Here is a 144179-nt window from a genome sequence, read left to right as displayed (position 1 = left end):
TGTGAGGAGCTTGTTTCTACCTTTTTCTGAAAAGGAGAGCCATAAGATTGCTGCCCACTGACTTTGGGGTACCTGGTGTACTTTGCAAGCCCTCTCCAAAGCAGTTATCCATTTGTGGATGTCATCCCCAACTTTGTAGGGTGGGACAATCTTGCTTAGGTTTCTATTATCATAGGACCTATCTTAATCCTTGGGGATATTGCTTCCACCAGTGGGTTCTAACCCACTTAACTTTTGATCTCGTGCAAGAGCAAGTCTCTCTTTGTCTAGGGCAAGTTCTTGCCTCTCATTCCTCAGATTGACTTCTGTCATTCTGGCCTGATGTTCCCTTCTCTCAGGGGAAGACATTCTCCTAACAACGTCTGACCTTAGTGAGACACCAGAGTGCTGAGATTCCCTGGATAGGGATCTCCTCCTCCTGTGCTCAGTGTTAAGCCTGCTTGGGGTCGGGAAGGTTCTAGGCCCTCTCCATTCCCATGTAGGCTTAGGTTGGCCTGGCTAAATACTCCCACTTGGACCTGGCCATTGTCATCCTCCCCAGAGTCCTCCTCTACTTCACTCTCATCTAGATTGTGATCAGAGGAATCCTCTGTTGAGGGCTGACCCTCTTCTGCACTGCCTGTAAGACCTGTGTTAGATGCTTTCCTAGCATCATATTCTTCCATAAGCTCTATCAGGGGTTTGAGGGTAGGGTTTAAACCCTGTTTTAACTTTCTTGATGTGAACAAGTGCCTCAAATCATGGAAAGTTAGGGTATCATATCTGGAAGGTACCCTTAAAGGATCTGCCTCCACTGGGAGAGATCGACTTGGTACTGCTCTCAGAGACATTATATAGTGAGGTGTGGTGTGTGCACCTACCTACACTAAGTGTTACCTACTAAACCTCTCCAGGAGTTGTAGTCAGGGTGTGCTAGGCCCTTTGCTCTTCAACAACTAAGTTCAGTAGAACTTAAGTATTTAAGACTTGATTTATATGTACCTCTAGGTACCTTAATGTGATCTTTCAAATGATATCTCAATATATTATGGTAAAACAATCAGCAAGCTCTTATCCCAACCGCTGCACACCAATGTGAGAAGTTGGCCTGTTATGTGATGTCCACTATTCTAGTGAGCACCCTGTATCAGTCCAAACAACCCTTATGGCGATGGTTGTAAAGTCAACCTTATAGACCAGCTATCCTAGTAGTAGCATGGACAAAGCAGTCTTAGGCTAATACTTCAGAGAGCATATGAAGCCAATTGTTTTACCAATAATACCCCTTGAATACCAAATGAAAGGACACCACACAAGGTATATATCAAATATATATGTATTTATTACTAACACAACCCCTCTGCACTCTTTATGAGTTCAGATTTTGAGATACAGCACAAGTTACTCAATAAGTATACTATAAGTTGCACAAATACAATTCTGCCCCATGGGCCTCACGAACCATATACTAAATAAGTGGTATAAGAACCACTTCAGGAAAAGTGAAAAGGCCTAGGGAATCGCTGGGACTACACTGAGTAACCAAAGGTTAGGAAGCAGGAGTCCTACAGGATGCATGTGCAGTGTCTAAACACACACGCGGGTTCTCAAACTTTCAATGGGAATGAAAAGTTTACAAAGTAGTTGATTTTGGGCACTTCCGGATGGACTACAGGAAAACCCAGTTAAACTAGGACACTTGGATAGTTATTACTCACGGGAGCACCGGAGTACTTGAGTTACCTCACCCAGGGAAGCCGGGTGCATAGGTGTTCTTTCGTGTCGGGTTTTGGCGTCGAATCCTATGGAGAGCTGCACAAAGATGCTGCAGGCGACCAGGAGGAAGATGTCTGGTTGGATACAAGGGTGGATCGAAGCAGTGAAGAACCTGAAAGCAGAGGGGACAGAGTCTGGGTCACTAGCCAGTGACCAGGAAGGAACCAGGCAATGTCGAGCTGCAAACAGGTGAAGAAGTGAAGCTTGTCTCTACAGCCACATGTACCAGGAGGCGTCAACGACAACCAGGAGCTGGATATAGAGTGTCCCACAAAGGATCTCGCTGTTGGCAGTGTCGGCTTCCGGATTGGAGTCAACAAGCCTTGGCAAAGGCAACACACACAGGAAGGGAAGATCGGCTTCTGTTCAGACCAGCAAGGTCTGGGGAGCTTTCCCTTTACAGGAAAGCAGGAGCAAGCCCGGGGCAACCAGGCAAGCAGTGTTGATTCACAAAGATGTCTTCAGGAGAGCCACTAGCCAACAGGCTAGCAGCCACAAAGACGCATCGAGGAGAAATGCAGGCGCAAGCCCCACGCGGCACTCGTGGAGTGTGGAGGGCTGAGCTTTGCTGCACTTATGGCTCGGGATTGGAGCTTCTCAAGTCCCAATGCACAACTTCAAAGACACCTCAGAAGCTGCACAGTTAGAAAAAAGCAGGTACTGCAGGTAGTCCGGTCCCACGTCTCTCATGTCCGCCATCGGTCTCAGCTTTGCTGTGGATGTGGGTCAGGGTCAGAGAAGTCTGGAAGTCCAGAGGCTGCGTCACTAAGTCTTCGAGCTCTGGCGGGAGCGTCGACAAAGCAAACCGGCAAGTCACTGATGTGCCTGTTTGCACAGGGTGGTCACTCCTTGACCACAAAGGAGATTCTTCAGTCTTCTAGTTGCAGTAGAATGTCGAAGGTCCGGAGTTTCTTCTCAGAGTTTCAGTTCAGGATAATCTAAAGTCTCTAGACTCAGCTCCTAGCTTTATACCAATCTAAGGGGCTGGATTACTCGCTAGGTCCCTCCTATGGGTGGAACCTGGTTAGGGGGTGGTTACTTCCCTTTCCCTTTGCCCAGTTTCGTGCCAGAGCTGGGGCTGGAGTGCCCCAGCGACTGGTTTGAACCGGGCTATGCATGCAGCGCCTTGTGTGCTCCAGGCAGTGTCTCATTACATTCAACCCACCCTGCCCCAATACGCTATAAAACAAAGTATCTTATCTTGAATCCCCCGCAAAAACTTGGCCCTCCTCCAACACTGGGGTCCGTTGCACTGGAAAGGACCAAGACATTCGATTATCTGGGTATCCGGCTGGTGGATTCCATGAAATGGGACTATCATTTGACCAAAATGCTGCTAAATTTGAAAAGAGTAACTGGGGCACTGCTGAAAGAGCAGAGAGCTGCCTCCACTAAACCCATAGCAGCAGTAATGGACATCTACGCGGCCAGAGGAGTAAGCGCCGCTCTCTATGGGGCAGAACTCTGGGGAATGTCAAATATGAAAGAGCTTACTCGAGCTGAGAACACCTTCTTGAGAAGTTTGATGTCCCTCGGTCCATCTGTCCCCATTCTGCCACTGCAATTGGACATGGGCTGTCAGGCGATTGAAGATCAAGCAAAGTTACGCCCTTTGCTTCTGTGGGCCCGCATCTGGAGAGTTCCTGAGCTCTCAAGTTATGCGGATGGCCTGCGGGAGATAATCAGATCTACAGGTTGGGCAAAAATAAAGTGGCTAACGGACATCAAAGTACTACTTACCAATCTGGGGCTGGAAGAAGCATGGTACCAACAGACAGCCCCGCCCAAATCAATGCTAAAACAACTCTACTGGAATTGGGTGGCAAATAGAAGAAACTCCTCTGCCTCGATTTGTAAATCGACTAGAAACTTTATGGAGTCCAAAGATGTCCCCATTAGAGAACTGTATTTGGACATTATTTCAGCCTCTTGGGAAAGATCCCTGTATTTCAAATTTAGAATAGGTCTTCTCCCCGTAATGGAACTCACAAGCCATTGGAAAATTCCTTACCAGACTGCTCCGTGGTGCCCCTTCTGCCCACAGCGCCTTGAATCTGTCCCTCACGTTTTATTTGAGTGTCCTGCCTATAAAGTTCCACGGATGAAATGGCTAAAACCCATGTGCCTTACACTGGGAACAAGACATTGTAATGTGGCACTAAGGATATTACTCTCGGACACTCGCACATTTTACGCATGCGCCACCTCGAAGTATCTTGGGTGGGCATGGCGGATTCGGTCAAAAAGACTTAGACAAATTGTTTAATCATGTTTTTACCTTTACGGTCTGTTTCACAAACATACCTTTTTTAGGTAATTTATATATTCTCCCCCTAAAAGATAATAGTAAAAAATTGCAGATTTACATCATGCAAGGGGTCTTTTATACGTTTTACCCTCAATGCTTCGAAATGAATTTTATATGTATGTATGCTTTTTAAGATATTTTTTATGTCGAAATAAAGCCTTTTTGACTTGACTTGACAATACGCTATAACCTGTATGGGGAGGTGCTAGCACCTCCCAAGGCAGTAAACCTATTGTACAGGCCGGAGTTTCGTCCAGAAGCAGGAGGTCAGACTCGTGTCTGTGGCAGCAGCATCCATTTTGTGATGCTAAGGCTCTGTTTAACTTTAACCGGGTAAAGCTACAACTACATGTCTTCTCCCTCTAGAAGGGTGGAATGCTACCCCCACCGCCAGGACTGGCGGGGGGTAGTATCTCAAAGCGTATGACACCTTACACAACATGTTTTGATAAAGCCAAACCAAAGTTAGCATTAACCGCGAGGATTATAATGCACTTAAGAGTATATGGTATGGCCATATCATAGAACAGCTATAAGGACATGGTTACGAAAGCTGCAGACAGAACCATCTCACATAAAACCAAGTACTCTGCTTTCAGGATTGTCTAGGCATGCCATAGGAGTGACTTATAGTTATATATGTGTCTAGATGTAATGGTAGGTATAGGGATACTATACCTAAGCAAGGGGTAGTTACACGACCTTGCCCCAGCTGAGTGATCAGCCAGTTGTGTCAATTTGGATGGCCAGCCAGGGGTGGCATAATACATGCTGCAGCCCCTGGTAGGACTTGGATGCACCTATGCCCTGGGTACCTATGGTACACTATACAGGGGGTCACAAAGGTGACCCAATACCCAAATGGTATGAATTTAGAGAGAGAACAGCTGGGCTGTGGGTCTGATTAGCAGGCCCACAGCCACACTAAAGTCGAGAAACCAGTATACCAGAGCAAAAAGAGGGGGTGACCATAGGAAGCAGACCCTACTCTCCTACATGGGGATTTGGGTAATTCCAAACATGGAGCATAGATTAGGACTAATCTTAGCAGCACATGAAGGGCTTGCCTCTGCTCATGCAGGTGTTTCCGCCACAGTATCATTATTAAAACAGAGATACTGGTGGCCGTGCATGAAGAAACAAACCAGAAACTATGTTTAGGAATGTGAAATATGCCAAAAGATGAAAGTCTCTACTGTGAAAAGTCCTGCGAAGACGCCCCTGTTAATTTCAGATAAACCATTAGCTTGCGTTTACCTGAACCACTGCGGTCCCTTACAGTGGGATGGTAACCATAAATATATCATGGTCGCTGTGGACTCGTGTTCAAGGTTCATTTGGATTGTGGCCTCAGTGCTTGGCTGACTCTCGAACTGTTATAAAAGATTTGCAAGTCTTTATCGGCACATACGCAGTCGGCATGCTACATTCTGACCAGGGTCCTGAGATTAACTCTCGAGCTTACAAGGAGGCCATGGCCAAATTTGGCGTAGCATTGCGGTACTCTAGTCCATTCCATCCTGAGGGAACTTCGGTTGTGGAGAGAAAAAACCGGGACATAAAGCAATCTATAACAGCTAGGGTATTAGGTTCGGGTGACAGGTGGGTCAAACATCTAATAGGGGTCCAACGTAGTCTTAACAACTTGCCAAGAAGTTCTCTAGGGGGTATCACTCCATATGAGGTCATTTTTGGGAATAGGATGCTGGTTGCGGGCTTAGATTGTCAGACATCAGTGGTGGACCAAAAATATTTTGATATCAAAGATCGTTTGGCTGTTTTACAGGACTTAAAAGAAATAAGAACGAAACAAAACAACGTGCTCCTGAAACCCACCACCACTGAGGAAAAAACGACCATCCCAGCAAGGCCTGTCTGGATCCCAAAGCTTGGTGATCTAGTCATAGAAAAGATCGTGGACAAGAAGGAATTTGGGCCTTCTTACAGACAACCAGTACCTGTCCTAGCAATCCATGGATCAAGAAAAGTATTACTGCTGCCCCTTGCTGGTAAAAAGGAGAACAGGTTCATGTCCATCGACCTGGTCAAATCAGATCATGTGGCCGATAATAAGCAGTAGGCCGATTGGCCAATATAGCAGACGCCCAGCTCTAGCTACTATCCGAGAGGTTCAAACTGAGAGACTCATCACCTTTGAAGAATCTGCAGTGCGAAATGAAGGACTAAGCAACAAAGCTATGGAACTTGTACCTCTTGAAACCCAAATAACAGTTCGTCAAGAAACACTTGTCTACAATGAAGTAGCATCTGACTACACAAATGTAACAAGTGATCTTGAGGTTCCAGCGATTTCAAAGAATCCATCATGCAATCACAACAATTGACTGAACTGCCTCTGGCTATTTCATTAACTTTGATATGTTTTCCGAGGATCCCAGCGAGCCTGAAACGACACCAGTAAAAAGAACTTTGAAAGAACAATCAACAGACCCCTTTCATCACATGGAAAAGACTTATCTGGTTTCACCATGGGTTGAACTTTGGATTGTGTTGGGTATAATTTGTCTTCTACTTTTATTGACTCTGGTAATAGCTCTGGGAATGCTGATAAATGGAAGATATGTCAAAATGGACACAGCAAGTAAGAACGTCAACTTACTCCTCAAGCCACACAAATTATCCCATTGTGAACAAAGAGACCGGTCATCAGTGAATATCACAGTCGTTCCTATACCTGGTGGTATAGCATGGGACAAAACGGATGACATTTTTGGCCCGTCAGAGCTGTTGAAGATTCCACACTTATTCAAGATTTCATTAAGAAACTTTGTTTCATCTAGTACCTTTCCTAATGATTGGGACTTCGAGACTGTTAATAATATGATGTCAGACCTAGAAATGTCTGCAGTATTCACAAACCATGATTATATAGAAGGTTTATCAGACTATGAACAAATGTATTGTTATAATCATTATGGTCATCATTTCTTGCACAAATCTGCAAATCCTAGAAATATATTAATGTATGACCAAAGGGAACATTGTCCTACGCCACCAAAGGGTAGCTCAAAAACATTTGCTATTAAAGTCCCGTACTTTTCAGGGTTCAATGTATCCAATGCTGAATAATTTTACTTTAAAAATGTTAACAAAACAGGCATGAAAAGTATGTTGACAAATACCAAACAGATTTATTCTGCAGCCTTTTATGTCCAACTGTCTAAGCTAGGTTTCGACTTTTAGAAAAACAACATTGAGACAAAACCTGTCTGGGGCACAAAACATTGGCAGGTGCAGGGGGCAGAAGATATGTTTAGAACCTGTATCATCCTTGAGAAAATTATGTTTTTGAATGACACTGTCCAACAGACGTCTTGTCTTGGGTTAGCCAAGATAAAAGACCTGAACAATCCATCCATACCTACACCTACACCTGATAGCAGTAACACTTCAGAGGGGGAGGTCGACGTACATACTATTTTGCATCACAACAGAACAGATCCAGATTGGAATAAATGGTTAACCTGCCCCACAGACACAAATAACTGTCAAGATAGATTGCTGAACAAAACACAGGGTACCACAATCTATAGGTCAGACCCAAGATATGTTCAAAGACAGCATCCTGGAATAGTAACAACATACAGTGTAGGGAAGCTCTGCCTTGATTGGCTACATAGATCTACACTTAAGGATGTAAAGCAACACTCATCTTTACTTAAAGATGGCGCTGATCCTAGGGAATTCTTGCTAGGACCAAGAAAATGTGTCATAAACGTTTTATATATGCCGGTATCTATGCTGCTTATAATGAAGCATGGAAGATTACACAAGCAGGGATTGCAGAACGAATACGAGAAATGTATCATATTAATTTAGAGAAAACTCTCTCTGTGGTTGACAATTGGTTAACAACTCTGTCGTCCAGGATATATTCATTGGACAGCATAGTGTCTTCTGCCATAGACCTCATGGAACAGGACTTGGTCATGCTGCAATATGATCAGTCGCAACTACGTTCTATTATGCTATTAGGCTGGACGTTGCAAAACCTTCATTCAGACTATGTGCCTCGGCGTTTAATCAATACTACGTCACTGTTTACAGAATTCAATCTCACTGATAAACAGATCAAATTGGCATAAAGGGGAGCAGACTATACGGTGCTGAGCATTGAAAAACTGGAAAGATTGCCATTTACGGTAGCAGAAAAAACAGCTATTGAATGGATAATACATGGAACAATCACCTTGCCTGTTACAATTTTCCATTTCCAATATTGCCTAAAACATATAACAGCAGGCACATATGAAAGGTTGGGTAAAGCGACCCTTGAGCCTATCGGGTAGGTTGCTCCCCCTCCACACAGCACCGCCTGTACCTGTGTCTCCCTGCCCCAGCTGCCGCTGCTGAGGAAGTTCGAGGCCCTCCACCACCCGTAGGCTACCACCTGCGCCTCATCCCTAGTGGCCAGTGGTAGGCTGTAGGTAGGTTTGTTCATCCTCCGCTTTATTGCTTTTATTGGATTGCCTGTATTTTCATTGTTGTGTCTGACTGCTGTTGTCTGTCTCCCCCTGCTGCCTGTACGTGGTTCGTGCCCCTTTTTCTTCCCTCTGTTCCCCTCGCTGTCCCCATGCTCTCTCTGCCCGGTCTTTCCTTCTGTACCCCTGGCTGCCCCAGTGTCTCTGCCCGGTTTTCCCTTCTGTTCCCCTCGCTGCCCCCGTGCCTCTCTGCCCATTCGGCCTTCTGTTCTTAGCTGCCCCTGTATATCTGTATTCTGTATTTTGCCTCTGTACCACTGGTTTTTCCGGTATTTCTGTACACTTATTGCCTTCTGTGCCAATCGTTTTTCCCTCATTTTTGTGCCCCTTTTGCCTTCTGTTCCACTCGTTTTTTGTGCCCGTCTGCCTTCTGTGCCACTCGTTTTTCCCTCGTTTTTGTGCCCCATTTGCCTTCTGTTCCACTCGTTTTTTGTGCCCTTCTGCCCTTTGTTCCACTTGTGTTTTTGTGCCCTTCTGCCCTCTGTGCCACTCGTTTTCCCTCGTTTCTGTGCCCCTTTGACCTTCTGTTCCACTCGTTTTTTTGTGCCCCTTTGACCTTCTGTTCCACTCGTTTTTTTGTGCCCTTTTGCCTTCTGTGCCACTCGTCTTTCCCTCAATTTTGTGCCCCTTTTTCCTTCTATTACCTTCGTTGTCCCTCACCACCCTTGCCGCTGCGTCCCCTGCGGCCCCGCCCCCTGACTGCCCACTGCCCATTCGCTGCCCCCGCCTCCCAGCTGCTCCTCCCTCCCACCTCCCCATATATGCCGGCCGCTGCGCGGCTGTGCTGGTGCGCCAAAGGCGCGCCTAAGGAAAGCCCGTCTGCGCCCGTCCACGCCTGGACCGTGCCCAGCGCCAGACCCCTGGCCCGCGCACCCACAACAACAACCACCACCACTACAACGCCAGCACTCTGCATGCTCTCCACTTTGGACGGAGCCACACCTGCTTCAAGGCTGCCCGAAATGCACACACTGCCCCTTCACCTGCCAGAACTGCAGCTTCACGAGCCTAAGAGCCGACAAACCACCCGCCAAGAAAGACCCTAACCACCTCTGATGCATACTACTGAACACCGGCTCCGCACGCAAGCATGCCGTCGAGCTCTGGGACCTGCCCAACACAACATCCCCGGACATCGGCTTCCTGACACAGACCTGGTTTAACGACTCCTCCGCACCCGACATCGCCATAGCCATCCCAGACGGCTACAAGATCACCCGTAGAGACCGCACCAACAGAGTCGGAGGAGGAATCGCCATCGTCCACAAGAACAGCATCAGGGTCTCGACTAGCACTGATGACACGCTCAGCACCGCCGAACACATGCATTTCAAGATCCACACAGACCCTAACTCCCCCCTTAGAGGCACCCTCATCTACCGACCCCCCGGACCCCGCCCCCAGTTCAGTGACTTGATCAGCACGCACGCCCTGACCTCCACTGACTACATCCTCCTTGGAGACCTGAACTTTTACCTTGAGAACAACTCCACAACCCTGATCGATAACCTCGCCAACCTCGGACTTAAGTAACTCGTCACAACGCTCACCCACTCCGCCGGCCACACGCTCGACCCCGTCTTCTCCTCAAACACGCACATCTCCTTCAGCCACACCACCGAACTCAACTCTGGACCGACCACCGCTGCATCCACTTCGCCTTCCAGAAATCCACCACACACCACCGCACCCAACAGATCCCCCATCGCTGCTGGAGCAAAATCACAGAAGACCAACTACACACAAACCTCGCTCTCAGCCCACCCACCGAACCCTCCAACACCGACGACGCTGCCCACAACCTCAGACGCTGGATCGAGGACTGCGCCAACACCCTTGCCCTGCTGAAGAAACCCCCCCACAGAGAGACCAGCAAGAGGGCCAGCTGGTTCACCCAGGAACTCCTAGCCTCCAAGAAGGCCGGCCGGAAAGTAGAGAAGAAATGGCACAGTGAACAAACTCCTGAAATCCACGCAGGACACAAGGACGCCATCCGCAACCACCACCTCATCAGGAAAGCCAGGAGGACCTCCTTCAAAGACCGCCTCAACAACAACGAACACAATAGCAAGGAGCTCTTCCACATCGTGAAGGTACTCTCCAACCCCAGCTCCAACACCAGCTCCAACACCGACATCCCGCCGTCGCAAGCCCTTTGCGACTCTCTCGCCACCTTCTTCCACCGCAAGATAGCAGACATCCACAACAGCTTCAACACCCAGACAGCCTCAACAGAGAGCAACACAACAGACCCTCCGCACACGATCGACCACGACCCCCTCCTAGCCTGGGCCAGCATGAGCATCGATGACACCATCAAGACCATGCACACAACCCACTCCGGCTCTCCGTCAGATCCATTCCCGCAGCATGTCTTCAAAAGAGCAAGCAGCTCCATCGCACCCCACCTGCGCAACGTCATCAATCTCTACCTCGAGACCACAACCTTCTCAGAGATCTGGAAACACGCGGATATCTACGCCTTACTCAAAAAACTTAAGGCAGACCCAAGAGACCTCAAGAACTTCCGGCCCATCTCTCTGCTCCCCTTCCCGGCCAAGGTCATCGAGAAAACCATCGACAGACAGCTAACCCTGTACCTCAAAGAAAACAGAATCCTGGACCCTTCCAGTCAGGGTTCCGCAGCAACAACAGCACCGAGACTGTCCTCATCACCGCCACCGACATCAGGACCTTGCTGGACAACGGTGAGACCGCAGCACTCATCCTCCTAGACCTCTCTGCCGCCTTCGACACCGTCTGCCACCGCACACTACGTGCACGCCTCTTCAACAGAGGTATCCGAGACGAAGGCTCTGGATTAGACCACCTCCTTCCTCTCCGGCAGAACCCAGAGCGTCTGCCTCCCCCCATTTCGTTCCAAAGCCTCCGAGATCATCCACGGCATACCCCAGGGATCCTCCCTCAGCCCGACGCTGTTCAACATTTACATGGCCCCGCTCGCACATGTAGCTCGACAGCACGACCTCAACATAATCTCCTACGCCAACGACACTCAGCTGATCCTCTCCCTCACCAAGGACCCCATCACCCTCAAAGCCAACCTCCACGAAGGAATGAAGGCTGTTGCCGACTGGATGAAGACCAGCCGTCTGAAGCTGAACTCTGACAAGACGGAGGTCCTCATCCTCGGCTCCAACCCTTCAGCCTGGGATGACTCCTGGTGGCCGACGGCACTGGGGGCGGCCCCGACACGCACTGACCATGCATGCAAACTGGGAATCGTCCTCAACTCAACGCTCGCAATGACCAAGCAAGTCAATGCCGTCTCCTGCTCCTGCTTCAACACCCTCTGCATGCTCCGCAAGATCTACAGATAGATCCCAACAGATACAAGAAAGACAGCCACCCAGGCCCTCGTCAGCAGCAGACTCTACTACGGAAATGCCCTCTACACAGGAGCCCCGACCAAGCTCAAACGACTACAACGCATCCAAAACGCCCCGGCACGACTGATCCTCGACGTACCACGCCACGGCCACATCACTCCCCACCTGAGAAACCTGCACTGGCTCCCCGTTCACAAGAGGATATCCTTCAAGCTCCTCACCCACGTACACAAGGCACTCCAGAAGACCGGCCCAGCCTACCTCAACAGATGGCTCTCCTTCTACATCCCCAACCGCCAGCTATGCTTCGCCGACCTCTCACTCGCCACCGTCCCATGCATCCGAAGAACAACCACCAGTGGGAGATCCTTCTCTCAACACGCCGCCAAGACATGGAACACCCTCCCACTGAGCCTATGACAGGTCCAGGACCTGCTGACCTTCAGGAGGATACTCAAGACCTAGCTGTTCGATCAGCAGCACCCCCCAGCACCTTGAGACCCTCGCGGGTATGTAGTGCGCTTTACAAATGATTGATTGAGAATACATCAAGACATCCTGGGAATTACCGTACACACATAGATGTTGGAGTGGGAGACGTGTTTCTTAGCGGGAAAAACTGTGAAAACCCATTAAGCGGTTCTCTCCTTTTTCAGGGTATAAATGTACACGGGCCTGCGATGGTTCCTCTAACAATTTATCCTGCCACCTGCAAGGTTTACCATCTGCAGTGATTGATCCAATTTTTGGACATCTCTCGAATGGGAGTTACCTCATGTTGAATGATCACGGCTGCTGTGGCATGTTGCAAGGCAAACCATATCTAGTAACTGTGTCAGCCAGGGTCACTTGCTGTATGCAAGTATTGTTTCCTAAAACTAAGATAGACAGGGAGTCGCCGTTATGGCCTTCACTGAACATCTCTTCTATACAAATTGATACTTTAAACAGAATGAAAGCCATTCTTCTGCAAAAAACTGTGCCACTGACCTCGCCCAAAGAGACCTATGATCTGCAAGTCGCAAGGACTTCTGCAGAGATACATGCCCTATTAACTACAAACTGCCTTATACATTTCTCAGAAATGTTAAGTCGTATCTTGAACATGTCTGATACGAGCGGTATTGTACATGTATTTAAGACCGTATTTTCTGGACTGTTCGCACCTTTTGAGGCGGTCCCAAGAATATTTCCAAAACTTCGTGCACTCAGTGTTTGGCGGACTGCCCCTCCTGTTGGGAATCGTTGCAGGGATACTATTTTTGCTCCTACTGCTGCGATATGGCAAGCCAATCCACCAGCGACAACCAGTTCTCCATGGAGACAACTCTACTGGCGATGAAGTGTCGTGAGCGCATCGTCCAAAGTTTGGGACTACCTCATCTACGAGAATTAAATACCAGATGGTTTCTATCATTCAGAGCAATTTGGCAAGGTTGCATCTTACCTATTCTACGCTGCCTGCTATGCAGAGAGGAATGCATGCTAGACACATTTCTCACACTCCCATGAGTCATGCCAACTGATGTTGATACTTTGCTTGAACCGGTAACGGCCCATGATCTGTGTTGTCCCCATCGGCTACCAATTCTGATGAGATCTCACAGAGAGGAACCTGGCGCACAGGTACCATCCATTGCGGACTGCGATGCTTCACATCTATCTGCGTGTAATCTTCTAAACGAGGTTATCCAACTTTCACCTACGATGGTAGACACATTTTTGTCAACAGACATAGAAGATTTCATGTTTTCTCCAAGCGCTAACACTGACTTTTGATTTTGGCACACAGTGTTCTGAGAGCCTATGAATTTGAACTTCATTTTTCAAAACAGGGTACTATCTTTGGAACTCTTTTTTCTACGATTATTATTTTTTTTTCAAACTTCCAGAGACAATATTTGACCTTGCCCACATACAAACAGTTATGTAAATCTGACATGAAATGGTTTCGACATCTTTTTCTTCTGTATTTTACGAGCCATTTCCTAAATGTATATTTTCATGATTCATTCAGTTAGCATTTCAAATGTCAACTATATGCTTAAAATGAAACATTGTTTGAATGCGTACAGCACCAATGCTCTTATGTGTACAACCAGTACCATTGCAATTTTATGTATTTGGGGTGGGTTTTAAAACACTTGTTGTATAGATAGTTTTTAGGTATGTTTATATGTATTTAGAACTTAGTATTTAGTAAGAGTTGTACATAAGAAAATGGAGTGGGTGCTGTATTTCGATTTAGATTCCGTATGAATTTCCCGATTCATGCCCTTATGTGGGTACAATTCGCGTTGTCCATATATATAGGCATAGAAATCGGTCCCCTTATTTAGGCATAGCCCATGCTGCCCAAATACAGGCATGGCTACTTCCATCCGTTCATCTACGTCACAACGATTTCTTGGAAAACCAGACTTTTAAGCCGTTAAGGACTTCCCCTTGCTTGAATATGGATTCCTCCAAGAACTCAGTTATTATGCTTGAACATCTATTCCTTAGGGGTTCATTCATGACGTTCACATGCCCGACTTTACGTCAAAGCTGGCATTCCTAAACACCTTCAAGGTATAAATATACCTTCACTTGCTATAGCAAAGCACGGTGTGGTTCGGTGCAGTTCGACTACCTACTTGCACGATGCAGCTCGCTACAGCAAGTGCCGAAGGAAGCCAACTCTCCAGCTGACGCACTGATTAGAAGCTGTCATCCTCTGCCAAGAAATCCAACTCCAGTATTTCTGACTCCCCTTGTGGGGTGTTGGGAAATCGAGTCCGTGAAAGAGATACCAACCTCTCTCCTTCTGAGGTATGGAGCTGATTAGAACCTAGAGAAACCTTTGGCAATTCTTGGCAAAAAACTAAATCTATGCTAAAGTCAAACACCTACTTCTTCCCTCGTACTAGACCTAGGTTAGGTACACTGGGGTAGGCGTATTTTAGAAGCACCAGTTGTGTATTTTAGCTTGTATTATTTATGCATGTATTTTTACATGTCATAGCAACAAACAATGCTTTTACAGTATTTTATAATACGGTTTAGGCTGTATGCATTATACTTTGCATTCTGTCTAACGATTGTAGTAGTTCACCACTCTTGCATGAGAAAGAAGACTGTTCAATAAACCCCTTTTTATTGAAACACCCGTTTTTTCTTTTTCTATGCAACTCTGTAGAAACGAAGCATGCACGATTGACTGAGCAAAATAGTTACCTATTGTTTCCACGACTCTGAAGATATGTTTTGATTCTTGGGGAAACAAAGTTTTCATGTTTATGCGGTTGTCAGAAACAAATCCCTTCTTGTGTATTCGAGAGAGTTTCTAGTGACCTCTGAGCTAGATGGCACTTACAATTAAGTTCAATATACTCAATAGAGACATACTGACCTCAGTCATATGTCAAATCTATAGTGTATATTATTCCAATGCGCAGAGCCTATTGGGAATATAGGAACCACACTACAGCCCTTAATATAAAAGATTTCTAAAAGAAGTGCTAGGTAGTCACTCTAATTCCCCTTTAATGGGAATTAAATAACTAAGCAAAAAACCGAGGGTGGTCCAAGATCTTCGAAAGGTTAGCAAAATTGTAGTCGCATGTTGTCCTGTAAACGATTCATTCTGTCATTTTGTTTCAGATTCCGGCAGATACAGAATGGTACATAGTCCCTGACTTGTTCCAGGCATCCTTTTCTATCCCTCTTCAAGGAGATAGCTAATATCTCTTTGAGCTCAAATTCCCAAATAAAGTTCTCAACCGGTGTTGTATCCCACAAGCCCTTCAAAATTCACCTTTAAAAGAAAGATTTGGCAAGTCTGTGCTTGCCCTGTATTTCATTGCAGGTCAGTACATTGATGACCTAATGATTGCACTCAAAGCAAAAGAAGTTAGAAAGTTGGATACAATTGCACTCTTGAACCATCTTCCTGACAATGGTCATTATGTGTCTCCCATAAAAATGCACTACTTTAAGAAGAGATCTGTTTGGGTCAGTATATTGAAAAAGGGGCAAGAAAAGTGTCAAAGGAACATGTCTATGCAATCTTGCTAATCCTCCAAGCACACAGAGAGAAGTGAAAATGGTCTTGGGAATGGCTGGATAATGTAGACAGTGGATGCCAAACTTTCCCCTTATTGCAAAGCATTTCCTGAGGCTTACTCACAGTAATGTTTCTGATCTAGTGCCATTAAATGACGAATGTGTGAGTGCCTTCATCAAATCAGAGATAAACCCTGTAGCACACCGGCTCTAGTAGTGCCAATTTATGAGAACACTTTTACTTATTTTGTTATAAGATGGAAGGGTGTCATTATGAACTTATACAAGAACAGGGTGAAGTCAAAGGACATGCGACTTATTTCCCTGCCACATTAGATCCAATTGCTGCCATATTTCCTGGATGTTTGAAGTTGGTTGCCGTGGTTTGTTTTGCAAATCAGCAGAGTGAAGGGATGGGGAAGGGTTGTACACTTAGGGCCTGATTACGGGTCGGTCGTTGTTTTTCAACCCCTGGGTAAACACCAGTTTGCGAAGTGGTTGAAATTATAAGTTTAGTTGCATTTAGTGCATCGGATAACTATAAGAAGCTTTAAATGCCTCAACCTTTGTTACATTTTGGCAGCTCAAACCTCCCGAAAATAAGCAGGGAAAAACATATGGTTTACTAATTCATTTTATGTTTATTTCAGAGAAAACTCTACATAAAACATACATAAATTCATGAATATAATAAAACATTTCAGAAATACAATATTACATACATTTTATTGTAATGTTGCATTAATACAGTGTTACATTTCAGCATTCCCATAAATAATCTAAAAATAGTACATAGAAATTAATGTCATTTATCTACAATAGTAAAATATTAAAATACTTTGTTAAATCGATGTTTATCAGCCAGGTGTGCATTACATATTTTGAAACTGCAAAGACAACCCTCTCAGTATTATAAGTTCTTAAAATACGAATAGCATCTGCATTTCTGCTTTTACCTAATAAGCAGCAGCTTGGAATAAACCAGGTCTTCCGTAAATTATAGAAGATGGGACAAAAGAGCAAGAAATGTTCTTCAGGCTCAGGACATAATTTACACAAAGGATAAATAGGTGAAGTGGCAAATTCGGGCTATTTACTACAAAATGTATTTACTGGTAATGTCACAGATCTAAATCTCAAAAAGATTGATCTCGCTGGAGGTGGTTCTATACGATCCAAAAACATTTCAAAATCCAGGTTACCCTTAAAAATGAGAAATCTTTCAGTCAAAATGCCGAATGATGGCTGTGCAAACCATCCCTCTTGGATAAGCAGCAAGTATCATGTTTTTTATTGGCCCAACATCGTCTTGGTAATCCTCTCTTGGTTGCCTCATGCTACATGAAGACCCAACATTGAGTACTTAATGTGATGTAAACTTGTTTGTAGATCCATGATTGTCTAGAGTCTTTAATCTACAAATGCTTCTTTATAAGGTACAAAGGATTTACTGGACCAACATCTTCAAGAGGTCAGTGGTTTAATGCTATGATCATGTGCTATTTTCCTTAGGCCAAGATCTAAACACACAGGTATCAGTGGAACATTTTGCTGTAGCTGGAGGTTTGATTGTATAAATCTATTCTCTGTTTTTACCAAATCCTTAGTTTGATCCGTACGCCAAATCTGTACCACAGAGTACTACATCGAGCCCTCTTGGGCAATAGATCTCCAATGCAGGTCAGATCAGTTGAAGTTTGGATACATTCAATTTCTTCACAACTGTTGGCCTGGCACTTTGTAATATTATTTGGCCGTTCAATGATTGGAGAGCTCATGATAATGTATTTGCTATCTTCACTCCCCATTAGTGGAAATCTCGACTTGCTTCAAGTTAGCAGATCACAACTTTCCTTTCCCACTAAAAGACCTGTGGGAGATATAGGCCATACATTTGGACTTGTCAACATTAATTTCCAAGGCATCCTGTTTGCAGTTGGTTGAGAACCTATCAATTAAGTTCGGCAAGCGCATAGGAGTACTTGAGATCATGAACGTGTCGTCTGTGAGCAGTAAGGCAGGAATTCTGATATAATAGCACTATGAAGCAAACACAAGGAGAGGATGGATGGCACACTGAAACTTTTCAGACACTCACCCCCAGTCACAGATCTGGGTTGAATCCATCATCTTTCTTTAGCTCACTTTGCCAGCCCAGTTCAGACCCAACCAAATGCAAAACATTCTTGACCCTGTGCCTCATGGGAACAGTCCTTCTCGAACTACCAGGATAGGTTCTCCCTGGACCGGAAACAAGCATCCTGGGACCGGTTTAGGGGTAACACCCCTCATCAGCCAGGCTAGCTTTAATCCAATGGCAAAGGGAGCAAGAGACCCACCTCTAGGCATACACTTCCATCTTAGGGCGAACAAAGCAAACACAAGGAGATGATGGACGGAGCACTAAAACTTTTCAGACACTCACCCCAGTCATAGATCCGAGTTAAATCCGTCATCATTCTTTAGCTCACTTCGACTTCCCAATTCAGACCCAGCCATATGCAAATCAGTCTGGACCCTGTGCCTCATGGGAACAGTCCAGCCCGACCTGCCAGGCCAGGTCATGGCTGATTTGCATATGGCTGGTTTCAAACTGGAATGGCATGGGAGCAAAACAACGATGGATTTAGGCCCATATTTCAGAACTGGGGTGAATGTTTGACATGGTTCAACATTCTGTCCATCAATTGTTCTTTTTGCATTTGTCACCCTGAGTGGAACATGTATGCCCATACGTGGGTTCCATGCTCTCCATTCCACTGGAGTCAAGGTAGCCTGGCTGATGAGGGCCGCTACACTAAAATGTTCACAGGATGCTTGTTTCTGGTTCAGGGAGGACCTGGAGTGGCAGCTGAGGCTGGACTGGTCCCATGGGTTCATGTCTTCGAGATTTTAGTCCTTAGTGAGCATGGCTTTAACATGTGCCTCTAGATTTTGTTTTATGCTCATTCTGCTGGTTTCTTTAATGAAGCATTAGCAGGACTATTTCACCCCCCTAAAAATCATGCTTTTTTGCTTTAGATAGAGCTTTGTTGTCTGTTGATATTAACTGTTTGGATCACCTACAGTGAAAACTGGAGAGTCATTTTAAAAATTCTAAGTGCCATATTAGCAGCCTACAGGCCAATATGGATCTCTGGAATTGAGACCATAACCGTGAGTTTCATTTTGAAAGAGTTGTGTAGATTTACTTATGTTTCCTTTACAAACATTGAAAACCAGTCCACCAGTTTGTCAACTGTCTCTGCAAGAACTTTCCATAACCCTTGCCGCATATCAAGGTATAGGAAGACCAAGGTAATTACATTTTATTATTTCAGTCAAAATGTTTTGCAACTGGCATTTTACAGACTATTTGTATTCTGTTTCTGCAAGTTTGTGTCAAAAGAATACATTGTGTACCCCTGCGAGATTGAATTCTCATGGGTAGTGATTGCATCATGTTTAAACATAGGTTCCTCAACTATTTACCAAGAAGAGTAGAAATGGGTTTGTGCACATCTTCTGAAAATAGGTTTGCAAATATAAGTGATGCAGAGCTTGATCAACAAACTGCAAACATCCTAAGTTCAACGCCTGATTCTGGAGAAAGTTATGTATGTGAAAGCTTGAGAAGTAGAGGACTAAGAATTCAAAGATGTAAAGAGCGTAACAGACTTCATCTTCTTAACCCTGTTGGTAAACCAATTGGACAACATACAGCTATTCACTGAAGGGTGTACCATGTGCAAAGTCCAAATCTTTTATGGTAAAACATCTATCTATCTATGATCTAGCGCCCTTCGGGACCGGTTGGTGCATGGGCAGCTGCGCTCCCAGATCTTGACCCCCTTTACTGTTGGAAGCCACTAATTTTACTATTTTAGGAGATTTTAGCATACATTTTAACGAACCCACCTGCACGATCAGCTCCCCTCTTACTACTGATTTGGCTGCCATGAATTTTCATCTCTGTAATACAGGCCCTACCCATAAGGCAGGTCATCTATTGGACCCTATTTTTTCTAACTTAGAAAATATCTCATGACAGGCAGCCCTTCCTATACTATGGTCAGATCATTTTGTGGTTGGCTTTAAGGTGAAACAGGAAGTGTGGTGTGATAACGCCTCTACCTCTTCCATCAAAACGGGGTTCAGAAATTAGAAAAAGCTAGATGTTGATCTTTTAATCTTCATCTTAAGAACACCCTGCCTGTTATCACCACAGCCAATACAATTGATGCTGACACTATCCAAAACTGGCTGACGTCGTCTATTGATGTATATCTTCCTCTGTCAAATAAAAAAAAAAATGAACAACCATCGTCCTCCTGCCCCCTGGTTTTCTGAAAAACTAAAGGCAGAAAAAACTAAATGTAAAGCCTTGGCGAGACGTTGGAGAAAGGACTATGCGTCAGCATCAAGACTTAAGTATAAACTGGCAATAAAAGGCTACCATGCCCTGTGCAACACCTCTCAAGCTGAGAACGCTAATAACATTATTCTAATATCACATAACAACCCTAAAGTCCTGTTTAAAGTGGTGAAAGAACTGTCTGGCGCAACTTGCCAACCAGAGCCACTGGGGCTCAATGAAGCCCAATGCGAAGATCTGGCTGAGTTCTTTATTGACAAAAATCTACACAGAATTTAATAATACGACAACTAATGTGGAGTTGCTACCTAAGACCTTCGCCTCATTAACAGATTGTACCACTCTGACCCTGTCTCAAGACAAAAATGCTAGACCAGGCAACCCACTTGAAATCTAGGTACCCCTTGAGACCCCTTGCTTTTGTAGTATTCTAACTAGCATCAAATCTGGCTCTCCTAAAGACCCCCTCCCCATCTCCATTCTTCAAAAATTGGAATTACTAATACTTAATGTCATTATGGAACTTCTCAATACCTCACTATGTGAAGCAACAGTACCAGTGGCTTGGAAACATGCCATGGTCCTCCCCTTACTAAAAAAGGTAAACTCTGATCCAGAAGTTCTATCTAACTTTCGCCCAATCTCATTACTCCCAGCTTTCTCCCAAATTTTGGAAAGATATATCACTCTTCAGATGATGACGTTTGCTGGTGCTCATAACATCCTACATTCAGCTCAATCGGGATTTTGAGCTGGCTTCTCTACGGAATCCACGCTCTTGGGTGTCACTGAAACCATTCGCCAACGGCTTGATATGGAGATACTGTGGCACTCATACTACTGGACTTGCGTGCTGCTTTTGACACTGTATCCCACACGACCTTTCTACAAGTTTTACATTCAAGGAGCATTGTCGGATCAGCACTCAAGTGGCTGTCGAGCTTTTTGTCTAGCAGGGCTTTCCAAGTCTTCTCTCCAACAGCCAACTCTAAGGCCCATGTATTTCCATATGGAGTACCATAGGGCTCCATACTCAGCCCATTACTTTTCAACATCTATGTTAGCCCCCTGGCTACTATAGCTGAAGAGGCTGTGCTGACTATTTATTCATATGCGGATGACACCCAGCTTATTTTCTCCTGGTCTTCCAAGGAGATTTCTAACGTGTCCTCTCTCCATGTAGGGTTCCAAAAGATAGCTGGCTAGATGGATGACTAATCCTCGGTGGAAATAAAGCTCTCTGGGGCCCCCAACATTGGCCACCTCAAATGGGTGATCTCCCCAAACCGTCACAATCTGTTCGCAACCCCGGTATAATCATAGATGACCAACTATCTATGAGACAGCAAGTGGTTAAGGTCGCCTCAACCTGTTTTACATTTGTAAAATGGCTCAAAAAAATTATCTGGATGCTTCCACCTTCCACGCAAAAAACGTATCCAGGCCTTGATCGTGTCCAGACTGGACTATGGCAACGTTTTGTACCTGGGCGCAAGCAAGGAGGTGATTCATAAACTGCAAGTGGTCCAGAATTTTGAGACCAGACTCCTATGCCAGTTACCTAGAATGGCCTTTATCACAGGTCCACTCCGCGACCTCCACTGGCTCAGGATGGAAAATCACTGTAAATTTAAAGCCATTTGCTAGATGCATAGGATCAATGCGGGTACAGCACCACACTATCTCATGACCTTGGTACACCTGTACCTCCCTATGAGTCTCCTTCGATCCTCTAATCAGTCAAAATGTCAAGTCCCCAGGATCAAACTAGCAGGTTTGGGCGGACAGTCCTTTGCTTACTTAGCTTCCTCTCTAAGGAATACACTCCCTCTACAACTACGCCACAAAACTATCTACCACAAATTCCATAAAGGCCTGAAAACATGGTTATTTAACCACTAAAAGCTTTGCCCTTCTCTTTCTAGCGCGGGTCCGCAGGCACCGGAAAACCTCAGGGTAGCAGTTGCCCCATATAAATTTAACAATAATAATATCCATCTACTACCCTAGCTATTATGTATAAGGTACTTCTCTCTCAAAGAGTGCCAATGGTTCACTTTAACAATGTTTGATAAGAGAGTTATTTAGACCAAAGCTAGAAAAGCTACCCAAACTCTTTGCCCTTCAGTAACAACTCTGAGCTTCAGACCAGGCCCTGTGTCGAGAGATTTTGCACAAAGGCCATGTTTCCCTTGAATCCATTGACAATAGCCTTCAGCCCAATATAGTAATTTTTAAAATCCTCCAAACCTATTGCACATGGATGTGTTTAGTGTTGTTTTAAGACTATCAAATGTTGTAGTAATATTTTTTTCTGTTGTGTTCATGTAGTTTTGTTCGACGTAGTGTTGCGGTGTTATGTTTGCTGCTTTGCTTTTGTTGTGTGTTTTTGTGCCCTCTTGCGCTTTTGTGGTTTTCTGCAGTTGTGCTGGTTTTCACTGTGTTCTTGTGTGGTCCAATTGTTTTAATTTTTCGAGACTATCCAAATGTATGGGTCTGGACAAAGGCACCACTCCCGGAGACCATTGTAAGGCTGTAGAAAGTTGAAGGCAATTTCCAGTAGGCTCTGAGGTTTGAGGACTGCTTTATACCGGGGCCCAGATTTATTTTTCTTTCACACAATGCCGACACAAAGACACTTTGCTGCACTGCATTTTGCAAAAGGGAGAAAACAAAAAAGGCTCAGTGTTTACAAAGATATGGAGCCAGTCAGTAAAACCTCTTTATTCGATTAATTAAAATCATAAAAGATATGGAGCATTTCTGCTCTTTTTCCTGCTCTGGCCGACTGTGTGGAGCCTATAACAGTGCTGGCACACCTTGCACTATAGTGCTAGTCTAACATAGCTGAATCTAGATAATTATTCGTAAACCCTCTGAGAGGATAACCCTACAGACCTATCCTCTTAGATATTTTTTTGAAACAGTAGGATTTGGAGTTCTCTTCAAGGTTTTAAAAGATTTAATAATTCCTATAAAGGGGGAATTAAGTTTCATACTTTAGGACCACTCTCTGGGAAAGTTTGGGTGAGACTTGTGGTTTTCTTGAAGTCAAGTCAAGTCAAAGATCTTTATTCAGATTTAGATAACATCCATAAAAGTACATAAAATCACAACAATCATCCAAAACACATAATGCCACAATCTTTTTGTTTAAAAAGAACTAATAAAATCACATAATTCATCATGATGTATGTTTACAAATAACTGCATGGATAAAAATATCAGTAAATTTTAGGGCACATGATGAGAAACAATTAAGAACAGTTCAAAAATTAATGTCTATAATATGTGCAAAGGGCAACTACTTGTGCAAAATGAGCAATGTGCAAACTAATCAAATGGAGTGCAAAACTTTTCAAGCCATGTTCAATGACACTCTTGAACGAACAGCGGCTTTAAGAAAACAACTGACTCTAAAAATTACTTCATCAGAGCTCAACCTCAGTAAATCACCAAAGGCTAAATTAAAATCAGGCTGGGCAGTCTTACGAAAATATGGCATTAGAAAGTGTTTAGTATATTTTACATAAAAGCCACAAAAAAGCATAAAATGTAAAAGGCTTTGTTTCCCGCCATGGTTACATGGACAGTTTAGGTTTTCTAAATTTCTATTACAACCTATTGGGAAGCATAATAGGTTTTTAATGCTCCCATCCTGAACCGAAACAGCAGGCTCCTGTTCCATTTACTCCTCTTTCTACACAGGTAGCCTTCGGGCAAGTCAAGAGGCCTGTCACTAGATGCCAAGAGGGTTATGTACCTTATAGTGGCCGGTTTTACAAGCTCTTTCTTTTCCCTCTCGCTGTTGTAAAGATTGTACAGAGCCTTTTTTACTAAGTTCTTGTGTGTGCAGTCTATTGTGTGGGGAGATGTAAATAAATGCCCCTGCTCCACACTCACTAGACTTTTTTCCACCGCCCGAGCCATGGTATGTGACTGGCCTGATCACATTTTAGGCAATCCATAATGATGCCACGGGTCAGTGACGCAGCTGGATTCATCCATAATTTCAACCAAAACAGAGCGGGTCTAGATCTTATAAAATCCTCTGTATACTTAAGGCTCAATTCTCGGTGGCACACAAAAGTTGGGGCAGAAATAACCCCCCCCAAATCTTCCTACAGAACCTATTCTTCACCGTCTGTATATTGGTGCAATTCGTATAACCCCACACCTCAGCACCATAGGTTCCTGTGGGTAGGCATTGGGTCTTATACATTTGTAACAATGATGTAATAACCTCAGCATGTAGGGGTTGACGAAGAGAGGTTACAGAATTTATAGCTTTGCCCAATTTATTTCTCCCCAGGGCAACATGAGGTTGCCATGAGCCAGAGTCAGTGAACAACAGGCCTAGGTATGGGAAAGTGCTTGTGCTTTTTAAGACATTGTTCCCTATCAAAATTTGATTAATCTTATGTTTTTTTGGGCCACAGCACATTATAAATGATTTGTTAAAATTTGTGCAAAGGCCAAGGTCTGCCATATACGTAACAAAACCTGAAATTAAAATTCGCAGTGCATTAGGTGTGTGGGCCATAAGTACCACGTCATCCACATAGGGGAGGGCGGGAAGTGGTCTACCATTTACTTGCGGGACATCAGTTGTTAGTTTACACACAAAACTGCTTAGTTCATTTATGTACAAAATAAAAAGCAGGGGGGCCAGAGCGCAGCTCTGTCTGACCCCCCCTGCCAATAAAAATATCACTGGAAACTTCACCGAGGGTATTCAAACGGACGCGAGCTCTCAAGTCACCATGCAAGTGGGCCAGAAAATAAACCAAAGGTTCATCTAAACCATAATTCAACAAAACTGACCATAAACGGGAGGGGTTAACAAAATCAAAGGTAGAACTTAAATCCATAAAACCTAAATAAAGAGGGGATTTTTTTGCAATAGTGTACTTTGTCATTAATAGATTTAAGTTTAGGCATTGTTCCACAGTGCCCACGTGGCTTCTGAAGCCTAGCTGGCATGGGTGTAGGATGGAATTATCTTCGGCCCAGACTGATCCTGTTAAAAAGGACCCTACCTAAAATCTTCAAGGTGTTGTCTATTAAAGATATCGGACGATAACAGGCAGGGTCCGATCTATAGCCTTATTTAAAGATAGGCACAATGGTACTATTTGACCAAGTTACTGGGGGTGGGGTGTGGGATAAATGGTTAAAGATGTTACACAATAATGGCGCCCAGAAGTCTGGTTCCGATTTAATTTGGTCAATGGATAGACCGTCGGGCCCAGGAGCTTTGTTCCCCGCGCTTTCTGAGATGGCGTCTTCCACCTACATTAAAGTGATATTCAGTATAGTTAATGGAGGGGCAACGCCCGTGGGGTTAAGGGGGCCTCATAAATTCGAGAAGTGATCCAACCACACATCCCCTGGTATGTTACAATTTATGGGGGTGATATTAGTTCCTAGTGATCTCCGCTCCAAAACCCAGCGACGCCCCCTCAGACGCAAAACGCACGAGAGAGTCCCAATGCTCTCTTAGTAACTCCTCTGATCTTATTTTAAGAGTATGCTTATAACTAGCCCTCAGTCTCCTCACGGCAGACTGATCTCGTGGGTCCGCTGTGAGGGCAGCCCTTAGTTCCCGATTGGCTTTAGAGCATAAGGAGTCAAACCACCTCGGTTGTATATGATTGGTGGCTCGAGCTGGTTTGGAAATCTCCATTTTTATAGCCTTACAAAGGCCCGTAAAGGCCTAGATGATAACATGTTCGGGACTGTCGGTGGATAGACAGACTGACACTAGTTGGGGGTGCTTTTGAATGGTGCAAATTAAGACTCCCTTATTATCAACCCCCCTCCAGACCACCCGAAGTTGGTCTGTAGATGCCGCTAAGTTTTGTTCCCCAATTTCTCTCTTATGCCCCTGTTTTTTGATGGATTTAAGGCTAATTAAAATCGGATAGTGGTCACTGTAGGGAACGTTAACAACCTTTGCCTTTAATATGGGATCTCCTAAAAGAAAGGATTATGAATACATAGTCTATTGTGGTTGAGCACACTCGCCCTACATAGGTGGCCACAGGTTCACCAGTCCCATTGATATTTGCCTTCTCCATATCGTTAACTAAATCATGTGAAGCTAAATGGTCAAGCAGTGTACTCCTCTTTTACAGCTAGGGGTTCTTGGGTAAATATGAGCATTAAAGTCACCCCCTATACAAATGCCGTCAAAATTGCCATATTTGTGTCCCTCAACAATTTTGTCAATAAAATCAAATAATCTTATAAAATTGGCGTTGGGATGAGTTGTGAAATAGTTATTATAAAAGTTAATTAGACATAGCTTTATCCTACTAATATGTATCAACGCCTGGAAGCTCTTATCATTAACAGGTAATGTTTCAGTTTTGACTCCTGCCGTGATCTTGGCCCAAATGGATAGTCCCCGCTTGGACGGCCCGTAGCCGGGACGGGTACAATCTGATTATAACAGCTATACCCTTCCTGAAGTAGGGGACTAGTACACCAGGTCTCCTGGAACATCAAGACATCGAAGTTAATAACCCACTCCGTCTACTCCTTAATTTGTATTTTACCATTAAGACCAGCGATGTTCCAGCTCAGAATGGTCAGGTCGTCAGTGGATGTGGGGGTATTGATGCCCTGGGAAGATGTTAAATGTGTAATTGGTGATGCGGGTACTACTGAATCATTGGACACCATTGCATTGAGGCAAATTGGCGTTTCAGCTATGGAATCAGTTATATGCGGCTGGTCATTAGGTGTTGTATCCAGGAGGATAGATGGTAGTGGTCATTCAAAACTGCTCAACTCAGATAAAACACTGAATCTATTAAACAAAGGATAAGGTGGTGGGGCTTGATTAAATGATCTCTGGGGGGGCCTATAAAAATAGCCTAATGGAAGTGGAGTTATAATAGTTGATGGGCCAGGATAGATGTTATTGTTGTTGAGAATGTATTTGGCTGTACCAGGGTGGCGGAAATTAATCACAATGCAGTCGCCGTTAATGTTCTTAAATAAGGGGCCAACCCAACTTACTCGGCGAGCTGACAAGATTTCATTGGAAATGTCATGGCCTACCCCTTTATGTTTACACAGCCAGTCGATACATTTGTTATTTAACTGGACCCAAGACTCACCTTGGCCTTCTTTAAGCGGTGGGGCGCCTGCTAAGACTAAGACATATGGACATGCATCCGGTGGTAAATGCAGGGCAGGTCCCAAGGATTTTATGGGCCTTGTTGTCGCAGCGGGCCCCTTATCAGGGGCAGTGGTAGTTAATGCCCCTGATTTAGAGATAGCAGGAGTGGGGACATCCTTTAACAAGCTGCTAACCATGCTGGTAGTGCTGGAGGGTCCAGCTGCCATGATCGAGGTGTGCTGTGGTTTCATGACAGTTGGGATTTTCCCTGCAGTATTACTCCTAGGTGTGGATATGCTACTGCTGGGAGTTTTGGGCCCTTCACCCATGTTAACCTTACAGGCAGACTATGTCTTTCACTAGACGATCTCCCCTCAATAGGTCAAGACTAATCAGCCCCTTCCTTTTTGCGTCTTCCTTTTTTACAAGATTTTCCAGCCTATCTAGTCTTTTAAAAATAGTGTTAAATTGCTTGATCATTTGACTTTCCATTTGTTTAAAAATAGTGTCGACAATAGTCTCAATGAGATTTCCCTTAGTCCTTGGTTGGCTGATGCTGTCGAGTAATGACTCAGTCTGTGTGCAAGCAGAGGTGTGGCCATGGTTTACAGGGGTTGTTGGGGATGCAACAAGAACCACGTCGTCATGTGGTGTAGACTATCATGTCAGCGCCGCCCCCGATGGTTCTTTATTCCTTTTGGACCACATACTCTGTGGAGTTGGCTGGCTCTTGTTACGAAGAGGTTGCTTCCTCTTATTAACCGTTGGTTTGGAGGAGACTCTTTCTTTTCTCACCTCCAGGCTTGTTGCTCGGGGTCAGGCAATTACAGTGTGAACAACTGGGTCTGGTAAGGACTCAATAGTGATGGTAGAACTGCTCCCCCCTGGCGGTGGTTCCAGAGAGTTAGCTGGTAGAGGTGATTTTGTGACTGTAACCATAGGTGAAAGCGGGAGGGCATTATTGGGGTTTGCCAATGGTGTCTCAGGGAGTACATTTGCGAGACCCATTGACATTCTCCTCTCGGTGTTCGCAATTTCGTTTACCATGTTGAAAGCGTTTTCCAACATGCTTTCCAGAGAGGGTGGAAGAACTAAGGGTCTTTCAGATGCTTGTGCCACGTTGTTGGTATTTCGTTTCACCATTGTGGATATTAGTAGGTCGGCCTCACCTATTACAGTAACTTAGGGAGGTGGCCCAGCCCAGCCTTTTCAGGCCTAAGAGGGCCCGCCCTTTGCACGGGCTTCGCCCGGCGTCCCGCGGCCCGGGGGCTGCCGGTAATTTCAAGCGCCTCCGGGCGCGGGAACAACGGAGTCTTCTTCCGGCTGGAAGCAGTGCAGGCTGGGGAGTGTAGTCTCCCTCCGCACGGCGGCCGCGAGATGTCTGGCTGCGGCGGCGGGAGGGAGAACAGCAGACCACAAGATGCAGCGATAGCCGAGTGAGCCCCCTTCCAAGGACAGCAGTCAGGGTATTACTGAAGACCTTGAAGGCTAGAGTCTGCACTCTGGCGTATACTCGATCCACCAGAGATTACCAACTTGTCAGCCAGTTAGCTGGGGGGGGGCGTGTTGAATATTGACCTATGGACATTGAGGGCTATTTTGTTAAAACCTCCGTTTTCTATGGGAATTTAATGAGTCCGTAATTGGAGTGATGTTCTATGATCAGACATCAACCAAGCTTCAGTGTCGAGAGCTGCTTTTAATGGAGCAAGGTGAATTATTAAAATCCAGAAAGCAAGGAAACCTCCTTAGAAACTATAGAGAGGACAAAGGTTTGTAGGACAGATCAGTGGTTATTTTGTGGAGTGATGGATTTACTGCCTCCTACAAGTCTGTTTTGGTGGGTAGAATTTTGAGCTTTGGCACTGATGTGATCTTGTAAATGCATTTTTTCCAATGGTCAAACACTTATTACAATTCTTTGCAGTCCAGTATGTTAGTTGCATTTAATCTTGTTTTCAATGGAGTTGTGTATTTCAATGCAGTGAAGAAGGGGAGCTACATTTTCAAAGGGTTCAGCGTTAGATGTCTGTGACACAAATGACTAAAGGAGTTTTAGTGTTTCACCCACTTCAAATAATGTCTTCTAGTAAGTTGATTATCAGACGGAGCTACCTGTTGTTCACAAAGAGGCAACAGATGTTTGAATGATTCAGAAGTGAGAAGAGGTATCTGTGTATGCATTAAGAAGTGTCAGGAAAAGAAGGGACTGTTGGATTACTCCCTGGTAATCTGGTGATCTTGGTGGTTCAACCGCCAGGACGCAGCATGGGGTGGTTCGGGAGAAAACCGCTAAGCCAGTGGCATCCTGACTGCCGCATTTAGAGTTTAGCGTGGGGCTGGCGTCAGTCTTGCAGCGGCATGCTTCAGCTCACAGAGTGAGCCTGAATGCAATGCTTCCACACTACAGTGCCTGCACTATTGTGTGTGCTGTATTGCCATGTACCATGACAGTTCAGGCATGGGGGGACACAACACAGGCCCCTAGCCACAATACCCAATGGGTTAAACTGCCAAGGGGTCCCTTACCTGCCTTTCTGCCGACTCAGAATAGGCACATTGGTGCCGGCCTCAACACTGCCTCCATTCCCCGCTGCAGCGGGATTCAGGATCCTGGCAGTGGTCTTCTGTCAGTCGGAACACCATTGTCGTAATCAGGCTTTCGGACCAGCGAGGAGGTGGTGGTTTACCAATTTCAAAAAGATTCTTTGGCTAATTTTTGACAATATTGTTCCCATATTAATGAAGATGTTGGTCTCCAATAGGTGATGTTAGTATACCTTCCTTTTTGATCTTACTTTTTCCTATTTTTAAAGTAGAAGGGTATTTCCCTTATATTTTATTTGTTGCGATAAGAAGTTTCCTTTCTGTTGCAATGGAATTTGTGGGCCTTGAGGGGAATCTGCTTTGTGGGTGACCCAAGTGTTCGGTGTGCTATTGTGACAGTGCTGGTGTGCTGCTTTGTTGGGGGAGCACTAATTTGAGAGTTGTTCTCTCACTTAATAAACCTAACTACTTCAAACACATCCTGCATGTGGAGCCGATTACTTAAATTTTGGCAAGGACTGGCCTGTGCAGCATTTGGGGCTCAAGTGTCGCCTGACGTGGTGACATAATAATAATAATAATAAGACATACGTAGAGCTCACAGCTATCCAAATGGGTGTCCCAGTGCTATAGCAGTGAGCAGGGAAGAGGACAACTCAAGACTAGTCCTTCTGACTAAAAAGCCAGGTTTTTAAAGCCTTTCTGAATTCCTGTTCCGACAGCATCATGCGTAAGTGGGGAGGGAGATTATTCCAACATTTGGTGGTACCCACCTCAAATGTTCTGCCACCCATTCTTGCTTTCGCAAAGTGTGGTGTGGAAAGAAAGTGGCTGAGGTTAGACCTTAAAGGTCTATCTTGTTGATAAGGGCGGAGTCTCCTCCTCAGATAGATAGGCCCTCTCCCTTTGTCTGCTTAAAAGGCAAACGTCAGGGACTTGAATTCAATCCGCTTGGCTAAAGGTAGACAGTGCAGTTGCCTGAGATAAGGAGTGACGTGGTGTCAAAGGAGGGCCATGCAGACCAGTCGGGCTGCCACATTTTGAATGATCTGGAGTCTGTGGATCAGACCAAGCGGCAAACCCATGTACAGGCCGTTCACATAATCAAGGTGGGAGGTGATTAGAGTGTGGACCATGGTTTTGCGGGTTGAGTCCGGCAGGAAATTTACAATTTCCTGATGGTTTTGATTTTACCAAAACAAGCTGCCGAATCCGGTTGTACATGGGTTGTGAGGGACAGATCTTTGTCCCTTCTCACACCAAGATTTCTGACTTAGTTCTTCAGAGTGGGTGTGTCACCCAATTCCGATGGACATCATACATTGGGCGGGGGACATTTGATGATTAAAAAATAAGACCTCTGTCGTGTCCGCATTAAGTTTTAAGAAATCACCCAGTCAGCGATGTTTTTGTGGCATTCTTTTAGCTGGTCAAAGGTGAAGTCTGACACTCCGCTAAACGTGAACAGCAGCTGAGTATTATAAGCGTAGGATGTCACCTTAATCCCCATTTTGGTGATCAGCTCCGCCAAAGGTGTTAAATGGACATTAAAGAGCAGTGGGCTCAGGGCCGAACCTTAGGGTACCCCCCATTTCAGGGGTTTGTCAGGCGAAGTGAAGGGGCGGGTCATGACCTGTTGGTTACGGGCGTGCAAAAAAGATGTCAACCAGTTCAGTGCTGTACCCTGGATGCCTATGGCCTTCAGGCGATTTAACAGGAAGGGGTGAGACACTGTGTCAAATGCTGTAGACACCAACATGGCCTTAGAGCCTCCATCCACTGCCCAGCGTAAGGAGTCAGCCATTTCAATCATAACAGATTCTGTACTAAAACCTGGATGCATAGACACAAGAACCCATGACTCGTTAAAGCTCTTGAACCCAGGACTTGGATTGCTTCAGGTCAGATTGCATATATAAGCGCAGTGTCAACTGTGTGGGCAGGCCAGTACTGTTTTCGGAGCAATATTTAAGTTTCCGACGTTCTGGGAAGGCCGCGCCCACCACTGCAGGTGAATGCATGCTCAAGGACTTACCTCGGCAACCATGAGGTGTGGTTAAAGAAGCTGTTGCTGTGTTAGCTCTGACATATAAGAGCTTTGTGCGGTCATGCAACCTCCCGTCCCAACGCCAAAGAGCTCATCTGCATTGTCTCACACTATTCACGATACCAGGCAATGCATATGTGCCCTCATCTTCCTAGTGCCTTTCTGAAATTACATTATTTGTTCAAGAGCCTGGATTACCTGCATTAGGTGACATGCAAATCACAAAGTTGCAGTTAACATATGGATAGCGGCATTCTGGTAAAGGAGCAAATCTAAGCCGCACCCGTGTTCATTATGCCACTGGTTGAACATTTAACCCACGTGAGAGGGACGTTTTTAACAGGAGCAGCGTGGTAATTTTGTAGTTGGTGCGTCAAAAAAAAACTTAAAACTTGTGTTTTGTTTGTTGGTGTTCATTCATCTTATTTTTTTCCCCCGAACTGAGACTGTGTTTACTCCAGGACAACGTTCATTTAAACGCAGGAGTTGGGGTGAATTGAGCATTTTTGTTTACTGCTCATTTTGGGTTTATCAATAAGAATAGAGATTAAATAGTAATTATGGAGGGGAGGAGCTACGACGGCAAACAAGATGGCTGCTTAGGTTCCCGGCTCCGCCGATCTCCGTATTCCGCCGCAAGATCCTGTACAATATCCTGACCTTACGCCCAGCCTCTGCTTATATGAAGTGTTCCTCACTCCGATGGCGAAATCCCGACGTTTTTATCGGCCGATTTAACGAACTTACACCGAGTTGAAGATCGTGGCCTGTTCTAATGGTGAAGCCGGGGCCTCTAGTATATGCAAGGCCGGGCTGCAGTGCAACAACATCGGCTGGGGACCTTGGCAGGGTCCGGTCGATCGCAGTGGAGACTTCATCCATGCCCGAATTTGGTGGCGATTGTTTTCCTTTCCCAGCATCGAGAGAGAGTTGACCTGATTGCTGACTGAGGGTGGGGATCCCCGTCCTGCGGACCCGACAGATTCCTGCCGGAGCTCGGCAGGTCGGGACCCCGGCCTGCGGTGTTCCGCCGGGTTACCGCGGCTGTGGATAACGACGGGTCACCGTCCACGCTTGCCCTCTCGTGATCCTGTTCGCTCCCCCCGAAAATGCCAGTTTCACCCAGGGAGATGATCGTGACTGGTACCGAACTTGATAATATGGATCGAACGACATGAGGGCTAAAGTTAAGGTCAATACTGTCAGAACTTTGGGCGTTTCACTCGCAAATGGATGTGTCCTTGACTAAAATGGATGCATGCCTAACTGGGATTCTGCTCGAGATACCAGACCCTGCCCTATGGTTGAATCAGCAATCTACAGCCATTCAAGCAGCGGCCGTTTTGACTTTTTGCGAGGACCCCGTGAGGGAACGAGTAGAGAAGCGAATATCGGAACCAACGGATGGCGCTCTGGAAGATGGTCTCCCCCGAGGCCGTGAGTGTGTCACTGTACCTTACATCACCATTCACTTTGGAAGTATCGTGTGGCGTCCCCCCCCGCCCTCCCCCGGAGACCTGCGCTGTAGACTCTCCCCTCATCGTGTGGTGGTCTCTCCCTCCTTTGGAGATTCTATGATCCCGGGGCGAGAAACATTGTGACGGTCCAGCGAGGGGAAGGAAACTTTCAGTGCTTTAACTTTTCGTAGAGTTATCAGCTACAAGTGGTAATGGATTGACGTTCGATGGCTTCCTTCTCATTTATGACTTGTATGTGTGCTCATGGGTCTCGTTGGGGAGGGTTCGTGTGCTGGTTCGGAAGGGTCAGGGTTAAGTCCATTGCATCGGGACGACTTAGAACTACTGTTATGGACGCTTGAACTGCAACTGTTTGATTAAAGAGGCTGGGCGGTGTATCACGGTACCCCCTGTGGTCCTTTGTAAGAGTAGCTCTACATCCGTCCTTTGGGGGGGATCTGTGGTAGGCAGGGGGAATAAGGGGTCGGGAACATCGTATGACTATGCCCTCCTCTATTCTTTTTCCTTCCTTTAGGGTTTAGGTTAATGGGGCGACAGGCACGCCGCTAGTGGGGTTAGGCTATAGCCATCGGCAGGGGTGCAGGGTGGGGGGGTTGGAGGTTTTTTTTTTATTTTGCCTTTCTTATTTTCTATGGCCTTTTTTTCTCCCTTCCCTTTATTCCGTTAGGATCAGTATGGTTTGTGCTCTATTTTGACTCATTGAGACCTGGTATTTAGTGCCCTTGCTTTCTACGTTAAGTCGAACTTCTGGGTGGGCAGGCCCTGAGAACTGGCGTCCACGAAAATGTATATTGCTCTGTTGTTTACTCTGAATCGTAAGTCTTAACGCCAGAGTCCCAGGAATGGCTGTTTTTATCTGCAAATCCTGTTTTCTTGGCCTGTCCCCCGTATCCTATTGTTAGATTGTATGGCACCTGATCCGCTCATTTAAATAATATAAAATGAAACCTTTATTATATCCTGTAATTTATCAATGCGTTCTAGTACAAGATCCATCCTGAATCGCTGCCGGACCTCAGGGTTGTCAGCTGAGGAGCTGTGTTTTTGATACATCGGGTTTCACTTCCGCTTAGCGGCCGGCCCCTGTGGTTGTAGGCCTGTACTTGTACCTTATGAATGCTGCAATAAAGGTAAAAAAAAAAAAAAAAGTAATTATGAAGGTCACCGAGATAAATCCACCTCCAGTTTTTCTCGCTCAACCCGGGGTTCCATCAGTTGAGTGGGAGAAGTGGATAGATATTTTTGATAATTACCTTGAAGTGCTAGATGGGTTGGAATCAGTGCAGGAAGGAAGAAGGCAATGTTATTGATCACCTTGGGAAAAGAAGACCAGCATGTGTTCAAGTATTTACCCACAGCGGTCAACCAGGCATTGAAACTCTGTGCGAATGCAGGGGAGTGACTCCATCACTCTAAGGGAGATTACTTCGGTAGTCGTTGATGCTTCACAGGCCTTGGAAAATTCCTGTATGATGCACAGGCACGGACGATGCAGCAGACTAGAAGGGAGATAAAGTCAGGCCCAAACAGAGTCCAGCGAAGTCCCGAGTACCCAGACGGTAGAAATGCAGTGGTATCTGTTCGGATGCTTATCCCACGAAGAATCTAAGGACCTACACTCAAGTAAGCCCTTAAGTACCCGAAGGAACGGTTTGGGACGATTCAGGCACCCTCTCAGGGGAAGGTCTGGAAAGGGGGGAGTTTACTACCATGTCCTTTGTCCAGTGTCGCACCAAAGCGGAAGCCAACAGCTCCCAGGACTGGTTCGAACTGAACTATGCACAGGGACACCAAATGTGCCCCTCATGCAGACGTTCAGGCACTGACAAGAGCATCCTCCCAGCCCCAGTAGACTAAATCCTGTCTGAGAGGTGGTCACACCTCCCTGTGACAGGATGCCTATTGTTCCATCTTCCACTGCTCGAGCTTGGCTCAGCAGCAGGAGGGCTGAAATCTGTCTCTGGTTGGCAGCAACCATTTTGGCTGTTCAGGGTAATTAGGCTGGTACCGGGAACACTGAGAGCCGTTCACGATGTGGGGGTACGATTCCAACATGTTTCATACCCAACATGACCGGATTTGTTGTAGCCAGTTTCAAGATGGACATCACGTAATTACGCGGTGCCCCCTCTATATAGTAAATGGCTGCTTCACTGAAAACCCGGGATAATGGACTTTGTAGCCTGCAGGGGTGTCCAGCTCATGCAGGGGCACCCTCTCACTTAGAACAAAGCCCCCTACCCTCAGGATTGTGAAGGCCTGCTATAGGGGTGGCTGATAGGATTTAAGTGCAGTGACCCTTAGATATAGTAAACCTATATTTTTAATAAGTGGTGCATGCACCAACTTACACAGGCTGCAATGGCAACTTACACAGTTTGATTGGTCTCTCATGGGTGGCATAAAGCATGCATCAGCCCATGGGAGACCTCTAGGCTATCTATGCCCTGGGTACATGTGTACCATATACTAGGGACTGATGAGGGTACCACAGTATCCAATATGGGATGGTACCTAGGTACGAACTTAACAGCTTAGAGTGAAAGTAGATAGACTGGTGTCCTGATTAGCAAGATCCCAGTCAGACTAGTCAAAAACAGCATCGCAAAAAGTGGGGGTAACCATCAGAAGCAGATCCTACTTTCCTACAACCGCTCAGTGTGTCAGTTTATAGCCAGGTGTAGCAAGCTCACACCTTTGTGGCTCTGTTGTGAGTACTCCAGGCTGGCAACCACCTCGCTAAAAGGAGCATCATTCTTCACAAAGACTGGCCTGGAGAACAGCTTGCAAAGAACACTTGAAACAAAAACACCCCAAACCATTTATGAAAGAGCAGAGAATCCACACCCTCCAGTCTGTTTTAACTGAATATAACTGGAAACCATTGACTCACTTGTTGGTCCAGCTCCAAATTCTCTTTGGCCAAGGAAGGGAGTGCTCCACTGAGGAATGCAGTGCTACCAGAGCTGGTGTCTGGCTGAAAGCCAGATTCCACGAGGTGAGGGGTCATCACCAGAAGTCTTGCCTGGAAGGAAGTGGCTGTTCCTCTGACCTAAAACACCTAGAATTGAATCTGCTTGATGAGAGGGACAACGTCTGCTAATTGAGCAGGTGTCTGTCCAGGGAGCATCAGAAGTAGTTTGACACCCCGATGATGTGTGGGTCTTTCCCAACAGGAAGACTGACTAGAGTAATCTGTCTGTCCTAAGGAGTGTGGGCACAGTCTTTTCATTTTAATGGTTACAGGAAGGAAGAGAGACAACAATTTTGCCTGAGCGAACTGTGCCACTGCACAAAAGAACTATGCCTGAACAGGCTGTGCTGCTGCAGCAAAGAATTGTGCCGCAAATGGACTCCGCTGCATTGGCGAAACTCTGCCCAAGGTGGAATATGCCATATCAGAAACTGCACACAAAAAGTAGACTAACTTGCAGTCTGTGGCCTAATCCCCATGTCTTATTCAAGTCCAGAAGCAGGTTCATAGAAAGCAGGAGGCCTGTGCCTTCACTAGAAGTCGGATACCTCCAAGTATAGCGGCGAAGGCCTCTGGTGGTACTGGCTGTGTCCTCTGCCCAAAAATGGCCAAACATGGGAAGAACCTTCTGTCAGCACATCACCTCTGGGAAGAGGAAGCAGCATGTCATGGCAAATGACATATGTGGCATGAATTTCTTTTCTGATGACGCTTGCATTTTACTCGGTAGAGCATGTACGTGCTAGGCTTAGGGTCTGGAAAACTAATGCTTTGAATGGTGATAGTACCTAACAGAGCGTGCAAGATGGATATATTAGCAATGACTGGCGGTACACTGGAATACATCCTATGTATACCCTGTCCACGAACCAGAGGATGAGGCACAACCACCAGATAAAGGAGAACACTTACATTTGGAAATACCTTTTGCTACTTGGGAGTACAGGTTTACTGTACGGAAACCCTATTGCTTGAGGGTAATCTACAAGCAACACTTGCCTCACTATGTCAAATTATAGCACTCTGACATTAACGACCTCTGTTGGCTATGGGTCGTGACGCTTTGACCAAAATGGTGATGTTTCCCTGCCTACTGTACTACTTCGCTACAGTCCAAATTCAAGTATCCTGTTCTATATTTAATTAAATAGACCATCTACTATTATCCTTAATCTGGGGCACACGTCGTAGAATTTGCCAAATTTCTGCTTACTACGACTAAGGGCAGCCTTGCAATTCCTGAACTCTAACTTTATCTGGCTGCACAATTGGTATGGGCAACTAAATGGAGAATGACTTGTTTGAGTGTGAGCACTCCCACACTCTGCTTCAAATAATTCTTCATCCCTTACACAAATCACAAGACACTGCACCAAATAATCTGCTTGACACTCAAATATGCTTGGTCCAGGACATTGCAGAGAACACGCTTCAAATACCCCTATACCAGATACCTCCCACTAACTTGAAGGAATGGGAGTAGGGGTATCGGAACCATGGAAGACCTCTTTGAGAACAATGCATTCAAAACCCTTTCAGGATCTACTCGAGACGGTAAACATCCTTTACCACAAAGTTTTTACCACGCGGTACCTTTACCACGCGGCCGTTACAACGCAAGTCGTTACCACGACTTGCGCTGGAGGTCGCTAAAGGATTAAAAATAGTACATTTACTATCCCAACACCTTCCCTAGGGTCCACGGTGACTGGTGTTAGAATAGTAAATTATACTATTTGAAATCCGCGCCCCAAACGCAAGTCGTGGTAACGACTTGCGTTGTAACGGATGCGGTGTAAAGGGATGCGTTGTGACGGTACGCGTTGTACCGTCATACATCCACTCGAGACATTTGAGCACCCCACACACCATTTATTAACATATGGAGCAATGAGGGCTACAATCCAGTCATACTGGCATAAGTGACTGGATAAGCAGATGACCCAGGAAGCTTTGCAGATCATTTTCACCATGATTGGTACGATTAAAGTCATTAGCTTACTGTAAAAGAGCACTCTTTCAACAAGCCAAAGGAATGCGGAGGGGCCTGCGAAACAGGTGCACGGCTGACACAGACCTTCTGATCTTGAATAGGGATTGGCCACTATTTTAGAACACACCCCATGCACTCAGGGGCGTGGCTGGGTTACTAAACAAGATGGGCACTTAATTTGATCCCTCCGACCCCATAATATTCAACCCAAAATTGTCCCACCCTTCAACAATGCATCACAGCACTTACCTTGTCCCAAATATCAGCCCTAATATTCCCACTGCAGAGTGTTGGGCGAACTACAACCACAGGCTCAGAGGAACCAATCCGGAACAAAGGTTTTAGGCAGAGGCCTGGTAAACCTATCCCGGTGTTAACACACCTCAAGTAAGAGGTCGGTGGATGAATCACCTGGAGCTGTCCTGCACATCCTTGCCTGGGTGCCTGCATCCAGAAACTAGTTCCTACTGGGTTGAGTTGACTTTGATTGCCAGCTGTGCTTGACAAGGTCAGCTGCGGCCTCAGCCACTGAGCCGATAAATGCCCATGCCATGGCGTCAGAGAATGTTGGTTAAGGATAATCAGCCTCTTCCCGGGTCCTCTAGTGCTGAACAAGCGATGCACCACTTTAGAGTAGAAGGGAATCTCCGAAGGGGGTAAACAAGTCACCAGAACTATCCTGTTCCGTTCAAGTGCACTCATCGCTTAATACTGGAGCAGCGTGCCTCCAGTGCGACAAACTCAACCTGGGAGGAGTACATCCAGATATGCTACCTACCCCAATCACAATATGATCTCGCATTGGTGTCTCAACGATCTCTACTGGCCCACTCCTTCAATAGCTATCACTTTGAACATTACACTATTTCTTGGCCTGCAGTGGAACTGGGAAGTGGACCTTGGCAAGATGATACCTTTACAGTCTGGGTCCGACCAATCCACCATTGCCTCCCTTAGGCCTCATTGGACCAGAATGAACACCCTCTTGTGCTATGCTTCCTTATTGCATTGGCGTGGACGGCTAGTGCAAACAATATCTGTTGCCAGAACTCACTTGGTGGCCAGGCACAGCCTTTTACTTTCTTTTCCTTCAAAATAATTACCCAGATCCAACCCATCTTGCTAGCTGCTCATCTTCAGGACTACTCCAGTTTCTCACTGCACATGGCGACCTCAAATAGATAAGGAGGAAATCGTGTCAACCAGTCAGCAAGCACAGTTGACACCCAACTTACTTTTTGGTGCTCTCAGAAAATGAGCAAATTTGATCAAAAACAAACTAAACTATCCTCTGAAAATAAGTAACACCTCAAGCTATTGAGGGTCGGGAGGAAGGTCTGAACATCAATTGCCTCAACACACTCTCTAATGCTCAACAGGATGAGATAAAACCAATTTTGTTGCAAATGCGTATTGGTTTCAGGTTGTAAACACTGAGGTAAATAGCCTTACAACAAGTCTTGATCAGATGACAGGCTGGATTGACAAACAAGTCACAAGACTTGACGCCACAGAAGGTAGAGTCTGAGACCATGAGGATGTCCACAATGAACTCAAAGAAACTTGAGAAAATTGAAAAGACTCTACTGAATGTCAAAGCGAAGAATGAAGACATTAAAGTGAGATTACAATGAAATAATTTACCCATAATTGGCATCACTGAATCCTCAGGAATTGGCAGAGTGGAAACATTTGTTGAGGCTCTTATTGACCTATTCGGTATAGCACACAATTAAACTCAGACTTCTTTGGGGTATTCAGCAAACGAGCACTGGTATAAATACTGTTAAAAAAGTACCAAGTGCAGTGTTATTAATATCATTTTTGACGTTATACTTCAAAGGCGCGAGAATGTAATTATTCTTTGATGAATCAACAATAAGTGTTTTTTCATTTTAAATACTAGATTTCCTTTTATTTCCCAAATTTGTGGTGAGATGCATTGCCAACTGACTAGCAATTGGTTTATATTAATTTGGATGTCTCATTAAGTGGATTTATTCTTATTATAAATAAAGAAACAATGGGATGATGTAGCATACAGGCAGTGTTCAAGTGCTAATTTAGCTAAGTGACACTTGACTGCATCCTCTGCCCGTTATACTCAAACTTTCACCTTTACATTGGCCTTCAGACTCCACTTTGTTCCTGCAAAGTCAGATGCCTTTCATGTCTGTAGCTGTCTGGAGTAATGCTCACTCTAAAAGGAAGCTCAAAAAGACCTGTTGAGCTGTTAACTACGGCTAATAACAGCAATGTTCACGCTAGAGCAGGGTTACAGCCTAGCAAAACACACTTCCATCTCACGCCTCACATGCCACATGGAAACTACCACACCACAGGCAATCTGATACTCAACAAAACACTTACAGCACCTGGCCTTAGGTGTATCCACCCACTGAATGCAAACATGCTCTCCTCATTTACTGCATACCTTAGTCTTGAACCACAACTACCACCACAGCAAGCCTTAACAGACAGGCAACGGGTCACAGCAAGATCACAGAATGCCAGCGTCAAGGAAAGAACATTGACAATCGCGCTCTGTTTGCAAAGCTGTTTGCAAGTAAATGGCTCTGTGGGTTAACCACTTGTTTAACTTACTAAAACGTCCAATTTAATAATTTATTCTCCTAAAGTTGATAAAACAAGTACCTTGAAATGTAAGACACAGAAGAAAGAGCTTGAATAAATATATTTAATTCACATCCATTACTGTTGTGAGTAAGGGAAGCACAGCCTGCAGGAACCCGTTCAGTACAGAGTTTTCTTGGGGAAAAACAGCTCATATTTCATAATGCTTCTCTTCTTCAGGTTTTTTGTTGGGGTCACCACCTCTCTCCAAGTATAGGTTATTGTATGGATACTGCTTTGGTCCCTGTAAAGGAAAAGATTGACAACTACATTAAATCTAAATTTAACAGTGAAACAGTGCTATTTACAGTGCAACATCATTGTAACCCTAATTCATTAGCGTGCTTTCGAAAAAAACATTTTTGGTTTGGAATAGAGAAATCTTTATCTGTATTGTTATCCTCAAGTTTCCAGAAATACTAATAAAAATAGACACATGCAGGGGCTTTTGGACAGCCCTCTTCTTCCATGGATCTTTTCACATAGCATTCACATGTTTCCACCCACCACACCATACATTGTGGGACAATGGTTTGGCCAACGTATTCCACTGGCTGCCTTGCCTTGCACTGCACTGCGAGTGAAGACATTTTGCTTTTTCGCATGTGCATAGCCACCAGAAAAAGGAGTGCACTTAAGTGCCAGGGTTGCTGTGCCTCTAAACTGGTCCCAGGATGCTGGCTTTCAGTCCAGGGAGGATCTGGCTAAGCAGTTCAGGCTGGACTGTTCCCATGAGGAATAGGGTCAAGACTGATTGCATAAGACTTGATCCATACCGGAGTGGCGTGGTGAGCAGAACAATGGATTTAACCCAGATCCTTGTGACTGCGGGTGAATGATTGCATTGTTCAGCATTCCGCCCATGATCTGTTCCTTTTGCTTCTGAAATGCTAGGCTATCATTAGTTTTATATTTTTGCATGCATGCCAAAAACAGAAGCGCACACTTTACAAGGTCATGTCTACTTACTTTGTCAATGCTCGTCCTACTATAGGGATGTCTTATCCTGCTAAGATAGCACTTCCCATATTACTTACATTATATAGTAAGCACACGAGTTCCGAGTGCGCCTGCCACACACAACGGTAACCCCCACATAAGCTGTCCAACTTCTGGCCCAGCCATTTCAAAACTCCAAGCTCTGTATATCAGTTTCCTTGATTTTATGTTAACCTCATAGAACATAAAAAACTGTAAGAAGGTTCCAGTGGAAAAGCTGGCTGAAATTAAGAGGGTTAATGGTCTAGGACTAGAGTCACTTTCATGTTCCACACTTTAATATATGGGGCGGAGTTCTGCCTGCCCCTCCATAGAAACTTCCTCTTAAGCATGCAAAGATTCCAAGCATAAAGAGATACCAGTAATGATGGAAGAGGTAAAGCACCAAAGATGTTAGGTCAGCATGGCCTCAGAAAGCATAGTGCTTTGAGAAAGGTGGAGCCAACCTCTTTCAAAGTGAATTTGGAAAAGCACTCATGCGGTTTTTTAACCATTCTGTGAGCATTAATACCCACAGAGTGAAAACAGTTGCTGCATAAAATATTATCAAGTTCTTCTAGGAATCTGCAATACTAGGATTTCAAGCCTCTTTCTGGGATGGCACCGGATGAGCAAAATGATAAGAGTCCTGTAAATATCTAGGTTATAGAGTTAGGTTGTGTTAGAGGAACCCTTTCAAGGTCACTTCACAGGTAACACCTGTGACTCACCAAGCATTATGACTTAGTGTTCACTTAAATAACTTTTGTCAATGAAAAACACTTAAACATCACTAGAACTTAAATTCTACAAGCTCGTAGGCTTAAAGATTTTGTCACACGGCAAATAGAAAAAATATATAGTGAAGAGCACCCTCAGTCGCTCTTTGAAGGATTTCTTGCTTAAGACAACAAGGACTGCATTCCACAAGTGTAGTTTTGGTTTTCTATGACCATGGAGGTGTGTAGGGTACCTCATTACACTGGAGCTGCAATGATTTCTACTTTATGGCTTTAGAGGACTAAGTGTAACATATTTTGCACTTCTTTACCAGATGCTGATCGTCCATATGTAGCCTTTTCTTCACACAGATTTTGCAGGATCTGAAAGGCGTTTTTTAGAAGCATCATACATAGTAATTGTAGGTAATTCTTCATTTCTAAAGAAGAAGAAAATGAGCAGAGCTCAGGAAGACTCCCTTCCCACGACATGTAGTAGAAAATCTGAGGAACTCAGTCTCTGTTGGGTGTGATCTAGTGGATCCTGTCACTCAATTGGTTACAGAAAGGACACAGAGGTTATTAAACTGACTTTCCATTGCAGCCTATGATACGAATACCGATTTACTATGGTACGGTGTGACTCACACTTCAAAGATGAGGAATGATTCAAGCATCTGAATCTATGGAAGCTCCAATACTGGAGAACTTGCGTCACCCGCCATGAAAAAAACATACATTTGCAATTGGCACTGGAAAAAAGTTAACTGGGCAAGAGTTAAACAAGGGGGCAATGAGAGTTATGTGCAGAAATGGCAAATTTCAGTGCTTTTGTACATTTGAGCAAGAACCAAAAATCATTTTTTTGCGTAAATACATACATATAATTATATGCATCTCATGATCAAGGGTTCATTCATGATTGACAGCTTGTATTGTACAATATTGGGTATCCTAAGCAATTTGGTTACCTCCTACTATTCAGCCATCTCTGGGACTCCTACCTCTCACGTTTTGTGCTCTCTACAAGTCTTGGCACTGCTTCCTCACAGAGATCTTTGTCATGTTCCTAGCCCCTCAATGAATGGAGTGTCATCATAACCCAGGCCTAGTACAGCCAAGCCAAAGTGATTTTGCTGTGCTGCAGTAACAAACTAACATATAGAAGGAACAAATGTGCGTTTAATGCGAGCACCCATGTACAGCGTCTCCACAGGAAAATATCATCAGCCGTTAGTAAGCACCTAACTGTAATGAGCATTGCCCTTCCAAAACAATCACTGTCTTTACTAATGATTGCTGCAACGTTTTTATCAAATGCTTTGTTATAATTTAAGTTGGTGGAGAAATCTTCGTTACGATATCCCAACAGCCATACTCGACCCTGGTGGGACTCCATTTCCCAGGGTGCTCTCTGCCTCTAATCTGCCTCTAATCAGCTGCCTCAGGCGTGGGGGAAGAGCTTAAAAGCGCTGCTGCAGCGCGCAAATGACCTTTTGCCTGAACTTTGTTGGGGGAGTAACGCCGACCCCTGGTGGGGCTCTTTTGGACATACCTGCTTGTTGCTGCTGGGGGCTGTGGAGGCTTATTGTGTGCCCAAGCGGGACACCGGGACCGTGACTCTGCCGCATGTCCCCCCCAGCCGCCGCTGCCTTCTCTGACCATGGCATGGCTGCCGTGAGGGGGGGACTGCATTTCCCAGCTCCCCTTGCGCCAGGAAGCTGCACACGCCCTGAGCTGTGCCCGGAGGCGCATAAAGTTTAGCGAGAGCCCCCGCGTCGTGGGATCGCATCCGGGTCGCGCCGGGAGAAGCCCGGGACAAGGGCGGGACAGAGTCTGTGGCAGGAGGAGGCAGGGCTATAGACTTTGGCTTCCAAAATCCGCAAAGTGAAGAGATAAGAACTATCCTGCATGTATTGCCAGAAACGGGTCTCACGATTTTTTTAGTGTGTTGAATTTTGAAATTCATGATAGCTTTAATTATCTTGTTTTAGTTGTTTCATATAAATATTTTAGTTACAGTTGCTAGGTTAAATCATGTCTAAAGAGAAAGCTGTTGTTACCCCGCCGGTGCGAGCTACGCTAGATAACTATCTGGTGAAAGTGGTTAATAAGATTAATAAAGAACGACGCTTATCTTTAGGCCGGGACAGTCCTCATGTTATATCACCCACACAGCCTATATCGCCTACTAGCCAAGCTCACCCTCTAGATGATAGTAGTCTGCCAGATAACCCCGAAACTCAAACAGCAATAGAGCCTGACCAATTAACCCCTAATCTGGATAGTCCGGTCGTGCCCTACGACATGCCAGCGCGGCACTCTCCGGCCCCGAGAGCGCTGAGGGCGTGTAGGAAGGTACAAGTCAAATGAGGGGAAACTCTTAATACCTGTAACAATAAAAAGGCTGAATCACCACCTAAAAGTACCATGGGTGGAGTAGAGTCAGGGGATAGGTAGGGCACAGTCAGAAGGAATGCTGAGCAATTTGATCTTTTAGCTAATATCATTAATACCAAGATAGAAAATATCATCAAACCCCTAGTGGTAAAACGATTTGATGTCTGCAGAAGTGCAAAGGTTAGGTGGTCTTCTGGATACCCACATTGCTATGGCTGGGAGACCTAGGGTAGTGGAAAAGGGCTCTGAAGTAAGTAAAGAAGCTCCTAAACCAGTTAAAGAGGGGTTGACTGTCCCGGTAGCTGCTACACCTATCAATGTACCATTGGTCTGCCAGAAAAAAAAATGTAGTAACGTTACCAGCATCAGCGAGCAATAGGGGCCCGACTGAAGCGAAGTATAGAGGTTCTATCAACCTGCCCCCCGATTGTGCTCCTTACACTGTGGTTTTAACTAATGTACCATCACTAGAAAACTCTTCGAATCAGCATCAGCCTGAGTCACATGCATCCCTTAAAAACAAAACAGTCTTCTGGCTGCATAAGCAATGTGGTTTTCCACCGGCCTATTCGGATCAAGTTTTGACCACTAGGAGGGTAACCTGGATTGGTAATGCTAGGAAGAATTGCAGGGGCGACTGTGTTATTGTAAATTTTTAAACATCCCCAACACGTCGCAACCGTCTTATTAAGAGCTACTTCTTTAAATCAGGATGAGAATAACGTATGTGCACGCCCACTTGGGTACTTTTATAGTCACCTTAGCAAAGTGCCCCCAGATAATTGTAGAGACAGACCCCATACACCTATTTATCATACACTTTGAGGTACCAACATTAAATAGATATCAGGGTCTGAGTAACCTGGACGTAAATGATGGACTCCCTCTGACGTGTGGGCCCCAGCCGTGTGACGTCCCAAACTGTCAGGTCATGGTGCCTAACGATAAGTTTATAGCCCTGGGACCTAACCTGTTGGTTGAAACCAATATGACCAATGAAGGTAGGGATACTTTAAATGGAAACCAGAGTGTGGGGGATGGCCCAACTGAAATAGCAAGATTGGAGAAAATCAGTATGAGGGGTCCTAAAAGCATCAAAGGTATAACTATTATCAGCTGGAATATCGCTGGTTTAAAATCTAAGGGTGATGTTTTGAGCTGGACAAATTTTATAAATACCCATGACATTCTTAGTTTCCAGGAAACTTGGTGTAGGGAAGATATCAATTATGCGGGGTTTGCCTCCTATAATTTACTGGCGCAGGGCTCTTCGTCAGGGAGAGCCAAAGGCGGCCTTTTGATATTAATCTCTATCAATCGGCGTATCCAAGTAAAAAAATATCTGACTGTGGGTGCACATGCGCAAATTCTCTGGCTCTATGACGATCAAGGCCGTAACATTTTGTTGATAAACTACTATAATAATGTCTTTGATAATTCTAGGATGGTAGTAGTAAATGATTTTGCTAGTGCTGTGGAAAATGTAAGTATAGAAATGAATGTTGCTTTTGATTTTATCTGGGTGGGTGATTTTAATATCCCGTTATGGGAGTTGTCAACCCAGAAAGCCTGTGGGGTTAAAAATAATGTTGGTATGGATGATCTGCACTTTAAACATAATAATGCATATGGAGAAATACTATATAAATTTATGAGCTGTTACGATTTAGAAATATTGGGTTTCACGAATGATGAAATGGACAAATCATTCCTACGTTTAAGAACAGACAAACTTGTTCAGTAATCGATCATGTGATCGTTTCTTCTAATATTAAGGAAGTGTTGTGGAGGTAGAAACTATTATTACTAATGTTGAACCTCACAGACCAAATGGTGTTAGAGTGAAATGGAAGGGAGAAAAAGCTAAAGATTTAACCAGTTCCATTGTGAAGGAATGCCTGACATATCTCGCTTATATTTGATAATATCACTGATACTGAACAGGTTTTACTTGCTTTTAATGAAATTAATAGATTCATTAATGTTAGGTTTACCAGACCTAGTAGAGAACAGTATCGTATTGGAACGGGGTGGTTTGATCATACATGTACCAACATACTATCTGAATTAAAAGGTGCACTTGCTAAAAAGCCAAATAATTTAATCCCGCCTTATGTATAAGATAGCTTTGAAACGCAGGAAGAGTGAGTTACAGGAGGAGGCCTGGGACTCTCTTAACCAAGCATCTGAAACATCTAACAATACACTCTTTTGGGCTACGGTCAACTCTCCTTTTCTTAAAGAAGACCATATACCTGAGCTATCCTCTAATGTCACCAGCGATGACTGGGTTACACATTTCTCCACAATTTTTGGCTCAAAAAGTTGTGATAATATAAATCCTAGTAGAAGGACCATACTACCACTGGTCATCACAGTTCAAGAGGTCGACCTGGGAATACGTGCTAGCAAGGGGGGGGGGGGGGGGGGGTTGAAGGCTCAGGGCCCTGATGGGGTCCATGTTGATGTTTATAAATCAGCCCCAGAGTTGTGGAGCCCTCTCTTGACAATTGTATTTAACGCCGCAGTCTGTAGTTAGCCCTCTAAAACCTGGGGAGAATCTATTATTATCCCTATACACAAAAAGGGCAGCAGGTCAGATGCTAAGAATTACTGCCCTATCTCTCTTCTAGACTCCTCTGTTAAGATCATGAGTAGAGTTATGTTAGTAAGACTAGAAGAGTGAGCTGAGCAAAAGAACATCCTGGCCGACAGCCAGTACGGCTTTAGGAAGGGCAGGGGTACACTCGACCAGTGCGTAAATCTAGACCTATTAATTAGTAAATACACCAAAGCCAAAACTGGTTCGTTATACCTCTGCTTTGCAGACTTAAGCAGTGCTTTTGATATAGTCGACCATGCTATTTTATGGCCAACTCTGCTACACCTAGCAGCCCCCGAGGGTATAATTTTCTTTCTGGCCAGGTTGTATGAAAAGCTTGAAACTTGTGTGCGTTATGGCACAAAAGGAGAATGTACCCCTAAATTCAGTGTGAAACGTGGGATTCGACAGGGTTGTGTTTTGGTCCCCCTCCTTTTTATATTATTTATTAACGAGGTCGACGCAATCTTAAAGAATGTAAAAGCTGATGCCCCCCAGATTAATAGTGTTTCTGTCCCGGTGTTAATATATGCTGATGACGCCGTCTTACTTTCAAGAACTCCCCTAGGTCTACAGCGCCTAATTGACAGATTCTGTAAGTTCATACAAGATAGGGAACTGTCCATTAATAAGGAGAAGACGCACACCATGACCTGCGGGGCCAGAAGCAAACTCTCTAATGCTTTTTTATTGATCATGAAAAAGTGCTACACGTGGAAAAATTTTATTACCTTGGTATTACCTTTTCAAGAGACAGAAAATGGACTGATGAAATTAATAACGTTAGTAACAAAATGGCAAAGAACGCCTATGGTGTTTTTAGATTCGCGGCAAAAGTAGGAGACAGGCGTACTAAGGATATGCTTCAAATTTATCAGGCTAGATGTACCTCAATAGCATTATACGGGGCGGGTGTGTAGGGTCATAGATATACCCAAATTTTGCAAACGGAGGAAAACTCGTTTTTGAAAAAGCTTCTTTGTCTACCCCCGACTGCCCCAACTGAGCTGATCTACCGCGAACTGGATATTTATTACCTAAATGACCTATTGTCCTTAAGGCCACTCCGGATTTGGCGTTCCATCTGGCTCCAGGAGGAGAAGTCTTTTAATAGAGCCATCATTGAGGACTGTTAATCATTGGATCACTATAGGAAAATTCCCTGGTTAAATTATGATGTTGATTGTTACTCAGAAATATTTAGTCTTAATGTCCTGATTGACCCAAGAGCCGCAACTTTGATCTCTAATGCGGAGTTGAAAAGTAAATTCCTGGCCAGCAGAGCTAGGCAACTGTTGTCAGCAGCAGGATCTAAGACCACTGTCTTGTTCTACAATAGATATATTATTTCGGATGGTTCACCATTTTATCTATCCACAGTGACTAGGCCATCTCATATGTTTGTGATTACAAGACTGAGGATCGGAGTAGCACACCATTTAGTGGCCCTACCAATTCTCAAAAAACATCCAACAGGGCCATGTCTGTGCGATGGCGTATCTAAACAGAGCACTTTGCACTTTTTACTATTTTGTAAACTGTACATAAATTTTCGTATCGCCTATTTGAAACCAATATTTTTGAAATATGGTGTGTGTACAGCTAATCAGGCTATGAGCTAATTATGTAATCTGAATTCCGCCGACATTTGTTTTTATACCGCTTCCTTTTTAAACTAATGTATTTATGCAAGGAAAAATATGCTTTTTTAAATTATATGGAGTGTATCTCTACTGAGATCTGTTTTAATTGTCAATCTGAAACTTTGGTTATTTTGTTTGTCTGTTTTTTTTGTGTGCTTTTATGGTCATGTTTCATGTACCGAATAAAGCTTCATGAATTGAATTGAAGTTGGCGGAGTTATTTTTACACATGTTTATACCTGTAGTTTATGCAAATTATTTGAGACAACTCATAAGCTGCAACAATGAATTATATTAAATGTTCTGCTTGCAGTATTATGTACACAAAGGGGTGCTTTCTGGGTTTGCATTGATGGAATGCATTGTATACAGTGGGGTACCATTCACTAAAGCTAGAAATAACATCTAATGCCTCGAACAATTTTAGCCTTTAACTTTCTCAATAATGTAGTCAAATGGTATTACAGGTATTGTGATGCATGTTGGTCACTTGTACGAGAATGTCTCACCATGCACTGGGGTTGCGTTTTGCAAAGTGTCCAGTATCTGCCACTTCTTTGAAAGTCAAAGTATCTTTAAAAGGCTTCTAAAAAGCCACATTCCTTCAGGGCAGATTTTAAAACTGTAGTGGGGTCTCTCAGCAGATTTGTTCTTTCTACAGGTTTACATCCATAGGTTGCATGGTATATCCCCCCCCCCAAAAAAAAAACACAATAAACCTCTGCCGCCCTAGATTCCAATAACCCTTTTAAAACATTGACTTGGGCCAAGCTGAATAACCATTTCTTTCCGCTTCACCTTCTGCATACTTCGAGTATCTAGACTACTTTAAGTCACATGCCTGTGTGCCTTGGTCTTCTTTGAAAGTTTATCCCTGCAAACAAACAATATATGTATTCATTCGATCAACAGGGTGCTTTTTACATAGTCCCCACTAAAGATCACACCCACCTCAATAAAGTACCAGAAATAAATATGGAGTAAATGCATTGAATGGGTTCCCTTGGGAGCACAAGACTAATTCCAATGACGAATAGACTAGCAACTTAAATTGGGTTCCGGAGTAGTGCGCTAGTTCCTGTAAAAAGGTTCAATGCATCGTCCGGGATGGTAAGTGCAATATAATTCAATATAAAATATTTTCGTCAAACAACCATTTTCACCAAGTCTGGAAAATATGTTCACATAGCTGCCTGTAACAAACTCATAACTCACCACTGGCTGGTATGAAGGAAAGTTTTCTCCAACCCAAAACAAAAAAAGCATGACACCCATAAAACCAAAAAGCTGTTTGCACATGGTGTTCCAATCGACAGGGGTTGGAGACGTGTCCACGCGGTTCCTGATGTACATGTCAAATTGCCAATGCATCTGAAACAAAACAATGCCATTACTGATCAGTTTCATAGACTGATAAATTGTTTTATGTAGTCTTGTCACATCATCAGTTTACAGTGCATTTAAATCACACAAAGGTAACTGTGGGGAAACCAACATTACAAGCAACATAACCGCTAACAAGTTTTTAAATCCAAAATTACGCTTGCCTTCAACGCACTTATTGAATGCAACAGAGGCACATGCGTAGTGGGCCATCTAACAGAGCCCTAGCCTTCACATGCACAAGTGTAAGGTAACCATGCTCTTTCTCTAAGAGGCAAATCAAAAGTATTGTGTAAATAGAGATATGCAGCCCTGCCAAGTACCATGCATCATGTGTTAGACGAACGCATTCAGTGTGGTGATCCACATCACTGCATTGAATGCAAAGTCACACATAATAGCGCCTGTTCAGGTGTGAAGCTGGAGCGCCATTAGCACCACTGATAAAAAGCTGGCTAGCTCTGTGCTGCGCTGCTTGCAGGCAGGCGCGCTTGGGGTCTGGCTCAGCTCCGTTGTGTTGGCTTAGGCAGTGCACAGAACAATGTAGCAACATTCTCACCCGCGGCATTCACTGAAGTCGCAACTCAGTGAGGAGTTAACCAATAGACAGGACGCACAGCCGCACGAGTAGGCGGCAGTCAATTATGTTGGCATCGCACACCGGGCTGTTGAGCTTTGCAGCTGTAATGATGCGAGGACCTGCTGAAACTGGACCTAGAATGGAGTGGAACAGTACTGTAGTCCAGCAGCCATATGAATGACACGGAACGAGTAATCGAGCCCTACACTGCAGTCGCCGCAAGGATTTTAGTGCGGGGGGAGGGGTCTTTGGCAGGACAGTCACCCTGATGGGCTAAAGCTTTCCAATGGTGGCGCTGCTTGCTATAGACTACTAGTAAGTGTGTCACTAGAAAACTCTCCAATCCTGCTCCAATTTACTTTTAGCACGTCATCATGAGCCAGTTCAAGTACAGTTTTAGCTAAGCCTGGGGCGTCAGTGCATGTAGCTCCACCTTGACTGCATGACGGGCTGACTGTTCAGGTTGCGGCTGGAGCTGTGACGGCTGTGGGGCTGGGGCTGGGGCTGGGGCAGCGGCGCGGCACTTCAGTCGAAAACAGTTGCGCTAGTGACAACCTTCTTCCTTTATACCAAGACACATTTGCTGCCCTGAAATATCCCCTTTGCAGGGGGTTCTTCATCAGAGATTATTGTAAACTAAAGCAATGTTGTAACATGTTTTGCGGTGCACTAACATGGCTGTCAATGCAAAGCCCAGAGAAGGGGGCACTAAGTAACCCTATGCTTTGTGGTCTTTGGGGCCTGTACGTTATGTTATGTTATATGGATATTTATTGCGCGCACAATTACTCATGAGTATCCTGGCGCGAAGCATAACCACAGAGCAGTCGAGAGCTGAACAACAGAACATAACTTTAATAGGCTATATTAAAAAGATGTGTCTTAAGGAGCTCCTTAAAGCAGCCAAGGTCTCTGGTGTCCCTGAGAGTAAATGGGAGGGAATTCCAGAGGGCAGCGGCTTTGACCGAAAAGGATTGACCGCCCAATCTGGTTCGCCGGAAGCGGGGGGACTACCATCTGGCGTTGGGAGGCCGACCTAAGGTGGCGACTTGGGACATGGAAAGTCACTCTTTTCCTGAGATAGGCAGGGCGAGTATCATGAAGGGCTCGATGCGCGAGTACCAGAGCCTTGAATTGGCCTCTTTGGGCCACCGGCAGCCAGTGAAGTGTGGCCAATTGCGATCTTATGCTATTTCGTCTAGGGATACCCAGCAAGAGTCTCGCGGCCGCATTCTGGATAAACTGTAGTTTATTTACCAGAAAGGAGAGGGAACCCAGATACAAAGCGTTAGCATAATCCAGGCGGGACAATATGAGGGCTCTAGCGACCGTTTCTTTAGCTGGCTGGGGTAAGAGAGGAAAGAATCTACTCAGAGATCTGAGGGTCCCGAAGCAGGCACCCGTCAATCGCTTGATCTGCTCTGCGAACCTCAAATCTTCGTTGAACCATATGCCCAGGTTCTTAGCTGGGGCACCTTCAGAGAGGGGACGGGGAAAATCAGGGGGCCAAACCAATTCAGTGAATTGGCTTGGAAATTGACCATATAGTAAAATCTCTGATTTTCCCTCATTGCATTTGAGTTTGGCATGAGCTAACCAGGTGAAAACGGCTACCAGGCATTTTTGTGCTGCATCCGTTTCTAACGTCGAGTTGCCCCATGTGAACAGGAGCTGGGTGTCATCAGCGTAGGCCATAATTTTTGCACCCAGCTCCTCGGCCAGGTAGATCAGCGGGGTCATATAGATGTTAAAAAGAAGTGGGCTCAATGTAGAGCCCTGTGGGACCCCGGTCTGAACAAGCCTGGCCGAGGAAGAGTACGGGGGCATCCAGACTTGCTGATAGCGGGAGTCCAGAAAAGACTCCAGCCAGGACCACACAGCCCCAGTGATGCCAATCTCAGTGAGGCGAGTCAGGAGGAGTTGGTGAGGAACCGTATCAAAGGCGGCAGAGAGGTCCAATAAAATTAGCGCTGCTCTGCCACCCTTGTCCGTGCACTCCCTAATGACTTCCACCACCTCCACCAAGGCTGTCTCAGTGCTGAAGGAGGCCCTAAAGCCCGACTGGGCTGGATGAAGTGCACCAGACTCCTCCACAAAGGCGTTCAGCTGCCGAAACACAACCTTTTCGCAGACTTTCGCCAGTGCCGGGAGCAAGGAGATGGGGCGGTAATTGGCTGCAGTAGCGGGGTCTGCCGAGGGTTTCTTCAGGAGGCAAGAGTTTACCTTGCTTCCACTGCTTAGGTACCACTGCCGATTGTAAAGACCAATTAATCAAAGTAGTGACCTCAGACCCTACACAGTCTGCTACTCCCGCCAGAACTCTTGCCGGGCATGGATCCGAGGGGGAGCCTGATTTTAGAGATTTCAGAAGTGCTAGGATGTCCAATTGATCTACCATAGTGAATTTGGCAAGGCAGCTACTAGCAGGGGCACCAGATGCCAGCTCCAGGGGGTGTGAGGCAGCGTTACTCAAAGCTAATCCCTCTTCAATAAGCCTGATTTTATTAATAAAGAAGGAAGAAAGCTCCTCACACCATTCGGCAGAAACCGGGATCCTTTTATGCTCCGCTATAGGTGATAGAAAGCTTTGAACTATAGCAAAGATTTCCTTGTCATTAATATCCGCTTTTAGGATCCTAGCCGCAAACCAAGTCCAAACATGTCCTTGAGAGTGCGTCGGTTTCGAGACCCACCGAGTTAGGTGCGTTATGGCCAAAAGGTCTTGAAGACCCAATGTGTCCGAGGAGCTAGTGGAATCTAAATGAATGTTAAAGTCTCCCAAAAGGAGAAATTTTGGGAAACGTAATGCACGGTCCGTCAATGTGTCTCCCAAGGAGTTCAGGAAGGAGCCAATCAGCCCCGGCGGTCTATAGATCAAGGTCCCTCCCTGGGTAAAATGGGGAGAGAGAGTAAAGGAGAAGTCAAGGGCTTCACCATCCAGCACACTCAGAGATTTGTCACAGGAGAAAGCCCATGTTTCTCTGAATATAACAGCAGTGCCGCCCCCTCTACCTGAGGAGCGATCGGCTCTAGCCAGGCGATAACCACGTGGGACTGCCAGTTCAACCACTGGGGCACACGAATCGCTTAGCCACGTTTCTGTGACGAACAGAATGTCTAGATTATTGTCTCTAATGAGCTCGAATACATTCTCAGCATGTTTCACCATAGAACGGGCATTGATGAGAGCTGCCTTGATTGGATGCTCACTCTGGTTTTTGGAAGATGAATGTGATATGCGTGAGGGAAGGTGAAAATTACAGACATTACAGTCCCATATCGTGTCGGAGCTCGGCGAGCACCTATGCAGACCCAAATGAGGGCCAGGGTTCAGGGAGATCAAGGTGTCACGACTATAAAACAGGGGACTCAAGATGTCTCAGAGAGAAAGGGCAGCCGGACCGGCACTGGGCACGGTGCAGGCGCGGACGGGCGCAGACTGGCTTACCTTAGGCGCACCTTCGGCGTGCATTCGGCGCGCCCGCTGCGCCTGCCCGCTGCGCCCCCACCAGCACACGAGGATAAATAGGAAAAATAAGGGTAGCGGGAGGCGCGGGCACCTGTCTCCGCCCTCCGGCTTGCTGGAATGTCCCTGATTGGTCCGCCTACCTCCCCATGAGCTCTCCACTCAATCTGCATCCAGCCGTGGTGGAACGAAGCTCTGGATTCGGCGACCAAAGTAAGTGGTGAATCAGAGGAGCAGCCTAACTCGCTGACTTCCTCGTGGATGTGAACCAGTAAGCAGCGCGTGAGACAAGAAACACAATAATAATCTAAAAATAGGAGGAGCAGCCTAACTCGCTGTCGTCCTCTGTGCAAAGAATAAAATTGTGCAAACAGGCAATGGCAGGTTAAAAATCTTGTCACGCTACAAACATATACATCAAGTTTTTAAAAATAGGCTGGAAAAGCAAAGTAAAACGAAAAAAAGGAAATTACAAAACAAGCTGAGGCAAAAGTAATGCTGGTATCAAAACATACAGTTCATATTGAAAGGATCCATGTAGCAGGGACAGTCGCTAGGGCAGGAACAAAACAGCCACAAGGTGGGAGAAATGTACGCTGTCCACCAATGAAAACTACGGAATTTATAAAGGCGGATCATGTAGCCAATGAAGTGTTGGGCATGTGGTGGGTATCACCAAACTTCCCAGAGCGATTACAGCATGACTCGCAGAGCAGCGCATGCGCGCTGCATCTAGGTCTGACCTAAAAATGAACTCAAGGCAGTGAGCTACTCTGAAGGTGTCTGTGAGCTACTGGTAGCACGCGATCGACTGTTTGGGAACACGTAATCTAGAAGAACGGCCTCAGCTTGAGTCAGTGCTCAGAGTAAAACAATTTATTTCTCTGAGCCTGTGAAAACATGCCACTTTTGTCAGCACCCTTCTGCCCCACTGCTGCCGAACAGATACACCCTGAGAAGTCAAATCAAAGGCCCCTTCCCTCATGCAATGAACACAGCTCTGCTACAGATCTTGGAAACATATGCACTGAGGATCAGTCTGCAGAACGCTTCCCCTCCTCCCTGGCTGAGGGTGTTCATGAGGTGGTCATGATCCTGGGCTGGGCAGCGGGCGCAAGATGTTTTTATTCAAAATGAAAGCCATGTATCTGAACATCGTTCATCCAAGGCCAAGAGCAGACCTTCCTCAGTCTGCATCCCTGTGATTCCCGCAGTATGGCCCCAGTTTGAAGATTATAGCAGTTATCGTTCGGCTCAGCCCGTCCTGGCAGACAAGTCTGGTTGGCATTGATGTGGACAGTGTCAGAGTGTGAGGTATAGGCAGAGATCATTTTAAACTGCATATAAAATAACAGCGGGCACGCACTTAAAAAAAAAAGAAAAGGCACGTGCAATTTAAATCAGTAGATTTTTTTTACATTACAAAGCCTTGACCTTTTCCATTATACAATGACGTTTTCATCACATCCAGCATACTGCACAGAAGAATTAGAAAAAAATTCACGCTATCTTCTCTTTTGTTTTTCATTGAATATTAAGTCATTCAGAATGTTGTGTAGTGTTACATGAGCTACAGTCAAGTGCTGGCTATCTGACTGCAGAGCTGCCCTGTTCTTCGTGGCGTTTCTCTGTACCTTCACTTTTAATTACACTAACGTGTACTATGGTATTGCTACGAGCGAGAAAGATGAGACTTCCTTCTAGCAACAAGCTGCCTACGGAGACAGGTTTCTCTGTGTCATGTCAGTTAGTGCCCTTCTATTTCTGCTGCTTTGCACCAGTTTTAAGATCTTCATAGTGTTTCTTGTTGCTCAGATGGGTGTGATCTCGATACGTATGTTTCTTCATTGCTTGATTTTTGCTCGCAAAAAAGTGTCAGTCATTCGTTGCAAGTCACTCATAATTACACAAATATATGTGTATGTATATATATACATATATACATATATATATATATATATATACATATATACATATATATATATATATATATATATATATATATACACACACACACACAGCAATCCTTACTCATCACATGAAGAAGGCACGAAGACTGCAGGATGAAGGCTTCTTTATTTAAAAGAGCCTCCTCCGAGCCAGCGACTGAAGAGACCCACTTCGGCTGACTCAGCAGCCTTTACCAATCTGGTAGGTGCCATCTTATTTCAACTTATATAGCTAGTCCCCATTGACAGACTTAGAAAAAAATCCTAACACCCAATGTGAAAATGTAAAATACATATGTATACATTTATCATGAAATACAATCAATACAAAAGTACATAATGTAAATTGCAGTGAATGAAAATGATCTTTAAAATGAAAATTGCATTAACGTATGCTGTGTCTGCCTAATGCATAAGCAATTCACTATAGATTGTACACAATGAAACGATTAGCATGAAAAATGTAACCATGTCTAGCGATGTTTTGGGAACATCCGCTATTAAAACATATCCTTTCTTATGGCGCCAACCCCCTCAGGTAGCATATATATTTATATACATATTTTCACACCAGTTACAATTTGAGGATCATACTTGCTCTAATACACAGTACCGAATGCGACCTTCTTATACATCTTTACTCAGTCTTCGTACCAAGGTAAAGAAAACGGGTGAAAACCCTGAAATGGAAACCACAGGGGCAGTGAGAAAGCGTGAGAAATGCTCCTTCCTCTGTAAATGTCTATCAATTATAAAATGTGACAGCACTGCCCTCTAGTGGCTCTTGCTCTGATTGTCAGATATTTGAAAACGGAGTATAAAAATTCCTCCTCAGATACAGGATTCAAACCCCAGCATGATCAACACAGTTTTACCGCATTCTTAAATTGATGTGTAATGATGAGCTCTTGGGGCTGTACTGTTCCCATTGGGAGCAGAGTCAACAGTGATTGTCATATTAAAGGGTCCAAACTAGAATGGCAAGCAAAAAAACGATGGATTTAGGCCCAGATCTCTCTACTGGGGTGAATGTATGACATTGTTCTGCATTCTGTCCATCAATTGTTCTTTTTGCATTAATGCTTATCTGGGCAATGACAAGCAGTACTCATACCCCTAGTAAGCTTGTGGTATGCATAATGTAGGGTTTTTTTTATTACGAAGGACAGGTAAGCACTGCCTCTGGGTTAGTGAGAAAGGATTTTCTCTAAATTCATAAAAGGTGTAACATCCCTATGTATGTAAAAGTTTCAAGAACCCATTTTTAAAATACGTTTTCTAATCGTGGCAAGGTATAACGTTTCGAATAACTGAATGAAAGACAATAATAGTAAAGCCTTTTTTTTAAAATAAAAAAAAGAAAATTAATTGGTACTTGAATACGGGTTAGGTATGTGAATGAAAATGGACACAGCCATTTTGAGAACTGAGTAAGCGGCCCTCTCTCATCATGCACAGCAAGAACCACAAGAATGCCTCCAACTTTAAGGAATTACAGTTCGCTTATACATCATTATGGGATTATTTTTTTAAACAGTACAATAGAGTAGCAGGTTTAACGCCTACAAGCTCAGTCACGCACAGCCAATCATGCAAACAGATTGCACAGTGAACACTGATCTACAACAGTATTATTTCTAGAGTCTAGGCTGCGCTTTACAAAGGGGTAATGTTTAGTTTAAAAAAATGGTTTAAAGGACTAATCACCAGGCACAAATCATTGCCTTTAGGGCAAAGATTCCCAAACTGCTGCTCAGGACTTACTGGCGAGTAGCAAACAGATTTTTGGTGGGATCAGGCATTTCTTCTCTACTTGTAAATAACCTTTAAAATTATGAGCCCTATTTGTGCACCTTCAATTCAATTCAAATGATCTTTATTCGGAATTTGGTACATCCATAAAAGTACATACAGTTTGAAACACATTAAAAGCACATAAAAACATGTTTTAAAAATGTTGGATAAAAAAAAAACTTTCACAATAAGGTTTAAAGCAGCATATATAGCATAAAGTGCAAAATACATGATACAAAAAGGGTATTAATGTACTGGTGTTTTTAATCACAGGTTTCAGTTTATATTCTCCCTAAGATAGTCATTTACATCCAGCCAAGCATACGGTAAGGTCAATGTGCAAAATATATCATAATAATAAAGTGCAATGTGCGTTCGTTAACAGAATACTGTAGTCCATCAGGCATGTTCCATGCTTGGCCCTTGATCTCACACAGGCTTTTAGAAAGCAGCTTACAGTACATATCACCTCATCTGTTCACAGCATTTGTAGAATTCTCAATGCCAGGGTAAAATCCCTTTGATTGTATTTGCGGAGGATCGGCATTAAATATTGGCGGGTATACAGTTTGTAATAACCACAAAAGAAAAAATAATGTAACAAACTTTGTTTCCCACCTTCAGAGCAGGGACAGTCCAGCTGTTCTAAGTTTTTATTATAGCCGAGGGGGAAGCTTAATAAGTTGACAACGCTTCCGTCCCGGAAGCGGAACAAAAGGCTCCGGTTCCATCTTCCTATCGAAATTGACAGATATCTACAGGGCTTGTTTAAATTATCATTGCCAGAATCAGCATAGGGCAAATATTTAATAACAGCAGATTTAGCAAATTCAGATCTCATCCGTTCCTCCTTATATAAGTCAAGCAAGGCCCGTTTGACAATGTTCTTGTGAGCATGAACAATGGTGTTAGGGGAGCTAAACAAAGAGCCCTGTCCCACGCTCAGCAGGCTATTCTCAATGGCATTTAACCAGGGTACATGATGAGATCTTTCGCATAATAAACAGTCAGATATTATGCTGCGTGTTAAGGATGCCGCTGGGTTTAACCATATTTTTATCCAAAAAAGAGCGGGCCTAGATCTAATAAACGATTCATAAAAGGGGGTGGTGATGAACAGAGTGTCTGAATTAAGCAGACCACTCTTACCCAGTCCAAAGATCAGGGCTTGATCCATCACCTGTTATTTATCTCACTGCCCCATCCCAGCTCAGAACCTGGCTATATGCAAATCAGTCTGTCCCTGGCCCAGTGCATCATGGGAACAGGGCAGACTAAACTACCAAGCCAATTCTTAACCAGAAAGGAGACAAGCTACCGAAGACGGCTGTAATGCCAGAAACCGGTCCCCGGGAGCTGGTTTCCTTCCCAGTGTAAGAATTGGCTTTTTTAGTTTGGTTTGCCCTGTTCCCATCATGCACTGGGACAGGAACAGACTAATTTGCATACAGCCAGGTTCTGAAACTGGGATGGTGCAGTGAGCTAAAAAACGGTGTTGGATCTAGCCTTGATCTCTTGACTGGGTGAGAGCTTTCTGCTTAATTCAGAGACTCTGTCCCTCACCACCCCTTGTTGTAAATATTTTTGTCCACCCTAAGCGTGGAAGGGTATTCTCAGATGTGAGACCCTTGCTCATTGCACCATCAGGATTCAAGTAAACCGGGCCGAAGACGGCTGTAATGCCAGAAACCGGTCCCCGGGAGCTTGTTTACTTCCCAGTGTAAGAATTGGCTTTTGTAGTTTGGTTTGCCCTGTTCCCATCATGCACTGGGACAGGAACAGACTAATTTGCATACAGCCAGGTTCTGAAACTGGGATGGTGCAGTGAGCTAAAAAACGGTGTTGGATCTAGCCTTGATCTCTTGACTGGGTGAGAGCTTTCTGCTTAATTCAGAGACTCTGTCCCTCACCACCCCTTGTTGTAAATATAGATCTAATAAAATCCTCAATGTATAACAACTTAAGCTCATTGTGACAGATAAATGTAGGGGCACAAGGGACTCCCCCCAGCACCCTCCTACAAAATCTATTTTCCTCCAACTGAATAGGCGTGCTATTACAGTAACCCCACACTTCTGCTCCATAAGTCCCCGTTGGTTGACATTGAGTACGATAGATGTTTAGCAGAGGGGTGGTGACATCAGCCTGTTTGGGTTGCCGGAGAGATAAAATTGAATTAATTGACTTGCCAATTTTATTTCTCGCATAGGCAGCATGTGGCTGCCATGAGCCTGTGTTAAAGAATAACAGCCCTAGATAAGGGAAAGTGCTAGTGCATTTTAAAGTGTTGTCACCTGTTTTAATAGAGTTAATGTTATATTTTTTAGGTCCACAGTTCATAATAAATGATTTTTTTAAATTAGTATATAATCCCAAATCAGACATAAAAGCAACAAACCCAGTGATTAAAATACGTAAAGCATTAGGTGTACGCCCCATTAATACTGCGTCATCCGCATAAAGCAGGGCAGTAATGGGGGGAGCCATTTATGATTGGTACATCCTTGGTGATCTTGCTCAAAGTGCTGCTCAACCCGTGAATATATAGAATAAAAAGCAGTGGGGCGAGTACGCAGCCCTGTCTAACTCCTCTGCCAATAAAAATATCATTGGATAATTCGCCCTCATTATTAATAGGTACTCTGGCCTTTAAATCCCTATGTAAATAAGAAAGAAAATATACCAGAGAATCATCCAAACCATAATTAAGCAAAAGTGACCACAAACTAGAACGGTTAACAAAATCAAATGCAGAACTCAAATCCATGAATCTCAGATAAAGCGGGGACTTTTTTACAGTAATATACTTGGCCATGATCAAGTTCAAATTAAGACATTGTTCAATGGTGCCCACATGACTTCTAAATCCTAGTTGACTGCAATGTAAAACATTATTATCCTCAGCCCAGTTCCTAATCCTTTTAAAAATTACCCTTCCAAGGACCTTTAGCGTGTTATCGATCAGTGAAATCAGGCGGTAACAGGCAGGGTCCATCCTATCACCTTTTTTAAATATCGGTACGATAACACTATTTGACCATGATACAGGAATTGAACTGTCAGATAAGTTATTAAATAAATTGCATAATAAAGGGGCCCAAAAATTAATTTCAGATTTGATCTGATCGATTGAGAGACCATCCGGGCCGGGGGCTTTATTACTGGCGCTCTCGACTATAGCATTTTCGACCTCAGATAATAGGATGTTCAATGATCCGGCAATATTAGGTAGGGGGGACAGTATCTAGGGAAGGGCCAGATATAGCATAAATTCTAGAGAAATGCTCCACCCACGCCTCACCAGTTATATTACAGTTAATTGGTTTGATGTTTGAACCAAAGGATCTGAGGGACTTAACCTCTCTCCAAAAACCTGTCGTATCTTTTAATGCAGCAGTACGGGTAAGAGATTCCCAATGATCAATCACTAGGGCCTCAGATCGGATGCGTAACGTGGTTTTATATTTTGATCTTAGGTCTCTCACAAGTAGGGCGTCCCTTGGATTGGTTTTTAGGGCCGCCCTCAAGTCCCTGTTAGCCTTAGAGCAGGAAGAATCAAACCAGCGGGGGCCATGATCTTTATTTGGCCTGGCTGGTTTAGAAGATTTTTTTTTTAATAGCCCCGCAGAGATTACTGAAGGCAACAACCACATCATTGCCTGGACAGTTGTGTGACAGACAAATCTCAACTAGCGTCGGGTGTTTATTAATGACTCTGGCTAAAATATCTTTGTTGTCCACCCCTTTCCATATCAATCTTAATCTATCAGTGGATAATGCCAGATTTTGTGCCCCAATCTCTACTCTCGATGCATCCTTCGTGAACTGCAGATTTTTTAAATATATTTTAAGTGGATAGTGATCACTATATGCGGAACAGATGACTTCTGCTTTTAAAATTATGTCGCTTAGTGTTGGAGAGATAAACATGTAGTTATTTGTGCACCTGTTTGAAGGTGCTAAACAATGTCCATGTCCAGTTTTGAAACAAACACTTGCAAGCATTCCTAAGCAAGCCTCCGGGTGAAACCTTTCAATATTCGTTGCTACTATTGTTTTACTTCACAAAGCCATTTCAGCAGAGATGTTGCTCACTGGAATGCCAGAAACCGGTCCTCGGAAGCTTGTTTCCGGTCCAGGGAAGACATGGCTTGGCAGTTCGGGCTGGACTGTTCCCATGAGGCACAGGGTCAGACTGATTTGCATATAGCCATGTCTGAACTGGGGTGGCAGAGTGGGCTAAAGAACGGTGATGGATTATACCCCGATCTTTTGACTGGGTGAGTGTTTGATTGATTCAGATGCTCCGTCCATCACCACCCCCTTTTGTACCGCTCACTAAATCTCATCACACACAACAATACCACTTGTGTATGACTTTCACACAAATTGAAAAATATGGATGTGACCTAACTGGGTAACCAGTTTTGTGTCCCTAAATTGGCTCAACATCCTTTGATTATTGGAAAATTACTTAATTTCCAGTGCTTCTGATCAAATTAATCTGACTTTGTGCAATGCTCTGATGCCCTTCGGGCGTGTTTGCCCTATAGAAAACTTCAAAATATATCTATGGCTATAGGCTTATGGGCCTTGTTTTACCCAAAAAATCATACTAGTCCTTAACCCGTACTCTGCTGAAGAAGAGTATGTGGCCCAACGGCTTAAGCGGTCGGCTTTGAAGCTGGGGAACAGGATTTGAGTCTAAGCAGCGACGCTAAAAATCCTGTGATTGTGGGCAAATCACTTAATCTCCTCGTGCCTAACAAAAAAATGAATGTGTCCGTCTGTGAAGCGACTGATGCTCATGTAAAGCGCTCCAATACAAAAAAGGAGGATTCTCAAATGAAGTAAAAATCACTGGTATCAACACCAAGATTTTTAAGAAGCCTTGTGATTTTAGTGAACGGATGTCACAGGCCAGCACCATACTCAAATTATTCCACTTCCAGATTTCAGGGAAGTTCAATATCTGCCACTTTCACAGGCAGGTGAATGTCTTAGCAACAGTCATATAATGAAGGGCGTCGTCAAGGTTGTGGAGTTTTCAAACAATTACTTTTATTATAGTAAAAAAAAAATCACTCACCTCATGTGCCTTAAAGCTAGGTGGGTCACAAACATTTTTCATTCTACAATTTGGTTTGTAGTTCTAAAAAGTGTAAAAAGCAACTGCTCTAGGTAATGATCCCAGGGTTTAGCCAGTAAAAGCCTTCTGATAGAAAGTTATGTTACAATATACTATCAAACTAGTTATCAATGGTTTCCAAGAGGCCAGAAATGTTCATAGGCCCGTAATTTGCCAAGAACTTTTTCATCTTACTCATGTTGTGGGTTCTGTCTAGCCTTTAATTCAGCGAACATTTCACATCCAAGACGTGATAAGTTTCCTGCCTTTGTAGAAGGATCTGGGAAAAAAGTTGGACAGGAACACCGGCACGTCCACACACAAATGCGTTCACATACACAGGCAAACACACACACATACGCACAAGCAAACACACACAGGCACACACACACAGATGCGCGCACACGCCCAGGCACCCACACACACAGATGCACACATACACATGTGCACACACACAACCGGACACGCGCACACACACAGATGCACAGACCCGGCCAGGCACGCACACACACACACACACAGGTGTTCACATACACATCCAGGCACGCACACACACAGATGCGCACATACGCTCAGGTACGCTCACACACGCAGATGCGCACACAGATGCGCACACAGAGTCAAGTCAAGTCAGAGAATTTATATAGCGCACTACATACCCAGAGGGTCTCAAGGCGCTAAGGAGGGGGAGGAGGATTACTTGTCAAATATCCACGTTTTAAGTTGCTTTCTGAAAGCTAGGTGGTTCTGGGTAAGGCGAAGGTGAGTGGGGAGTGAGTTCCATGTTTTAGCAGCCAGGTAAGAGAAGGATCTGCCTCCCATGGTGGTCTTGTTGATGCGAGGTACAGTGGCGAGGGCTTGGCTGGAGGAGCGTAGTTGGCGGGGGGGGGGTGTAGAAGGACAGTCTTGAGTTGAGGCATTCTGGTCCGATGTCGTAGAGTGATTTGTGTGCGTGGGTTAGCAGTCGGAAAGTGATTCTCTTATTGACGGGTAGCCAGTGGAGGTCTTTCAAGTGACCAGAGATGTGTTCGTTGCGTGGGATGTCTAATATGATTCTGGCTGAGGCGTTTTGGATTCGTTGGAGTTTCTTTTGGAGTTTAGCGGTGGTGCCTGCGTAGAGGGTGTTTCCGTAGTCCAGTCGGCTCGTGACCAGAGCATGGGTGACTGTTTTCCTGGTTTCGTTGGGGATCCAGCGAAATGTTTTTTTGAGCATGCGAAGAATGTTGAAGCAGGATGAGGAGACAGCGTTGACTTGTCTGTTCATTGAAAGTGAGGAATCCAGGATGACGCCCAGGTTCCGTGCATGGTCTGTCGGGATGGGTGCTTTTCCAAGGGCTTCCGGCCACCAAGAGTCGTCCCATGCGGAGGGGGATGAACCTAGGATGAGGACTTCTGTTTTATCTGAGTTCAGTTTCAGACGGCTGTGTTTCATCCATTCAGCAACTTCTTTCATTCCTTCGTGTAGGTTAGTTTTGGCGGTGCTGGGGTCCTTGGTGAGAGAAAGGATCAGTTGAGTGTCATCCGCGTAAGAGATGATGTTGAGGTTGTGTTGGCGGGCGATGGTCGCGAGGGGGCACACACAAGCCCAGGAACGCACACACACTACAGATGCGCACACACCCAGGCAGGCACACACACACAGATGCACACACACAGATTCGCACACACACTCACAGATGCACACACACACACACCCCCAGGCACGCACCCCCACACAGATGCGCACACATACACAGGCGCGCACACACACACACACACAGATGCGCACATACACAGGCACACACACTCACAGATGCACACACACCCAGACACGCACCCCCACACAGATGTGCACACATACACAGGCACACACACAGATGCACACACGCACAGATGCGCACTTACACAGGCACACACACAGATGTGCACATACGTCCAGGTACGCACACACATGCAGATGCGCACACACGCCCAGTCATGCACACACAGATGCGCACACATACTCAGGTACACACATACACAGGCACACACACACAGATGCACACATAGGCACTTGCACACACATACACAGGTGCGCGCACACAGAGATGCATTCACATGCACAGGGAACCACACACACGCATGCACACATACACAGATGCGCACACATGCCCAGGCACGCACACACACATATGCACACACAGACACATACGCACACACAGACACATACGTTCCCGTCTGCGAGGCTGGGAGAAAGAGTTAATTCCAAACTCCCCGAGTGTTCACATTTAAGACAAGAGCAGAATGTTCTACAACAAAACTGCCCAATCAGAGGCTCCGGCAGGAAGTAGTGTCAGAGCTCCAAGGGGCTGAAAACAGCATTTCACACCAGCAGCAAAAAACACTTAACAAGAACTACACCTTGAAAGAGAGGTCCATCGGGGTTTGTTGTAGTCTGACAACCGCAAAAGGGACAAAAAAAATAACATTCCTTTTCAGTTACTATGGCAGCAGCCCCTACTATTTCAGATTCCTTCCTAACCCCACTCACGCTCTTGCAAGTGACACTACAGAGCAGCCTGAATGAGAAGAACAGTGTACTTCAGCGGAAATGTCTGAATTAGACGCGCATCTGGGGGCTCCAGCAGAGCTTTACATGGAATGAAACAACTGGGGCTGATGCAATTAGGGGCATGGCTTAAAAATATGCGCGCATAGTGCCGCCCCCGCTGGTATTTTGCTGCTTCTGTCATTGTCTCCAGATATAGAATACAATAAGGAACATTACACCTACAACAAGCCAGGACTATTGGCTTTGTCAGTGATTGTAAGATAAATAAGAAACAAGTGTGGCTTCGTTGTACAGAACATTGAAAATGCTTCCGTTTTGTAATGATGAGACTGGAAGAACCATGGCGAGTCTCTTTGACGTCACATTATATACAGTGAAGGGCGACACTACTGCAGAGTTAAATGCTCTTAAGTTAAAGCTGCTCCCTGGAGGGGGGGGGGGGGGTGCATGGTCGGCCGGACTCCGCATCTCACCAGGGCTGGGGAGGGGTGCAAGGACTGCCGGTCTCCGCATCTCACCAGGGCGGGGGAGGGATGCAAGGACTGCCGGACTCCGCATCATACCAGGGCGGGGGAGGGGTGCAAGGACTGCCGGTCTCCGCATCTCACCAGGGAGGGGGGAGGGGTGCAAGGACTGCCGGTCTCCGCATCTCACCAGGGAGGGGGGAGGGGTGCAAGGACTGCCGGTCTCCGCATCTCACCAGGGAGGGGGGGAGGGGTGCAAGGACTGCCGGTCTCCGCATCTCACCAGGGCGGGGGCAACACACAGATACCTCAGTGCTGGGATCGATTTAAGGGTTTTAAAAATGTTTGTGATACATCGGGAAATGTTCGCCTTTCAATTGAATATGATGAAGATGAATTAAAGTTTAAAAAGTTGTGAAGAGGTCTTCACTGGTACTGCGGATAGTGCGTCGAGCAGCAGAAGTTAAGATCAGGGATCCTGAGGGTAGACCCCTGTCCCAGGCCTCGCGGACACTCACCGGTGCAGATAATTGGTCTCCAAGACTGAGTGCTGGCGACGGCCGGAAGCAACGAGCAGCCGTTCTCTGGTCTTCTCAAAGGGAACCGCATCCACCCGAATTCAGTTTCTTCTCGGGGCTCCCACGGATCCTATGAGCGGGAGGGGCCCAGCCTGGCTGTTTGTTGGATCGGCCGATGGTTTCTCACCAGGGCTTCATTATCGGCTCAGGATGCAGCGGGTCACGGATCGGCGATCCCATGATGAGTGTGTGGTTCCGCTGCTCGGTTGCCTCGCCTGCTCCTTGCCAGGCTGCTTCTTGTTACCCCCGGGTACGCCTCCTCCAGGGCCCCCTGATCCTCCGGGGCCCTTCCGATTGCGCTGTTACAGGCTCTGCTGATAAGGGCTCACCGTGTCCCGGCGAGGAGGGAGATCACGGCGGGGATATCGGGCTCAGTTGAGGTAGCGAGTTTGGATCCTGCTGCAGCTGTGGATGTTGCGATCCGGAATGCAGCAGAACGCAGAATCATCGTCACCTCGGCTGAGGCCAGATAACAGTAATAAATGTGCGAGGCGGGCTGGCTCTACACAAACACGCTTGTTGCCGTCGCATCCTTTCGGTTTCAATGCCTCGCTTCCTTGCCCCACGCCCTTCCCTCTGTGGGTGAAAAACAAATGCCCCCTCCCCGACGCTGAGATCGTGTGCGGGCAGGCTGCAGGCACAGAGGGAGGGGGCGGGAACAGCTCTGCAGGAAAACGGCTCACCTTCACTGCGGTGCTGCCTTCAGGCTCACGGGCGACTCGAGGAGGAGGCTCTCTTCACATGAAGACTCGGCGGTGGACAGGCAACAATGGCGGTAAAAAAAGCTTCCGGAATTTTTCGAATTCGGGGGCGTGTTTTGCTGTCCTGAGTGACGGATGACGTCACGAGCTAAAGAACAGCAAAACTTACGCCCCCGAATCCGAAAAAGACGGGGCTTGTTTGGAGTGACTCACTTCTCTTCCAATGGCTGGCCTCTGTTTAGGAAGCCAGCCAATGGAAGCGAACGGAGCTGAGAGGCGGGTCTAAACTGCCCTACTATGCAACATAAGATCTCTTTACATCCGGTTTTGCCTTCGGCAAAACCGGATATACCTCGACCTAAAAAGGGGTAATACTACCATTTTAATAAGTGACGCTCTGCCCGCCATAGACCGGGGAAGGGAAAGCCAACGATCGACAGAGGTGGTGAGCTTCGTGATAGCCACACCAAAGTTAAGCCACAATGTCTCATCTTTATCTCTAGAAATTTGGACACCAAGGTAGCGTAGATCCAAGTGACACCACTCTAACGGGAGGTCCAGTGAGAAGTCAGTAACCGCATTCGTGAGGGGGTAAAATTGCGATTTGGCCCAGTTTATCTGCACCCCCGATAGTCTGCCAAAGACCACAAACTCCCACAGCAAGGGATTCAAGTTATGCATCGGGTTTGTGACAAAGAGTTTCATGTCATCTGCGTAGAACAGCAATCTGACGCTGAAAGCAGCCAAATACCCCCCCTCCGGGTGCACACGCAAGGACCGCACCGACCATACAGGAGGAGGAATCGCTATCGTCCATAAGAAATCCATCCGCATCTCAACCAGCTCTGACGCCAACCTCGCTAACTCCGAACACCTTCACTTCCAGATCCACATCGACCCCAAGACCACTCTCAGAGGCACCCTCCTATACAGACCACCAGGACCCCGCGCAAAATTCAGTGAAGACATCACGGACTTCATCACCCCACACGCGCTCCCCTCCAAAGACTACATCCTTCTGGGAGACCTCAACTCTCACCTTGAAAAGATCAACGACCGCAACACCGCCACCCTCTTAGACAACCTCGGACTTAAACAACTAGTCACTTCCCCCACCCACATCGCAGGTCACACACTCGACCCCATCTTCACCTCCAGCAATCATGTCTCCTTCAGCCACACTACGGATCTCCTCTGGACTGACCACAGCTGCGTTCACTTCACCTACAACAAGCCGAAACCCATCAACCACCTCCAACCAACTCTGCAAAGAAACTGGAACAAAATCCCCACGGACCAGATCTCCGCATCGCTCCTTCTAAACACCCCAGCCCACTCTTCTAACGCAAACGAAGCCGCCGCCAACCTCACCCTATGGTTATCCAACACCGCCGACACCTTAGCACCACTGAAAAAACGTCAAAGCAAACCTGGCAGCAAGAAGGCCTCATGGTTCAACGATGATCTTAAGAAGTCCAAGAAACTCTGCCGCTCCCTTGAAAAGGCCTGGAAAAAAGACCCAACCACTAGCACCAAGGACGCCTTCAAAAACGCCACCCGCATTCACCACCAACTAATCCGAAAGGCCAAGAAAACAGCATTCAAGGATCGACTTGACAACAACGCCCACAACAGCAAGGAACTTTTCAACATCGTCAAGGAATTTACCAATCCCTCAGCCAACTCCAACGACATCACCCCCTCTCAAGCCCTCTGCGACTCCCTAGCCTCATTCTTCCACAACAAGATTGCAGACATCCACAACAGCTTCGACAACCAACCCGGAGACCAACCCACCCGACCATTTGCTGAACATTCTCCCCCCGTGAACACCCTTAACAACTGGAACCCAATCTCCACTGAGGACACAATCCGCCTGATGAATTCCATCCACTCAGGATCCCCCACTGACCCATGTCCTCACCACATCTTCAACAAAGCAGACTCCATCATAGCACCGCACCTCCGAGACGTCATCAACTGCTCCTTCAACTCCGCCACCTTCCCGGAAGATTGGAAACACGCTGAACTCACCGCCCTTCTGAAAAAACCCACAGCGGACCCCACCGAACTAAAAAATTACCGCCCCATCTCGCTCCTTCCATTCCCGGCCAAAGTCATCGAGAAAGCTGTCAACAACCAGCTCGCCGCCTTCCTCGAAGCCAACAAATCCCTCGACTCCTCACAATCTGGCTTCCGAGCAAAACACAGCACTGAGACCGCCCTCATCGCAGCAACAGACGACATTCGAACTCTACTGGACAATGGAGACACAGTCGCCCTCATCCTCCTCGACCTCTCTGCAGCATTCGACACAGTCTGCCACAGCACCCTTTTACAACGCCTCAATAACATCGGAACCCAAGGAAAAGCACTTGAATGGATCACCTCGTTCCTCACCGGAAGAACCCAGAGAGTCCGCCTCCCACCATTCAAGTCCGAGGCCACTGAAGTCATCTGTGGCGTATCACAAGGATCCTCACTCAGCCCCACCCTCTTCAACGTATACATGAGCCCCCTCGCGGCCATCGCCCGCCAACACAACCTCAACATCATCTCTTACGCGGATGACACTCAACTGATCTTATCACTCACCAAAGATCCCAGCACCGCCAAAACTAACCTACACGAAGGAATGAAAGAAGTTGCCGAATGGATGAAACAAAGCCGTCTGAAACTGAACTCAGACAAAACAGAAGTCCTCATCTTAGGGACATCCTCCTCCGCATGGGACGACTCCTGGTGGCCGGAAGCCCTCGGAAAAGCACCCATCCCGACAGACCACGCACGGAACCTAGGCGTCATCCTGGATTCTTCACTCTCAATGAACAGACAAGTCAGCGCCGTATCCTCTTCCTGCTTCAACATTCTACGCATGCTCAGAAAAACATTTCGCTGGATCCCCACCGAAACAAGGAAAACAGTCACCCATGCTCTGGTCACGAGCCGACTGGACTACGGAAACACCCTCTACGCTGGCACTACCGCTAAACTCCAGAAGAAACTCCAACGAATCCAAAACGCCTCAGCCAGGATCATATTAGACATCCCACGCAACGAACACATCTCTGGTCACCTTAAAGACCTCCACTGGCTTCCCGTCAATAAGAGGATCACTTTCCGACTGCTAACCCACGCACACAAATCACTCTACGACATCGGACCAGAATGCCTCAACTCACGACTGTCCTTCTACACCCCCTCCCGCCAACTACGTTCTTCCAACCAAGCTCTCGCCACTGTACCTCGCATCAACAAGACCACCATGGGAGGCAGATCCTTCTCATACCTAGCTGCTAAAACATGGAACTCACTCCCCGCTCACCTTCGCCTTACCCAGAACCACCTAGCTTTCAGAAAGCAACTTAAAACGTGGATATTTGACAAGTAATCCTCCTCCCCTGTCTAAGCGCCTTGAGACCCTCTGGGTATGTAGTGCGCTATACAAATTCTATGACTTGACTTGACATTGGCGCAGACGGCAGGCAAGCGGCTCCACAGCTATCGCGAAGAGGAGCGGGGACAATGGACATCCCTGTCTGGTGCCTCATGTGATAGCAATCGAGGGGGATAGGCGTCCAATAATAAACAATTTCGCAGACGGCTGTGTATACAGCAACTGAACCCAAGATATAAATACTCCTGGGAATCCCATGCGGATCAACACTGTGAATAGGTAATTCCATTCGACCGAATCAAATACCTTAGTGGCGTCTAAAAATATCGCTGCAACGGGGAAATCGGGATACACCGTCCGAATCAAGGAGAACAGGGTACGGAGGTTATGGGAAGTGGATCTTCCAGAGACGAATCCCGACTGATCTGGCAATATGATTTTAGTCATCAAGAGGGACAGCCTGGTAGCCAGGACCTTGGCCAATATTTTTACATCACAATTTATCAGCAATAGTGGACGGTAGGAATCGCAGGAACTAGGGTTTTTATCGGGTTTTAAGAGGGACGTAATCAGGACCTCCCGCATTGAGCGAGGCAGGACCCAGTCGGCCAAGGATTCCTCAAAGATCTCCCGGAGGACAGGAGCCATTATGTCTATATAGGTCTTGTAGAACTCGGCTGGGAGCCCATCCAAGCCCGGGGCTTTACCATTTTTCAGTGACATTATGGCATCCCTAATTTAATCGAGCTCGAAGGGGGCACTCAGGAAGGTTCTATGTACATCGCTAAGCCAGCAAAGAGCTACTTCACCAAGGAAGTCATCATACTGTACATCATTAGTTGTGGCAGTGGTATATAAGGTGCGATAATGTGATGTGAATGCGTTCAATATGCCCTCAGCATCCCGGACGACCCGACCCCCACTATCTGTAGCTTCAAGATTCTTACTATGGAGGTGGGAATTACGGGCTAAAACTGCTAGGGCCTTACCAGGCCTGTCACCCTCACAGTATTTCCTCGCCGTCCAGTATTTCCCTTTGAATTTAGCCTCTCTAGTCGCTTCCTCTTCATATCGTGTTAATTTTTCCCGAAACTCTGCATGTGCCCTTATATATTCCCCTGCCACCATCTGATTTTCCAGTCTCTTCAGATCCCTATCGAGTGTCCGTAATGTGCGCTGTATATCGCGCAGGACTCCAACGCTTTTAGATATACAATACCCCCTAACCGTAACTTTGAATGCCTCCCAGATAACCTCTATAGTATCCACCGTTCCTTTATTTCGAGGGAAGAAGTCAGCTATTTCCTCCCCAAGATCTACACGAAACACACTATCTAACAAGGCCGCAGGTTGCAGCCTCCATTGTGACCTGGGGTTATCCCAACCTGGCATCTGTAGATGAAGCAGGACCGGACTGTGGTCAGAGTACGTTCTGTGAAGATGTGTCGTCTTCGCCAGGCCCGTACCCAACCCCCTGGACAATAGAAAATAATCAAGTCGGGCCCATGTGCCTGTCGATGATGTAAAGTGGATGCCCTCCTTCTGAAGAGGGTGAATATGTCACCAGCTATCATATCGCCTTCTTCCATCATACCCATCAGTGCCTCCTAGATCTTGGCTTGTATAGTGCCGCCCCATCCGCCCTATCTTGTGAAGGTACCAATGCTACATTAAAGTCGCCTCCCCAGATGATGTGTTGGGAACCTATATCCACGATCCTACCCCATAGCATCGTGAAGAAGGTCGGCGTGTCGACGTTAGGGGCATATCAGGTCACCAGAGTAACAGTGTCTCGCCCAAGGTGCCCCCATATTATGGCACATCGGCCATCGTTATCAAGGGTCTCACCAATCACCTGGAATGGCACACTGCACTTACTTAAAATGGCGACCCCTCTAGCATACGTGGAGTAGGATGAGAAAGCTCTAGCATTAACCCACTTGCTGGCAAATGTAGCACGTGCCTGCGGTGTCAGGTGTGTTTCCTGTAGCATGGCAATCTGAACCTGATGGCGGTCTAAGTATGCAATCACATTTCGACACTTCCGTGCAACATTAAGGCCCCTGATATTACAGGACATACATCTCAATTGTGTGTGCGTCCCCATCCCCGCCATAGCCCTGAAAGCAATGTGAAATCGTGAAGTTCCATGTACATGTCCTCAGTATGTTCTTTCCACAAATTAAACATGTCCCCATGTAGAACACGCAGCTGTTCCGCCCCCCTGTAAAGCAAAACTCCCCAACATTGCCCCTCCCCCTCCCACTACTGCATCCCAATCATGCCAGCAGCCACCTATCTCCCCTCTTCCCCCCTCCCCACCCACTGCAGCGGCCCCAACTTGCCGAAAAGATTCTTCCCCTTCCCTCCCATCCGCCCCCCTTACAGTCCAGCATTCCCTGATATGCAAGTCCCATAGTAGGGGAATAGCCGTAGGGGGATCAGCATAAAGAGCGCACAGCCACGTCTCCCTCCCCAAGCCTTGCGTCCTGTACCGCCCTCGGATTCGGCGGAGGAGGGATAGTGGTCCCTGGAGTACATTACCACTGGAAGAGGTTGATAGTGTCCAACTTCAGTATCGTATCATGTCCTCGAAACACAGTACCCTCGAACTCCACAAATCTTGGGTGTCACCAGTACATTGGATTTTGCTGCAATAGTTTCAGATCAAGCATCCTCATCAGCATTCGGCGGATTGTTTCCGCGCTTAGCGTCCCGGGCATGTCCTCCTCTCTGCGCTTTCTAAGACTGCTTTTAAATAGTCTTCCACTTTTTGCGGATTCGTAAAGAAGCGTTGCTTTCCCTGACGCGTCACCCGAGGTTTCGCAGGATATAGTAATGCGTAGTCTATTTGTGCAGCGCGCAATTTCTTTTTAACTTCAATGAACTTACGCCTTTCCTCCTGCACTGGCGGGGTGAAATCTGGGTAGATTGAAAAAGGTAATGCCATTGTAGGTCAAGTTCTGTTTAGTGCGGGCTGCTCTTAGTGCCACGTCACTATCTCTATAGTTCAACAGGCGAGCTATAATGGGCCGCGGGGTGTACCTGGCCTAGGCATTGGACCTAGGGATCTATGCGCCCGTTCTACAATGAATTGTGATGAAAAGGCGTCTTCACCGATGGATGCCGGGAGTAGTTTTTCCACATACAGTTCCATCCTGCCCGTGTCTGTGGACTCTGGAATTCCCGTGACGCGGATGTTATTGCGTCTGCTGTGGGCCTCCAAATCCTTCTTCGCCGCAATGACCCGCAGCAGATTGTCCATCCGGGCAAGCTGGGTAGTGTGGTAGCGCGTCCATCCCCGAGGATAGCCTGTCTACTTTGTCTACCACAGTGGCAAACCCCTGCCACATCTCCTGTAGAATTTGTTGCATGTCCAGCCCAGCAGGGGGGGGAATCACCACTAGCTGCGTCCACTCCACTCACGCTGGATTTCTCCGCCGTGGTCTTCGGCCCTTTCTTTGCGGATTCCAAGGTGAGTTTCGGTTCACGGTTGTCTTGTGGCATTATGGTGTCACCCCACAGCTCGCAACGCTCTACTCTCCGAACTAGTGCACTCTTCTCACGCCACCGACGTTTTGCAGGGGATGTGCGGCTCTCTGTGTCTCACTGTATGCCGTGGACAAGCACCAGCACTGCAGGAATTGCTATCTCGTACTTTCAATCAGCATCCCTTGTATAAGCGTTCTAGCGCATTGACCAGCCAGAGATCAGATATAGGGGAGGTTGCGTGTAGTATGGCCTCCTATCGGGCCACCGTCACTTGTCAAATCTCACTGTCAGCCCTCACGGCCTTGCTCTGTCGACCTACGCCCTTCAATCCACAGGCCCAGAGGACAGGTCTTCACTCTGGGCAGTTATGGCTCGTTGCCGGGGAAGATGGAGCCTGTCGCATATATATATATATATATATATATATATATATATATATATATATATATCCTTGTCCCAGCAGGTGCCTCATGGACATGCTCGCAGTGAGGGTACAGGGCGCCGCAAATAGAGAGTTTATCCAAAGGCTGCCTCCAAGCGTTACAGTCACTGTCTGGGAGTAGTGGCAGTTGTCCCCAATGGCGCCGTGCGGCTTCACGGCCGAGGCGGACTTACTCCCTCAGCGGGTCCTGCTGTACCTCTCTTTCAGTAGCAGCGTCCGAGCATCAGGAGCGCCGCTCCAGACGATGGGCACAGCCTCCAGTGGTGTCGTCGGGGCCTCCTGACGTGTTGCGGGGGCAATGCTGGCCCACTCACTTGTTGTCAGTGCTCAGCAACCCCTCTAGGGCCTCCACTTTCACTGGGTCAGCGCTGGGGATGGCAGTCCTAGTCCCGCCGTTTCACCCGGTGCTCGGATCCTCAGCGGGGCAGATCGCGGCAGCTGGGGGGGTCTCAGCGATCCTGTCTTGTCTCCAGGATCGGGTGGTTCGGCGCCCACAGTGGAGGCCGGAAGCCGGGGCCCGCTGCCTCGTGGCGATCCTCGGGTTTTCCTAGCGCCGGTAGCCCGTCCCCTGTAGCACAGTAGTTCCAGCGGCAGCTCCGGGGAAAACCAGCAAAGCCATGTTCTCGGGCACCGCTGCGCGGATCAGCACCAAAGTTGGACCGAGTCCAGAGGGTCACATATAGTGCAAAAAAAGCAGTGTTTGGGACCGTTTGCTCCCCAGTAAGGAAGGATTAATGCAGGATAACTGCTCCAGGGACCTTTAGGCGGCAATTCTGTTTGCGCGCCATCTAGCGCTCCCACAAGTGGTGAGATTGTTTTGAGAGGCAAAGGGTTATTATTTTCCATACAATCTTGAACAATTATGTAAAAATGTTAAGGCCTTTAATAATAATTTTAGGGAATTATATTTTGTGTTTTTCTTGCTTGACAAGTAGTATATAACCTGAATATTTTTCAACATATACGTTTTCGGCATAGTACTTCCAACGCGTTTTTTCTTCATTGCAGTTTTTGATAAATTTATTTTCAGTTCATAGCAGAAATATTTGATACACCATAGGTATCTTGAATCTGTGCCGAACTTGTTAGTATGCAAAAGACATACATGACAGAGGGAATGCAGAGCAAATCAAACATTCACCCCCGGTCAAGAGATCAGGGTTAAATCCATTGTTCTTTTGCTCACCATGCCACCCCAGTTTAGACCCAGCCATATGCAAATCAGCCTCGACCCTATTCCTCATGGGAACAGTCCAGGCCGAACTGCCAAGTCCTCCCTGGACTGGAAACAAGCATCCTGGGTCCGGTTTCAGGGCATCACGCTCATGATTGTTTGAGGGAATTTTAATTTGGCACTGTACTGCTATTTGTGTCTTTTTTACCCTACTATAGTGGTGCTACGGGAGAGTTCCTGCGCACCTTACGCGGCAATATTTCCATTCATTAGCAGGCCGAGGGCTGCGTGTGCGATGCAGCCCTCCGACCGCTAGGCAGTCCCATCTCCTCCCGGGACACATGCCTGTCAGCTCCCATTCCGATTCGTAAGACATGCGCCGCAGAAGCCGTGTCGGCCTGTTCCCCATAGCGTGGAGACTGATGACCCGAGGCAAGGGGTCTGTATACCACATTAGATGCGGTTTAGTGACACCGACTAGGCAGTACCCGTGAGTGTTTAAACGCCTTACCGGGGGTCTGTATGTTTTTGGTGGATGTGCAAAGCACTTTGATTACGCTTTGGGGGCTTAATTAGCAGTTACTCTGCATAGTGCCCAGTGCAGTAACTGGTTTGTCAACGCCACTCGGGGTCGGCATCTATCTTTGTGGACATATTTGCCGATTTTAGTACTACGGAGAGACTCACTAGTGTTTTTTCCAATAATCGCTCTGAGGGCCCGTATTTGGTTGGCTTCCCCCCCTTTTTACTACAGATGCCTTTGGGCCTGTATCTCTTTTTACCCAAAAGTGCATAATCTCCTTAGTAAGCAGGTTCTGTCATTACAACGGACATGTCCCAGGCTGATCTTGCCAATCCTGGGTGTTTATGTCGCTAAGGCCTAGACCCTGCCTGAATGGTGACCTCCGGCCCCCCCCCAAACATAAACTGGGTTCCCAAGTGCCACATCTGACAGCTTGGCCTATCACTACACCGACCCCTTACAGTAGGATCTGCAGACTTCAGAGAACGGCTACATTGAGGAGGAGGCTTTGTAATTCCTGCCTTGTTTCGGTAACTTCTAGGAGACAGTAGAAGCCTCCATTCATAGAGCGGTAGCGGAGGCTATGGCCCCGCTGAAACAGGGCCTGTATAGCAAGGTTTTGGAAGATTACGTAAGAATTAAGTTTGTGTGCCTTTAATGGGCTTTTCTAGCCCCCACTCAACCCCGAGCAAATTATTTGCTGGACTGCAACCTCTGTTCTAGCCAGATGTTAGGGATGGTGACGATTTCCACAGGAATTCTGATGGGAAGCCGGGTCCCTCTCGGCCTTGGCAGCCTCTTGCGGCTAATGACGCCTCAGACCAGCCTTCTAATGACATGACTTCCGACATGCTGTATCCGGACAACATAATACATATGCGCTCTGCGGAGTGGACCCCAGTGACTAAAAGGGCAAACTACTTTGCGGGACAGTAGCGTAAAAGGTACACAGTCACTTGCGGGCAGAATGTCCCAGACCTTCATTGGAGGTGAAAGTGGCCCTTACTCCCGCAATTGACACAATGAGGGTAACCTTCTTAGCCAAATTCGTCAAGGATCCCAAGAAAGGGATTGAGTGTTCCTAGCGCTCCAGCCAAGATCAACTTTTGGATATTGTTGGGCCACTAACCAAGATTTTGGATACGCCGGAGGAGGCCAAAGTTTCAGGCTCCTCGATTGCCCCAGAGGTCCCGTTTGGCTGGGCTCAGAGGGCCATAATCTTTATAGAGAACGCCAACTCTGCCCTGTCTACAGAGCGCCGCTGTTCCCTACTCAAAGGGGATCCTAAGTTGAGAGACTTGGCGTCTTCGGAAGCAGGACGGTGGCCAGGTTGGGGGGGCATATTTGGAGATGGTTTTATTGAGGAGGTAGGAAAGTTTGTGACCACATTCTCTTCCCTGGACAAGGCTCAAACTTCTGTTAAGAGTATCTTCCACCCTTGCGTTTCCATGGGGCCAGCCGTGGTAGGGGCAGATTGGCCGGCTGTTTCTCATCCCAAACCTTCTCCAGAGGGAGAAGCTCTGAAAGTGGTCAATACTGGACCAAGCCAAGTTCTCAACATTCTACCCCAATAGAGACTGGCGCTTCTGCAGCAGAGGCAGTTGAAGAGCATAAAGCTCCGGCCCCTGCAATAATGGTGAGTGTTCACCTTCTCCCCTTCTAAGGGTAGGCGGCTGTCTGGCTCAGTTTTTCCACAGGTGTGAGTGTCTCACAACATATTTTGGATCCATCAGACTGTTTAATGTTTTCAGATAGAGTTCTATAGCTCTCCACAGCAGGACACCACCCAGCGCCCAATAAGATTCTCCACAATGGAGAGAGCTTTTATAAAAAGAGGTAAAGGCCCTCCTTGACAAAGGGGCTATATGCAATACTACTATTCATCTCCTATAGCTTAAGAAACATCTTCCTGGTTGACAAACACGACGGACGTCAGCGACCAGTGATCAATCTCAGAAAGTTCAATGAATGGTTGGTGTACCATCACTACAAGATGGAGGGTATCCCTCTTGTGTGGGGCGTGTGCCAACCATTCGATTGAATGGCGGTCGCTCCCTCACAACAGCTCCTGCCTGGTATCGTACCCGCACTCCCTGCCTCCTACTCTCGCATTGCTACAACCTGCATAGCGCCTCATTACTGCATAGCACTATAGCGCGAGTGCCTCTATGTACTGAAATTTTCTGCCAAGACCTGGAACAAACTCCCCACCCACCTCCGCCTCAATCAGAACCACATCTCCTTCAGAAAAGAGCTCAAAACCTGGCTATTCGACAAATAATCTACCCCTCCCCTAGCGCCTTGAGACCCTCTGGGTGAGTAGTGCGCTATACAAATGCCCGAACTTGAACTTGACCTGAAGGATGCCTCCTTGACAGTGCCAATTTTTTAACCTCAGATTCCTGCAGTTTTGCTGGAGGAACCAGGCTTACGAATTCCTCACACTTCAGCTCTGTGGTGTTTAACTTCTTCCATGTTCGTGACGGAACCACTCCGTCATGAGCACACGCCGCCTCCGTCTCATGACGGCGTGGTTCAGTCATGCTGCGGCCGCTCCCCCATGCTGCATTAATTCCCCGCCTGTGCAGGTGAATTATTGAGCGGGCGGGGCCATGACGAACCATGCCGTCATGAGCACACGCCACCCGTTTCATGACGGCGCGGTTCCGTCACGAGCACGGAAGCGCCGCGCTAACCCCTCACACGCCCAGCGCTGCGGCGGAATTCATGCCACGGCGTAGGGGTTAACTAAACTCCTCAAACCGGTGGTAGAGCACCTTGGAACACAAAGGATGAGGCTCATCATTTACCTGGACAACATGCATGTTATGAATCCATGTCCATGAACTCAGTCTTTGCCACTGCAGTCAGCGGTCAACCTTCTGCAAGGGTTGGGGCTTGTGATCGATGAGAGCAAGTCTCTTTTGCACCTGTTGCAGACAAAAGAATTTCCGAGGTCTGTTCTAGACTCTGAGTCTTTGCTTCTTTCATCTTGGAAGATGGCAAAGATCCGTCACGAGCTGAGGCAAACTCTCTCCAGAACATACACCTCTTTAGATAGCAAGACTGGTGGGCCTGCGGTCATCGTCGATTCAGGCGTCTCAAGGACTATCATCTCCGCTGTGGGCTCACATACTTCCTGTTGATACCCTTGTCGAAGTAAACTAGGGAGGAGATCCAATTGTGGCTTTCCCAGATTAAGGCTTGGAATAGGAGGGCAATCTTTGGTTCCAGCACGACCTGATAATAGAGTCAGACGACAGCAGACTAGGATCGGGAGCTCGCCGTGAAGAGCTTTCCACAGCTTGAAATTGGTCACAAGACTAACAAAGGTTACACATTAACTTTTGGAGCTCCTCGCAGGTTTCTTTGAGTGGTGTTGTTGGACCAAGAACAGCATTATCTTGGTCCTTCTAAAAATGATGTGTCTGTTGCTCCTTAGATCAACCACCTAGGAGAGACCAGGTTGAAAGCACAGTCAGACCTAGCAAAGGATTTCTGGCAATTCTGCTTGGACCATCATGTATCGATCACAGCACAGTATCTTCCCGGGCAGTCAAACCAGGTGCCAGATTGGGACTCCCGCTATTGCCAAGACTCCTGTCTTTTGAAAGTAGACCCGGAAATCTTCTCCATTATTTCAGACAGGTGGAGGCTGTTTTCTGGCTGGCTGGCTAGTACAACAATAGAGGGGAGAAGCGCAGGTGTGAGCTACATTTGCCTGTGACGGTGTAGCCATCCTCTGAAGTTAATTAGGTTCATGGGCACAGCCCAGTTGGCCATCCAGTCAGGGAGAAAAACCATCTTCCAACACTCAAGCCCTTAGTCCCCAAAACACAATTCACCATAGGGAAGTTATCACCAGTCGGTTGTCACAGAACACTCTCATAAAAGCAAATTTGGCTCAAGCTGAAAAAGAAAAGCTTTCTAAAATGTCAACATTTCCAAAATGCGAATAAAAAATTTGACTTTACCATTACGTTGGATTTTAAATTACCATGAAAATTATTAGTAAATAATTTTTCTAGCTATTTCCTAACTGAATTTATGCATAAGGTTTTATATTGTAACGCAGTGGTTTTTTTTGGAGGGGGGAGAGCCAGGCTCTCCACAGAGGAAAACAACTTCGGAGATTTTTCACTACCAGGGCCTTTAAAACACATGCACTCCTTTTCTAAATACCATACTCCTTGCTCTATGGGCATGTAGGGCCTACTTAGTGAGTACTTATAAATATTAAAAAGGAAGGTTTAGGCCTTGCAAAAGGTTAATTTTGTCAAGTTGAACTGCCCATTTTAAAACGGACTACCCAGGTTGGAGGGGTAGGTCTGGAGACATGCTTTGCATTGTCACTTTAGTGGTGGCACAATATGTGCTGCAGTCTGCTAGTGACATTAAACTTACAGGCCCTGGGTACACTTTGGTACCATAAACGAGGGACTTATGGACAAGTTTAATGTGCCAATCAGAAGTGTAGGCAATTTCAACATGTTAAAAATGTTTTAGGAGTCAGAGGACATGCACTGGTAAACAGTGAATCAGTGTGCCGAATCCAATACCAGCAGCATCAGCCCGACAAAAACCGGGGTGACCACAAAAAGAGATGTTTTCCTCTGACGGTAAGGCTTCTTCCTGCCAATTTCCCAGTTTTTAGTGTCTCTCCAGAAAGGTGCAGACCTCTGAAATTCTAATATGTGAGATCTTGATACCAGACTACATCTCTTGGTGCCAACCTTAAAAACATGTACAGCCAAGCAATCTAGTCCTCCACTTTTTTTCATGAATCAGGGTAATTGTTCTGCCAGTTTAATATCTAGCAGGAGGGCATTACATTTCAAGGATGCTTGAATGAAGAATAACGATTCAGAAAAGGGGGTGGTGATGAACAGAGTGTCTGAATTAAGCAGACCACTCTTACCCAGTCCAAAGATCAGGGCTTGATCCGTCACCGTTATTTAGCTCACTGCACCATCCCAGCTCAGAACCTGGCCATATGCAAATTAGTCTGTCCCTGGCCCAGTGCATCCCGGGAACAGGGCAGACCAAACTACCAAGCCAATTCTTCACCAGAAAGGAGACAAGCTTCCGGGGACCGGTTTCTGGCATTTCAGCCGTCGTCGGCCCGGCTTGCTTGAATCCTGATGGTGCAGTGAGCAAGGGACTCATGTCTGAGTATACCCTGCCACACCTATAGTGGCCAAAAACGATTCAGAAAAGGGGGTAAGCAGAATTTAGGGAGTGAGAGCTGGGTACCTATTTCCTGCCAAGGCCACTGGCATGGATGTAAGCTCAGAGTTTTGTTTAAAGATAAGTTTGGCACCTGAATGCCAGGCATATAATCTGGAACCTGATGCGACAGATTCTAGTGCTTGGTACTCATTCAGAATAGCCATGCATTTCTCAAAAGGCTGTACTGCCGGTACTCAAGGTGAACATTATCAAGTTCAGCAATAAAATGCTAGAAAAGAAGAAATTGAGGATGCTAGTAAGACGGTCTGTTTACAAAGAAGCCTCCTGTGAGACTGGATGGCTAGCTGGTGGAGATATGTATAACCCCTTTGATGAAGCTAGTCAGAACAATGACATTAATTTACTTGAATGGCTGTCTATAGAGCGGCAAGGCCCCAATAGTACTGCAGCTCAACACAATGATGTGGACGTGAATCCACAACTTGCATGCTGCACTCAATACTTTTAACTGAACCTTTTTGAAAAATATGGATGTCCATATTTTAAGAGAAAAGAACTTCCGTGTTCTGCAAAGTCGTTGTTTAAAGTTCCATAGCCTGTTAATAGTTCTTTGTTAACAATATTCTAAGGTTTTTCAATTGGAAGGCCCAACATTACAGCTGAAAATCTGGAAAAGCTAGACTGCCACCTATCTTTTGCTCGAGTAGCTTTTTCCAGGAGATTCTTGAACTTTTGCTGGCCCATATGAAGCTACTTAGTTCCCCATTAATGTTCCTAAGCCATTTTTCCTCAAAGTGCAGGAGTAGAGCATTAAATATGCAGGTAAACATTGGAAGAATTGTCATCTTAACTAAGTTGACCCTGCTGATAATGGATAAAGGCAAATAAGACCATAGCTGTAGTAGCCTCTTGGTTTCACTCATAAGCTTTTGAAAATTTACCTGGGCCAAGTCTTCCACATATTTAACCACCTGGACTCCTAGACATCTTATCTTTTTTCACACGTTTTTCCAAGGTGGCGTCTAGCTGTACATTCCAGGCCATTATCTCGTTTTTTTCTTCTTTGACCCGATATCCTACTATCTCCCCAAAGTATTTTAGTATGTGCATAATGATTGGGAAGCTTTCTATGAGGTCTTTTGTGTATATCAACAAGTTGTCAGCATAAAGGGCCTTCATGTTAACCCAGTCTCTGTATTGGAAGGGCCGAATCCTCTGTTCCCTCCCGACTCTCCTAGCCAAGGGCTCAATGTATGTATGTATGTATGTATATTGCACAATAAGGGTAATAGGGGACAACCCTGCTGAGTGCCTCTGCTCATCTCCAATTGTTGAGTAAGGGAACCATTGATTAACATCCTCGCTGAAGGGCATCTATATATATATATATATATATATATATATATATATATATATATATATATATATATATATATATATCAGCACAGAATCTTCAAACCTCCACGGCACAGCGGCGAATGAAGAGACAGACCCCACGCTTTCCAGGCAAGATGTTTTATTCAGTTCTTGTGCCTTCCAAAATGCAACGTTTCGACTACTGGCGTAGTCTTGTTCACATATATATATTATATTTTATTGCATACTGGAACTTATCCCCAGTCCATTCTATCTTATAACTGCATGAAAAAAAGACCAGATGGCCATGCCAAAATGCCTTGGCCAGCGTCCACTGTCAAGATAGCTAGAGGGGGGGGGGGGGGGGGGTTATCTGAGGCCAAATCTATGGTGCCAGCCAAGCCATGAGTGATCATTTAGCCGTCTGCCTTTCATAAACATTTTTTGAGATATGCCAATTAGCTCTCCCATTACTTTATCAAATCTTTTGGCCAATACATTTGTGTATAACTTACAATCATTAGTAAGTAAGGATTTCAGCCTATATGACTCACAATGTGTAGAGTTTTTGTTTGGTTTCAGGATTAATGTTATTATCTCGTCATTCCATGTATCTGGGACAGGTGCTTCTTCTATCCATGTTGTGTTAAATAAGGAGGTCCGTACCAGGGCAATTTTGTCCACCAAGGCTTTATATACATCACTTGGAATTCCATCTGGCCCTGGACCTTTCCAATTCTTTAAACATTTAATTGCATTACATACTCCTAAACTGATTTGTTTATTAAGATATTGTTTTTTATCTTGTGCCAATGTTGGTAAAGGATCACTTTGCAGCCGGGAAGTAATTTGTTCATCCGTTACTTGAGCCTCTTCCTTATTAAAGTTTTGGAAGAAGCCGGTAAAAGCCCTACTAATGTCTTGATCTTCATAGCAACTCACCCTTTCTCTCCAAAACAACTTCTTTTATAGAGTTCCTTACCAGATGAGCCCTTGCCTTCCAGGCCAGTAACTTCCTGCACCCTACACCGTATTTGTAGTGTGCAAGTTGGCTAGCGGTCCATTTTTCTTAACTATCCCCTCTAGATGCTCTACTAGCTCTTTTTTTGCTTCGTTCATTTGCATTTGTATTTTTATTAAATCTGGGTCAACATTATCATACAAATCTTTATGCCAGGCAGTTATTCTCTTTTCTATCCCTCTGATTTTATTATCGTTTCTCTAAGCTGCGTAATTGATTAATCTCCCTCTAATAAAAGTTTTATAAGCATCCCAAATTATTTGCGGGGGCAGAGTCCATATTTCAATCAAAGTAATCTTGGGTATCCGGCTTCAAATTAATTGAGATCTCCTGCTCTTCTGATAGAGACCTACCCATTGTCCATTTAGGTCTGGTTGTGCCGTGATCGAAGGCTAACTCAAAGTTTTACTGCAGAATGATCTGATAAGTGGACTGGTTGATGAGTAACTACCTTAACCTTATTCCTTAATCTAGAGTCAATCAGAAAATAGTTTATGCGGGAAGTGTTGCCATATTTCTTGTTCTGGTGTGTGTACCCTATATTTTTGCCGTCTTTCTGTCTCCATGGATCTATCAAACCCAAATTACTCATTAAATTCTGTATAAAAGCTCTCATCTTGGGTGATTTAACCGTCATCCTCGAGGTGGATTTATCTAATTCAGGGTCGAGTAGTGCATTAAAGTAACCCCCATCATAATAGGATTCTCGTTGTTTAAAAGTTGTTGAAACAGATACCGTACTGATGAGGTTTCATCTATATTTGGGCCTATAATAACTTATCAAGGTGTATTTTACGCTATGAATTCTGATTGTGGCGATTACCCATCTCCCTTTAAGGTCTGTAGTTACTTTTATTAATTTAGCTAGGGCTCAAATTTCAATCAAAATTGCCACCCCTTTTATATTACAGTTCTGTTTGGTGCATGTAAACTGGTTAATCCATCTGTGTCCCATAATTATTGACTCCCACTCTGCCTGTCGTAAATAGAATTCTTGTAACATCATAATGCCGTATTTTTGACCCTTTGAAAAATGGAAGGATTCTCCTTCTCCTGCCCAGTACTCTTACACCATATTATATTCCAGTTTAAAACTCTCAGGCTGTGTTTTATCTAAAGCAGCAATCTTCCTAAATACACCCACTTCCAGCACTCCCTTTTCTGTTCATGTCTGTCACACATGAGGACCAAGCATTTGCTTTGTTTTTCTCCCACGGCTTCCCACACAGTGTGCTATTTACTTTATGTGTGAAACCTTTCTCCCACCTAATCCCGCTAACCCCCCACCCAGGGGAACCCTCCCTTTAAACATATTGGGCATTTGAGCATGCCAGACAGCTCTCATCTCTCGGGTTATTTTGTGTGTCCTTGAAGTGCCTATGGACTTAGCCTAGCATTAAGCTTTTATGTGTTTTATTAAATTCTCAACTTCCCAAGACTCTTTAAAATTATACATTTTATTGTTCCACATTATTTTTAATGTGGCTGGGAATTTCAATCGAGCCGTTGTTCCTAAAGACTTGAGCTCTTGTATATGTCTGCCTAGCTCCCATTGTTGTGTTTTTGTTTCTTTTGCTAAATCTGAGTGAATGTGGAAAGACCATCCATTTTTAGAGTATGAGCCTTCTTTTAATGCTTCAGAGAGTATCATTTCTTTGATTGAATAGGTGTTAAAATTTATGAGAATTTTTCTTGGCTGGTCTCTATTAGGATTCCGCCTAAAGGGATCCCTATGAATTTGTTGGATATCCTGTTGGAGGTCTAGGTCCCTGACTTTCGGTATTAGCTCTTATCAAATTTACAACAAACTTTCAGGTTCAAGCCTTCTTTTCCCACGGGGATGTTAAGAAACCTTAAATTATTTCTTCTAGAGTTATTTCTAATGTTTCAATCTTTTCCTGGAGAGCTTTCTCTCTCTCCTTGAGATTTTGGATTTTTTTGCTGTTACCCCGCTACCTCCCTTTTCATGTCTTCTGAAGATGCTTCCAGGTTTCTAATCCTATTGGTTAACTCAGTTAGCTTACTTTCAAGACTCTCACAAGCTTTGCAGATTTTTGCTTTATTTGCCTTGGACATGGCAAATCTATTTTTAATCTCTTCAGAAAGTGTGTGCAACAATTCTCCAATGTTTTCCTGCCTCGTAGAATATGATGGTGTGTCCTCCCTAGTTCGATGATTGGTTTTATTTCGGGGTGTACTGTTTCTTCTTCCAGAACCTGATATCAGTATGTTAAGGATAGCTCCTGGGTAGTTCCAACTTGATGTTGTTCCATGCTGCTAGTACCGCCTGGGGGACCTAAAGCACCTGTATAGCTGGTGGGTATAGTTTCACCCCCCCCTGACTTTGTAAAAAGACCTTAATGAGGCTGTGATTTTAATCTTAGCCGCCCCCCCCACCCACACACACTAGGTCTGATATACTCCCGGAGTTGCAACCTCTTTTTTTTTTATAAATATGTTCAAAGGTATGGACTTTGGAGGGTGCTCCTAGCGAGGAATTGGGAGCCTGGGATGTGGAAGAAATAACTGGGTAACTGGGGGGTAGAGGGGATTCCTTAACCCCACCTGGTTCTTCCCCTTTGACTGGGTGTCAGAGGAATTGATACGATGATTCCTTAAAGTGTACCTGTTAATAGATTGTATTCTTGGCTGTTCATTTGAGGCAGTCTCAATGGTCTCAGTTTTCTTCCTCTGTAGTTTTTTTTTTTTTTTTTTTCAAGTAGTTGGAGACTTCCCCAGCAACTTTACTTTTCTCCCTGGCGTCTTTTTAGGCCTCATGTGCCGGGGGGAACCATGAGGATCCGAATGTGTCTGCCGGGATGCTGGATGTGGCAGCACACTTGTGCTGACTCTGCCACCTGGTCCCTGGAGGCGCAAGCGTGCTGCCGCCCACCTGTCCCGGCCAGGAACCACGAAGAACAAACTGTGCGTTACCACCCACGTCTTGGGAGGTGGTGTGCCGTACAGCCTCCCCAACCCTCACCAGCCTCAAAAAGAAAATAGAAGAGGACAAAAGGGCAGAAGAAAGGGAAATAAACAAGGGAAAAATCGGTGCAAAGAGAAGTTTAAAGTTTTTACTAGCCCCGGTCGGCTCCGTCCATCAAGCCAAGAGTTCCAGAGAGATGAGAAGCTCACAGCTCCTTAGCCGGCCGCCATGTTTCCCCAGCAGCAGCAATGCATTATTGCACATGTTTCACTAGCGTCGTATCGGAAAAGAGGATCTGCCTATTGAGAGTCAAGCATGGGTTGCATATGTTAAATACATTTTTTTATCAAATAGTCATCTTCTAAAAAGGAGGTATTAATTGTCGGCAATCTAAGGCAGTTTGTTACTAGCAACGAGGAAATTATGTTTTTAAAACTACCTATGTGTATTGCTGTTCACTGTGACAGTTTACCAAGTTTCGTCAGACTGTCCAAATCAAATGTCCTCCATACACTCCAGACTCTAGCAAGTCTCTACCATTTCAAACCCAAAGGTGGTTGTTAAAAGAAGACTCCATGTAACTAGTTCTTTTGAAAGCTCTAATGGATGAACTTGACATCAGCAGAAAAACATGGCACAAGAAAAACATGGCACAAGAAAAATACTCATCACCCAATAGTTCAGAAAAGGAGAGACTTCTAGGACTGTTGGAGGACATGTCATTGGAGATAGTGACATTTGCTTTCTATACGGAGTCTATTCCCTGAAGGAAACAGTTCTGCAATCTTGGTATCCATAACCACTCCCAAATATTGAATGACACTCCTGGTGAAGTAAGGCAAGATATTACACACAATGTTGTGACCCAGGTCTTGAAGAAGGACTATTGTAGTTGCTTGTGAGGAGTTATTTATCCAGATAGGATTGGATGAAACCCCCCAGCAATGACGTTAGTCTACTACCATCACTGGGCACTTCAAGATCACTTGAAAAGCTGACTTCAAGCAGGAAATAAGGAATTGGCCAACCAAGAAGCTCAGGAAATGCATGCTCTGTGAGTTTGCAGCGCATATTGTAGTACCTTCACATAGATGAGGAAATATTTGATGAAATATCAGTCAGTGGGGTGCAATCCATGGGAGACAGAGCAACCTTTACATAAAGTAATGGATCACTACAGAAGGTGCTTGCAACAAAGACTGCATGTCCTGGATATCCTTGACCCAAGTTAAATAATAGGAATACCGGCACTTAAATCGGGTTTTTATTAAGCACAAGCTAAAAGGAAATTACTCAAAATATAAGTTGGCCACAAGGGAGTAAAAATAACAAAATAATACAGGTTTAAAGATAGACAAGGATTACTTTGGAAAGTGATAAAAGGGGGGAGAAGTGTGGAAGTAAAGATTGTTTTGCCATACCGGCTCGCCCCAGTTCCTCCGTAGGTCCGGATGATCCCATGAATACCAAGGGTCTCTCTCCTGCTGAGATTTATCTGGTAGTTTAGGATAATCACCAAATCTGTCAGAGACAAAATAGGTACATAAGAAGTTTATCAAAGATGAAGAAGAAAATACTTTTACTTGATAAACCAAGGAGAACTTTTAGATATATTTCTGCTATAGTTTGCAAATGCTACTTACCAGTATGCATCTGTTCTTGGCATGTAGGGCTGCTGACATTCATATCTGTGCATAGATCGCCGCCTAGTGTTGGGTCCGGATGATTGCACATTGTTGTCCTGGAAGAGTCTTCGAAGTATCACGAGATAGGTGGCTCCTCCCCTGGACTACAGTGCGCATGGGCATCGCCTCCATCCCCAGATTGTTTTTAGCCATTGGCAGAGATGGAGTGAAGAATGTGAGTGATGGCCATGCTATGAGCATATACATATATACTAAATGAAATACTGCAGCTGCTACAGGCGGCGGGGAGGAGGGTGGGCGATATGAATGTCAGCAGCCCTACATGCCAAGAACAGATGCATACTGGTAAGTAGCATTTGCAGTTCAAGGCATGTGGGCTGCTGAATTCATATCTGTGCATAGAATACATAGCAGTCCCTCCATTAACGGCGGCCGCCCGTGCCAGCTGCAGCAGTCTGAAAAAGTGTTTTTAGAACAGCCTGACCAACAGCTGCCTGCTGTTTGGAATGCACGTCTACGCAGTAGTGCTTAGTGAAAGTATGTGTGGTAGACCATGTGGCTGCTCTACAGATATCTTCTAAGGGAATGTTACCTAGGAAAGCCATAGAGGCCCCCCAACTTCCTGGTGGAGTGGGCCCTCGGTGGGATAGTGAGAGTGCGCTTAGCTTTCGCGTAACAGATCTGAATGCATTTCACTATCCACCTAGCGATCCCAGCTTTGGAGATAGCGTTTCCCTTGTGGTGTGTGGCAAAAGCAACAAATAGCTGCTTGGTTTTGCGAAAATCTTTTGTCCTGTCTACATAGTACATCAAAGCCCTCTTAACATCAAGGGTGTGGAGCATGCGCTCCGCCAGCGTCTCTGGGTTTTGGAAGAACACCGGCAATTCAATTGTCTGGTTTATGTGGAATTGTGATGCCACTTTGGGTAGGAATTTAGGGTTAGTGCGGAGCACCACCCTGTTAGCATGTACCTGGAAGAAAGGTTCTTGGATGGTGAGCGCCTGCAGCTCGCTAACCCTCCGCAGCGATGTAATCGCTACTAAGAACGCAACCTTCCAAGTTAGAAACTGAAGCTCACAAGAGTGCAGTGGCTCAAAGGGAGGACCCATCAGCCTTGTAAGAACCACATTGAGGTTCCATTCTGGAGCTGGTGGGGTCCTTGGTGGAATGACCCTTTTGAGTCCTTCCAGAAAGGCCTTGATAGCAGGGACCTTAAAGAGTGACAGATGTTGTCTATTCTGGAGGTATGCTGCCATAGCAGACAGGTGAATGCGGATGGAAGAGTACGCCAGATTACATCGATACAAGTGGAACAGGTAACATATGATGTTTTGGATGGAAGCATCTAGCGGGTCAATATCGTGGTTAACACAGTAGATGACAAACCTCTTCCATTTAGCCGCATAACAAGCTCTAGTAGTGGGCTTCCGAGCCTCCCGAATGATGTTCATGCAATCGGGAGGAAGATTGAGGTAGCCAAACTCTAGGACTTCAGGAGCCAGATCGCCAGGTTGAGCTGTTGCGGGTCTGGGTGCTGAATGTCGCCATGGCTCTGCGTCAGAAGGCTGGGAGTGAGATGAAGCCTTTGATGCGGTACCACGGAGAGTTCCAGAAACGTGGTGTACCATGGTTGGCGAGCCCACGTAGGAGCAACCAGGATGAGAGTCATCGAGTGCTGCCTGAGCTTGCGTGCCACCAGCGGTATCAGAGGTGCTGGGGGAAAAGCGTACGCAAATCTGCCTGACCAGTTCATCCACATCGCATTGCCCTGTGATTGCGGGTGTGGGAATCTGGCGGCGAAGCTTCAGCATTTTGAGTTCTCCTTTGTGGCGAACAGGTCTATCTCCGGATGACCCCACTTTTGGAAGTACGGTTGGAGTACTGATGAATGTATCTCCCACTCGTGCATTTGATGGCTGTGCCTGCTGAGCAGATCCGCCATCTGATTGTCCTTGCCCGGGAGATGCTCTGCCATGAGGAAGATGTTCCTCTGAATGGCCCACTTCCACATGCTCTGAGCCAGATGAGACAGCTGTGGAGAGTGTGTGCCTCCCTGCTTCTGGATGTAGTACATGGCCGTCATGTTGTCCGTCCGGATCAACACGACCTTGTTGCACAGATGTACTTTGAACGCCTTTAAGGCCATGAAGACTGCCATCAGTTCCAACACATTGATGTGCATCTTCCTTTGCTGTAGTGTCCATAGTCCCTGCACCGTGTACTGGAGTACATGCGCTCCCCATCCCTGGAGAGAGGCGTCCGTCGTCAGGACAATCTGTGGCACAGGCTCCTGGAAAGGTCGGCCCTTGCAAAGGTTTTGTGGATTCCACCAATGCAGAGAGTTGTACGCCCGACCGCTCACCAACACTAGGTCTGTCAGTTGCCCATGAGCCTGAGTCCACTGACGTGCAAGGCACTCCTGAAGCGGACGCATATGTAGTCTCGCGTGCGGGACGATGGAGATGCAGGAGGCCATCATGCCAATCAACTGCATGAACACCTTCGCTGGAAGCGAGTGCTGAGGTCTGAATCGTTGGATCAGAGTCTGGATGCTGGCGATTCTCACTGAATTTGGCTGCGCAGTGGCTGCCAGCGTGTCTATCGTCGCGCCCAGATACTGCCGTACATGGGCGGGCTGGAGATGAGATTTTGGATAGTTCAGCGAGAATCTCAGATCGTGCAGGAGATGAATAGTGCGTGACACGTGGTCTGCGCACTGCTGTTCTGTCCTTGCCTGAATGAGCCAGTCGTCCAGATAAGGATAGACGTGGACGTTTTGGCGTCGCAGATGCGCCGCCACAGTCGCCAGGCACTTTGTAAAGACTCTTGGCGCTGTGGTGACCCCGAACGGCAGAACCCTGAACTGGTAGTGCTGGTCTAGGATTGTGAATCTGAGATACTTCCTGTGGGAAGGATGCAGGGGGATATGAAAGTATGCATCCTTTAGGTCCAGTGTGGCCAGGAAGTCCCCCTGTTGAAGCAGAGGGAGAACCTGCTGCAACGTGAGCATATGGAAGTGCTCCGAGAGGATGTACCAGTTTAGGGGCCTGAGGTCCAGGATTGGCCTGAGGGATCCGTCCTTTTTGGGGATCAGGAAATACAGGGAGTAAACCCCTGTTCCCCGCTCCTGGAATGGAACGAGCTCTATCGCCCCTTTTTGCAGCATGACCAGAACTTCTTGCTGCAACAAGGTCAAGTGCTCGTCTGACATAGGACGGCTCCTTGGGGGTATGTCCGGTGGAATGGACGTAAGCTCTAGACAGTACCCGTACTGGATAAGAGACCTCACCCACCTGTCCGTGGTGATGGACTTCCACGCCGGCAGGAACTGCTGGAGTCTCCCCCCGACCGGTGTTGTATGGTCGGGGGGCAGTGACAAGACGTCACTGTTGGTGGTGGTGGTGGACCTGGAGCTATTGTTTCCACGTCCCCTGCCCTAGAAGTTATTGCCTCTGTAACCACCTCTACCTTTGTTGTTGTACGAGGTCTGGGTGTTATTCTTGTAATATTGTGTGGACTGCGAAGCCTGACCCCTTGAGGTGCCTCTGGAAGTGGAGCGGCGAAAGGAACCACCCCGAAACTGCTGACTTTGTAAGGCCCCCCATAGACTTGGCAGTTTCAGTATCTTTTTTCATTTTTTCCAGGGTCGCGTCCACCTCAGGGCCAAACAGGTGGTCTGGGTTAACTGTTTGATTAAGTATTGTAGTTTGGATGTCAGGTTTGAACCCTGAAATTCTAAGCCAGGCATGGCGTCTAAGCAACACACTGGTATTGATAGCCCTGGAAGCTGTTTCTGCCACATCTAGTGCACATTTGATGGATGCATTCGTAATGAGCTTTCCCTCTTGAATCAGCATCTCTCCTGCCTCTTTGTATTGGTCAGGCAAGTGTTGGAGTATGGCCTCTAAGGTGTCATAATGGGCCCTATCATAACGTGCAAGTAGGGCTTGTGTGTTAGATATTCTCCAGATATTAGCTGCCTGCGCAGCAATCCGTTTGCCTGAGGCCTCGAAGATCTTGGACTCTTTGTCTGGGGGAGGAGCGTCACCAGTAGTTTGGGAGTTCGCCCTCTTCCGAGCGTTGGAAACGACCAAAGAGTCCAATGGCAAGTGTCCCTTGATATATGTAGGATCCGTGGGCGCTGCCTTATATTTCCTGTCGATGCGAGGGTTGACCACACGCGCCCGGGTGGGCTCCTTGAAGACCTCCGCTGCATGTTTAAGCACTCCTTTAAGCATCGGCAGAGTCTTGACCGACTTTTCAGCTACAGAAAAAGTGTTGAACAAGAAGTCCACATCCACGGGGTCCGAGTGCAGCTCGACGTCGTGGTTAGCCGCAGCTCTCTCGATCAGGGCGTTAAAGGCCGCCGAGTCCTCAGTCGGGGACGTTTTTGCCGCAAAAAGTTGCGCGTCCTGGCCCGACTGCGGGTCGTCTGGGTCGCCTCCGGCTGACCAAGGTTCGTGCTCCTCCTCCGGATCCGAGTACGCCGGATAGGTGTACTCGGCGTCTTCCTCGTCCGCATCGCCTGTGGCGGAATGCGTTGGCGAGTGTCCTAGGACCTGAGGGGACACAGGGTCCACCGGTGCCGAAGAGTCCGCAGAGTCCCTTTTGTTTTTGAGAGGGATCTTAAAATGTTCCAACGCCGGCTCCGTCGTGATCTTCCTCTTGAGGAGAGACAGTTTCCCGGTGTTGGCGTCGATGATTACCTCACGACGTTCCTCTTCAGCAAGCGGTTGGAGCCGAAGCTTCGACACCACCAAGGCAGCTTTCGAGGGTCCGCCTTGCTTCGGCGCGAAGGCCTTCGGTGCCGACTTGGGAGGAAGGGTGAAACGGATAGGCGTTTGCTCCTTCGCAGGCTTAGGCGTGAGCTTAGGCGTCACAGTGCCCTGAGCGGGAACCACACTGACTTTCCGGATCCGCTGCAGGGATTCCGCTACCTTCTTCGTCAAGGCCGGAGAGGGCTCGACCAACTTCTCGGCGTCGAGAGCCTGACCACCCGCAGGCACCTTCTTCGGGGCCGACGCCCCATGCTTATGTGCGTCGTCGCCCTGACGCTTCTTCGGAGCCGTCTTCGGGTCCACAACCCCTTTCGGAGCCGACGCAGCCGCGTCGGACGATTTCGCCTTCGGCACCGACCCCGAGGGCTTCGGGTCGGCCATCTTGGCGTGGCTCTTCGAGTCGGCCATTTTGGTTTTCTTGGAAGTTGACGCCTCCAGAACCTTCTGCACCAGCGCAACTTTCACTTTCGGTTTCGCATCCGAGGGTGCGTGACCAGGTGGCTTCACTTTCGTTTTCCTCAACGTAAGTGTTGACTCACAAATGTCCGTGACCGGGCCCGGAGGCGGGGACGCAGGACTTATAATTAGATCTTGGGTAAGGCCCGAAGGCGATCCCTCGACCTGGGCCGTATGAAGGGAATAACCCCTGAGTCTGGTTGGGGGTGCTCCTCCTCCGAGCTATCCCCCATAGTGGCAAAAGCCTGATCGTCGTCCCCTACCTCGTCGGTGACTTCGTCAAAGTTCTCCTCACCCGCGTCTTAGGTCTCACCCTCGGACGCGGGACTAGAGCCCGAACCATGTCAGTCGTCGTCTTCCTCGACAGATTCCTGGAATATGTCGTCAGGTGGGGGCGCCGTAGTCGATAACCTAGCCTGGAGCCTATGGGCCCGACGATTCTTCAAAGTCTTCTTGCACCGGAATTTGGAACACGCCATGCAGCTGTCTTCGTGGTGATCCGGTGACAAGCAAGTATTGCACACAGGGTGCACGTCGAGGTGTGAATATTTGGAGTTACACACCGGGCACTTCTTAAACGGAGTTCGCTCCATAGCAAACGCGTAGTGTAGGCCCGTCCGCGCCGAAAGCACGTGGAAGGGCAGCAAGAGATCGGAGCTGAGAGTCAGAAAGAAAACGCGTACGCAACTATACCGACACCCAGCCTAGAGACCTTTTGGTCTCGATCAGAAGTTGAACAACTATCGGTCCCGACAGAGGGAACCGAAACACATCCGAACCCCAATGGCGGAAAAAAACAATCTGGGGATGGAGGCGATGCCCATGCGCACTGTAGTCCAGGGGAGGAGCCACCTATCTCGTGATACTTCGAAGACTCTTCCAGGACAACAATGTGCAATCATCCGGACCCAACACTAGGCGGCGATCTATGCACAGATATGAATTCAGCAGCCCACATGCCTCGAACACTGTTAGTTACACAACCTCTATTGAAAATAACAAGTCAAAACCAAATGTTAACTGCTCACCTGGCCTGATTGTTGAGGACGCTGTTTGGAGCTGCTGGCGTGGAGGACGCTACCTGTTTGTCTGTGTCCACAACTCGCAGCACCCGCTTCGACTGCCTGGATGCGGGGAGGTGTATCCCACTGCTGATTGGGCTGTGTTAGTGCCTGGGACCACGGAGTGAGAGCGAGCGGGCTAGCGAACGCCGCAGGGACTCAGTTGTCCAGCAAGGCTACAACACCTGGTCTGTGTTGCTTGCTCAGCCCCGCCCACCGGCCACCACGGTTTAAAATCTCTCAATCTTCCCATCTAAAGCGGGAACTGCTCACCTGGCCTGATTGTAGAGGACGCTGTTTGGACCTGCTGGCGTGAAGGACGCCAACTGTTTCTTTGTGTCCACAACTCGCAGCACCCGCTGCGCAGGTGCCGCTTCGACTGGCTGGATGCGGGGAGGTGTATCCCGCTGCTGATTGGGCTATGTTAGTGCCTAGGACCACGGAGTGAGAGCGAGCGGGCTAGCGAACTCCGCAGGGACTCAGTTGTCCAGGAGTCCCTGCGAGGCTACAATACCTGGTCTGCGTTGCTTGCTCGCCCACTGGCCACCATGAGGGTTATTTAATCAACACCGAATCCCGCTGCGCAGGAGCGCCCTCAGAGACCGCAGGAGACTGGGCTGGGCACCCCCTTATCGACGAACAATCCAGGACAAATATTCCACGCTCAATACTGTAGTAAGCTGGTCTATTCAAAACGCCCATCTTGGGTCGCTAAATGTGCACACCTATTGACCTAGTCTAGATAACGTTGTTAGTGTGGTTTAACTAGGCCGTCAAAAGAGTCTAGTAACCATCAAGATGTCGTCACACCTTAAGGACAGGTCTTTACTAGCAGGAGGAGCTAATCAAGGTACACTTGATAACTACGTTATTAGGGCCACCACAGGAACAGATAGGGAAATTGCCCTTGCAGAGCGACGAGCTGAGAGACGACGCTCGATTGAATTTATCAAGAATAAGCGAACTTCTTTGGGCCCGCAACAGCTAGAGTTTTCACCACTTGCCATTACTCATTGTGAAAATGAGGGCTCGAAGGCATCCTTTAATAATAGTATCCCACTACTTTTGCAGGATTGCACTCCTCCACTAGTGGCAACTAATGATTCGATCACAAAGGATGTGGCTTCTCATTGTAATTTGACACCGGAGGTAGTAGTCCTACCGAATACCTCATCACCACGAGTAGATCCAGTCCATAAATCAAAGGAAAAGCTCCTAAAAGCCCTCGAGCCCAAGGTCCACCCCCGAAAAAAAGGAGGAAGAGGGGGAGTGTTCTTCAGAAAAACAAGATTACTCATACTAACGCTGGGCACTCCAAAAGTTCCTCACCTAATGTGCCTATAATATCCCCAATAGCTATCCAGTTACAACTCCCAAAAAAAGATTTATCTAGTACTGATCTAATGGGTAGCATGGAAAAATTAATGAGATGACTTGTATTGCCCTTAGTAGAGAGGCTAAAAAGAATAGCCCATCAATTGGGGAATTTAGAACAGGCTATCAGGGAAATCGAAGGGGCACTGAAGGACTCAAAGTCAACACCAGTGTTCCAAACCCCTGTACCACCCCCACCTACCATCACCCAAAAAGGTATAAAAACTATAAATTTGGCTAAACCAAAACCTTTAAAATCATTGCCCCCCAAAGCAGTAGGGGCAAATACTAAAAATAAAGAAAAGGAGGCACAGGAAGGTGGTAAACTGAATTCCCTAGGAATTACCCCTAAATCTAATGGCCAGATAAATAATGCTAGGGTACTTCCACCTAAGAGGCACAGAGTAGAACTGCCCCCGGAAGCAGTTCCGTTTGTGGTGGTTCTTACAGGAGTGCCAGTTTTAGAGGAGGGTAGTAGAGAAGACCAGCGCCAACTGAAAAACAAAGTTATATTTTGGCTTAGACAGAACTGTCCATTACCACCAAACATAAATGGAGAAGTGCTTCATGTAAGGCGTCTCCCCTGGCAGGGACAAAGAATAAAGGATATAATGGGTGACATTATTATTATAAAATTTAGAGATGAGAGAGCAGTCAGACACATTGTAAATTGGTTCCCTCAGAATGGTAGTAACTCAATCTCTGTATGCGACCTGACTTACTTTTACCCCAGAGGTTTAGTGGATCCGGTACCCAATTTTAGACTAAAGCTCCAGTACCCGAGGAACCATGCTGGGCCCCCACCTCGATACCAGAACGCTGGATTTGGGCTACCATATCAAAATCAGGAAGGTCGCCCCAGGCCATTTTTTCACCACCAGGATGATCGCTCCATCCCAGTTTACAACCGCTATGCGGCTTTAGCGGGCATGGAGGGAGTTGACTGACTCCCTTCTGGGGGAACAGCAAATGAAGATGCTGCTGCTCCACAAAAGGTGTCCCCCTTGAACATAGAACCAATTTTTAATGGTAATGTATATGTCTCCCACCCAAAGCATATATGCTCTCAGGACAAAGTGACTGACCCTGTGGCCGCGGATGATGGGCAAACTGAATCCGCACAATGCATCGGAATAGGAGGTAAAATAGGGGAGGCAGATGATGATGTGGTGAGAATAGTGTCCTGGAACATAGCCGGTTTGGCATCTAAATTTAAACATTTAGAATGGTGCCAATATATAAGCAGGTTTCATATAATCTGCTTTCAAGAAACATGGGTGGTTGACAATAGCTCCTTACACATCCAAGGGTATAAAAGTTTTTTTGTCCCCGCAAAGAAATCCAGATCAGGCAGGGCCAGGGGAGGGTTGTCCTTATATGTAGACTTGAACCTCCAGGGAACATGGTCGACCTTAAATTGAAACTCTCATGACATTCAAGAGGCACAGTTCAATGGTAAAGGATTAAAATTGACCATGTTCAACGTTTATAATAATGTAGCAGGAGGAGGTTGTAGCGAACTGATAAGTGAGCTAGAGCGTAGAATGTGCAAGGACACTGCTGGGGGGATGGGGACCCATGTTCAAAACTTTCTGGTCATGGGGGACTTTAACTGTCACCTCTGTCCGGCTCACTTCCCAATAGATGAGGCCTGGTCGCGTTGTCGGATGTATGACGTTACAACGCATACTTTTACTCCGCATACCATTACAACGCGGTATTCACAACGCATACCATTACAACGCATAGCGCTTTGGGGTGCTGGATAGTGGTAAGTATAATTTACTATTCTAACTCCAGTCCCCGTGGAACCTAGGGAAGGTGTTGGATAGTAAATTAAACTTACCTCTTATCCTAGAGCGCCCCCCAGCGCAATGCGTTGTAATGGTATGCGTTGTAATGCCTGCGTTGTAGTGGTAGTGCGTTGTAAAAAATGCGTTGTAACAGGTGCATACCCGCGTTGTCCAGTGAATAATGGGGCTCATTTTGAGCATTCAGTGGAGGGTAACGCTCTAACTAAATTTTTGCACAACCAGGACCTGGTTCACACTATGGATATGGTTGATATAGTGCAGGCTGGTACCCTCCCACCAACATTTAAGGGGAGAGGATGCTCATCATATATTGATTATATTTTAGCTTCTAAGGGTTTTAAAAACAGAATCACTAGAGTCGGGATTGATTGGAACCCGTTTAGTGATCATACCTCCCTAGTATTAGATGTATCTTATCGGGCATGCCCCAGAGGGAGGAAGCCTGGCGCGACAATTGAGAGGGTCACTGATCAGGGCAGACGCCTTCGGTGGTCTAAAATAGATGGAGATAGATTCTACAGATCCTTGATGGAGAGTGGGAAAACAGCTATCGAGGCATGCTTAGATTTGACAGTAGAGGACCGCGGCTACTTCAAGCATTTGAACAGATTGCTGGGTTGGTAGATGGTTTGTTAAAAACCAGTGTCCAAGAAAAAAGAATTTGCCACCACCCACGCTGGTTTGATCGAGACTGTTCCAAGGCCCTGAGGGACCTTAAAAATAGTATAAAAAAAAGAGGCCAAGGGACGCCCTACAAGTTACTGTATGGAGGAAAAAATACAAGAGCGAGCTGAGAAGGAGGAAATTAGCTCTTCAGTCAGAAGGATGGGCAGATTTAAGAGAGGCAGGGGAAAAGAGGGATATGTCGGAATTCTGGAGAATTATCAACAGACCTACATTCCAGGATGACAAAGCCCCTGAAATAGGAACAAATATTATGCCTGAAATGTGGGTGACTCACTATAGGGGATTATATAATCACGAAGCGGGAACATTTGATGAGCAGGTAGGGAATGTTGACCAGGGCCAGCCCGTAGTTTTCTCAATTAAGGAAATCAAGGTCGGGATTGAGGGTCTGACAAAAAATTAAGCCCCTGGCCCAGACGGTATCCTGCCAGATATGTTCCTAAGCTGTGTGGAATTGTGGGCCCCCATAATGACCAGGGTTATAAACACAGCAATTCGCTGGGGATTACCACAGTCCTGGTCCACAGCAATTATTGTCCCTATTTTTAAAAAGGGTAACAGGGATGACCCCCAGTGCTACCGACCGATCTCATTGATCGATGTATCTGCCAAAATCTTGGGTAGGGGGATATTAAACCGGCTGATTGAGTGGACGGAGGCTAATAATATTATCTCAGACACTCAGTACGGTTTTAGGATGGGCCGGTCTACGAACGACCAATGCTTGAATCTCTATATGTTAGCAGCTAAATACACCAAAGCTAGTAATGAATCTATCTATATAGGGTTCATGGATCTGGCAGCTGCCTTTGATCATGTAAATAGGGATAAGCTTTGGGACATGATGACCAGAATGGGGATTGAGGTCGGTCTTATTAACATCTTAAGAGAGCTGCACAGTAGTACCTCAGCACAAGTTCGATATAACATGGAGGTTGGATGCACTGACTCATTCCCCTGTAGAAGTGGGGTACGCCAAGGATGCATCCTGGCGCCTTTTTGGATTGTCACTTTATATTAATAATTTGGAGCAGCCCCTCCTACAGTTGGGTTCTGATTGCCCACGAGTAGGGTCGCATCATGTCCCTGTGTTACTTTACGCAGATGACGCGGTCCTCCTCGCATGCACACCAAAGACTCTACAGATCTTAATTGATGGCTTTGTATCTTTTATGTGCTCATTAGACATGTCTGTTAATTTGGGTAAATCCTATGCGTTGGCAGCCGGCAACAAACCCTGCACTAAATGTACCTTCACGATAGGGAGCCATAAAATTGAGAAAGTTAAATTATTTACGTATCTAGGCTTACTATTTGATGGGTCACTAAAATGTAATTGCTTGGTTGAGGAACGTTGCCATAAGATGAAAGTTACCAACGGTGCAATTGCAGGTTATGGACGTAGGCTGGGGAGATGGTGCCCACCTGTATAACTCTATGTGTTGTTCTAAAGTCATTTATGGGGCAGAGGTATGGGGCTTTGTGAATATATGACAACTGCAATGGGAGGAGAATAAACATTTACGATCCGTTCTGAAAGGTCCACAAAGTCTGGCGGCAGTAATTGCACATAGGGAGTTAGGGATACCCTACCTTGAAGATCTGTGAAGGTCAGGCCAATTCTATCGTGGCTAAAAATCTGGGTTAACCCAGAGGAGACCTTAAGTAGGGAAATCCTGAAGGACTGCCTGGGTAGAGACAAATGGATGCGAATCCCATGGCTCAGTTACGTTAAAATCGAACTTGAAACCCTGGGCTTCGGGAATCTCTTTGTTGACCCGGTAACGATTATCCCCCAGCATAAAACGATTGTTAAAAAGGTGTTTTTGGCACACAAAGTCACACAGAGAATAGAGTTAGAAAGGGCTAAAACCACTGTGTGTGCGTATAACCTTATTAAGATCACAGAGGGAATGGAGCCATATCTATACCTAATGCATAATGCTCAGGACAGGTTTTTAATGTGCCGTTTTAGGCTCAATTTATTACAGTATTTATTGGCATCACCATTAGGGTTTGCAACTACAATTGAGCAGAAGGGAACCTGCGGCTGCGACAATAGGTCTCCGCAGGATTCCCTTCATTTTGTATTGTTATGTTCATTTTATTCAATGCCTAGGCGTAGATTCTTGGTTGATATTTTAAAACAAGCTAACTTGAAATGTGCTCAAGAGGCCTTGGTCTATCTACAACAAGCAACTGACCCTCTCACACTGTGTTGTATTATCAATTTTTTAAAAGTGGCGGTTCGATTAAGGGCAACCGGGGGGAGGGGGGGGGGGACTGTAAGTTTTTAGTGATAGGCCCTAATGTCTACAAATGCTAATTTTAAACTCAGTGAATTTGATTGTATTAATATCGGGATTCATGTGTTAATTTAATTGTTTTTTTAAAAATATTGTATATTTGTGCTTTTATGGTGATTTTTAATCATCGAATAAAGAATCCAGATGAAAATGTTAATACAAAAAAAAAGAGAAAACTCCAACATTAGACATGTAACTAATATTTATTTATAATTTTCAGGGAAGAATATCTAGTGTATATTTGAGGCGTACTCACAGGACTCGCAGCTGCAGAGTGCTGGGTAAAGCAGCTATCGGGCTCACTTAAGAAGTAACCCTTTTGAGGTCCTCTTTATTAAATCCCCTCTACCCTGCCTCGGCCGCTTGCATCCTCATGGCCAGCCCCAATGACTGAGTCTCTTGGGAACAAGTCTGGCCAATCTACACGAAAGTTGCCCACCTCCTAGAATGCTTGGCTATTCCATGGGAAGTGAACACTTCTAATTACTCCCAGTACCCCTGAGGCACTTGCACTAGCTCTAATGTGAACTACCAAAACGGTGCGCAAAGCTTTTTAGATTCACACCCTCATACTTCAAACAAAGATTCAAAACTCATCATCTTCATGCAGTGAATACTTAATCAAATCGAAGACACTGAAAATCCTCATTCCATTTCACTTACATTAGTAACAGATGAGCGGTCATAGTTTTAGAGGCAAAATTCAGAAGGTAATGTGAATAAAATTCAGCCATACCTATAAATGACCTAGGTTTAGCTGAGCTTTTCTTTCATTTGCCTCCTCGAACGCCATTACCAATTTTTAGGTCTCGCCTTTTAGCGCGCATGCGCTGCTTAGGAAAAAATACTTTTAGCCATCGATTCAGTTTGTGTCCCAAAAACGTGCCCGCGTTGCATGGCTTTCAATGGCAACACGTGCACGTTTGGAAATTCCCTTGCGGGAGCGAGCTTTGACACCATATGTTTGTAATTAACTTGCAAACACATGGTGCCCCTGGCTCGCTCCCGCAAGGGAAACGCTTTGTGTGCTCTGGGCCACACTCCTCCACCTTTAGCGCAAGGCTTGTTTATTTAACACCTGTATGAAAGCCTTATTTAAAAGCTTTGCCCTGCAGGCACAAGTGGCTATGCTCCATTTGCCCACTAGATGACACTCCTGAGCTGAAGATGGACCACATCCAGCTGCTCTCGCTCTTTGCGCCTGTATTGGTCTTATAATCCAATGCAGTGAGACGGGGGCTAGCGCTGGCTCCGCTGGTGAAGGTTTGATGATCTATTGATAACGTAATGCCACTGCAACCACTGCAGGCCAAGTGCATCCCCTGGCAGGAAGCACAAGCAGCTCCGCTGTGTTCACCGCTCTTAGGAAATTCTGTTTACGGGTCTGCGTTAGAGAAAGATCCATGGGAGCCTCTTCTCAGTCGAGCTGGGTTCTGTTGGGGGTGCCGTGTCCTTATATATTTATCCAGAGCAGCTGTAGGGGAGAGACTGCTCGTGTTCAGAAATAATGCATTGTAATGCAGCATGGATCGAAGCAACTTCATTAGTACTGTTTTTATTAAGTATAAACAGACCGCTCCTGCCCCTCACAGAATTATTGATTTATTTTGGATCTATGGTATTGTCATCAATACAGGCATTATAAAATAGGATGCCTGTATGCCTCTTACCGGTGACTTACAACCACACAGCAAAGTGTTTATATGCATCACAGCATTTTGTGAAATAGTGACCAACAATCCACCAGATATTTAACAAACATTTGCAATGCAATAGGTCTCGCTTTTACGCAAGTTTGAGCTATTGCCATTGTAAATGACATTGCTTTTTATTTGTGTTGTTTTTAAAAACAAATAAAAGGCATTGTTATTTACAATGCCAATAGCTTAAACTCTCGCAAATGTGAGGCATGTGTTTGAACTATTAACACCCAATTTGTGATGATCTTTGAAATCTCTGAGCAGCAGAATTTGGTATTAGATGGCAGAGACCCCGTGCGCCCTGAACTTGAGACATTTCATACATTTTTGGAGAAATTTCAACAAATCTCTGTTTTCAGATCTGGAATGTTCATGCAAAAATGTACCATGCCACCAATAGATAATTTTATCTCCTGTTTTAATCTGATCCTTTGCAGTTCTTCCAAATTTTCTTTAACTGTCCTTTTGTAAAGACAGTATTTACATCACCATAAAAATCTTCTATTTTGCTTTATCTTTCAAACAATTTGGTGTACCAAGCCTCTTGATTTAGCTATTCGTCTTTAAACTCAATCCCAAAAACACTGCAAATTCCCTTAATACTTGCAGTCTGGTAACCTCAAAGCATACACCCAGAATGTGTTACTTCCCATAGGGATCCAAGTATTATTCAACTGCTTCCGGTCCCAACAACCTAAAATGTGTGCACCAATTAGGACAACAAATATAACCTTCTCCCACTCGGTCTCTGGTGGCAGGTTAGGTTGCAGAGATTTGGAGGCAAAGATGCACAATCATTTACCATTTCACTTGCATGTGTACCATCAAACAATTCTGCAAATACATCTACTTCTTCAATAGTATTAGACTCATTGAGTGGTAAAATCTCAAATGGTAACTTCCCTTGTGGTCATGATACACTCAGGAGAGGTACTCTTGAATCTTTGTTAGACTGAGGGCTAATGCTTGCTTGTCACTGCTAAGAATTACTACCAACCACACAATAAGTCAATAAGTTGTTTTCAAATCCATTATCTATTAGTATGTCATACACATGGAAAGTATACTGTGCTTATGCGCATTACATTCCAGTAGGCAGGATTTTTTTTTTATATATATAATCATGCTACATGGTTTCTCTTCCACGGTAATGACACTTCAATGCCTACCACTTATCTTCATAGTTGGTACATTACAGACACCTATATACTTGTATCCGTTTCCTCACCAACCATTCTACCCACTTTTTGCTTCCTATCTCAGTTTTTCTCCACGTTTTTGCCCATCTGCCTCACAATTCTGATTGGCTTAATGCTGCAGCTGCCTGCAGTGGAACTGGATCCTGCAATGGAACTAGATCGACCTTGACTCAGTAATCTTCTTACATTTCTATAAAGTTAGTGTGCTTTACAGTTCGATGCCCAGTTGCCTTACTCTAGAACAGAGGTTTTCAAACTGTGGGGCGCGCCAATTGGGGGGGTTGCAAATACCTCTGGAAGTACTTATTAATATAGATGGCCTGGACGAGTAACTGTTTATTTTGCGCATTTCCTATGCCTTCATTTTCGTGCAGTGTTGAAAAAAAACTGCAATCTGTGCCATGGTTTTCATAGTGAAAGACTTGACAAAAAAAAAGACCCAAATATTCTGGTGACTGCATATAATAAAAATAAATGCAAGTTAAACTAATCAGTGGGAAAAATTAGTCTTTTACGTTATGAAACCTCAGTTGGTTATTTTGATCACTGCAGATGCCAGTATGTGTGATCATAGAGCCAAAAAACGAAATCCTTATTGGTGCATTAAGAACAGTATATTTATAGTACTGAGAGGTCCCACCTTGTAACAAAAAAGCACTTTGAATATGCAAGTTATTATTGTAAAATTGTATTACACACAGTATGATAGGCAGGTGCACAATGATTAAGGGCCTGATTAAGAGTCTAGCGATCCTCGGACTGCCAGACTCGTGGCGGAGAGTAGGGGGCCCTACTGGGTCCCTTTGTGCCTCACGCCCTGTGGATGCACACAGGGGAGCACAACATGTGCTACCCTGTGTGTATGCACAGAAGTTCCAGCACGGCATGGACTTTAGTCCATGTTTTGCTGGAACTTCCTTTGACATTCCTATTGCTTTGTCTATTTTATAGGCACAGCAGAGGGCACGGCAAAGGAAACTCCCACCAATAACTAAAAAAGTCATTATACAGTGGGTGCTCTTCACGTGGGTTTGGCATTGCACCGGTCCCGCCTGGGGTGAACTCTGTGTTGCTGTGGAACTACGTTTTCAGTCATGCACAAGAGAGGTCTCATTAGAAAATGTGATTCCAATGCTGAAGCCCCAGTTTCAAAGGCCACTCGTCTGCAAAAAAGGAGACCTGCATGGCTATATGTTTCGTTATGTGCAGAGCTGTGGCCTTTGAAGCTGGAGTCCTACATTCAAGTCCCAGCCATGCAACAAATTTGTGATTGTGGTACAATGAGTTAGTGTGGACATAAATATTATTCAGCCCCTCCCTCCCCCAACCAATGCAAGTGAAAGCAGTATGTGAAGCATTTTCTTATTTCAAGCAAGATGGACCTTGCATGTCAGGCCTTGTTTATTTAGCTTTATTCCACCTCGAACAATGCTGCATTTCAATTCTTTTTTAGACCCTTTTAAACAATGTTTGTGACTGCCAAAACACAGAACGTGAGTAATGTACACAGGAAAATATTCAGATTTTAGCTTATAGGTGTCCAAAAAAGCAATCAAGCGGGCAACATTTACAATCAGCATTACATTTTTGGGGAATCTCTGTGCATCCATGGGCAGTAGTTGAACAGGGGTCCAACCTATCTTGGAGTTGTCTAATCCCCAAGTGTCCTGCTAAAGACACTTCATGGGCCAGTGACAACAGGAAATTCCTGTGCACCAACGGAAGCACTAGCCTCTTGCTAGTTCCTCCGACCACCCCTTTACTGACCTGTTCCTGGGTTTCCATCCTAAGTCCCACAAGTGTGGGGCACTTCTGTGCATAGCAAACGTGTTCCTGGGTGAGACACTCAGCAGATAAAAAAGCTCTTAAGATTTAGAAGTAACCCAGACTCCAGCAGCTGGTCCGCTTCGGGAGCCTCATCCTCCCCTCCCCCTGGAGCAGAAGAGATTACCTGAATGACCATTGCCTGCATGAAATTTGCCCTTTTCTGCAAACTACCTTGTCATGGCCCCTGCAAATCGGAGATGATCCGAGTCTCACAACGAGACTGATTTGCAGCCTGTGCTCTGGTTAATACAGCTGATGTTGTCCAACCCATAAATGCAACTGGTCCTAGCTCCAAGCCAGGGGAAATCAGGTGATTGCCACAGAGACACCCAGTGCCTTGCTTTTCCCTTATTGAAACATCAACCAAGGTTGCTTTGCGGATTCTCCCTGCAAGCAGATACTCCATACTCTCTGTACTGGCTACCGAATCTGTATCCGTGGTTTCATAGATTATCTCCTCAGGTTTAAGGTACTTTCTCTCAGTAATAGTGAGGAAGGCTCTAGTACCATTTAGTGCAGACACTTTCCTCCCACTAATACTAACTTTCTGCGCAAATCCCATTGTGTTAGGATGTATGTGCTTCAGGGTATCTGTGTCCCTTTCCCAAATGTCCATGGCTACAACGACAAGCGCAACCGGTCCCTTTCAGGTACCTTTACCCATGTGTAACATGCTTCCTATCACAGGTGTTGCTGGGTCAAGTTCTTTCTCTTGACAGTCTTTTTTTTTTTTTTTTAAAAAAGTCCCATCTTGTGGCATCTAAAACAGCCATTACCTTGGACTTGGAAGGACTTCCTTGCCTTCCCTTAGCCAGATTGTTCTTTATGGCTACACTATTAGGATTCCCATGTGTCCTGATCCCTCCTCGAGAGCCATGATAATTATCCTGACCTTATCATAAAGTTTGAAACTAGTCTGTGGCGATTTATTCTCCCCTTTTAGTTTAGAACTGTGCTGTTCTAGCCATTTGAGAACCCTGACAGAGAACACTGCAAGTTTGTTGGAGCCCCTTCAGCCAGATTAGTCTGGCATTGACTAAGTGAAGGTCAGCAGTCCTCCTTGAGTCGCTCTTTCATCATCAGCTGGTTATGGGAATGCAAATCCTTGGCCAACAATCCTCTTACCCCCTCATTCCAATCATGTAATACACCACGAATCCAAGTCTCAGCGGAACACCATTAACTCTCTTGCCATCACTGAAGCTCTGCAGGTGTGCAGCGGTTTTCAGCCCAAACTGCTTAACGAGAGCTTTCTTCCTTCGCTCCTCGACCATATGGTCTGCCAAAATATTAACTCAATGATTGCAGTCCCTTCCAATGGCATGAGCTCCATTAAAGCAGCTGCCATGGGCACCTCATTTAAGGCCTGCCCTTTACAAGCCACTTCAAACCTCACAAACCATTTCAAAATATCCTGACCTTCCACAAACACATGCACAAGGTTCTTTGAAACTTTCCTAAACCAGGTCTAAATTGTAAGTAGAGTCACTTAACCCAAAAAGAGTTGTCCATGCTGCCATCCTACCTACCTCTCCTTCAAAAACTAGCTAATCCCTTTCCAGCTCTCCTTCCATTTCCTTCTGTTTCTACTCCCTTTCTCTCCGTTTCTCACATTTTTTCTTCCTGTGTCGATTCCTCCTATCTCTCCTGCCTCCTTCCACTTGTTCTCGGTGAGCTAGTCTTGGTTTCCCCCTCTCAAACTCTGGCTCGCTCATCTTCCTCTGCTTTAGCTATCCCAAGTGCCAACTGCAAGCTCAGGGTCTCTACTAGACTCAACCCACCCAAGGTGTTTACTCCTGGAATTGGTGTGAGTGGTACCCTAAAAATTTGAAGTGATGTACACACCAGAGATATTCTAGAAACTAAAAGGTGGCGAGTGTTTTAGTGAACCTATGGAAAGTGTATTAGGGGACATACTTGGAGTGTGTCTGGGACACATCAGTGCCAAGGAGATCCTATAGCCCGAATCCAGAGTTTTCCTCACAGGTTCCTACCATGGTTGCCTACCAAGAGTTAACTACAGCCTTATCCCTTTACTCAGTGACTTAAAACTTCTCCCATATAAAACTAGCAAGGACCTATCTGTCCCTACTCCTAGGAATGCTCGACCCTCTGTACCTACATAACTCCTTGATCTAATCTACGGACATGGTGCCAAGGTAAATTCCCAACCCTGTGTTTTTCATTGTCTATGAGTGCTAAAGAAAAAGACTGGACTTATTGCACTACTGGTGCAAACTAGTACTGGCCAATGGCACCTCTGTTTTTAGGCTCCTAAACGTTAGGCACTCCACTGCTTGCTGTCAATTGTCGGAACGTCTTTCAGAGAGCCACGGGACACACAGGGGTTACTGCGCTAGACAGTGGGGGGTTGAGGCCTTTTACTCCTGATGTCCCAGAGCTTGACTTACTATGGGTCTTGAGCAACTGGGCCAAGTACCCCTTCAGAACTTTACTCCGTGGTAGCTGTGGTCGAGCATGCCAAGGCGCTCTCGAGAATATGATGGTGGTGGGTGTAAGTGTGAATACAGGTTAGTGAAAAAGACTCATAACTCCAAGAGTGTGCCACAGGGTCAATAAAATCAATGTCCAGTCAAATGCTTATTTTTAAATAAAAAAATAATTTTACTTTGGACTATACGCAAAGTAGTATTACAACATACATGAACAATAACACATTACCTTTGAGGTCAGGGCGCTAATGTTCGGTTTACTAATCCTTGTCCCATCCGCTCCATGTAATGTGGTAGGGGTTATTCCCCATTCATTGGTGGCTACATCCAAAGAAAGCTCGTTATTAGGTCTTAACTCAAGAGCCATTCAGACTCTTAGCAAAGTAGTCAAAAGTGTCTTGGTAGACCTGCAACCAGTCTTACACGCTCCAGCAACGAGGAAGGTTGCAGGGTCTCAGTGGGTTCCAAGATCACGGACACTCACTCTGGTCCGGTCCTGGTGGAAGAGTTGGTTGCAAGCTGGAGGAGTGGCAGCACCCTGTATGTAGGCTCTCTTGAGCTTATACTGCTGGCTCCACTTCTGCTGCACAGTATGGCTAGTGCTCTCCAACAAGAAGTTGGAGAGGGTGACCGACCGATCCTCAAAAATTCTTGATAGAGGCACCCTCTTCTGGTATATGGGGTAGCAGTACCGTTAAAAGAACAATTGATGGACAGAATGCAGAACAATGTCATACATTCACCCCAGTACAGAGATCTGGGCCTAAATCCATCGTGTTTTGCTCACCATGCCATTCCAGTTGGCTCATTTCAGTCACCAAAATTACAGCCTGGGCCCTAGACTTATTCTCATATTTCCTAAAATCAGTCTTAAAAACAGGATTCGAATATCAAGAAACTTCTGGCAATCTATTAAAATATGTAGCAAATCACATGAAGAGCTCAAAGTGCAAATACATCTTCCCATCTTATCAATCATTGAGCTTTTTACCACATTATTTACATAACACAGGTTTACCCCAATTCTTGCCCTTAGAACCTCTCTGCGCAACCAACAATCAGGTAACCTGTCAACATAGGGAAAGCATTGTTCATTTTTCCATGCCACAGTCATAAAGTCTACTAAGGTTTTATTCGCAAGGTTCTTTTGATCCTGTGCCTGCGATATTTTATTTCCGAAGTAATAGGACACAATTTAACCTTCATCGTGCTACACAGCTTTGTCATGATCGCTCTAGTCTCTTTTGCCCATTCTAATTCACTATTCCGAATTTTGTTTACACACCATTGTGATACTTTAGTGTTCTCACCTACTCCTAGGCGTTGCCAAAAACGAAGAAGGGCCATATTGGCTAAGATGCCACACGCGGTCAGACCTAGTTCAAGTCTTAAGGGCTGTACCATTGCCGACAAGGGGAGTGAATAGATTTTTTAGATTTTCACTTTCCTCAACATCCCAACCCTTTTTGCCACTCAAGCATAAAAGTTCCGCACCATACAGAAACTGCGAAGGTACCATGGCAGAGTAAGCTTTTAACACTAGTCTATCTGACATTGCACCATAAGTTTTGTTAAACAATTTCGGTCCGCTAATCGATGCTGTTCTTAATTTTAATGCATCTAGATGGCTATGCCATTTCAAATTTCTTTCAATCCACATTCCTAAATACCTATATTCTGTGACGGTTTCTACTTTCTCAGACCCCAAATACCACTCAAACCCAACTTTCCTCCGGCCAAAGCTCAGGGCTTTAGTCTTATCCATATTGACCACCAGTTTTTTTGGGGAGCAATAATCATGAAATATATTTAGTTTCCTTTGCAGGCCGATTTCGGTCTGGTCCGTGATCACCAGGTCGTCCGCATAGGCAAACATGCAATATGCTTACCATCTTGTTTTGGATTTGCCCCATTGGCGTCCTCTAAGGTCAGTGGCAAGTCTGCCAAGAACAAGGAAAACAGTAGGGGAGCCAATACACATCCCTGCCGCAACCCATTTCCAATCTCAACCTTCCTGGTTAAACTTCCATCTACATCTAAAATTTTCTGAGCCCAGTTCTTTATGTGGAGCCTTTGGATCCGACTTAACAAATCGTTTGGGATACCATAACTGATTAGGGCCTCCCACAATAGCTCCCGGTCCACCAGATCGAAAACAGCGCGGAAGTCTACAAAACAGCAAAAAATATTCCCCCGCTGTTCGATCGATTTCCGCACTATGGCCCAGAGAGCAAAGCAATGGTCAATTGTGAAATGGCCGGCTTTAAATCCCCCCTGTTCTGGGGGTATAATCTGATTTTCTTCCGCCGACTCTGTAAGTAGTCCCAAAATGACTTTTACAAAGAATTTCTCCCCTACATCTAGGAGATTTATTAACCTATAGGTCTTCTGTAGATTTCGATCACCCTTCTTGTGAATTGGTCTTATAATTGCACCCCTCCAACTTTCTGGTACAATTCCAGTGATCAAAATCACTTGGTACATCTTTGCAAAAAACTCTGCAAACCATTCTGGTCTAGTCTTTATTATTACTGTTGGAAGATTGTCTGGGCCAGTGGCATGAGAGGTTCAAATTTACTATAATTTTCTTTATATAACTGGGGCAAAACATTCTTTTAGATCGTCCCTCACCAGCGACCACCCTGTCACCCCGGCCTTCTCTTGTACCGGCTAGTTCCCATATATCTCTCCCAGGTAACCCACCCAATCGTCTTTAGGGACCATACAGTCTAGGGATCCTACTTTCCTACCCGTGCTTTCTTGGACCAATCTCCAAAAACCTTTTACATCTCTGATTTCAATTACCTCCAACGTATTTACCCAGCACTTATCTTTATAAGTTCCTTTTTTATTCCTGATTAATGTTTTATATTTTACCCTAAGTGATTGAAGGGACTCAGACAGTTCCACTTTGAACCTAGCCCTTAACCTTCTTTCCTTTTGCCTGATCTGAGCCTTTGCTACCCGGCATTCATCGTCAAACTAGGCATGCATATTTTGATTAAATCTCTGGCTTCCAGGCCCCGATTTGCTTGATTTAAATGTTATCCTTAGGGTATCCACTAACTTACTTACGGTGGTTTCGAATGCCTAGAGTGGAGTTCTTCTACTGGGATTGCCAGCTGAGTTTGTTTTAATTTCTCAAGGTACAAGTTAATTAAGTTGATAAACACTGAGTGTACTTCTGGTTTGTAACACAAGTTAGCATTCCTTGAGATACAATCACCTTATGAAAGACTCAAAATCTTACCCCATTCCGTCGTCTGGATAAGGCTCATAATCTTCCACCCTCATGTTGTACTTTTTAGCTGCTGCAGCTCTTTCTTCTGGTGTCTTTGGGTACGGACCAGGAAGCATATTCTTGGATATTCCAGAAGCTGTTAAATTGGACGGAACCAAACATGAGTAATGTATTCAAATCAAAAACTTAAGTCAGTGCATTCATGCTTTTGGCAAAGTGTACGATACACTTACAATGAAAGACTGATATACATATTATAGTTGAAAATGGCTGCTATTTGCTTTTTTAAGGTTTGCCTCAAAGCCCAACTTCAAATGACCAGAAATATAGACTAAGACAGAATGTGAACTTAGGAAACAGGAGGACGTAATCATTTATTGGATTATTATAGGGATGCCACAGCTCCAGTTTAAAATATTGCTAGCTGTTCAACTGATCCACTGTGTTTCACTTTATTTGACATAAAACAAGAGTGGACGCAAAGTTTAGTGCCAGAGCTTTTCGGGTTATACTTCGAATTTTGAGCAACTGCTTGAAGGCACGGTGATATTTTATTAGGAGGTTATATCAAGAGATTTGAAATGATAGTGGTAGTAAAAGCATTCTTGAATACGAGTGAGGAGGTGCTATTCACCATGCCACATCTGCATTATTCAGGGATGCCTCAGGTCATCAACTCTGCAAAATTCCAATGTATTGTGCTAACTTGAGACAATAACCCGACCTAGAAATTAGGGTGCCTAATGACACTACTTCATGTCAATTTACACAACTTGAGCTGTTTCACTAATACCAACACCAGCTTTGTGCATCACCAAAATAGAAGCCTCATAGATTCAAATAACTGGACAGTAAGAATGGAGAACTTTGCTGACAATGCAGGAAAAGTAACTAGGTGCAGTGAGGGATATGTCAGTTTGAGAGCTTGCAAAATGATTTAGAACAAGTTCCAAAACAATATAAAAAACAGTCACCCCACTGACAAAAAGCTAATTCTGTGGATGAAATTATGAACCGCGATAAAAGTGGAGAACATTGGTAATTATATGCAAGATCTTAGATGCCAGGGATGGACTACATGCCATTATGGCACTAAACAGAAAACAAAACATAATGCCCTCCTCAGATTTATATGAAGTAAGTTAAGTTTAGCATGTTAAAAGTTTACATAGTAGCTTTTACTTCAACATACTGTGAAGGCAATGGCCAAAATGTGAGCCAAAATTAAGTTTCTTTACCACATTTCACATTTAATTTGTCTAAATAAAGGGGAGTATACTTATTTGTTGGAAGCCAGTATTTTACCGCTTATAAAACGAATAGCAATGGTCCATGAAGACTGCAAATAACAGATCACAAATAATGACTGTTAAAGCTTCTAAAAAACAAGCATTTTTAATGCAATAGGTCTCGCATTAGGAAAGTTTGAGCTATTGGTATTGTAAATGACACATTTTTTATTTAAGTGTTGGTTTTGAAAATAGCGAAATTAATAGCTTTGTCATTTACAATGCCAATAGTTATAACTTTTGCAAATGTGACACCCATAGCATTTGTAATGCCATATGTGTTGTAGTTACATGACTTAGATGAATTGATATTACAAATAACAATGGCTTTTAATTTTTTTAAATAATTAATACTTAAATATAAGTTATTGTAATTTATAATGGCAATAGCTTAAACTTTTGTAAATAACGTTTGTGAAGATTATGTGCACTGTATTTTATTGTGAGGAAAATCCAAGAACAGAAGTGGAATATTAACATCTTTTTGTGACATTTGTAATAAAGCTTGAAACATTGAGAGAACATATTTGAACCAGTTGTTGCGGTGGTGCGATAGAGTGAGGGCGATAGACAGACAGAGGGAGGGAGGGCGATAGACAGACGGAGGGAGGGAGATAGACAGAGGGAGGGAGGGAGGGCGATAGACAGAGGGAGGCAGGCAGACAGACAGACAGACAGAGGGAGGCAGACAGACAGACAGACAGAGGGAGGCAGACAGACAGACAGACAGACGGAGGCAGACAGACAGACAGACAGACGGAGGGAGGGTGTTAGACATAGAGAGGGCGATAGACAGACAGGGAGTTAAAGAAGGAGGCGGATGGAAGAGAGCAGCAGATCAGCTCAGGAGAAGAGAAGAGAACATGGAGTTAAAGAAGGAGGCAGGTGGAAGAAAGCAGCAGATCAGCACAGGAGAAGAGAACAGGGAGGTAGAGAAGAAGGCGGGTGGAAGAGAGCAGCAGATCAGCTCTGGAGAAGAGAAGAGAACATGGAGTTAAAGAAGGAGGCAGGTGGAAGAAAGCAGCAGATCAGCACAGGAGAAGAGAACAGGGAGTTAAAGAAGGAGGTGGGGTTGAAGAGAGCAGCAGATGAGCTCTGGAGAAGCGAAGTGAACAGGGAGTTAGAGAAGGAGGTGGGTGGAAGAGAGCAGCATAACAGCACAGCAGAAGAGAACATGGAGTTAAAGAAGGAGGCAGGTGCAAGAGAGCAGCAGATCAGCACAGGAGAAGAGAACAGGGAGTTAGAGAAGGAGGTGGGTGGAAGACAGGGAGAGCGATAGATAGAGGGAGGAAGGGCGATAGACAGACAGAGGGAGGAAGGGCGATAGACAGACAGAGGGAGGAAGGGCGATAGACAGACAGAGGGAGGAAGGGCGACAGACAGACAGAGGGAGGAAGGGCGACAGACAGACAGAGGGAGGAAGGGCGACAGACAGACAGAGGGAGGAAGGGCGACAGACAGACAGAGGGAGGAAGGGCGACAGACAGACAGAGGGAGGAAGGGCGACAGACAGACAGAGGGAGGAAGGGCGACACACAGAGGGAGGGAGGGCGACACACAGAGGGAGGGAGGGCGACACACAGAGGGAGGGAGGGCGACACACAGAGGGAGGGAGGGCGACACACAGAGGGAGGGAGGGCGACACACAGAGGGAGGGAGGGCGACACACAGAGGGAGGGAGGGCGACACACAGAGGGAGGGAGGGCGACACACAGAGGGAGGGAGGGCGACACACAGAGGGAGGGAGGGCGACACACAGAGGGAGGGAGGGCGACACACAGAGGGAGGGAGGGCGACACACAGAGGGAGGGAGGGCGACACACAGAGGGAGGGAGGGCGACACACAGAGGGAGGGAGGGCGACACACAGAGGGAGGGAGGGCGACACACAGAGGGAGGGAGGGCGACACACAGAGGGAGGGAGGGCGACACACAGAGGGAGGGAGGGCGACACACAGAGGGAGGGAGGGCGACACACAGAGGGAGGGAGGGCGACACACAGAGGGAGGGAGGGCGACACACAGAGGGAGGGAGGGCGACACACAGAGGGAGGGAGGGCGACACACAGAGGGAGGGAGGGCGACACACAGAGGGAGGGAGGGCGACACACAGAGGGAGGGAGGGCGACACACAGAGGGAGGGAGGGCGACACACAGAGGGAGGGAGGGCGACACACAGAGGGAGGGAGGGCGACACACAGAGGGAGGGAGGGCGACACACAGAGGGAGGGAGGGCGACACAGAGGGAGGGAGGGCGACACAGAGGGAGGGAGGGCGACACAGAGGGAGGGAGGGCGACAGAGGGAGGGAGGGCGACAGAGGGAGGGAGGGCGACAGAGGGAGGGAGGGCGACAGAGGGAGGGAGGGCGACAGACGGAGGGAGGGCGATAGACAGACAGACAGACAGAGGGAGGGTGATAGACAGACAGAGGGAGGGAGGGCGATAGACAGACAGACAGAGGGAGGGAGGGCGATAGACAGACAGACAGAGGGAGGGAGGGGGACAGACAGACAGACGGAGGGAGGGAGGGTGATAGACAGATAGAGAGGGCGATAGACAGACAGGGAGTTAAAGAAGGAGGCGGGTGGAAGAGAGCAGCAGATCAGCACAGGAGAAGAGAAGAGAACAGGGAGGTAGAGAAGGAGGTGGGTGGAAGAGAGCAGCATAACAGCACAGCAGAAGAGAACATGGAGTTAAAGAAGGAGGCAGGTGGAAGAGAGCAGCAGATCAGCACAGGAGAAGAGAACAGGGAGTTAGAGAAAGCCGGCTTCATGCACGTGGAAACGAGTTGGCATTCCGAGTTGAACATGCGCCCACAGACGATGTGTTGGTGAACAAATTTCTACATCACCACTGTGGTCATTAGGTGGCCAGCCTAAGGTCTTTGACGATTCCCACAATATGCTATCGAGTAGCAAGGCTTTACCGTGCAGTGATTTATTTTTAGTGCGATACTGAATATCGATGCTGGAGGACCTGAATTTTAAATCGGTCTATGCCTCATATTTTAACCCCTTCCATGCTCATGACGAGCTCAGCTCGTCATGAGGCACAGTGGAGCTGTGCTGATGACGAGCTGAGTTCGTCATGAACTCAGGCATTTTCAATTTTTTCAGCATAGGAGGGGAAAATGCACAGCAGCGATGTGGTTAAAGTTGAAGATCTCTTGCTCAAGAACACTTTTGAGTCCTGAAGATGACCGTTAAATAACGTATCGGTCAAAATGCTGTCGACACTTTTCTGTGGCTTAAGTTATTATAAGGACACAGTATTTATGTTTATGGTGTTCCTTTCTCTGTCTTGTGATATGTATTGTTGTTGCCACTTGTCTGGTTTATATGTATTGCTTTTTTTGTAAACCAGCGTTTTTTCTTGCATGAGATTATCTGCATGTCTAAACTAAACTTTTTCAATTGTTAAAATAAATAAAAATACAATTTTGATACTATTGGGCTTCTCTAACTACTATATTGGATATTTTTCCAATTTTTTAATACTTTTTCTTCCCCAGAGCCTTTTGTTTGATACAATCAATCCAACTATCTGCACGTCTTAGATTAGTTGAAAGGCACCTTGACAATATGTGAAACATGTTTGCTATTGTTCCCTATAAAGAACTACATTATAGTCTGAATCTCTACGTTGCTAATTAATTTCAATTCAGTTCAATAAAAACTTTATTTCAGTCGGTGTGAACTTAAAAGTGCAAATAACAATACATACAGAAAAAAAAAACGTTGAAATAAAAACAGTTGATTAAACCGGAGTAGTCATAGCATGGTACACACACTTGTCACTAGAGATTGCCTAACACAAATTTAGAATGTCCTCTAGTCAAGTTTCCTTCACCAGAAAAAATGGTCGCTCGGGTATATCAGTGGATTTGTCAGGACTGGAGGCAGTACTCACATATCAAAGTGCAAAATGAAAAAATAATTTAAAAAAGATCAATTTACCCTAAAACGGTCTCACATACTACATAGCAAGGATTTAATTATAACAGTTATGGGCATTCTATGCGGCAGATATTTGTAAAAAAGTATTGCCTGCCACAATTATAGGGTACCCTCATTTCGGGTTCTTTCACCAAGAAATAATCACATCTAATATGACAATAAATTAATCAGGGCAAAAAACAGTACTGGCATTTATAGTGCATGATAAATATTTAAAACAGATAATGGATTAAAAAGTCAGTTTCTCCAGAGGCGTGATATCGAACACTGAATACATAACTCAGATACAGCTAGTCATTGTACAATAAAGCCTATGTACAGAATGAGTCCATACATGCGTTCTTTTTTATAGATAGCCGGTAATATAGGGTGGACCTGAGAAAAATACCCATTTCCTTTGTGCAGAGCTATAGTCTGTACTATTTAAGATAATTTTAAAAGTGCTCTGCGGGTACACCACATGGAGAAAAGGGATCCTGCTACTGAGTATACTATTGGGATGCTACAATCATGTTTCAGACTCCCGAAGGCCTCAGAGCAGCTCCTGGTTCACAAGTTTCTGCAGATCTGTACCAACCAACACTTTCTTGCCTTATTATAGTTGGGGCAACTAAAAAAAACATTAAGGACTGCCTCAGTGGGGAAATCGCATGCCGGGCATTTCAGAGCTTGCAGATCCCCCCCCCCTTTAAAGGTAAAAGAGCAAAGACCCATATTTAAATTGTAGAAAAAGCTTTCTTGCAGCTGCCGGCTTGATATCATCCAAAGCCGGCTCAAAGCTAATATCTATCCTTAATTTCTACAAAAGATGAGGTCAACTTGCCTATTAGGGGGTTATAGTGGAGCTGTGCTAGATTGAACTCCCCATAGTGGACCTTTAATGATTTCCTTGAAAATGAGGAGCAGGCGAGCCCCGAGTCACCCCAGAGATCATCCCGCCCCAGACTAGCTGTCATGTGATGTATATATGCAAGCCAAGGAAGTTTACCCGCCCCTGTAAATTCATTACCTCTTTTAGTTCCTCCCTGTATGCTGAGAGTTCTGGAGTGACCCACAGACGCCGCCAATATAAGAGAGGTCGGAGATTAGATTCTTCGGCAATTGCCCTTATGCCCAAATCTAATTGAAGCGGAGTGAGAGGGGTGCTCTGTGGAAGGTTTAACAACTGTCTAAGAAAGTTGTTTTCTATCCGGGAAAGGCTCTCTGAGCTACAGTGGCCCCATAATTCAGCACCGTTTAACGCCCCTCCCCTTGCTTGAACCGTATATATTTCTATAGCAGGGCTCACCGATTTGTGGCTGGAGCTGCGGAAAACCTTCATTAGGGCACCTGACGATTGTGCCAATTTCAGAGTTGATTTTTTAATTTGCGCCACCAATCCATGGTCTCTGTAATGGTGATGCTGAGATAATAAAAAGAGGAAACTCTCTCTCGAGGGGTATACAATTTGGAGTAGGATTTGCTCGGGTACTTTTAGTGGTGTTAAATGCCATAAATTTGGTTTTCTGTAGATTAATTTGTAATCCTCCCTCACTAAAAGAACGCTTCAAATCTATTAAGTACCCTCTGGATCCCCATGGGTGATTTGGAGACTAATAAAGTATCGTCTGCAAACATCATTGCAGGGATTTTACGTGGTGCCAACTTAGGGGCATCAAGATCTTTCTCTGCAAGCAGAAAGTCTACTAGACCATTAATATAGAGGCTGAAAAGAGTGGGGGCAAGCACACAACCCTGTCGAACGCCACAGTTTATCTGGATGGGAGCTGTTCACTTTCTCTCCTTGCCAAACCCGATTTGGGCGTAATTGTCCTCGTGGAGCCGCTTTATTACTTGGGACAGGTATAATTGAACCCCCATCTAATGAAGAACTGTCCACAGCTTTTCTCCAGGGACCAAATCAAAAGCTGACCTCAGGTCTACAAATATTAAGTAGAGGCTGCAACCCTCCAGACACACAGTCTTCCAGTGTAATATTTGTAGCCTGAGGATTTGGTCCAATGTGGACATTTTTTCTCAAAACCCTGCCTGCAGGGCGGTAATTATCTTCTGTTCCTCCATCCAGCTATGCAGCCTAAGCAACAATCCCCGCGCAAACATTTTTTGCATAATGTTAATGAGGCTAATTGGCCTATAATTGGTTGGCAGGAACGGTGAACCTTTTTTGTGGAAGGGGATTATTTCGGCCACAGCCCAATTGGCATTGATCATGCCTTGGAGTATGGCAGTAAATAACACCCAAAGGTACGGTGCCTATATAGTTGGTTTGCTACAAAATAAATCCCAGGGATCTTATCTAGTCCAGGGGCTATTTTAGAAAGAGCGCCGCTAATCTCATTTAGAGTTATACTGGGGATATCACCATCGTTATCATTGGGGAGCTCTGTTCGAGTCAAATGATCAGACCCCACAGAGCATCCCTTAGTTGCCCCTTCTTCCAGTGTCTCTCTCCTTGAATAGAGGGCCTCAAAGCGAATCTACCAGACCTCTGGATCCAGATTGGGCTCTATTGGTGATTTAGCACCAGACCTACCTATATTAACAGTTTTCCAGAAGGTTCAGCATGTCCCTAGAACACAGGAACTTCAGGGTGTCCCACTTATCAGATTCCCACCCTTTTTTGGCCTCGGTAACTGCGGCCTTATAGACCGTTCTTGATGATTTGATTAAAGGACGATCCTTGGCCTTAATAGACAGTACCGGGGTTCTTTTGGCTTTACGACAATGCTAGTTATACCATGGATGGGGGGGGGGGGATCTTCCGGTTTGGCCTGTTAATTTTTGAGGGGGAAAAAAATGTCTAATTTGACTTCACCTAGTTTGGCATGGTTCGTGGCGGCCATCTGGGGACAAATTCTATCCCCAGTGAGCGAACTTGAGTTAGACGCAGTCAGAAGCACCGGAATCTTCTCCTACAGTTTGAGAGTGTCAGCCTATCATCGATGGGGTTATAAGTACTTGTGACACTCCCAGGGTTAAGCTCACTAACTTCAAGTACTAGGGCATTATGGTCACTATCAAACCGTGATATAACTTTAAAATCAATTAGGGGGCGTGGCTTAGCGGGCGTTGATGGCGGACGTGGCTTTCTAGAGCTCCCGCCGGCCCGGAGATTATCCGACCGATTATCCTGGCCCCCAGACCCGAACAGTGCACTGCTTGTGGGGCGATTGTGGCGGACAGTGCTGGGAGCCATCCGATGCTGGGAGCGACGCTCCGGGACCTTTCAGGGCAGTGGAATCGGCCGAAGCAGCGAGCGGCCTAGTCCCGAACGGAAAAGCCGGGGCCTCGATTTTGGCGCACCCGGACCGGAGGACTCGCACAGAGGCCTGCGGCGCCATCCTTCTATCCGAGTCTGGGACTGCCTGGTGTCAGCGACACATCGAGGAGGCCCCTGCCTAACGCTGCAGTAACGGCGGCAGAGACTGGTGCCCGGAGGCCGCCGAGGAGGAGCTGCGGCCTACCTGGCCTCGGCGAAGCCGGGGCCTCTAGTTTGGTGGTCCCCGCCCGGCGACATCAGCACCTGTCCTCGGGCCAGGAGTGCAGGCGCTGCGAGGCCCCGGGAGCTGAGGGGTCGGTCGTGCGCTTGGACCGGACTGCTGTAATCCCCATAGCTGTGCTCGCCGGGGCTGTGGACTGAGGGCCTGAAGGACGAACAGGAGGGGCTCGTGTCTGTGCCGGGACAGGTGTGCCTGCGCACCCAGTGTGGACCTGGCGTCGACCCTGCGGAGGAGATCGTCGAACCGTGAGTGTCTCCCCTCCTGGTGACCCCCCCCCTCCCATCGCACTGCAGGGACTGCTGGAGGGGCGGAAGGGACCAGTGGGACCGACTTGGACTCGAATTGGGGCCCTGAGCAGGCTGCCGGGCCTGCCAGCAGGCCTAGGATACCCCCGGGCTGTCGTAGGGGATCACGAGGTGCACCAGTGCAGGTGGTGGCGGCGAACTCATAGGGAGAGGTGCCCCTGGCGGCTCTCACTCACGCTGGGGCTTAGCCTGCAGGGGTCTGCGGGGACTCGTTGTGAGGCCCTTTCCCCCCACTCGAAATAGACGGAGGCGGTGTGCATAAAGAGTATCGCCTGTAGGGGTGTCTGGACAGTAAACCACCCTTGGCAGTTGTTGGAGGTGTGGATTGCCCCGCCAAAAGGATCCGCTAACGCTTTGAGGGCAGTGATACCGGACTAAGACTTGGCCATGACCAGGGGGGGGGGGGGGCCGCTAAGCAGGGGCCCATTGACGAATTCCCGTTACCAAATGGCGGCCCCGGAGCACAGGGCGGCCAGGGGTCGGGCCGGATAACGCGGCGCTAATGGCGGCGATAACCCAATGAAGGGACATGCTGGACGCCAAGATTGGGGCTGTTGGGGCGGATGTGACCCTCCTGAGACAGGAGCTACGCAATGCTGTGGCGCGAATTACAGAGGCAGAGTCCAGGATCTCAGTGGTGGAAGATGATGTTGGGACCCTGAAGAAGAAAATGGCGGCGATTGAGAATATTCAGAAGGGTCTGGCGCTTCGTGTGGAGGATGCCGAAGGACGGGCGCGCAGGAACAACCTTCGCTTTGTAGGTTTTCCGGAGGGCTGTGAAAAGGGCAGCATGGAACGCTTCCTTTCCCAATGGCTGGAGAGCTGGCTCCCCCCGGTACCCTGTCCCGCTGCTTTGTGATTGAACGCGCGCACCGGGCCCGGACGCAGAAGCCGCCGGCGGGTGAACGGCCCAGGCCGGTGATCGCCAGAATCCTGAACTTCCATGACAGAGACACTATACTGCGGGAGGCGAGGGCCAAGGATTCTCTGTTATTTCAAAATCACAAGATCATGATCTTCCCCGACTACACCAAGATAGTGCAACAACAGAGGCACTCCTTCCTGGCCGCCAAGGCGAAACTTCGGGGCCTGAAGATTCAGTATTCCTTGCTCTATCCGGCCCGCCTACGAGAAGTCTTTCAATCCCGGACTCACTTTTTCAATACGCCAGAGGACGTCTTCAGGTGGACGGATGAAACGGTGAGAGTCAGGCCCCATGCCCAACCGGGCCTTGATCCGGGACACACGAGTGATTCATCGCAAAACCAGAGTGATCAGAACGCCCGAAGCAAAAGGAATAGGAAGTCCAGATCCCGTAAGCGCAATATCTCTAGCACTGAGTCTCGAACTGCTGCGCCCACTGATTCGGACCACTCGGGTGGAGGAAGCTGAGGGGCGATGGGTGGTCCTGCCCGCCTACGGATACCAGCTGCCCCAGCTGAGGGGAATGGTCCACCTGTGCTTTGCTCTACGGACGACTGCACGCTGAGTAAACTGACACACTTGGTTGGGTCTTCCAACAATTGCTGGGACTATGAGAAGGGTTCGGGGTGCTCCGATACAGGGGCTACCTGCCTCCTACATGGTTGGGAGATGTTAGGGGGAGTTCTTAGCTTAGTGGGTGTTTGGGATCCATTGGTATGGTAGGCTTTGGGCGCTCTGTTTTGGGCCCGAGGCTGCCCATGCCGCGACAGATACTTCAGTGTTCTATGAGTATTGGGGGGGGGGGGGGGGGGGGGGGTAGGCAGTTGGGGGGCTTGTTTGGGGGTCAGGTTGGGACAGGGTTTGGGGATGGCGGGGAGGTTGGGGTGGCTGAGTGGGGTGGAGGAGGGCAGTGGGGGGGTGTAGTTGAGGTTGAAACAGTGTCTGCGCTAGCAACTGTATTGTATGTGTGTGTGGCTCCGAGAGCCCAGGATTCTACATTTTCTCCCCATTGACAATGGTTGATGCCCAGAGGTCAGGCCTCCCACAGGCGATGTTACGAGTAGTGAGTTGGAATGTCCGGGGGATGCTAGATAAAATAAAGCGAGGGGCGGTGCTGCGGCTGGGGAAAAGGGAAGGGGCGGACGTTCTCCTCCTACAGGAGACGCACCTCCAGGGCACCAAGACCCTCAGTTTGCAGAGATATGGCTATCAACAAGTGTTTCATGCGGGCTTTGCGAGGGGGTCCCGGGGGGTGGCGGTCCTGATACACCGCAGGCTCTCTTATGTACATGAGACGCAATTGATCGATGCGCATGGTAGATATGTGTTTGTTAAAGGTATGGTTGGGGATGAGCCGATGGTCTTTGGTAGTGTGTATGCTCCGCCCCCGTTGCAAGATGCGCTCATTGAAAAGCTGTTCGAGGTGTGGGCCGATATCCCGGATGTGCTGGCGATTGTGGGGGGAGACTGGAACGATGTGATGGATGGACGGATGGACCGCTATAGGCCCGGTAGGGAACTCCAGGCTGCAGCACCAACGAAACTTCATGGCCTAGCGCAGGGCATGGGTTGTATTGACTCCTAGCACTACCAACACACTTTAAGTCGCGAATATTCCTATGTGTCGGCAGTGCACAAGTCCTTCTCCAGATTAGATTACTTGTTCGTGCCGCTCTCCTGGCTGGCGAGGGTCGCTTCCACAGCTGTGCTCCCTCGTGGTATTTCGGGCCACTCCCCCGTGTCCCTGGATCTTCTGTTGGACAAGAGGCGACAGCCCTTCCGATGGCGCCAGTCTGCATGGCACCTGCAACAGGATAGCTATCGCTCACATCTGCGTGAAGCCATTTCTAATTATTGGGCGGAGAACGACGGGCCGGAGGTGGACGCCGCCCCCAGTGGGAGGCACTGAAGCCGGTGCTCAGGGGGGTAGACATAGCTTGGTGTGCAGGGGCCCGCAGGACCCGTCAGAGAGAGGTGGAGGAAGCTGCGGGGCGGGTTCAAGACCTGGAGAGAGAATGCACTATGGGCGACACAGATGAGGCTGTGGGGCAGCTCCTGATGGCGCAGCAATCGTACTCATCCCTGTTACTCAATGAGGCGCGCCAGCTCTGGCTGGCCACACAGAGCAGAATTTATCAATGGGGGGATAAATCCAGTACCATGCTCTACAGAATCTGCCAGCACACCTTCCGGGGTCAGACCCTGCCAGGAAATCGAGATGAGCGGGGGAACCAGATGTCGGCCCCTGACAACATAGCGGCCAGTTTTGCACAGTACTATGCGGATCTGTATGCCCCAATAGAGGCCCTCCCTGCGGAGGACGTTGATAAATTCTTGGCAGATCTCCCGCCGCGTGCGCTCTCGGATGAGGGCCGGGATCAGCTGGAACTCCCCCTGTCCCTGGAGGAACTAGGCACTAGGCACAGCACTTGGGGAATTGAATTCTGGTAAGGCCCCGGGACCGAATGGGTTCCTGTGTGAATTCATGAAAACCTTTCACCTCCAACTGGAGGGGCGCTATAGGTTGGCACTAGAGGCAGCCAGGGAGTGTGGTCGCCTCCCAGCGGACTGGCGACATGCCGAAATTGTTGTTTTCTGTAAGCCCGGGAGAACCCCTGAACACCACTCCTCGTACAGGCCGATTTCCCTTTTAAATTTTGAGGCGAAGATATTAGCCAAGGCCCTGGCCAACCGCCTCCTCCCGTATATCACCGATCTGGTGCACCCTGATCAGGCGGGGTTCATGCCCCATAGGGCTACCAGACACAACATTCGCCGCGCACAGGTGGTGGTGGAGACAGCCCGTGCCGCTGGGATCCCAATGGCGCTCCTTCTGGCCGATATTGACAGGGCATTCGATTCTCTCAGCTGGGTGTACCTTCGGGCGCTTCTGTCCCGCCTCAATCTTGGGCATGTTTTTCTCTCATATCTGAGCCTGCTCTATACGGACCTGACAGCGTCGGTGAGAGTGGCGGGGGCGGCGTCAAAACCCTTTCCCATCGGACGGGGCACCAGGCAGGGTTGCCCTCTCTCACCCTATTTATTCACATTGGCCATGGAACCCCTGGCGGCGTGGCTGCGGATGGACGCGCAGCTATGGGGGCTGGAGTGGGAGATGGTGTAACGACCGGGTTCTAGACTAGATGGGATCAGCTCCTGAAAGCCCCTCCAACCCAGCCGGAACGTAACCACCTCCCTCCTCAGGACCATCTATCCAGGCACCTGGGTACCTACCTGAGGATGGGGAACTCGCAATATACAAGCTCATATCATCAGAAACACCACTAAATCTATAGGGATACTAAGAATACTCACTGATTACTAAGGACATCCATGCCCTACACCACACTCATACCTCATAGTCTCGCGACCACATGGGTCCAGACTAATCTACCCTGGGGCAGTTCTGATTATCTACCATTACACACTGATTACCCTCAGTGCTCACTCAAGCCGCAATCTTGTGGGTATACACACTGCTCACCCTCAGTGCTCACTCGACACACAATCCAGCGTGCCATATACACTGGGCTGCAGTCCCAGTGCTCACTCTCTTTCTATTGTGTCCACAATCCAGCAGAACTACACACCAGTCTCCTACCTGGTGCTCACTCACTTACAATCCGATCTACACACTGACTACCCTCAGTGCTCACTCAACCCGCAATCTTGCGGGTATACACACTGACCACAATCAGTGCTCTCACTAACGCCACTTACCAATGACGACCACTTTCCTATGAATACCTTTAGCTCTCTGTCTTTCTATGTTGGGAAGTCTCTCTCACTATTCACTAAGGGTTTGCAACTACAATAATATTATGGGATGGCCGAATCACTTAGTGTCAACAATTCCCTAGCTCAAGGGCTCCTCTCTCTCTCCCTAATTATTCAGACTTACCGGATATGGGGCAGCATCTGTTCTGGCTGTAACATCTGACTAGAAGAAAAGGTTACCTGTGCTCTGAAATAGTGGACACACTGTATGCAGGAAACGCTCTCTATCATAAGAACAACACATTCACACTAGTTCACTAAGAACTGGGGTATCTTTATTACAATAATCATAAAATACACATGCACAAATCTACGGGGTCCCTATGACTAACAGGAACTTTAACACACCGCTGAAAGAAAAGGATTAGACATACAGGGACAATGTCATCTGCGGGGACAGGAACTTTTAACACACCGCTGAAAGAAAAGGATTAGACATACAATAGCCTAGGGAATAAAGACAAGGTTAAGGTGTAAGTGTAAAGAACGAGGTCACCTTGGGAGTATGAAGTCTTGCTCTAGCTGTCATCTGGGCTCCTCGCTCGTCTGTGCCTTAGCTCGTCTTAGATTCTCTCCTGCACTCTTGGACACACCTCTGCGCTGACCACTTTGCACTGGATTTCCTCCCCCACGGACTCTCTCCACCTTCCAACTTCAATCGAATGGTTTCTGCCGCTCTGATAACTGTTCATTCCACTAGCTTGTTCATTCTGTGTAAATGTCTCTGTGTCAATGTCCAATCAACTCCAGCTGCTCCCACAGGTTAATCCACGATATAACTTCAGTCTCTTCTAAAAGGCATTACTTCAGACTCCAGCTATTCACAACTCCTCCTGATAAGTAACTGCTTCTGACTGCTTCCTTCAGTTCCAGCTCACTGACTGTCTGTCTGTCTTCTCTCTGTTCCAAGCATCTTCTGTCTCTTCTCCTCCTGCAACTCCACTGCTCTCCTCTGTTCCAATTCAACATAAACTCTTTCTGATTCTCCACTTCTCCTCTGCTTCAATCAACTCAACTGCTTCCAGCTCAAGTCACTGCAACTTCAGCTCAGCTCTCTCTAGCTCGAACTCTTTCTGCAACTCCAACAACTAACTGACTCCGCCTCTGCACTTCACTAATATAGAATGCTGTCTCCTCATGGAAAGTTCCAGCCAGCAGCTTCCTCCCACCGATTCCATGTACCAGGCTCCTTGCGCTAGACGCTCCCACAGTGACCAGCTGCTTGTTTCGTCCAGAGACCTGAGCCCAGAGACACTTCCTGATTAGATTCAGCTCTGGCCGGTTCTCTCCGGTTCGCTTAGGGCGAACAACAGCTCAAAACCAAAATATTACCTTTTCCCTTGAAGCCTCTCAGCTCCATCAAAATGGAGTCTCTCTAGTTCTGGACCTTGTAGGCCTGAGAAGGTTGAAATAACCCTTAGCTCTGTCAGAGTACCTACATAAACCATACCAATGTATAATATAAAGTCAGGACCACAGGATCCAACCTCTACTATAAGCAATAATGACAGGCCAAAGCCAATAGGTAATAGATGGATTAGAGTAAGGGATCTATCATTATAGGATACTCTGTAGTAGCAGAGCGCGTAATAAAATCTTTTATACATACATATACATACATAATAGAAAGCAACTATCCTCTTCTAGGTCTGGAAGAAAGGGCTTAAAAAGGGCCAACACAAGCTAGGAATACATATCCTAGATGTGAGCAAGATTAAAGTCTTTATCACTCTCAAATAGAGCCAAAAAGCCTATCAATACAGATGGGCCCGTCCGATCGCATTGCATTATATGCCGATGACGTCCTCTTCTTCCTCACGGCCCTCAATAGGTCCGGGCCCAGAGTCCTAGAGATAATGCGAATCTTCTGGGAAGTTTCGGGCTTGCATCTAAACGTGCAAAAGTCTAAGCTGTGGGTGCTGGGCGATGGCGAAGGACTGGGTGCATGGACTTCGACGCTGAAGACGGCGGCAGGTGGACTCAAATACCTGGGCGTCTTTATCACGGACGCTCCGAATGTGGCATGGGAGCGCAATGTGGTGCCCGTTTGGGATAGAGTACGATCGGACACGAGAATTTGGTCCAGAATGCCACTGAACATCTATGGCCGATCGGCGATCTTTAAAATGGTGGCCCTTCCGCGCCTCCTATAGCAGCTGCAAAACCACCCATGCCCTATAGCACCGCAGTGGTTTCGTCAAGTGAACGCTGCGCTGAGTCAGTTCCTCTGGGCCGGGGGAGTGGCGAGAGTTGCCTTCCGCACTTGCTTCCTGTCTACATACTGCGGGGGCCTGGCCACCTCTGACATGTTATCATACTATCAGGCGGCACACCTATTGGTGCTTAATGACTGGTGGTACGGAGATCGGAGCGACCCGACCTACGCCCTAGAACGGTACTTGATGGATCCAGACACGGTACACACCATTCTGTACTCGGCGACTATCAGGAAAAGGCTCCCCATAGTCACTCAGGTGGTCTTCCGAGTGTGGCGTGCAGCTCTGCGCCGCATGGGGTGGTGGAACAAGTTGACGAGGGAGACCCCATTGTGGCAGAACGGACGACTGCCGGCGCTGGCATCCCTACAGGGATTCAGGGGCTGGGACGCTATTGGCATCTCTACGCTCGTCCACGTCATGAGGGGCACCACCCTTAAGTCTTTCCAGACCTTGAGTGAGGAATATGCCATGCCCAAGACCCAATTCTTTAAGTACCTGCAACTGCGACATGCATTATCCCCCTCTCTGGTGGGCTTAGAGTCCCTGCCCGAGTTCAGCCCCCTGGAGGCTAAGGTGTTTATGGGGGAATTGGAGGAAAAGAAAGTTTCCAATATATATCAGACCCTGGTCACACACTGCTCCTCCTCCCTGGATAGACTATGCTCCGCGTGGGAGGGGGATGTGGGAGCTCTCGGAGAGGAAGACTGGAGGGAGGCCATTTGTGGTCTGGACTGATCTTAGGCCTTTAGTCCATGTATTTTCCACCAGAAAAGATGATGACTTTACACCTAGGATTAAGAGGTGGATTGAAGGTTTAAATGATTTAAATTCAGTGTGGCGTACATCACTGGTTCTAGAAATAAGATTGTCTCCTCTATCACTGGACGTAGACTATCGAGCTGAAAAGGTCTGAGCAAATCAGTTGGGTTTGTGAGAATGCATTACAAGAGAAGGGAAAATTAGGAGACCGATGAGCTCAAAAAGTGTACTGTTAAAGGTTAGCCTGAATACGGAACGCTTTGTGAATCCTTGAAGGGATTTTGAAATGTGAGGGAATAATTGAGTTGGAATGATAATTTATTTCAAACTTCCAGGTTGATTCCACCTAGGGACCCCTAAGAGAAAATATTGAATTGGCGCATGTAGGCCATTTAGGAAAAAGGCTCACCAAGGCCAGAGTGAGAGAATTATACTGGTGGCCTAGGTTACACCAGCAAGTGGAAGACGTAGTCAAGAATTGAGCTGCATGTGCTAGGAACAAGAGAAAGACAGGGAGAAAACTCACCTGTAGAGATTCTCTAAGAGCCATGGAGGAAATTGAATTTGGACTTTGCTGGTACTTTTCATCTTTTGCCACCTAATGAAAGGTGTGTGATAGTACTTCAAGCGCCATGAGACTCTTTGGATGCGATATGTGCGCGTTACAAATGCCTTTGACTTGACTTGAATTGGTGGACTACATGTCCAAGTGGGTGGTTACGAAATGTATTGGATCACTGGATACTAAGGTGATTACGTTTTTAAAAGAACAATTTGTTCTGGAAGTTGTTCCCCAGGAAATTATCACAAGCAATGGAGTCCAATTAGTTTCACAAGAGATAAAATAATTATTTCAGAGTTTGTCCACAAAACAGCGTTATATATTCCACTGGCAAATGATTTGGCTGAATGTATAAAAGCGTGCTGTGAAGTTTTGTGTAAAAAAGGCAGAAGAGACTAAACCTTTGGCTGACATCCTGGACGAGGTATGGTGGGCTCATCGCAACCTCGAGTTTAGTAACAGACAAGTCGCCTTTTTTCTGGATGAGGGGTAAAGTTTGCAACACCAAATTGTACCCAGTATGGGTGAGTGTAAAAAAAAAAATGCAAGGATCAGAATGTGTGGCTGGAAAAACGAGTGGGGATGAACTTAAGAGGAGAGTTAAAAGGCTGAGGAGTAGGTACCAGATCAATTACAAGAATAAATATGATTAAAAAAACTGCACCAAATGAGTTAATTGGATAGTGGGCAAGATGGTGTTCACGAGAAGACCAGGATTAGAGAAGTGGGTGAATCCAATTACATGGGTCCTTACAAAATTAAATCTGTATTGAGAAAAGCGGTCAAATGGAGGCAGAAGGTCAGATCAGAGCGGGCGAGGGGGCTATTTGTTTTTTATTTCCTTCACTTTTCTATATATTACTCTGATAACTCCGACCAATGGCCTTTTTAAAGTTTTCTGTCTGAATGCTTTTAAACTGTTTTAATTTCATTGCACTGTGTTTCTAGCAGTTTGTGTTACCCTGCACTTAGCACTTTTATTTGACAGCGTTTCCATTCCGCAGCGGATATTTTCAGCCCTTTGAGCGGAGAAATGCTGTCAAAACCGAGCACAAGCTCCCACTTCCAGTTTTTGCCACTGAGGGTTAGCGCTCTAGTGGGCGTTAGACGGAAAGTACTTCAACCGATGCCTGAACGAACGCGCGCAGCGGGCGCGCCAAAGGAAAGCCAGTCTGCGCCCATCCGCAACTCGTCCAGAGATGCAGCTAGTTCCAAGCCAGTACTCTGATACACTAAAACTGAGTTAATGGAGTATAATAGAAATGGTAAGACCTGTAAAACCCAGCCCTGTGTTGAAAATATAAAAAAGGCAATATAATGTGCAGCACTTGTAGAGTGACCCTGGCTCACAATAGCAGTAACACCAGTCAGGTGTTAACTGAAAATGTAAAAGCCCTGCCCAAGCAATTATATTGTGGACTCAACGCAAGGTCAACAGTCAAGAATGCATTAGACATTCACGATTTTCTTTTCAAACTGAATTTAGACTGCCTATTTGTTACAGAGACTTGGTTGAATGAATGTTCAAATCCGGATATTGTGCAAGCTCTCCCCCTGGGCTACACCCAGACCAGACAAGATAGGATTGGTCAGAGAGGAGGTGGACTAGCAATTATTTATAAAAACCTGCAACTCTAGCCAAGCAACCCCACAGAACTTATAGAAGAGGAAAGCTTGTCCTTCTGCTTCCAACTAGATTGTAGAACTACGTTTGCAGGAGTATTGCTTTACAGACCTCCAGGCTCCGGTACTAAATTCCTGGCCACCCTAGGGGAAAGCATTAGCTCTCTAGTGGTCAAATACGCCAATTTTACTATTTTAGGAGATTTTAACATCCACTTAGAGGCTAAGGATACTCCCAACACCAGACATTTTCTGTAAACAATCAGTACTTTGGGCCTAAAGAAATCAGTAGAGGGTCCTAAACACAATGCAGGACATTACCCTAGATGGGATTTGCACAAACATGACCAACCTGGCCTCTGAACCTCTTATGACACTCTCTTGGTCTGACCATAGGGTCATTCCATTCAAACTGGATTATAAAATAAACCCAGTTGAGAAATCTCCAGTACAGGCTGGTCCCCTGGGCAGACTTAAATGGAACAATATGCTTTACAATAGGGAATTACTACCCATGGCAGAAGCTAGTATACCAATCCTCACGGGCAACCCTTCAGTGGATAACAATAGATTTAATGAATGGATGACATTTCTTGTAGATAATTTAGCGCCAACTGCATGCCCCAGGAAGAGCCCCATATACAAAGTCTTCACCCTGGTTTACTCCCCGTCGCGTTCTAATCTAGGACCCCGATCAATACTGTGACCTTATGCCCCTATACGGCTATAATCCTTTTATTCCCCTATAATGGCATAAACGATCAAGAGTGATATTCAGAAACTCGTCTCTGGTCTAACACGATCAGAGCCACATTTCAGAATCTCTTCCTCTGCAGCTCATTAGAGCAAATGACATAGCAGAAGCCACTATCTAAGATTCCTAGATTACACTCCGAGTTCTTCAACAAGATAAAACTCAGCAACCTGGGAAAACCCCGCTTGCTATGTTTTGATTAGTAATAGAACTCTAATGAGCACTGAGAGACGATCACTTCCTAGTGACATCTTTATTGACGTCTTATGTCCAAAAACTTACGTCAAACCAGGCACCTTTCAGGTATAAATATTACCAACGTTGCCTTAAGCAAATGCTGATGTTACTACTGCCGCTACTGGTGTCTCAACGACATCGATGATAGCGATGGTGTGGTGAACATAGGAGCATAACAGCTGTCCCCTTCAGAGCCCAGCAGATGCAAGCTGCCCACAGACGCTGCCCCTCCTCTTCCTCGACGTGCTGAGAGAGAGAGAGAGACGCTGTCTTTTCTCCTGCCGAGAAATCCAGCTCCGGCGTTTCCAGCCTACTCTTGCGAGTGACTGGTATATCAAGTCCTGGAAGGAGATACAAGACCTCCAACATTCTATTCCAGAGGTATGGTGTTGACTAAACCCTTAGAGAGAATTCTTGAAGCAAACCTTGGCAAAACCAACTTAACTAAAACTGCTACTTACTCCCTCCCAAGTATTAGGCTTAGGTCAGGTACACTGGGGTAGGCGTAGTTAGAAGCACCAGTTGAGTTATGTTATCTAAATGTATATATGAATGTATATATGTTTTATTCATTTTAAACCATTGTACGGCTAAGAAACCATATCAATGCTTTTACAGTATTATTTCGCAATACTCATTTTACTGTACGCACTTTTTATAATAACTAGTCTTGCAATTGTGGCAATTCTTTTCTCTTGCACGAGAAGAAAGACTGTTCAATAAATAATACCTTTTATTGAAAACGCCGGTCTCTCCATTCTCTGCATATTGGTGAAAGTAATCTACACAAAACTGACTGAGTAAAATAACTGTCTATTGTTTCACATGACTCTTATTCTAAGGTGCAAAGTTGTCATGTTTATGCGGTTGTTGGAAAACTGAATCCCTTCTTGTCTGTACCAGGGAAGCTGATCACTTCCTATTCAGTCAAGAAAGTTTCCAGTGACCTCTGAGCTAGTTGGTAACAAACCCAATTAAGTTTAGCATAGTCAGTGGAGACCTGGAAGATCCGCACTTCTACGTCCATACTACTGTTTATGTTATTCCAATGCACAGGGCCTATTGGGAAAATAGGAACTACACTACATCCCTGTCTAAAGGATCAACAGAGCCAATGCAGGAAACTTGAAAGAATTTGGAGAAAGGATTATGTATCAGAAAACCTTATTCTCCTTAAAAGTTGCTCTTAGACAATACCACTATCAAATAAAGGTGGCAAAAAAGGCCTACTATTCCAATTTATTTAATCAGGCAACGGCTAACCAGAAACTTATTTTCAATATTGTCAAATCTTACATGAATCCTAAAATATTAGACCTGAAAATCCAACCATCACAAGATCTGTGCGATCAAATCGCAGAAAGTTTTTTAACAAAAAAATCACAGACTTGACAAAAGAATTCAATGAACCTATCCCCATGACTAATAATCCCTCATTCCCAAGGATTACAGGAGATTTTGCTTGTTTTCAAGGAATCAGTAGGGGACAGTCTAGGCAAGCCATCTTATCCTGTAAATCTGGTTCTCCATGTGACCCTTACCCACCTAAAGTACTACATGCACTCGTTGACATCATAAATTCAACTGTAAACCATCTGATTAACTAGTCATTCGAATCTGCTTGTTTACCAGACAATTGGAAGATTGCTGCAGTAAAACCCCTGCAAAAAAAGAAAATTGCAGACCCCACTACTCCCAAACAATCTGGTTTTAGATCAGGCCATTCAACAGAATTAGTGCTGCTCCATGCCACAGAAACAAGTTTGCCTCAGACCAAAGTAGAGATGCAGTACTGATTCTGTTGGATTTATCGTCAGCGTTCGATATGGTCTCTCACAATATTCTGAGAGACAGACTTAAGATGAGTGGCATCACTAACAAGGCACTTGCCTGGTTTTCATTGTTTTTAGAAAATAGACAAAATTATGACCCTTGGTTGCCACAAATCTCCAGAAAAACACCTTTCAGCTGGAGTACTGCAGGGCTCCTCCTTGGGCCCGACATTATTTAATCTTTACATGACCCCACAGCTTACTTTAATTGACTCCTTTGGTGTTAAAGCTATAACATACGCATACGACACCCAGATCATTCTTACCCTAGAGAAAAACTCCACTGATGCCGAAGAGAAATTTCAACACCGCCTAACTGCAGTTATGAACTGGATGAAATGCAACCATTTGAAGTGCAAAAGCCAAAAAACAGAGATTTTGCTGTTTGGGAAGGCCAATATCTGTACGCCTAGTCAGTGGTGGCCGGCTAATACAGTTCCACAGCCCAATACTGCGGTTACAGCACGGAACTTAGGAATCAAGTTTGAGTCAACCCTGTCTTTCCATAGCCAAGCAGTGGCAGGCTTGTGCTTTCACACAATTAAAACATTGAGAAAGTTCTTAGACCTACTTCCAATGAATGCTAGGAAGTCAGTGGCTGTTGCACTGGTCCTGCCTCGTTTAGACTATTGCAACAGCCTCTATGCAGGAGCTAATCAATCAGTCCTGAAAAAACTACAGGTGGCCCAGAACGCTGCAGTCAAAGTTGGTACTTCGGCTCCCGAGGGGATCCTCCTCAGTGGTAGCACTCAATCAGCCGCACTGGTTGCCAATTCACAAAATGATTTTATTTAAAGTCCTAACAATCATATACAAAGCATTCAAGGCAACAGGCCTTATCTCAGGTCGAGAATACACCCCTACTCCACTCAGCGTCTGCTGCGATCATCCTCTGGTAACTACCTAGCTACCCCCAGTTATTGTTTGAAAACTAAAGGGGGAAAACCATTGCGGTACTTGGTACTAAGGCCTGGAATTCTCTTCCATTACAATTGATACAATCAGAACTTATTTTTAGGAAACTATTAAAAACCTGGTTATTTTCTACACCTGATAAATTGGTACTCTCTCTTATCTGAGCTCTTCTTCTAGAACTGACTCTCGCTCGGCTCACTATCATTGACCTACATACTCCTCCCTCCTAGCGCCAAGATACTCCTTGGAGTGAACATTGTGCTTTATAAACACTGCCAATCATTGATTCATTCATAATGGTGTTGTTGTGTGAGTAGCATGCCCAGATTGGCGAAATGGGGAGTAGCAAGTTGTGATAACATTTTATTTAGTGTTAATGGGGATATCAACTTTGCGCAGGAACAATTTCTTCCTCCTACTGCATTTTCTAAAGAGTCTGGTGATGGTGGATTGACCAACCAACTCCCTTTTATTTAACAACATACTGGTATAAGTCCACATTTGTACTGGTAGAACTACTAGATTGCCATAGATTGCCAAAGTTAAATTGGCTAACTAACGCGCATGGACTATGCACCTTGTTTGAGATGGATTCAGAGCTTTAGAGACATTGTTCCTTCGCCTTAGGAAATCATTTTTAATGGAAAGGTGGTTGTTGGTTCCGGTAGATAGATCACTGGTAGTATGCCACCGAAGGCTGGCGAAGAAATGTGTTAGACTAAGTTATTTTTAAATCACATCGCTGAAGGTGACCCCTTTATTCACTTGTCAAACTCTCTATGGTGTCATTCAAATACCGCCCGCACCTACGATCACTCACCAGCACGAGCCCCGCTTGGCTTCAATACTCCAATAGCCCCTCTTGTCCTCAGCCCCGCAGCCACTGCCTGGAGGCTCATAGCCCGCAACCACCGAGTACCGTGGGCCGCCATGATGCCCTCAACACACGGAGAGCGCAGGCGTTACATTACGTCACTCTGGGGACGCCACAGAAACTGCGCATGCGTTGTATAGTAATATCACACAGGATGCGCAGGCGTAACTCTTTTAAATGTCTACATGGGATTGTTTGACAAACAGGCTTCTGCGCATGATCGGCAAAGGCCACTGTTTTGCGCCAAAAGGGGGCGTGGTTACGCATTAATTGAGAACCCTAGGACTCTTGTCGATTGAAAGAATGTAGGTGTTGTCTACCCTCCCGATTCAGGCGGGAGACTACCGATTTGATGGCTAGTCTCCTGCCTCCCGATTCTTGTATTGAAAAACCCGATTCCATGTGGATTGCCGATTGATCGGCTTGAGATAATTTTATAGCTAAATTGAGTTCGGAAATGACTTCTGCTCTCTGCCCTTCCTCCCCCGCCTCCTGTAGTTGCCAATACATTATAACCTGAGCCCTTCCTAAAGCTATTCGCTTAAGTGTTAGCTTGGGCAGGCCGGGCCCTGGGGCGAGGACTCCGGAAAGGAATTTTGCCTGCCTACGTCCTGCGTAAAAGTATTCCTGGGTGGGCTTGAGCAGGCACTAAATATTGGTTTCGTGTGACTGGAAGTAGGCAGTGCCAGAAATCAGCTTCTGCAGTAATACTGTCACACTCCCTCTGCCTGCCATAGCATTTCTGTGCTCCAGACACATGTTACGGTAGGAAAAAAAGAACAAGCATTTGCAATGCAATAGGTCTCGTATTTATGAGAGTTTGACCTATTGGCATTTAGCTTAAACTCTCGAAAATGCGAGACCTATTGCATTGCAAATATTTGACCTAAAAACATATCCCTCAGATGCAAATATTTAAGTGTGCGCCACTGGGTTGAACTACGGGTAGCACATATGTGTACTGCATGCACCTTCAAAGCTCAAGGAGAGCTGTGCACTGCAGAGCTATAACAGTGGCACTGCACGCGGTCGCACAGATGTGTACAGCACTAATGAGAGAGGTCAGAGGGTGGGCGGGGCCTCAGCAGGGCTGCCAAGTCTACGTGAGTAGCGTTTCTAATCAGGGTCGGATTGGGATCACAATTTGGCCCGGGCTCTGACGAAAAAAGTGGTCCGCATTCATGAGGCGTGGCACATATTTAAGGGGCATGGCCCACATTCAAGGGGCGTGCCCTTTTATGAAACCCCATTTGCACAGACAAGGAATGAAAGTGAGAGAATACTGTTCTTGCGTAGGACACAGGGCCAAGATGACAATGGCCTACATGCTGAGCAACTAAAAAAAACATTAAGGCTCCTTTCTGTCACAAAATTATTCGAGCCCTCCAGCGCAGGAGCACCTGAAAAGCAGCAAAGCCCCTGCTATTACTAACCTACTTAGCCCTCCCCAGCCCTTCTGCTGAGGAGCACATGAACAGAGGTAAGGCCCCTGCAATTAGTAAATTAATCAGCCCTCCAGGCCTCAGGGCAATGTCCTGGCAGGGGAGCACAAAACACAGCTGCTGGGTCATCCAAGGTAGCCAAGTAGCCAGGGGGAGGCCGAGGTGAAGATGGTGCCTGAGTTCAAAACATCACCTGGCCCAAACAGGCAGACCCATTCTTCCTCGCCCACTATGCCCTGAATGTGAAGGGCTGTGGGCGAGGTGTTAAGAGTAACACTGTTTCTGGGCTACGTGGGCCCCAGGGGGGCCGAGGTGAAAATGGCTCAAAGGCCTGAGCAACACCTGGCCCCCAGGGATGCCGATTCTTGCCAGCAATCACCCCTCCCCAACCCAGCCTCAGCGTGATTGCTTGGCAGGGCAGGGGGTGAAGGAGAGGCCACAGCTGATAATCGCTGTATGGTGCACAGCGAGGCTGCTTTCATTTCTCTGTCTCTGTCTCCGTGCCCTGGTTTTATTTTCTCCCCTTTCCTAGTCCACTCTCTGTTGACTGGGAAAGGGGAGAAAAAAACGGCCCACAGAGGGCACTGAGACACCGGCCCTTCGGCCGATGCCCGAATGCCTGCCTTGCCAATCCGCCCCTGTTTCTAATAGTCAATGAGCCCAAGGCAGATGGATATAAACCGATTTCCCAAAATAGCCGAAATGTGTCCAAAGCGGAGTTAACTTCACTGCTTATAGCGCTAGCGCCCGGGCCCTGGACAGTTTTTGCCACAAGTTACGCCCCTCGCCCCCCTTCCTGAATGCTTGTAGTGCGTTTTAGGGGTCTTAGACACACCCAGCACTGAAAGTGGCGCAGACTGCCATTCTTAAAGCAACTGTCTTGTACGTGCAAACATGATTTTCTGCTGCAGAGAAAGAAAGCTCTATTGTATCGCGCCAATCCAGGCGCTAAAATGTTTCATGTGATTCTATTTGAGGAAACCGATAAATCACTTTTAAGGCCATGTGAATGGACATGTGTCCTGGTAAGTGAAAGAACTATTACAAAACCACAGGGAGGAAAATTACCCAAACGCATCATGGCGCTAGAGGGAGCCGCTGCACTTGGTGTCCGTTGTAAGGGCGGGTATTAGATGGTATTCTGCGGCTGCTGTTGGTCCCCCCTCAGCCGTGTGTGGCACAGGCTTGAACCCCAGCATTCTGACTGCTTCAGGGGCATATGCGCCATTAGCGCCCTAGTTATTCCATAGCTGCTTTTACAGGATCGCCCAGATGAAGCTGGTAGGTGCTGTTCTGTCCGCGCAAAGCGAATAAACACGTGAATGGATGCACAAATGAATGAATGAAGAGTGAACCGCCACGGCCTTTTGTGCATTCATTGGTCGGGGTGATGGCAATGCGGCCAGATTTCCTTCTTCACTGCAGTAGATGAAGCACCCGGGGCACCTTTTGGTATAATCGCGCACCCGCGCTTTACTAATAACATTAAAAGTTAAGCGCGGGTGCAGCGATTATACCAAAAATAAAGAAATAGAAAAAAAACCCAATTTCTTTACCTTTGGTATAATCGCGGCACCCGCGCTTTACTTTTAATGTTATGAGTAAAGCGCGGGTGCCACGATTATACCAAAAGTAAATAAATAAATGTTTTTTTCTATTTCTTTACCTTTGGTATAATCGCGGCACTCGCACTTTTCTTATAACATCAAGAGTAAAGCGCGGGTGCCGCGAATATACCAAAAGTAAAGAAATAGAAAAAAAGTTTTTCTTTACCTTTGGTATAATCGCAGCACCATCGCTTTACTTAGAACATCAAAAGTAAAGCGCGGTGCCGCGCTTATACCAAAAGTAAAGAAAAACAAGTGACGCGCGTGTCACGCCTGTGTGTGGGCACGATCATTGCTCCTCCTACGGCCTATTGGTGTCTATTACACGCTTGGTGCACGTAATAGACACCAATAGGCCATGGGAGGAGCTGTGCGCGTGCCTCGGGCCAATAGCGTGCAGTCTTTTATTAAAAGACGCACACTAAGGCCAATCGGGTAGCACAAAAGGAAAAGCACACGCACGAGCGTGTGCGATTCGTAGGTCAGTTCTGAAACCCCGTTTTTCACCTACTAAATGCCTCGGCTGCGCGCACTGCTGCGCAGTGCAACGCTAGGAGCGAGACCTAAAAACAAGTGAAACCCATCAATAGCCCCTGGGAGAAAACATGTGTTTCAACCAAGGTTTCTAACTCTGTGTTTGTTTGAACTTTGTAAAACTATAAAAATTAGAATGTTGATGCCAATCTTATTCACACTCTAATCTCCCTCTCCAAGAATTACCTCTGACATTAACGCTTAACTCTGTGTCCACAATTTTTTGGGGGGGAATTAGATCATGTGACAGGAATCAACTTTTTTGGGGGGCTGTTTCACATAGTGCTTACAAAAACGGAGTTTGAACTCAGTTTTTGTTAGCACCAACAATGAAATGTTGATTCTCCCTAAACTCCAGATGTGGTGTTAGGGCCAGAGTTACATACTTTGGAACTGGGGAACCAGTTTCAAGGCCCAGCATTGGCTCAACATCCTGTGATTCTGGGCAAATCACTTAATCTCCCCATGCCGATAAACAATGAATGGTAACATTGTGTAATATAGCTGGTGCTTATTTAAGGCACGCCAGTACCTTTGGGTCAGTTCATGCTACATGAAAAATGAACAAAAAGGTAATACCAAATCATTAGCATAAGTAAAGACAAATAGATATCTATTTAGTGGCTGATTTGTAAATTGTTGCTTCCCCATTTAAATTGTGTGATCTTAGGCAAATACTTTATATCACCAAAACTCATTTTTCTTCAAGATCACATATGAAAGTACTTTCAAATATGTGAGTTCAGAATATCAGTTAAAAAAAAAAACGATTGTGTTTGATTTAATAAACCATAATGTTGCTGTATAATAATCTGGGCAGTTTACAGGTTTTACAAGACACATGACTTGCCTCTTAGTTTAATAATGGTTTGTGCCTCAAAACTATCACTTGTATATCTTAGTACAGTGCTGTAATGTGACTTTTTAATGTTAAAGCTTCTACATGTTAGAGAGAAATTGTCAGTCAGTCAATAACTTTATTTCGGCCACCAGGACCATAGTTAACCTAAGTCTCGCCTTGGCCATCTGGGACCCCCACTTAAGGTGCTCTGATAGAGTAATACCCAGATACTCGAATATCCTCACCCTTTCTAGGAGTGTACCATTTAGAGAAGGATTTGGACGAGTGGTTTTGGGGGGATTGAAGACCATATATTTGGTCTTAGTTAGGTTGATCTCCAAGCCCCTCATGTTACAGAACTCTGCAAAGTCATAAAGAGTGTGTTATATACCCGTTGACGATTTGGACAGTAGCAGGGTATCGTCCGCAAACATCAACTCAATTGTAGAGAAATACACTTTTTTGATTTTTGAAGAGATTTTGTCATATTTTACGTGATGTTTGTTGTATGATGTAAATAGCAAACATTCTCACTGCTCAGCTTGTGCATGTGCCCTAGAAGCCAAGCCACACTCCTGGCTCAGCTCTCCCTGTTAATCTGCTGGTTCTCCCCTCTAAGAAAGCTATATCCTTTAATATCAGAGGTAGGTACCCATCTACTGGCTGGCTGAACTGCACAGTCTGCAACTAGAAAATCGGGGATCATTGCTTTGTCCTTAATTCTTGGAGGGGGAGATTATAGTCTGTGACATATATCAACATGTTATTTTTGGCAGTTTTACACAGCACAAACCAACAATAGGAGTTTGCAACTGATTTTGTTGCACTAGCACTATCTATTGTGCTGCTGCTAAAAATAAAATGCTGATTGCCTGTTGCACAGGCTCTAATCTCCCCTTCCAAGAATTAAGGACGAAGCATTAACCTTTGATGTTAAAGATAGTACCCATCTGGTAGTTGAATTGCACAGCGTGAATCTGGAAAGTTGCAGATTATTCCCAACTTCTCTACTCGACCAAAATGTCTGAGCCATCACTAGTGCGTGGAATACAAACCATGTCCCTTTATTAGCGGCCCAGCCATCTTCCTGTATAGTTTCAGTGAATCATCGGTACTTTGATAACTTTCACCTTCTCCTTAACAGCATCCAGTAATGTGATTCTGTAGCCATTCCATATGCACCCTTCTGCGTCGGGTCTCTATGTGTGGGATTATGAACATTCACTAATTTTGATGACAGAAGACACAGAGCTAGATGTGTATTACACCTACCCTTTATTATATTTATGAAGAAAGTGGTATAAGAATCACTACTCGAGTTGACACACAGTCAAGAGGACCTAGAATTGCTGGGGACCCAAGGAACCACCCAAGGTAAGTAGATAGGGATCCAAAGGAGAGCGTGTGCAGTGTGCGAACACAACCGCGGTCTCCGTACAGTTCAACGAGTATATTAGTGCACAGTTTGTGCTAATTGAGTGTCATTGAGTGGTTGTGTGCATGTGTATTATAATGCTGTATATGACTTGGCATATTCTGAACAGTGGCCCATGTCATATGACGTGTCATTTTGGAGATGTATGTAAAATTGGATGTCAGTGATTTTGTTATTCCCAGGTTTCACAACATGTGCGCATATCTGAAATGTGCTATATTTTATTGTTTGTAATTTCATCTGTGTATTTATTCCAGTTATATATGGTAGTTTAGGTCTATGTCATATTTAGAGTGATGGTTTTTCTTCCATTTCTAGGTGAATCGTATATTTATTTACTATATTAATATTTGCCTTTCTCCTGTTAGTGGTATATCCTGTCTGCATTGGTTTTTAGAGTGATTCTCTTGCAGAGTCTGTGAGTGGCTTACTCCAAGGCTTGGCTGGAGTAGATTTGAGCATGTCTGGGCAGTTGTACTGCTTGAATAGATGTGGGTGTAACTTATGAGCACTGGGTCTGCCTTACACTTTTGTAATAGTGGTTATGCATGTTCATGGCCCTCCTTGTTCCCCCTTACTTTTTGTACTTTCCCTTTTCTCACACTTTGTAGTAGATATTGTTCATTTTTCTGACACTCCCCCGCCCTGGCTACTCCCACACATACTACAAAGTAGTAGGTCTACGTGTGTCTGAGTTCTACTTGTAGTGGTAGGAGCCCTCCGAGAAATACAGCAGATTGAGGTGAAAATGTACTGTGTGGATTTTGGCAAATAGCACTTAGTTATTTGAGACGTAGTTCTACAATAGTATAATTCTGAAACTCGCAAATTGCCTTGTAAATAGAGCCTATCGTTTATAGTTTCAACAGTTATAGTGCCTATGGCCCAAACATAAATGTTATCATTGACCGTCAGAGGCAATTGGAACAATTGAAGGACAGTCGCACAATGCAAATGTGCGCCTTCATCCAAAGCAGTTCTGAATTACCTTCGGGGCACGTTCCACTCTAAACTCTAACACTCTTTGAAGTGCAGAGTGACTCTGCACTTCAAAGAGTGTTAGTGTTTCTAGAGTGAGAACGCAAACTGGTGCAGAAAATGTTTCTCACTCTGAAGCTACTGGCCCTGCCACGTGTGACGCACCTCTGAGAAGCCTACACACGGAGTGCCAGCAGTGGTCCTAGCTTCAAAAACATAACAATCGAAATGTTTCTGATGCTAGGCCCTGCTGGCACACAGCGTGTATATTGCTCAAAGGTGCGTGGCACTGGCAGGGCCAAGCTTCAGAAACATTTCTGTCTACATTTTGTTACATGACATCCCTTAATTAATGTAATAACTGCACTTTCACAATTACTTTATTAACCTTCTTGCTTCTCAATTTTGCTGAAAATGCACCATTTACCCACTCTTTTTTCAAAGTTTACTCAGGGGGAGAACCCCCCCGAATCCCCTTAAGATGTTCGGGCTCGCAAGCTGCGCTCACCGCAGTGTACTCCCACAGATGTTTACACCCCACAGCTTTCAAATGTCACCAGACATCACTGCCTGCAATCCATTTTTTGTTACACTAGACCCGTTTTGTGTTACGCGTTATTCAGGTCTTTCCACACAAGCATATTTCTCCCTCTTATCGAAGTTGAAATGTTGGCATTTGAAAACACCTGCTGAGCACATTCTTGAATTTGTAGTTTTGCTTTTGTTTACTACGAAAAAACACAGATGTACAAATTCAGGAATAGTTGGGGGGCAGAATTGGGTAAGCTTCCTAGCGTCCTCTCCAGCATGGGAGCTTGCAAATGGAAACGCTGTACACGGAGCTCTCATGTCTTTAAACACAGCATACCATCAACCACTGTACTCATTACTCATAAACGTTAATAATTGTAGTGTCCTGTAGGACACGTTCTAGTGTCTGTCAGGCAATGACATTCCCAGCCACTCCCTTGAGGGTTGGGCACACTTCCACCCATCACAAGTGACGTGGCCCAGACAATAAAAGGGCCTGGGCGCACGTGCTCGTGGCCAGATACTGCACTACATCACCTGGTGCCGTGTCCGTTATTTCCATGATGAGGGCCTGAGGCCCAACAACACATTGGCAATGAGCGGGTCGACAACCGTGTGTGCGCTGGCTGCTCCTTCACTCGCCTGAAAGAGGAAGAGTCTAGCCCTTGTTTAGGGCACCCCCTGCTGTTAGAGGAACATTTCCTGAGTGCAGGGAAAAGTAAGAAATGTGTTGCAGCACACACAGCGTTCAAGGAGCCCCCACTGCCGACCCTCGCGGAAAAGGACAAGGATCCTACTCCCGGAGCTCCTCCGGTGCCCACGTGTGCGCAGAGCCTACACCACGAGTTGAACGGTCGCAGTGCCTGCAGGTGAGCAGAGCAGAAACCAGCAAGGCTGCGAGCCGTAGGTGAATCAGCCCTCCAGTCGTGTCCATAGCGCCTGCAAAGCCACGCACAGCCCACATCGCCAGGAAGGCTCCGGTGGCCTGCATGTGAAGCGGCCGCCCCTACGATGCAAACTTCAGGAGAGACGAGCCGCTCTGCCCCAGTCTGCAAGTTAAACCCCAAGGCGCGCTCCTGAAATGCCCTCGCGGGTGACGGGACTCCTACCCTTACCACTAATAGGCCATAGTCCCTGTCGGCCCGGCCCCCGCAAGCAGAGACTGAGCCTACCCCAGCGAAACAAGCCTGCA

General features: G+C 46.1%; 1 protein-coding gene across 1 annotated transcript; it reads right to left on the bottom strand.

The window, feature by feature from the left end:
- Window positions 1–41165: 41165 nt before the first annotated feature.
- NDUFB8 (NADH:ubiquinone oxidoreductase subunit B8) lies at window positions 41166–135725 on the bottom strand. Its single transcript, XM_086922249.1, has 5 exons — window positions 135566–135725; window positions 112104–112230; window positions 88973–89072; window positions 50673–50828; window positions 41166–41359 (listed from the first exon to the last, which is right to left on the bottom strand). Exons 1-5 carry the CDS (start codon window positions 135675–135677, stop codon window positions 41267–41269), a joined length of 588 nt encoding a protein of 195 aa, XP_086778375.1. The 5' UTR covers window positions 135678–135725; the 3' UTR covers window positions 41166–41266.
- Window positions 135726–144179: the final 8454 nt, after the last annotated feature.

The sequence above is a fragment of the Lissotriton vulgaris genome, chromosome 5 (assembly GCF_964263255.1).
Source record: "Lissotriton vulgaris chromosome 5, aLisVul1.2, whole genome shotgun sequence".
NCBI classification, from domain to species: Eukaryota; Metazoa; Chordata; class Amphibia; order Caudata; family Salamandridae; genus Lissotriton; species Lissotriton vulgaris.
Note: the sequence above shows the minus strand (reverse complement) of the source record. Positions and strands in the feature narration are given on the sequence as shown.

Coding starts and splice junctions, on each gene's coding strand:
- NDUFB8 (XM_086922249.1), bottom strand. CDS start 135,677: ATGGCGGCCCACGGTACTCGGTGGTTGCGGGCTATGAGCCTCCAGGCA. Junction 50,829..88,972: donor GGAGGAACTGGGGCGAGCCG/GTATGGCAAAAC, acceptor GTTTTGTTTCAG/ATGCATTGGCAATTTGACAT. Junction 41,360..50,672: donor TTCCTTCATACCAGCCAGTG/GTGAGTTATGAG, acceptor TTTCCTTTACAG/GGACCAAAGCAGTATCCATA.